The following is a 144179-nucleotide window of genomic DNA, read 5'->3' as shown; positions in this document are numbered from 1 at the left end:
GGGGGTAGCGGTCCCCAATAGAAAAGATATTTATAATTTGAAGTAAAATTCTGAGGCTAACTCTTTACCAGATTTATAGCTACGACTAACGGTTCATATGGAAAAGTTTTAAAACTCCAGCACAGTAATGTTTTCCATTAGCAACATAGTGTGGTGAACTTCTAACCTCTGTGCTCACATAAGTGTTCCATGAACTGTTACTATGGTAACAGGCAGGAAGCCGTTTGGGGGTAGGGTTGAAAGGTACTGGCTGCACAAAAAACGTTATATTAACCCTGGATCCTCTACAAGACAAAAAGGAAAGCAAAGTAAAACAAAACACTGTGTACCAGATGTACCACCCCCTTGCACCACGTTTGCGTCCACGGCCCCCCTACAAAATAAGAAGTGTGTGGGCCTCAACGACGCCCTCAAGCCCTGGGAACCACCAACTCCGAGAATTTCTGTATTGTGTATTGTGGGAGGCAGGCTGCGTGGCCCTCCGCCTGGTGACCTCGAGGGCCCTGGGGACCGCCATGCCCCAGGCTCCTGCAGTGTCCCAGGATGTCTACCCCCGGGACACTGCTGTTTGCTTTGACAGGGTGGGACTCTCACGGCTCCGGCCCACCCATAACAAACTTAGTTTGCATTTTGAAAGACAGAGCAGTGAAATCTGTTCTAACTTTCAAAATCCAAAGCAGATTGCTTTTCTCCGTGCAAGTTAGCATCTTCCCTTGCCGGGAAGCCGGCAGGACCGTGGGGGCATAGTGGCTCCCCTCACGGTCCCCAACATTTTTATAAGACCCGGGGGAAACGATCCCCTGGAATATTAGAAAGTACTGATAGGGGCTATTTCCTAACAGAAAAAGTAAAAGCTGTGCACCCAGTGCAGCGCTCAGTGCGGCCCCCTGGTGTGCACGCCCTGGATGCACAACTCATAATCTGTAGGGTGTGCGACTCCAGCGCCTTTGATGCACAACTTGTACGCGTTTTGGAATCCGGCATTACTTTTCCACATCACGAGCTACTAGCATGCAGTTCCCCATGTAGAAAAGCAATCTGATTTAGATTTTGAAAGAGAGAACAGATTTCCTTGCTATGAGAGGGCGGGATGGGCACCCCTACATGCACCTGACGGTTTAAAATTATTTCTACCCTGCCCCCTTTTTTCATTTTCAACACATATTCCACTGACTTCCTCAGCCTCGCTTCTACTGAGGCGCAAAATGGCTGCCAACAGTTCCTGGTTTCGAATGTTTACAACCGCTTGACAGCCAATTAGCATTGAGCGCGTGATCGGGACGGTCTGCTTATAATACAATGGCAATCCTCGCACAATCCGCTGATCCCCCGCGCCCATAGATATATAAATGACTTTAACCAAAATAAAAGTCTGAACTGAGGACTACCTCTTTGCCAAATTTGGTGTAATTATGTTCAGCCGTTCGGGCTGTAGCCGTGGCTAAAGGTCCTATTGGAAACTGCATGGGGAAAACACGTTTTGGAACCCCCCTTTTTTCTCAGCCACTGCTTGATGAATCACCCCCAAACTTTCAGGGAAGGATCGGAACTGATCTGGCCAAAAGGTTGCAAAATTTTAAGAAGATTCATCTATCAGCGCCAAAGCTATTGGCAATAGAATGTTGCGGATTTCCTAATAGGTAAATATAACTATCTGCATCTACTGCCAACTGCCAGTAGATTATATATATATATATATATATATATATATATATATATATATATATATATATATATATATATCACGCTTCAAGACTGCGCAGGCGAGCGTTTCTCCTTTCGCCACCGCCCGCCCCGCAGTGATGTCATCAGTGATGTCATTTGAGATGTCATCAGTGATGTCATCAGTGATGTCACTGACCATGTCATGAATGATATAATATGTGACATCATCAGCAGTGGATTGCGGGTGCGCGAAATATAGTTAGTACAACTAACTATATAGGAGCAATTTCAATGGTTTTTTAAATGCTAATTCCTAACTATATAAGGCCTGAAACCTATGTTTTTTTAAGTGAATATATATATATATATATATATATATATATATATATATATACACACACACATATTTCCTTGTCCAAAACATAGGATCACTCTACTGTCACTGCAAGTACCTTGTTTGTCAGAGTCTCAACCCAGCTGATTCCTGTTTATCCTCTGTGAGGGGGGATGTCCAACTTGTGACCGAGACGGGGACCTGAACACATTCAACGACAGGTAATCGGGAGCTCGCTCATCCAGTAGGGGATTTTGGCAGATTGCCCACCCTAGGCAACTAAGTTCAGGAGTACACAGTAGGAGTACACTACACACCGTACTTATATTCCAGCATATAAACACACTGCTTTACCACAATGGTGGAATTGTTCATCCTTTTCACTGTTATCAAATTGCTAATCACTATCATCTGCTTCTGTCTATTAATGATTGCAGTGCATATAGTTTACTCAAGAAGCTAAAAGGTTCTTGATCTGTTACCACGATACCTTGGGGAATCAGGGTTGTCATGTTAGGAGGTTATCACATCTATTCATTATCCTCTAAGGTTTAGGGGTACTTATGAAGGCACTGTAAGCTAGCAGGACTTTAGGCCAATGTATCCTGATAGGGTGCATAGAATAAGTCTGGTACCATCCCAACGTTTGTGTTGTCCAACAAATGCAAAGTGCCCACTGAGAAAGTGGAAGCCGTATGACAGCACAGCCAACACTGCATTGCTGAATTGAACCATGCAACAGTTAGGTCATTGGTGGCACTGGTGAAATGCCATGGGCATGGAGGTGATGTTTATTAATGGGTGGGATACATATCTGCCTCGCTTAACAAATACAGTGAGTCAAGGGAGTAGACTGAAATACAAGCCCCCAATTTGAATCAAAGTTTTTATAAAACCATTCCCAGCAAGCAAAGTAGGTGAGCACACGCCTTTCTGGAAGACTCTCCTGTTTCTTCATACAATCAATTATCCATTCATCACCCTTTGATACCCAACATTTAAGCTTTACATTTTCTCATCCAGTCTTTCACCATTGAAAACCATCCATCCATTCATTCACCTCTCCACGGCTCTCAAACATCCTTTCACCAATACATCCATTTACCCACCCTTGCATCCTTTCACCCATGCATCCTTTCACCTTTCCTGCTTTAACTCACTCAATCATTTATTTCACCCATCAATCCTTTAACCCATCCATGCAGGCATCCTTTCACCAATGTACCCTTTCATTGATCATAACTCAGCCATGTATCTTATCACTCACATATGTATCCTTTTACCCATCCAAACATCCTTTCAATCATATAACATTTCACCTATCCTTTCTCATTCCATCCTACTTTCCCTTTTCCATCAACCCGTCATATTTAGTGTTGAGCTTGTGTCTGATGAGTTGCAGATAGAAGAGGCCATTAACTCAACCCCCACTGTAGCTGCTAAAGTGAGGGGTTCACAACGCCGTTGCAGTGAGTATACTAGTAATCTTCAATAAGCCAGGAATGTGACTTACCACAGCCCTTCCTTGCCGTCACTGGTCCTCCCTTTGCGACCGCTGCCGTGTCTGCTTGGCTAGCGCTGTCACTGGTCCTGGCTTTGGTGGTCTGTGCAGCTAGAAAAAACATTACACATTTTAACTGCCAAATACGCTTCCCCTTATTCTTTTTTTCACAAAATACAACCACAATACATCACTACAGTTTGGTTGCAGAGCTTGTATCAAAAGTATCACATTGGGCTTTTTGTTGGTTAGCAATGTTTGAAAAGCCAGGTAGTTAAGCCAACCAAAGCGTTTGCGTAATAAAGGGGCAGAGCTAAGAGAACTCCTAGCCATTGTTGCGCACTTAAAGGGTGGAATAGTTGGTCAATGAAGAACATATGGTGTTGGTTGGCAAATGTAATGGGAAAGTCCTCATACTAGTTTCCTGCCATGCTGCACTGTCCTCAAACCTGCTGGTATAATACTACTGTATAAATTAATGATAATACATACACAACATTGGGGGGGATCCACCCATGCGCACAGCAACTTTCTAGTTTTACTGTTTGAGCATGAGCAAGTAAAAGAAAGTCTTCTCAAAAAATATACATAGAATAAGAACAACTCACTTGAGTATGCAATCTTCACAGTAGAGTACCTGTCCTAAAATCGATTCTCCTAATCGTACATTACCATCCCAGGAGATATATAAGGGGAGAGGGAAATCTTACTGACCAAACAGAAGAAAGCAAGCTACAGACAGACTAGTACAGTAAGAAGGAAGTCAACTACAGAAACTTGAAATATAGAAAATAACTAGGATAATACAATGGTAACAAGAATTTAACAAACATTAGATTGAACGAAGAGGAGTTGGAAAAATTTAGGAGACAGGCACAGTATAAAAAATAAAAAGGAAACATTATTCTAAAAGCAGAGTGGTGAAAGTTAGGAAAATAATAATAATGATTTTAACAGGAAGACTTACTGGGTCCAGCAGATCCTTCAGCGTCGGCTGTGGTGCTGTTGGTAGTGGTGGAACTTCTACCTGCCACAGCACTGACCTGCCTCTCTGCTGCTAGCCCTCTTCATGCTCCTGAAAGTTGATGTACGAAATAAAAAAGATGAAATAAAAAAGAAACACAGTACATTTGTACTTTTCTAAGTCAGATTGCCTATAGTATTGAGTTGACCTATTCCAAATTTCCGAAACCTAAACTACATTTTGTAACTGCTAATGGATTGCAACAAATGATCTTGTCTTCTCATCTCATTTTCAACCTCAACCCTATTTGACAGGCCAAATCAGTCTTCTTTTTTAGCAATGCATAAAAGCATACTACACATCACTAGAAGATTGCTTGGTTATGTATGAGCTACATAAAGAAAGGCACAGCGAACGTTAACTCACTGATACCACTACCTTAGTGACAGGATGGCGGAGTCTGCATGTCTTCTAAAATGATGAGCTCAAGCGAGCGCTAGAGTGTACGGTTAGGTGGCCCTAAGGACCTGGCTGGTTCACATAATATTTGTAACATAAACATAACTTACCTATGAGTGTGAGCAGCATGCTATTTGGAAATAAAACATTAACATAAAATGAGTAGAACAAATATATAATCACTCACCAGTCCTGCAACCTTGACACCCAGAAGGTCGAGTAGGTCCTGCTCCCTCTACCCGATATCAACCCAGTGGTGCAACAACTGCTGCTGTTGGGAGCCCTGGACCCCATCCAGCTCCTACGCCAGCACAACCTCCCCACAGCAACCAACACTTCCGCAGGCGGTAATCGCTACCAGACCTGCCAAACCTGTCGCCTGCTGCCAGCATGGAAGGAAAGTGGAGTCACACATAAAAAACATGGGCAGCCACCTCCGAGAATATGGCATGGGCTGCACCCCTTGGCAATGCTGAGAACCGCATAGTATGCAGTTAGCAGTAACTCGCCCTCTCCCTCACCCTGCTCTGCCATGGCACAGGGAGGCTTAAAAATAATAAGAAGAAACAGGAGAACAAAGAAGGGAAAACTAAAGAATTGCAGGGAAAACCAAAACAAAGTACAAAAAAGTCATTAAAAACAAAAAACAAATGGCAACAACTTAAACACAAAAACACACACTGATACAATAAAGGAAAATGAGGGGTGGATGAGTCAGATAGGGGAGGATAGATAAGACTGAGGGTGGATTGAAAACCAGGCTCCAACACCAGGCAGAGAAGAGAAATCTAAAAGGGCGGTGCCCATGTGAACCACATGGTGCATTAGCACGAAGTTTCCAGCACAAGAAAGCATATCAGGCTACTGAACATCCAAAATGTACTTGCGAATGGGTGTGTCATAACAGCTTTGCCGGTCCGATGAGTTCTGTGGAATCTCGCTGAGTTTTTGGGACGCGCCATGGATTTCCACATAGCAGAACCATGTGAGCCCCCCCCCCCCCCCCAAGCCTAGTTAAAATCCTAATTTGCCTCGGCAGGTTCACAATAGCGTTTTGGTGTGTTGGGAGGTTTCTAAGCTCCTTACATTGGGACATTTCTATGAGGGTGCTACTCTTCTCTCATATTAAACGTTGAGTCAAAGGCTGTTTCTTCCTCATTCTGGATTTTTTTTAAACTTAGATTTTCACATTTTTTCATTAGTCTGAAGTGGAGAATAGTAACTGCTCCCCGAACAGCTTCCTGTACTACTTGATGAGAGGTCCACTTAAGAGAAGCATTAGTTTAGCTTATAAAATGTTCTTGTTGGCTGAGGTGGGGACGGTAGGCTGATCCCTTCTAATGAGTGGCAAATAAGTGGAGTAAGCATCTTGGGGTGAAGGTTACTTTGGTACACATCAGTCGTACAAGCACGCTGACGCAGAGTGTTTTAAACATCTCAAGGTTTGACTTTTATCAATTTATTTTTAAAAATGACTTTTATTTTATGCCCTACTCTCTTTACATAATGAATGTTAGCCAGGATTCTAAATGCTTGAGATGTGCAGCAGATCAAGCAGAACCAGTGCAAATATGTTCCACCCCTCCTTCTAGTTCTTATTATTGGGTGAAAAGTATTGGAAAACGTAACCGGAACTGTCATGCCAAAGTGTACTCCAAATTTTTTGTATTAGGGCACTCTCCATGAGGTTCCTTAAAATGCGCACCGGCAATCTGGCTCAGTTTGGAGAGGTTGGGCTGCTCTCTCTTCTGTGTGCCACTGCCGGAGGTCTCCCAGATATCGGAGCAGCTCTCTGCTATCTAAAACACAGTAAGTTGACTTTGCTCAACAGGGGGGAAGGATTGGAGCCAGCAAGGGTGTGAGGTAATCCAACGAGGTTCCAGTGGTCCTCACAGCGTAGGCCCAACTAGTGGATTGAAGCCTCTGTCATTTACTTCAAGCAGCAGCTTGGATCCTTTGGAAAAGTTGGTACCAGCAGCCGTAGGAATATAGGATTGCAGCAATCCTATATGCCCACGGCCGCGAATATCTCCAAAAGTTGGTAATAGGAGATAGCGATGTTAGCGACTGTTTCCAGTTGCTAACACCTTGGCACGCCCACTTTGCATGTCATTAGTGATAAATATCACTGACATGCAAAGCGGGGCCCAAGATGGTCGCTATCTCCTACTAGCTGTCGCTAACTGGTGTTAGCGACAGCTAGGTAATAGGGAGATAATTTTATCTCCGCTTTCTTGGCTTTTAAAGCCAAAAAAGCGGAGATAAACCCCCTTGATAATATGCCCCTATATTATTTAGAGTAATCTTCATCCATCCTCACCGTATTTCAAGTGAAATAAACTTGCTTAAATAAATATTCGGTGTTCATACATATTTCAAGTCACAAAAAGAAAAGAAAAAGTATCAAATAAAACATCTTTCTAAGCAAAAAACAACAACCCTAGCAGGACATTCATAACTTCGATATACCTGTCTGAAATGAACCACAGTATCATTGTTATAAAATGGGCTGACATAAACATTGTATTCTAGATATTGTTTACAAACCAATCACTCCGTTGACGTTAATAATGCAAAATATAAACTCAATGGGACCATGTTTTTGTAATTAGTATTTAGGACACATTTTTCATTTCAGACGATATTATTGTAGCCGATATTCTGATACATATCGGTCATAACTGAGCCATACCGCTCCGTACCTCAACCCTATACTACATTTTTCAAAATAGCCCTTGATCTGCTCAACCGCATTCAACCGGAGAGTGGAGGAGACTTGGGAGGCCAACATTCCATCGTAGTCCCAGTACAATGTTCTTGTTTGCAGGACACATCAACCTTCAATTTTTTAAGAACTTGGTGGACCATGAAACTTTAGGGACTGAAAAAAAAGCCTGGCACCAGTACTATATATTTGCTAATGGTTTGCTTTTCTCTGGCCCTTCCCAAACCCCTCATTTTGCCTTAATCTCATATTTCAAATTTTGAACACTAACTAGTCAGTAGTATTTCTAACTCAGGTGTTCTGTTGTTACTTTTTGCATTTGTGTTGTGCACTTTCAGGCTTGCAATTCAGTTAGCTGCTGCCTACATTTGGTTCTGTGTCAGAGCTTTAGGGTGGCCCCTGCAGAGAGCTGTCGGTACATGCGCAGGTATCTGTCTGCATATGCATTAATGTGCATAGACGCATGCCAGTGTTCAACACTATGCTCGAGTACATGACATGAATTTGTACTTGTCTGCTGACAGATTTTATTCCCTTCCATTTTCATTAAAGCAGAACAAACTACATGTATTCTGTTGCCCCTTGATGCCCTGCGAAAGCAGTCCTTCCAGCAATAACTCTCAAAAAACATTAATGTACTTGTTACACTATGTGGCAGCAACTAGTAAGTAAGGCACGGTTCAAACTTTTACTTCCTGGCAGTTTGACAACATAGGTCACCTTGAAACATATCTCAAAACAAGTGTTCCCTAGATCCGACAAATTCAAACATCTAGTGGGGACAGCAAATAATAATTATTTACATTTTTAAGGCTTTTCGATATTTTAACTTTTAATAGAAACATGGAGATGTAAAGGAACATGTATAATAATGTTAATAAGGGCAGATTAACATTAAAAAACAAAATAGTGTTGAGGACAAATACACTGGAGCCCTTGGCAACACAGAAGGACGTATATTTGTGATGCAGGGCACCCAGGGGCATGTTTGCAAATCAATGGTGGCGCAGTGCTGCAAGCAAATCAATGGTGGCGCAGTGCTGCAAGCAATTTAGCAGCGCCGCCCAGCACCATTCCAAAAATGCAGGGATGCAGCATATCTTAAAAAATAAGGCGCACCCCTGTGTTTTACCTTGCGCCGGTGCTAAATGAAGCTGCCTAGCACCAACACAGACACACTTGCGCCATGTTGCAAGGGTATTTGTATTGCAGGGATGATTGTTTATTTGCAGGAAGGAACACCTTCCTGCACATAAACAATCATTAAAGGTGATTTGCTCCTTCTCTGTGTGCTGCAGAATGCCAAACACATAAAGAGCAAAAACTAGGAACAATTTAAGGATTTCTCCTTGTTGCACTACTTTAATGCCTGCTTTTCAGTGGTGCTAGTGTTTGGTGTTGCATCAGATTTACACTTCCTTTTAAATCTGGGGCAGCATCAAAAAGCAATGGTTGTTACGGTGGTTCGCCCAAAGCAACATCCATTGCATGCATCTTTCACACAGATACTTGCGTGAAAGTGTACTATATTTACAAAGCAACGTTAACCACATCCGTGCGGGTAAGATTTACCACCGGTGCTGAGCCCTAACGAAAACGGGCGTGGTCATGACGGAACAGTTCCTTCATGAGCACAGCTCAACCGATGCTCATGACGGAACCGTTCCGTCATGAGCATCGAAGGGGTCAAGCCACACAAAGTGGCATAATGCCACTTTGTAAATATGGCGCAGGGAATTGCACCACCAGAGTGTTGTACAAAGTGACGCTCAGGTGGGGCAATCCACTTGTAAATATGCCCCTCTGGGTTTCTCACCTTTAAGAAAAAAAGAGAGGAAATAATGTATGGTCTTGTACCACAAATAAAGATATATAACGATCATTAACAAGGATTTAAGCAGTCATAAAGTGAAAAGAGATTCCAATGTGAACTGCCCTCGATCCGACAATAATTATAGGAAAGGAGAAACAACATTTTGACACTGTAAAATGTCAGGGCATATTGCCCTTGCAATATTTGATCCCTGGTGCGCTATGTCTATTACAGGCCCCCACTGATTCAGACAATAACTTTACTTTCACTAAAATGATCGTTTTTACCGTGTTTACTCTTTATGAAATATGAAACGATTATTTATCATACATAATTATACGTTTGATTGATATGTTCTAAACCCGCAGAAACATTTATATCAGTCGACCATGATGCAAAGCCGAAGAACTCATTTAATCCCGCACCATTAGGTAATTAGAAATGTTTTAAAGACAGAAAAAAATCTAATGATCTACTTTCAAGTTGATGACATAATACCATTTTCACGGGACCTTTATTAAAATGTATTAGCCACACAGAATAGCAATATGAATGAGGTCATGAGACTAGCATAATGAAAAATACATGTTTATGCAGAATTATCTCCTGTCCTATTTTGGAAATCTGTGCTACAATAGATAGGATCTTTCCTTTAAACCCACACTAAATATTATTTGTTTTAAATATGTTTTTATTGGCATTTCAGCACAATATTTTACCGCATTATGAGCAACAATAGCCATTAAACCATATTGACAGCATATGTGCCTCCAAATATCGGCGCATACCAGAAAATACCAATAAACCAAATAACAAGTGCTAAGATTGATACATATACCAGGGGCCAGATGTACAACCAAGGATTTTGCGACTCGCAAATTGGTATGTACAACATTGGGGTAGACACTGATTGCCGTTCCCATTGGGGTCGCAAATTGTATGACTCATGCATATTCATGAGGCACTCGCAATTTGCGACCCTATTGGGAATGGCTAGCCCTCCCAGGTATGGTGGCCTGCTGGGCTCAGCAGACCTCCAAGTCTGGGACTGCTTTTCAATAAAGCAGTTTTTTTGTTTTAAATGCAGCCACTTTTCCTTAAAGGAATTTAAAAATGGCAAAATTAAACATTTTCGTTTCAGTTTTTCAAGGGCAGGTAGTGGTCCCTGGGACCACTGTTTGCCCTTTAAAAATATTTTTAGAGCCAGTCACAAAGGGGAAGGGGTACCCTGGGGACCCCTTCTTTTTGCGAGTGGCTTACCACCCTTCTCTGAAGCGTGGTAAACTGTGACTGTTTTGCGACTGCAATTGCAGTTGCAAAACAGTTATACATGGCATTTGGGGTCGCTATTAGGAAGGTAACGCCCCTTCCTAATACGGAGTCGCAAAACACTATTTTGCGAGTTGCAATTTTTGCGACTCGCAAAATAGGGTTTGTACATGAGCAAAAGGATTTTTGCATGCGCAAATGGCTCCAAGATCCCTTTGAGCATGCAAATATCCATCGTACATCTGGCCCTAGGTTCCAGAGAACATGAGCAATACAGGTTAACAGGTACAGCCCATCTCCCAGTGTAGTTCCATTTCTCAATGCCTGAGTGCGACCGTCCTTTGAAGGGACACGTCAGAATACTAACCAATTTAAGTACTGTGTTCTGCTCTCCTACCCCTGGAGCCTACGCACCCAATATTCTGCAGAACTGGCCCTCTATACAGGGCTACACATGGTGCCCCCTCCCTTTCCACCACAGTCCTGAGCAAGACCCCTATGTAAGTTTTGCAAGAACCTACACCCTTTAAGGGGGTCGAAACGTCGACACATTATACGTTGCCATCAGAACCAACAATGAGTAATTCACTGTGTTATTTGTCTTATCCATGGCTACACAATACTTTATGGGAATTGTTAACAAGCTTTTGGCTAAAGGTTGAGACAATGTACAATGTATATATAGATATGTGATTGTCACTGCCTTTTCCTTCCCCATAATCGTTGACCTCACTTGATTCACCTGACTTTCCCTACTCCTCTTTCCTACTGGGCACTTATTGCATTTATTAATGCTATTGATTTCCAAACACTTTATGTCCAGTGTGATTAAATAACACTGTTCTTTAATTCGTACAACGTGGTCTTTTCTTCTCTGGTGTTTACATTTGTATTATTTGTGCTTTGTTACCTAAAATAGTATTTACTGGGACTACTTTCTTCTATACTGTCTATTTAACCAGGTTCCAGTGACATTAGGGTCTACCCTTGTATGTAACCATTCAGTCATACCAGGCAGCCAATCAGTCAGTAGGGGAGGTTTTGGGCTTAGGCTCGATTAGCTTGGCACTGTTTGGCTAGAGTCAGATCAAGGAGTGCACATTTCCAGCAAAGCTTTCAGTTCTTTTTTGCAGGCACCAAACCCAGTAGCCATTGTTTCAATTCCCTTGGTATCATCTATCCCATAGCATTATGTAGGTTCCCCAGGACTGTGTCCAAGCAACATACAATCGAAGGACAACTCCTTGCACATGCAGGATGTCTGCCAGTAGTACCCCCAGTGTGTACATCCTGGGTATCTAGATGAGTATATGGAGTGTGGCCACTTAGGTGAGAGGTGTGCGAGATGTATGTTGTTGTATTGAGCAAGCCTAAATCGTGCATAGGTAGGAACATCCCTCAACCCTATCAGCCCACAGGGCACTATATATGTGTTTAATACGTCTATGGCTGCCCTCCATTGCCAGCAATGTAACAAGAGTCTGCATAGGCTCAGGGGCTTCAGGGAACACAGGCCATGTCTCCCTCACCTTGGTGGCTATTTTGGCATCCTGAAGAAACTGACACCTTCCCAGGCCAAATGTCCCAGGTGCTCCTGAAGAGCAAAAATTCAGCCCAATGGATGTAGATTGATAAGGTGATACACTACCCCTCACGCAAACTATCGATAGCCATAGTTCAAGCTATGTGAGTAAAAGGCCAGGTTTGCCACACCTCTTGCTCCAGTGCATATGGTGCCTTGCAGAGTACTACCTGTACTGCACGTTCCCACAGCCAGCACAGCAGTCATAGCACTTTGGAATCATCTCAGGTGTTCTTTTTCCGCACAGCAGTAACGACAAGAGGTATGCCCCCACAGTCGTGCTGGCCAAAAGAGACTCAACTCGGCTCACCATAGAACCAGTGTACAGCGTGTTGTATGTACAATGCAAGATAATACAGTTCCCATTCCAACCTCAATGTGAAAATTCCCATCCTTGTTTACCTTGCCACAATAAGTCTACAAGTAGCTTGTCCAACTCCCTGAAAGACATCCTGAGGAATCTTGTACATCGTTTCTTTCAGTACGTAAAGGAACTGAGCCGCACAACCATCCAGATTAGTGCAATTTTTCCCATCAAGGAGAACTGTAGGGTATTCCTGAGTATTCCAGAATTTAATGGACGGTTTAAGATGAGTGTGCACCCACCCCATAGTCAGAGTGTGGTACTGCTGTGCCCAGTGAGCCATATGCATGCCCAGATAATGAACACTATCAGTGTTCCAGGGTATTCCAGACACAGGGAGTTGGGTGGTTTCCATTCCTTTCAGCCGGCCCAATGAAAACTGTGCAGACTTTGATTGATTGACATGCAGGCCAGAGAGCTCACCTAACTCCCTTATCACATTCAGTAGAATCATGTTGAAATGTCTGGCTGGCATAATTGTACCATAGCGTCATACGCGTATTGAGACACTACGTGGGTCTTTTCTGCTACTTGCATTCCACAGCCCTGTAACACCTGTTACAGCCTACATGCCACAGATACCATTGCCAGGGCAAACAACAAAGGAGACAGGGTACATCCCTGTCTAGTTCCTCTCTGCAGCTGGATCACCTCCAACATTAGGCATCCAGTGCGCACTCACATTAGTGGTTGAGCGTGGATCAATTTTACCAATGCAGCATACTTGGGACCCAGCCCCATTCTGCTTAGTACTTGTCACATATATTCCCATGACTTCTCAATGTCAAGGAAGCCAAGGGCAGATTGATCCTGATTCAGACAGGGTGCATAAAAAAGACGTGCTAGCCTCTGCAGGTTACAAAATGTATTCCTGCTGGGTATAAATACAAATTGGTCAGGGTGAACTAGCCTCGGGAGGTGGTGGTGCAATAATTTCATGAGTATTTGCTTTAGTATTTTTTGTCCACATTTAATAGGTACACATGGAGGTAAGAGGCTGCATCAAGTGGGTCCTTCCCTGATTTGTGTATTAGAACTATTAGTACTTCACATATGGAAGAGGGAAACACTCCCCATTACTGTGCCTCCTGATACAAAGGGACCAATCTACCACCCATGGTCTCTGGGAGAGTCTTGTCGAGCTCGCCAGGTAAACCATCCCCATCCTGGGCCTTAGCTCGTTTAAGGGAGTCTCTGACAATCATAAATCCTGTTTGTTCAAACGTCCCTCTAGCTCTGCCCTCCCCCCTCCCAGATATGGGAGCGATAGCAAATCAAGGTATGACGTCACCTCAGAAACCGGGGTAGCCCAAGGTGACCAATACACTTTCACAGAGAGGAACCACCTGAGTCTTGTTAATGGCCTGTTGTGTATAAACCTCCCATCCCAACTGATCACTAATCTGTGGGATAGGGTCAGTGCGGCCCTCTTGTTATATCAACCTCTGTTCTCAGTGACTTGACTTCTTCAGCGAGTCCACATCATCCTCCACCACTGTAGTCCGGTCTGCAACCTTTCACAGATGTAGCCACAGATGTTTATTTTCCAATGCCATGGAATCCGTCTTCCACTCCAGCATAACAAGGGGGCCCTGGATCACGTCATGAGCTCTGTGGCAATGGGTCTTTGAACCGGCATATCAACTGACCAGTCTCAGACCTGGGGTATATTGATAGATTCTGTTGGATGGTGCTGGAATAGCCCCTTTGTCTTTTCTAACGATTAGTGGCTCACAGGGGTTCCTTACAGTAAGCAGTAACGTCCCTCTTCAGCTACAATTGAGCTGAAGTATTCCTCCCACAGTCACCCCACAATGCCTCAGGGGCCCAGTGCTGCCCGCTCACAAGGTGTGTCTATGAGGCAGGGTCGGCACTAGACATGGGCAGCATGGGCAGCTGCCCAGCGCCCCGCGCCTGCTCGCAGCCATGGGGACTTGCACCTTTAAAGACATCAGAAGGTCTAGGCCCAGGGGGTCTCCTGAGAGTTTATGTTTTCTCTTTTATATCAATCTCCCCTGCTGGCCCGTCTCTGTGGGCCTAATGGCTGCATCAGCATGTTGATGACAGCAATCAGACAGGCAATTTGAGTGCCCTTGCCTGTGAAGTGGCTCTGCCCCTATATGAATAAAAGACAGAATATCCTGCAGGGGCACAGCAAAGGATAGTGTGGTGATGGCGGCGCATCACAATGGAAACTGCTCACCGAGGACATGTGGAAAGGGAGCAGAGAGGCAAATAAAAGGGGCAAGACAAATGGAATACAGTGGGGGGAAACAGATAGGTGTGCGTGAGAGGCATTGAGACAGGAGGTGCATGCAGAGGAACAGAATCCGCAAAAGTGGATAGAGCAGGGTTTAAACTCTGCTGGGTCACACAAGTCGTAGACCTGGTAGTAAATTAAAATGGACATTGAAAAGGGGTCATATTTTCATGTCCTTAACTTTGCCTGCAAAAACGTTGATCCAGTGTCAGCACAATGAATAAAAGTTACGAAAAGCATGTGATGAGACGACCCGCTCTCCATTTTTGCCCTCCCCCTAAGAGGGAAAAAACAAATAGGAACTCTGCAGCAGTACCACCTTTCGCTACTTTTGATGCTACTACAGTGAGACTCGTTATAGTTCTTTAACAGTCTCATCATGTCAGAACTGGAGCATTTTAAATGTTATATACAAGGAAGCTGTACATGTTGGTTATTCATTTTATGCAACCAAAAACTACTGACAAAGCAAATAGAACTGGCTTGTTCTAGGTGTGATTTTACTAGTAATATTTATCTGGAGGCAATGACAGATTTTTTCAGCCCACTTAAAGGCCTGCTCTCAGGTTAGTCTGTAGGCCGTTTGTTTGGCTAGTGTAACAACCAGATTTTCTGACCAGATAGAATCAGCTCACCAAGACACCACTAACCCAGCCGAAATGTAACCATCTCCCTCCTCAGGACCTACTTACAAAAAGGCACCTGAGTACCTACTTAAGGATGGGGAATTAGCAATATACAAGCTTGGATCTTCTAAAACACCACACTCATACCTTATAGTCTCGCGGCAACATAGGCCCAGACTAGACTACCCTGAGGCAGTTCCGATTACTTACCATTACACACTGATCACCATCAGTGCTCGCGCAAGCCACAATCCTGTGGGTATACGCACTGTATCCCCCCAGTGCTCTCACTATTTCATACATACACAAGCCACAATCCTGTGGGTATACACATTGACCACAGTCAGTGCTCTCATTACCGCCACTTTCCCTAGCGGCGATCTCATTACACAACGTATCCCCCGGTGCTCTCTCAAGCCACAATCTTGTGGGTATACACATTGACCACGGTCAATGCTCTCATTAACGCCGCTGCACAACGACGATCACTTTCCTATGAATACCTTCAGCTCTCTATATTGGGAAATCTCTCTATCTACTAGGATTACAATATTACAGATCATACGATATTATAGATTATGTGACAGATAGACAGGTCAATCCTCTCTCACACAAGAATGGCCAAATCACACTGTGTAAAGGTTATTCCCCATTTCGAGTGCTCCTCTACTCCCTTGCTCAGTTACTATTTACCTGGACGGGAGACGCATCCGTTCACATAACAGCATCTGACTAGAAGAAAGGTTAACTTTATCATAAGAAAGTAACAATTACACACTAGTTCACTAAGAACTGGGGTACCTTTATTCAAAAATAACAATAACAATATAATACTGCAATATAACATATAGCCTGAAAAGCAAAAGAAAAGATTAGAATGTGTGTGCACACTAATAAGAAAGGGTCGACGTCACCTTATGAGTACGAAGTCTGGACTCAGTGGTCATCTGGGTTCCCTTCTCGTCTGTGCCTTGGCTCGTCTTAGGATCACCCCTGCAGTCACGGATACATGTCTGCACCGCTATGCTCTGTCTCCTCTGCTCCCCTTCAAGTCACTGGAACCTTCCTCTTATTCTCTGTCTCGTCTTCTGCACTCTCGCTGTTCTGCACTACTCCTCTCTCCTCTCAATCACGGACTATCTTCACCTTCCAACTTCGATCTTATAAATCAGTTTCTGCTGCTCTAGTATTCGTTCGCTTCACTAACTGCTTCATTCTGCATGCTCTGATCTTAGTATCAAAGCTCACCAGCTGCTCCAGCTAAAATAACTTCAATCTTTCTAAGAGAGTATTAGCCTTCGGTCTTTCTCGGACTTCAAAATGGCGACTGTCTGCCTTAAGTTGATTAACTGCAATAATGCTAACGACTAGCTGCCGCCTACTAACTGACTGACTGACTGCTGAACTCTTTGTGCTTTCGCTAATATGGAACCTTGTTCATGCATGGAAAGTTACGGCCAGTAACCTGCCGCCCACCAAATTCTTGTACCACCCCGTGCCAAGGACACGTTCTCAGCCGGCCGGCCTGATGTTCTGTCTTCGACACGAAGAAAAATATAGTCTTTCAATAAGGGCCAGCCTGAGCCGGTTCTCTCCAAGCGAACAACACCTTATAACTAAAACATTACATTTGACCTAAAAGCATCTCAAGCTGCAGAGGCAGAAAGAAAGATGGAGTCTCTCCCGTTCGAGGCCTGCAAGGCCCGAAATAAGCATAACTCCATTAGAAGTATATTAGCAACCTTACAAAAGGGCGGATTAGTACTAATACTAAGGAATCTATCCCTTAACATAAGTCCTAGAATAAAGAAAAGGGTAGGGAATTATATCAAACACCTTGTAAATAGGCCAGGTCTGAGGTTCTAGTCCTCCTATTAGAATGATAGCAGGCTAAAGTCACCTTCACTCAAAAAGGGGCAGAAAACCAGGTCAGAACACGTCACCCTTGACTTTAGACAGCTAATCATTCGCTAAATGGAACTAACATCTGTCGAAGAATAATATGATACAAAACTAACTGATCTATTTCTAGTACCACATCTACAGGTTTGAAGTAAATAAGGAATACACTGAATAAAACAGCAAATAGCAACTAAAATGCAAACAGTAATCAGGATAACCCCTAATATCTGACGTAAGGAATATAAATCTGGTAACCAATTAAAGAGCCAGTCAAACCAGCCCTGATCAATGTGTTTTCTAACTTCTTTGATCAAGTCGTGAAGTTTATCAATGTGAGCCTGAATAGATCTAGTATGATCTGATAAATTGAAACAACAAAGGGCCTCAAAGTCAGAACAGTCATGTCCATGTTTAAGCAAAAGATAATCTATTGCGGCCCTGTTCTGCAAAATAGCTCTGCGTTCACCCTGGGCGTCCAGTAGCATGTCAGATAGAATTGTAGAAGTGTGATTAATAGATTTAACCATCCAACAGGCCATTTTTCCAATGGATTTAGCATTATAGACTGCTAAGGCAGGGACACCCAGAATAGAAAAAGCCAAACTAAGATATTCAGATTCAGAAAATAAATGTAGTGTAGAGTCACAGTTGTCTTTCAACATTACTGCATCACGGACAACACGGGAATGCATATTAGGATGTGAAGAAAACATTAGTAAACTCAGTCTGGTAATAGCACAAGGTCCTCCAGTAATATTTGCAGGAATATAAGGCCAAGATGTATTGCCACAAGAGAAAAGCCATCCAGAAGGTAATAGCATTGTACGATAGTGGCTAGGGGTAACTACAAGACTTTTACAGGTCATATTATTTTTAACTGAAATACATGACTTCGATGATCTCTGGGAACATAAAGTCTTTTCATGATCTGTGAATGAAGTAGCACCTTTCAATTTTAAACGCAAACATTCAGTTATGGCACTTGGATCACAGGTAAGGAAGAAACATAAATCACCCTGCATGATATTATATGTAGTTATTCGGGAATGAATCGGTGGTACTGGATCTGAAAGCACAGTACATAAAGGGCAGTACTCATGTGTCGCAAAATTACCAAGAATAATATTAGGACGGGCATTTGATATATTGAAAATATGGGCAAGGGTCTCCAACGAGGCAGGGACGGCAACCAAACAGGTTGCTAATATGTCAGTCACCGAACGCATCAGTGTTAAACAGAAATGTGGGGAATTTGTCACCCTTTGTGCCAGGGTAGTCCAAAAGTTAGATGATGAATCCCACGCAGCAAAGGAACATGGTACTCTGATTATTGAATCAACCAAAGTCTGTGGGTTCCCTCCTTTCCCGACGTAGCAAACCAAAAGGAGTCCAACGCCGGCACATCCTGCAGCAGCAGTCCAGAGAATGATCTGAAAGAAAATCAAATACAGGCATTATTAATTCTCGTAAATAACATTTGTCAGCTGGGACAGCTTCCCAGCTATCTTTCCCTGGTCTCATGACAAGTACTGTATTATCATGACCGGTTGCAATAATTTCAGCTTGTTCAGGGGGATTTTTAGGCGATTGCACCCACACTCTCGCTCCTGGATTATCAGTGGAGCCAAAACCTTTTTGTCCTCGAACAGTTAACAAAGTCGGGTCAGTGCCTTTCTGAATCTCACCACTGAAAACAGGCCTGATTAGCAATTGAGCAATTCGGTCAGTCTTTTGAATCGGTAAATCAACATCACTGCTATTTAGCGGGAGTACCTTATTCTCTCCCTGATAATCACTGTCAATGACTCCTCCAAGCACTTGAATGCCTTTTAAGGCGAGGCCCGATCTAGGGGCAATTAATCCAAAATTCCCAGTTGGTATACAGACACCAATGCCAGTTTCAATGATAACTCGATCTCTGCTTTTTACAGTAATGTCATTCATGGCATGCAGGTCCAAGCCTGCAGAACCTGGGGTTGCTCTGCATGGAGCCAGGGCTCCAGGGGAAATCTCCCAATACATTACAGTATTTTCAACTGTGTTCGGTTTAGCGTCAACAGCTGGAGGAAATAAACGCATTAATGGAGATTCAGCATTTAAAAAGAGACAATTATTCAAAATCAACAGTGCCTGAAACAAATATTCTCTCCAATTTTTATATTTATTGTCACTTAATTTACTCAATTGATCTTTTAGCAAACCATTCATTCTTTCTATAAGGCCTGCTGCCTGTGGATAGTATGGTATATGAAACACCAATTCAATGTTGTTCTCCGCACAAAATTCCTGCACCAATCTTCCCTTGAAATGGGATGCATTATCAGATTGAATTTGAAACACCATAATAGAGCATAATCAATTCCAATGTTTTAATGGTGTTTACTTGGGTAGCTCGTTTACAGGGAAAGGCCACCAAAAGGCCACTGTATGTGTCAATGATGGTGCAAATATATTGGCAATTTTTACTTATAGGGAGTGGACCAATATCATCAATCTGCCAAATTTGAGCGGGTAATTTTCCTCGGTGTAAATGTCCTTTAACAATTTGGGGTACTTTTCGCTGTCTAGAATGTTGACAGATAGGACAATGCAGTATGTTATCTTTAATCAAATTTAAAGGATTTTAAATTCCTCGATCAGCAGCCCACCTGCTAGTGCCTCTCTCTCCAAAATGTCCTGCTTTCTGGTGGGCCCATTTCGCCAATCACGCCAAATCAGAATCCTGCATGTCCACCACTGCCTCAGAAGTTCTAGATTTCTCATCTGCAATGTTGTGAAAAAATTTGTCAAGGGAGTCTATCGATGTATGAGCATCCACATGAAAGATTGTAACAGTACTTTGTGGAAGTAGCTCCCAAATTTCTTGCCATAACTCTTTACCCCAAAGTTCTTTAGAATGCAATTCCCAATTACGAGAATGCCAAGTTGGTAACCAAACCACCAGTCCATTAGTAGTGGACAAGGAATCAGTAAAAATGTGGCATGTACCAGGTAACTCCTGTTTTAAAACTTGGTAAACAGCATATAATTCAGCAAATTGACTACTTTTTCCTTCACCAGTTGTACTCAGCAATTTTTGTGTGATAGGATTATAGGACACTGCCTTCCAATGCCTCTTCTCTCCTATGTACCTCGCTGAACCATCCGTAAACCACACATGGTTTCTGTCCTCCGCGGACAGATCATCAAATGGCTTACCCCACTTAACAGGGGATTCCTGTACTATAGGTACGGAGCATTCACTCCCAGTCTCATTCGATGGCGCCTGCGCCACTTGCTCATGTAACGTCGCAACACCTTTTGGTCCCACACGTGCCCTGTTTAGTATGCACCATTTCCACTTAATCACACTCGCCTCTTGAGCATGCCCAATTCGATGAGTTTTCGGCGAACTCAAAACCCATTGCATAATAGGAATTTCAGGTCTCAATACCACATCATGTCCCAAAGTCAATTGCTCGGTATCCACCAGAGCCCAATAACATGCAAGTAACTGTTTCTCAAAAGGTGTATAACGCTCAGCAGCATCGGGTAACTTTTTAGTCCAGAAACCTAGCGGTACTTTATTTCTGCCTTGTTTTTGCCACAAACTCCAATTTGCATAAGGACCCTGCACAGACACATTCAGATCCACATCACCATCACGCACGGGCCACAAATCCAAAGCATACTGAATTGCTTCTTTTGCCAAATCAAACGCATCTTGCTGTGGTTTACTCCATTCAAACGCATTCTTTTTATGAGTAACTCTGTATAAAGGGGCCAATATCTGACGCAAATGTGGGATGTGTTGACGCCAAAAACCAAATAAACCAATAAATGTCTGGGCTTCTCTTCGGTTCCGAGGAACCGCAAAATCAAGAATTTTCTGCTTCACCTGTGGAATCACTTCTCTGTTACCTTTATGCCAATTGATGCCTAAAAATTCCACACTTTGTGATGGACCTTGCAACTTGTCGGGATTGATTTCCCAACCTTTTTCACGTAAATGATTGACACCTGATCTAACTGAGTCTGAACTTGATCCTGTGTCTCACCTTGAATCAAAATGTCGTCAATATAATGACACATCTGAATTTGTGGGTTTATGGATATTTCAGATAAATGTTCCGCCACCAGCCGGTGACAGATCGTAGGACTGTGTACATAGCCTTGGGGAGGACTTCTAAACGTAATTTGACGTCCATTCCATGTAAAACTGAATTGTTTCTGACACTCAGGGGCAATTGGGATTGAAAAGAAAGCATTAGCAATATCAATAGACGCATACCATATTCCTGGATGCTTCTGAATTCTTTCAATTAAAGTAATCATGTCTGGTACTGCAACAGTCAAAGGGGGTGTATGTTTATTCAATTCGCGGTAATCAACAGTCATACGCCAAGAATTATCACTTTTACGCACAGGCCAAACAGGATTATTCCAAGCAGAAGTAACCGGAGTTATAACTCCTGCATTCACTAGATCCTGAATTGTAGAACTAATCTCTTCGTGACCACCTGGGATACAATACTGTTTTTGGGAAACAACTTTTGTAGCCTGAGGAATTTTTATAGGAGGCATTCTCAAACGACCAACTCGTACAGGTCTGGATGATATATAGCCTCTACTTCCAAATTGATAACAACCATCATCTAGATGCAATGTCATACCTTTTAGGATATCAATTCCAATTATGTATTCTAAAAGTGGCACAACTAAAACAGAATATTCTTTTCGAGGGATTCTACCTATTTTCATTTCAACTTTTGTTTGCACTGCGGGGGTTTCCTTTCCACCTAGACCAGTAATTGTGAAAAATTGTCCTTTAAATTTCTTCGATTTTCCATGAATTAGAGTGGCCTCCGCTCCTGTATCTACCAATGCTCGGGCCCTTTGTATATTACGATGTCTCCAAAAAATTGCAATATCTACATAGGGTCTATTGTCTTTGTGAGCCCACCTGCGTACTGGAGCTTGACCTATTTCCTAGTCATTTTTATTGTGTTCTGACAACCAAGACAAATCAGGGTAAATGCTCTCAAATTTCTTGGACAATATAATGTCCTGTTCATATCCATCCCCATTACGAAATGGATTCTTGTTATCTGCATGGTATTGTGAGTTTCGTTTAGAAAATCTGTGTCGGTCCTCCCTTCTCTTCATCTCGGGGGACTGATCCCTTTCATCTCTGTATCTGCTTTCAACATGGTCATCTCGCCCCCTTTCTCTTTCCCCCTCTCTCCCCCTCTCTCTTTCACGCCGAGGGGACACATCTCGCTCATACCGTCGTCCATCACGCCGATCCGAATCATCACGACGTCTATCATCCCCACTGTCATCAGAATATTCACGATCACATTCATTCTTTCACGCACGTCGAGCACCCTCCTCCCGATCCAAACCACGCTTGCGAAACATATCCCACAAGTGATTATTAGGTTCACCATCAACGTCTTCTTTCTTCACACCATCATCCAACAAAGCAAGAAACATATCACGTCTAGTGAACTAATTCCCAGCAGTACGACCCACAGGTCTGGACTGTCTCTCAGGTTTAAGCCATTCGCCCAGTTCACCAAGCTGACGTACAGATTCAAGCACCATAGACAATGCATTGCCAGTCTGATTGATCAACAAAGTCATCATTACCTGTTTATAAGCAACAGGGGACAAGTCTGGTTCCCCGGATGATTGTTGTCCCCCCTCCAAATTACGAAACATCTGCTTAACCCTTCCCGAATGTATCCTCCCTCTGCTGAATTCTTCTCTCTCCTCGGGTACGGTGCCTGGCTCTTTTAAGGAGGCCGTTCTTGTGCCTCTTCTGAAGAAGCCTGGGGCTGATCCTTCGGTCCCAGCTAACTACCGACCCATTTCCCTCCTCCCCTATCTCTCCAAAATTCTGGAAGCCCACGTCACTGCCAGCCTCTCACAGTTCGTCGAAAGCTCTAACTTCCTGGAGGCCAATCAGGCCGGCTTCAGACCCGGCCACTCCACGGAGGCAGTCATCCTGGCCGTGCTCGACACTCTGAGAGGCAATGCTGACAAGGGCATCCCCCAGGCCCTGGTATTGTTAGATCTGTCGGCTGCGTTCAACACGGTGGATCATGACATCCTTATCCGCCGTGTCGAACAAGCCGGCCTCCAGGGTCCGGCGCTGGCCTGGGTCCATTCCTTCCTGTCCGGCAGGTCTCAGTCGGTCAGTCTGGGCACCTTCCGTGGACCCAAAGTACCTTCCCCCTGTGGTGTCCCCCAGGGTTCCTCTTTGTCCCCCCCTCCTTTTCAATCTCTATCTTCGCCCCCTTCTTCTTTCTCTGAGGCAGTGGGACGTCACCGTCTTCAACTACGCTGACGACCTACAACTCATCTTCCCTCTTTCCACCCCCTCTGCTGTCTCCAACTTTCACGCTGTCATGTCTCACATTCTCCTCTGGATGAGTCAAAACCAGCTCAAATTGAACCCTGGAAAGACGGAGCTCCTTCTTCCAGGCAAGAGCTCCATCCATTGGGGTCCACACTTCTGGCCCACAGGGCTTGGCCCTCCCCCCGCCCCTGTGGCATCCGTAAAGAGTCTGGGAGTCATCATCGACTCCGAACTCTCACTCAAGGCCCAGGTGGGGGCGGTGGTCTCCTCCTGTATGCACCAGCTCCGCAGGATCAGGAAGGTCGCTTATCTCCTGTCCCCCAAAGTTTTGCTCCAAGTCATCCTGGCCTTGGTCCTCTCCCGCTTGGACTTCTCGAACTCCTTATATTATGGTCTGCCCAAAACCTTGCTCTATAGGCTGCAGATCGCTCAGAACCAAGCGGCGCGACTGGTCTTCAGGATTCCAAAATGGCAGTCGGCCAAGCCTCTCCTTGCCAAACTGCACTGGCTCCCAGTCAATCTTAGCCTTTAGGATCGGCTGCTTAGTATTCAAATCCCTGACTGGTCCCTCCCCTAGGTTTCTGAAATCCCTTATCACTCCGTACTGCCCCCCGCGTAATCTCAGATCCTCCCATCTTCATCTCCTGGCCACCCCCTCCTTCAAACTCGCGAGGGTTGGAGGTCGGAGCTTCTCACATCTTGCCCCTACACTCTGGAACTCTTTTCCCCTCCCTCTCAAATCTGTCAACTCACTCATCCTTTTCCGCAAGTCTCTCAAAACTTGGCTTTTTCCCCAATCTGGTTAATCTTTAATCTGCTATCTCACTGAATCCCAATCAGCGCCAGAAACTCACGGTGTCAGTGTGCTTTAAAAGAACCTCCTAACATAACATAACATAACATAACATAACATAACATAGCATAACATAACAGGGGAAGAACGGATAATGCGATTCCGCACAGAAGATGTCAATAAACCATCCAACAATCTGTCAGATGTACTCAGAAAAATCACAGTTTTCATCACCTCCTCCTTCAGCCTTTGTGCCGCATCGCGCAATGTGTACCATGGCTTGTCATTCAGAGGCCAATCAGATTCAGTAGGGTATTCGAGATTACAACCATCAGTCGCTAACTAAAGCAGACTAATTTGACCAGCAGCATTATAGTTACGGAAATGATCCTGAACAGTAGAATCAGAACTCAAAGAAATCATTTCAAGGCATCTCCTGCATCTAACATGATGCCCGCAGCACCCAGTTCATAAAGGCGCACCATCCATTTAAGCAAGGCCTCACCGGGCCATTGCCGAAACCGTTGCAAAATGCCACTAACTTCCTGTTGCGTAAAATCTTCCAAACTATCCAAAGGAATACCATTTGGAGAAGAGTGTTGCCGGTGGCAGAGGCAGCCTCCATTCACTTCGCGCTTTTAAAAAAACTGTATTTCACTGCACTGCTCGCGCTGTCGTTACAGCGAATGTTTTTATGTAGCGATTAGAGGCTATTTTTTAAAACGTTCAGTGTGGGTTAGCGGATAACTTACTTTAATCTCTGGTATCCTCCTCAGCTGCTCAGTTTTTTCTCCCACTCCCGCCCCGGTCCGCCGCGTCCAATCATGGGCGTTTGATGCGGAGGGCGAGGAGGAGCCTTACACTTCCGGGCTCAGGGAGCACAGGTCAGCGCTATAGCGACGCTGAAGGTAAAAGTTTATTTAGGTCAGCTGGGACTGGAACGCGCTGTGGAGAAGAGTGTTGCCGGTGGCAGAGGCAGCCTCCATTCACTTCGCGCTTTTAAAAAAAACGTATTTCACTGCACTGCTCGCGCTGTTGTTACAGCGAATGTTTTTATGTAGCGATTAGAGGCTATTTTTTAAAACGTTCAGTGTGGGTTAGCGGATAACTTACTTTAATCTCTGGTATTCTCCTCAGCTGCTCAGTTTTTTCTCCCACTCCCGCCCCGGTCCGCCGCGTCCAATCATGGGCGTTTGATGCGGAGGGCGAGGAGGAGCCTTACACTTCCGGGCTCAGGGAGCACAGGTCAGCGCTATAGCGACCCCTCCCATCACTATAAATGTGTTCTGGGCAGCGACCGCGCAGCGGACGCGTGCAGCGGGCGCGCCGGAAGCGCGCCGAAGTCGAGCCAAAGTCAAGCCCGTCTGCGCCCGTCCGCGGCCGGACGGGGCGGATGGCCACAAACTCTGGCTCTTCTAATTTAACCACCATAAGGTATGGCAGACAGGAATTGCTTGCTCTCCAACCTGGCACGCTTGCAGCTTGCAAACACTCCATGCATGCCCTGTCGTTAAATAAATGCACTTTGTGTAGTTTTGTACCCATCAGTCATGTCCCAGCCACTAGCACGGGTCACACCATCAAAGCAGCCTTACTTAACTGCAGATCCTTACGTAAGCACGCTATAGAAATCTTCCACTTACTTGAGGACCAGAACCTTAACATCTTATTCCTGACGGAAACTTGGCTGGATGACTATTCAGACCCTGACATTATTCAGGCCCTTCCCCCTGGTTACTCCCTCTCCAGACTGGATAGGAAAGACGGCAGAGGGGGTGGCATCGCCATCGCTACGAAAGCCCCTCTAGTATGTTCCCTATCTCCTATACAGGTTGACCATAGTGAAGCTGGCTCTTTCACGATTAACACCGGTCCCAATCACTCCATATCAGGCATTCTGATGTATCGACCACCTGGTAGGCTATTTGACTTCACTTCCACCCTGATGGAAGCCATAACTCACTTAGCACTAAGGAAATCTCATTTATTAGTGCTAGGAGATCTCAATGCCCATTTTGAAGACCCCTTAGATACTGACGCAACTGATATTCTAGCTGAGCTACTCTCGGTACAGCTCGAATTAAAGAATAAGGAACCGTCACATCAATTAGGACATTTATTAGACCCCATTTTTGGCAACTGGAAGGGAGTTCATACCTCAGATCCCCAACCCATACCCTGGTCGGATCATTACATCATCCCCATAACGATTCAACTAGACAGAACCGAGCATTATCGACATCAATCTCTACGTTATAAACGCAGAAAATGGAAGAACTTTTCAATAGAATCTTTCATTAAAATTGTCCAGGATGAAGGCACTCCTAAAGGGGATGATTGCGAGTCAGTTAACAAGCACATACACAACTTCGTCACTAAGGCCCTTGATATTACTGCCCCTATTCGCACCACGACCAATGCCAGGAGAACAAAAAAAGCTGCTCCCTGGTTCAGTCAAGAACTGCAAACCATGAAGACGGCATGTAAAAAGCTTGAAAGAGCATGGCGCCAGAATTTTTGCCCAGAAATTAAAACTCAGTATAAAACCGCGCAAAGAGTATACAACAAAACTATACGTCTGTCTAAGGCAGCTCATTATCACACCCGTATTATGGAAGCAGAAAACTCCTCTAAGGAACTGTATCAAATATACAAAGAAATCTCCATAGTGGACGTGACTCCTTCCGCCCAAAAAGATTCTGTGGAAACTTGTGACAAAATTGCCCAGTACTTTTCAGGAAAGATTACTAAAATCTATGCCAGCTTTTCCAATAATATAAAGTCGGCTACTGAATTTATTGAAAATGATAATCTCATAAACACACCAGAGTGTCTAGGCTCTTTCGAAGTTCCTCCCTTTGAAGCTTTGGCTAAAATGTGCAACAACATCAAATCAGGATCTCCTCGAGACCCTGCGCCTCCTAAAATTCTAGCTGAAGCTTTCCCTGCACTAGAGCCTCACTTCAGACATCTGCTTCAAGTCTCCTTCTCCACGGCTTGCTTGCCGGTGGAATGGAAACAGGCAGTAGTGTTACCGATTAAAAAAAAGCCGAACATAAGTCAAGACATTTTGGAAAACCTTCGCCCAATATCTTTGCTACCTTACCTTGCAAAGCTAGCTGAGAAAATTGCTAATATTCAACTTATGGAACATTTAGAAGCCCATAATGTTTTTCATAAGTCTCAATCGGGTTTCAGATCTAATTTCTCCACTGAGACAGCTCTCTTGAGGGCTACTGAAACCCTACGAGAAGGAGCGGATGAGGGTAAGACCATGGCTCTCATCATGCTGGATCTCAGTGCCGCGTTTGACACTGTAGCGCATTCCATCCTGCTACAGTGTCTAAACAGAGCGGGAGTCATCAATAAGGCACTGGGATGGCTGAAAGCCTTTCTGATCAACAGGAGCTTTCAAGTCCAAAGAGGGACATTCCTCTCAGACAGCGTGTTGCTTGAACAGGGGGTACCTCAGGGCTCTGCCCTGAGTCCCACCCTGTTCAATTTATACATGGCCCCCCTGGCAGAAGTGGTGCAATCGTTCGGCGTAGAGCTTGTCTCTTACGCCGACGACATGCAACTTCTAATATCACTATCTCAAGCCCCTTCTATGGAAGCTGATAACTTCAATGCTTGCATGAGTAAGCTTGCCACTTGGATGACAGAGCACTGTCTAAAACTAAATGGCACCAAAACGGAGGTTCTTATAATTGGAGGCAATGAGGCTAAATGGACAAAAGAATGGTGGCCCAGCTGCTTGGGTCCTTTGCCCCCTCCTAACCGGGAAGCAAAGAATCTAGGTGTCTGGGTAGACAATAAGTTGTCTTTTGATAGCCACATAAAGAAAACAGTAGGCAAATTTTTTGGAGTAATGAAAACGCTCAATCGCACCCTTGACTTGCTGCCTCTGAACTCCAGACGTACCATGACGCAGGCACTAATCACTTCCCGCATTGATTACGGGAATGTGCTGCTCCTGGGCACATCGGCTAAAAACATCAAGAAACTACAGGTTCTACAAAATTCTGCAGCACGCCTTGTGTTAAGGCTTCCCCGTAGAGCCCCCTGGAGACCCTCTCTGGCATCCCTCCATTGGCTACCCATTAGCAAGAGGATTGTTTTCAAAGCTCTACTATGGTGCCATAGGATAATCCACCCAAGAGCGCCGGCCTATATGTCGGATCTGGCATCCCTGAACGAACCTAACAGATCCCTCAGATCTAAAGGAATGAGTTTGCTCAGAACTGCTCGCCCCAAAAAAGCCAGAATGGGAGGCAGGTCCTTCCGCTCACTAGCGGCCATGCACTGGATTCTCCTGCCCACGGACACTAGGCTAGAGACCAATGAGGCCTCTTTTAGAAAGATGTTGAAAACCTTTTTATTTACTTCATAACGGTACTCCTCTCTCTCCTCATAAAAATGCTCTCTCCACAGCGCGGGGACACGCCGGGAGGCGTCACCAGGCGCTTTACAAACTCCTTTAAACTAAACTAAATTTGGATTACCTGGAGCTTGCTGTAATTTTCGTCGAAAAACCGGATGCGCAGAAACCTCAGTACGAGCATCAGAAGAAGCCCGATCAACAGATTTAGAGAGACATTCAGATTGAGACATGTCATCAGATTTAGAATACCGACCATGGCCGTCGGAACCATCAAGTTTGTCAAAAGTATTAGATTTACAGTCACGTCCGGTGCGAGAATACTCGCGTCTGTCAGACTCCTCAGCCGAGGAGCCATAATCATTCGAGTCCCAGATATTACCATCCCATTCATCAGGATTCCAATCCAGTCCGGCTTTTGCCACGACCAGACGCACTTTCCGTTTACAAACCCGACCACGATGATTCTTATATTTGTATTTAGCAATACGAACAGCAGGTCTTTCAGCAATTGTCTGATAAGTCTCAAGTTTGTCGGCAAGCAATTTATTCTGACATCTCAAAAGAGTGTGAGCATTCTGCACTTCAACAAATGTCTCTTCCATATCCACATATTGTTTCTGTAATTTCAAAAGTTTCGCATGTACAATCCTGTACGCAGACAAAACAATCCAACCTCTACGTCCCAAAACAGGAAGCTCCTCACCCTTCACAACTGGCGCTTTCTGTAGACAAGCAATCACATTAGCCGGCTCCGCCAGTTCCAAGCAAGAACTCCAATTTTCACTCAAACCAGTAGAATCGGCCCACTCACGGGCCAATGCCTCGTAAGGCGTTGATTCCCAGCCGGGAATTTCAACAGGCAATTTAAAAGTAGATTTTGATCTCTTCAAAAACATTGTGCCAAAAGAAAAAGATATATACAACTATGAACAAATAATATACAAAATGAACTCCGCACGCGTCGAGCGCAAACCAACAAGACAGAAACAACACCGCGCTAACAGGCTTTCGTAAACGGTTTGTGACGCCAGATGTAACGACCGGAATTTCGGACCAGATAGAATCAGCTCACCAAGACACCACTAACCCAGCCGAAACGTAACCATCTTCCTCCTCAGGACCTACTTACAAAAAGGCACCTGGGTACCTACCTAAGGATGGGGAATTAGCAATATACAAGCTTGGATCTTCTAAAACACCACACTCATACCTTATAGTCTCGCGGCAACATAGGCCCAGACTAGACTACCCTGAGGCAGTTCCGATTACTTACCATTACACACTGACCACCATCAGTGCTCGCGCAAGCCACAATCCTGTGGGTATACGCACTGTATCCCCCAGTGCTCTCACTATTTCATACATACACAAGCCACAATCCTGTGGGTATACACATTGACCACAGTCAATGCTCTCATTAAAACCACTTTCCCTAGCGGCGATCTCATTACACACCGTATCCCCCCGGTGCTCTCTCAAGCCACAATCTTGTGGGTATACACATTGACCACGGTCAATGCTCTCATTAACGCCGCTACACAACGACGATCACTTTCCTATGAATACCTTCAGCTCTCTATATTGGGAAATCTCTCTATCTACTAGGATTACAATATTACAGATAATACGATATTATAGATTATGTGACAGATAGACAGGTCAATCCTCTCTCACACAAGAATGGCCAAATCACACTGTGTAAAGGTTATTCCCCATTTCGAGTGCTCCTCTACTCCCTTGCTCAGTTACCATTTACCTGGACGGGAGACGCATCCGTTCACATAACAGATTCTGACTAGAAGAAAGGTTAACTTTATCATTGAAAGTAACAATTACACACTAGTTCACTAAGAACTTGGGTACCTTTATTCAATAATAACAATAACAATATAATACTGCAATATAACATATAGCCTGAGAAGCAAAAGAAAAGATTAGAATGTGTGTGTACACTAATAAGAAAGGGTCGAAGTCACCTTATGAGTATGAAGTCTGGATTCAGTGGTCATCTGGGTTCCCTTCTCGTCTGTGCCTTGGCTCGTCTTAGGATCACCCCTGCAGTCACTGATACACGTCTGCACCGCTATGCTCTGTCTCCTCTGCTCCCCTCCAAGTCACTGGAACCTTCCTCTTATTCTCTGTCTCGTCTGCTGCACTCTCGCTGTTCTGCACTACTCCTCTCTCCTCTCAATCACGGACTATCTTCACCTTCCAACTTCGATCTTATTAATCAGTTTCTGCCGCTCTAGTATTCGTTCGCTCCACTAACTGCTTCATTCTGCATGCTCTGATCTTAGTATCAAAGCTCACCAGCTGCTCCAGCTAAAATAACTTCAATCTTTCTAAGAGAGTATTAGCCTTCGGTCTTTCTCGGACTTCAAAATGGCGACTGTCTGCCTTAAGTTGATTAACTGCAATAATGCTAACGACTAGCTGCTGCCTACTAACTGACTGACTGACTGCTGAACTCTTCGTGCTTTCGCTAATATGGAACCTTGTTCATGCATGGAAAGTTACGGCCAGTAACCTGCCGCCCACCAAATTCTTGTACCACCCCGTGCCAAGGACACGTTCTCAGCCGGCCGGCCTGATGTTCTGTCTTCGACACGAAGAAAAATACAGTCTTTCAATAAGGGCCAGCCTGAGCCGGTTCTCTCCAAGCGAACAACACCTTATAACTAAAACAATACATTTGACCTAAAAGCATCTCAAGCTGCAGAGGCAGAAAGAAAGATGGAGTCTCTCCCGTTCGAGGCCTGCAAGGCCCGAAATAAGCATAACTCCATTAGAAGTATATTAGCAACCTTACAAAAGGACGGATTAGTACTAATACTAAGGAATCTATCCCTTAACATAAGTCCTAGAATAAAGAAAAGGGTAGGGAATTATATCAAACACCTTGTAAATAGGCAAGGTCTGAAGTTCTAGTCCTCCTATTAGAATGATAGAAGGCTAAAGTCACCTTCACTCAAAAAGGGGCAGAAAACCAGGTCAGAACAGCTAGTTAGTGACATGCTTTATGGTCAAGTGAGCCGTTTTTTACTGTTGACTTTTAGGATAATAATGCAAACATTGCCTGCATCAAACTCAAATCAGGGCAGTCTTTCCATACCTTACAAAAAACTTATACATCATGTATTTACAAGTTGAAAACTGTGCTAGTTTGCAAACATGGGACACTTTCCTAGCTAACTAACTCCCTAATGGGGGCCCCTTTTATTTTGGTACAGAGGCCTATTTTCTGTCCCAGTCTGATGCTGCATGTTAGGCAGAACCAGTGGGATTATGAGAATGTGCGGTGGTTGTGATTTCTTAATAATTATGCATTTGACACATTTACCCTATAATCCATCAGCTGCTGCATAATCTACAGATCTCAACAACAAAATTGCTTTTTATCTCAAACAGTTCAAAGTTAATAAAAATGCAGCAACACGTCTTGCTGCATGTGGGAAGGCCCTTTGCAAAGCTGGAATAGTCAACTTTCTGTTTCCCACTGCTAAATTTGGGTGTTAAATTGGTATTAATGGGTTGCAACCAGAGCCCAAACAGTGTTAACAAGTTTAAAAATGGCAAAAACAATTAAGTAATACTATTTCAAAATGTACTGGGTTATGCTGCATAATTTGCCTTTTCTTGCCACATAATTTACTCACCCTGCCACATAATTTAACCCTCTCCTGACACATATTTCCAGTGGTCCTGCTGTTAGGGTAGTCCATGGCAGTAATTTTGTTTCTTTCTAAATTTTCCATGCTTTACTGAATATTGCATTCCCCAAGAGTGCTAGCTATTTCCAGAATGTGTGTTTGTGTATTTTATTTCACAGCATATTACTCTTGGATGATGCACCCTTTGTATTGAGTCGCCTCTAGGTGTTTATAACAGGCTACAGTGGAGCACTTTGGAGTTGATGCTGCAGGCAGTACAACTTTCACACTGTGCCTGTTTGTTGGTTAAAAATGTGTTCAGATTACATGACCATTCAAAATATGGCCTCTCTGAAGAGCACAAAGAGCAATGGTCCTGCATAGCAGTTGTGATTCTATGCAAGTGTGTGAGTGAAGGAGTTACTTATTGGTCAAAACAACAAGGTGAAAATAAAATCATTTATTGTAGTTACTCATTTATCTTAAACTGCTAACAACCATTGACAAAACCCAGTCGCGGCCGGCATGAGTTGGCCATGGCTGCATTTGATCAATGGTTGTTAGCGGGGTGGGGGTAATTTTAATTTAAAGGAAAAAAATAACTTTCTTAGCTGGACCAATCCGATCCTGCGTCGTATTTGCTTAGGGGCCTCACATGTTCCTGTTCTGCCCGGGGTCCCACATATCCTAGGACCGACCATGCTATGAGGGGATGTATTTTGAGTACTCTGCGCTGTCTCACTGGTATCCACTCGGGCAATACCGTCCCACCAGTGCATCACACTGTGCCAAAGCCCCCTCCAGGGACTGCCAGACTGATGTGCCACACCTCACCAATCAGCTCTGTCTCCTGTCATTGACCATTCCCTAAGTCTGCTCCAGATGGTCAGGCAGGTGAAAGTTACTGCACTCAGGTGGAGGTAATAATCCTCACAGTTAGAGATTGGCACAAGCCCTCATTCAGCAAATCACAACACCGGTCCTTTAGGTGTCCACTGAAGACTGTAGATCGTCCCTTAGGCTCCCACCACACATTATATTCTGGACCCTCGCCGGCCGTATACACAATATCCCTGGGTCTGGTCACACTATCAGGAGCGCACAGGTATCTGGGGTGATGTCAGAATGTTCAGCCCACAAGGGCAGCCACAAGGTTAAGAATTTCTTCAGCCCCCAGGTCACCAGATTTCCAGGTCCCAAAAGGTGTAGAGATGTCTCAGCCACAGCAGGACATGTTGGTATGCCAGGTTTCACTCTTCACCAGAAGGCGTCACAGGTGAGGACTCTTTACTTTTGGCAACCCCGCAGCTCTTCTGTTTTTGTGGCCTCTGCACCATGACCCCCTCGAGTCACAGGCACAGGACAGACCGCATCTCTTAACTGCGCCCACCACCTCACAGCCGCAGGACCTGGGGGTAAACAGCCCGGACACCACAAAACCCTTGGGCTCAGTCTATGCCGGCAGAATGTGTGGGGGGGCCTCAGTTTGGTCTGTTCCCTGTGAGGACAGCATCGTTGTCTTTGCACTGTGTCTCCTACTAGCCGTGGGCATAGGGCAGGTCTAAGACATGGCTTCACTCACCAGCACCTCCCGGCTCTCATCGCCAGGTCCCAGTACCAATCTACATAAGCTCCAGGAGCAACAACACCACTGGCCACCCTCTGGACAAGGCATTATCACCACCACTAAGTCTTTGGAGCTCAAGTCGCTTCCCTGTTGTTGCGGGCCCCCAACCAAGGCTGCAGGGTCCTCCGAATGCTCGCATGCACCCAAGTCCATCCAGATCTGACACCTTTCTACAGTGCTGCAAGTCCCAGTGGCACTCTTACAGGACCCCCACAGGATTGACAGCAATAGGGGGGTGACTCCACAGCAAATGCATACCCATATAGGCATAAAATAATACTGGATTGTGAAGGAGTCAGAGCTCTGTGGCAGGAACGAATGGAAAGGCATCTAGTCAGCCATCTTGGCAGGCCACTCCCCTTCCCACCCACAGTAAATATCAAACACCTGTAAAAGGTTTGCTGATCTTTAGACACATCACAATAGAACGTTTGTATTACTGCATTTATGAGCATTTCTGCTTGATATTCTGCTCTAGTTTATTCCCTTTTGGAAAGAGGGAATTGTTCACAAACTTATTGCTGATATAAAAGTTGCTCATAAAACGAAATTTACTACGCTATAAAAATCATTGGCAACACCCATAGATCTTACATCAGCTAAGAAAAAAATATTGGCTCCTGATGCACAACAGCATCTGCCAAAAAAGAAGGGCACAGAACAATGACCTTTATGTGTGCATTCTTCACCATGTATGTTCACATGTGACTCATGAGGCGAAGGCCATTCATTTTAATTTTTTAACTTTGAATTTACCATTCCAATATTTTGATCTTGATAAGTAAGCTAAAAAATATGACTCAAAGAAAGAAGTTGCCCAGAAGCAAATAACAGCTGGTAGGCCCGCCATTTTTGTTTAAATCCAAAGAAAAGGGATAAAGGGCCATGGCCCACATGCCTCAAGCATTTTTGGAGTCGCAAACGGTGCGATTCCTTAAAATCGGCCGTTTGCGATTCCAAAAATGCTTTTTGAGAAGCATCAAGCAATTTTAGAAATCGCAACATTTTTGCGAGTTCTAAAATTGCGATTGCTTTTAAGAAATCGCAAATTTGCGATTTCTTAAAAGCAATGCATGATTACTTTTTAAATTGCGAATTCGCAATTAGAGGGATAAATTTACCGAGTGGTTGAACCATTCGGTAAATCTGCAAAAAGTGTAAAAAACGCAGAAAATGCATTTTTTAAACATTCATGTTACGGACACACATGTCCTTAGGACATGTGTGTGTGCAACATGATGCGAAAAATACATTTCAGGGGTGCATGGGGGGGTCCTTTGGACCCCCCCCCCCTGCACCCATGAAATGCATTAACAAATTGCGATTTTCAAAGTGAAAATCGCAATTTGCTAATGCCTTCCCATTGCTTCCTATGGGCCTTTTGGCCCATAGGAACCAATGGGAATAGCGAATTAGCAAATTGTATTTCGGTAATTTATGCGATTCGGTAAAAATAGCGATTTTTACCGAATTGCATAAAAAATGAAAAAATAATCATGCATAGGCTTTTGCGATTTCTAAAGTGCGAAAATTTAGAAATTTAGAATTCGCAAAAGCCGATATTGATGCATGTGGGCCCCTATGTATGAAGCCTTTTGTGATTCGCAAAGGCCGAAATTCGCAGAATTTTGGCCTTTGCGAATCGCAAACGGCCTTTTTGCATGTTTTGGGATGCATGAAACATTCCCAAAATAAGAAATTGCAAACTTGTGCGATTCCTTATTTTGCCATAGCATTTAGGGAATCGCAATTTTGCGATTCCTTAAATGCTATGTATGTAGCATTTTTGGCTAGCGAATTTTGGTTAAGGATTCGCAAATTACCACCAACTTGTAGTTGGTGGTAATTTGCGATTTCTTGTAAATATGCCCAATTGTGCATTTGTGAGGGTGGCATATGACGCACATACATGCCCATTGGGCATGTATGTGCGCCATATGCACACACATGTAATTTACAGGGGTACAGCAGGGTGTCCTTGAGACACCCCTGCACCCTTGCAAAAATTCTCAAATTGCGATTAGCAATTTGCGAATTCGCAATTTGCTAATTATTTGGAAATCATTCCTATGGGCCTCCTGGCCCAAAGGAATGCATTGGAAAACATTCCTTAATTGCGATTTCGCAAAATGCGAATTCGCAATTAAGGAAGCTTAAGGAATCGCAAAATAAATGCTATTTTGTTCATACATACCATTTTGCATTTTTGTCCACCATAAGCGTGGAAGGGTATACTCAGATGTGAGTCCCTAGCTCATTGCACCATCAGGATTCAAGCAAGCCGGGCTGAAGACGGCTGAAAAGCCAGAAATCTATCCCCGGTAGCTTGTTTCCTTCCCACTATAAGAATTGGCTTGGTAGTTTGGTCTGCCCTGTTCCCATGATGCACTGGGCCAGGGTCAGACTAATTTGCATATAGCCAAGTTCTGAGCTGGAATGGTGCAGTGAGCTAAAAAACGGTGATGGATTAAGCCCTGATCTTTGGACTGGGTAAGAGGGTCTGCTTAATTCAGACACTCTGTTCATCACCACCCCCTTTTCTGAATCATTTACAGGGGTACAGCAGGGTGTCCTTGAGACACCCCGGCACCCTTGCAAAAATTCTCAAATTGCGATTAGCAATTTGCGAATTCGCAGTTTGTGAATTATTTGGAAATCATTCCTATGGGCCTCCTGGCCCATAGGAATGCATTGGAAAACATTCCTTAATTGCGATTTCGCAAAATGCGAATTCGCAATTAAGGAAGCTTAAGGAATCGCAAAATAAATGCTATTTTGTTCATACATACCATTTTGCATTTCCTAAATAGCGATTCCTTAAAATTCGCTATTTGGGAAATGCAAAATAGTTTGATGATACATATGGCCCAAAGCTAGCATAATAGAAAGGGCAGGGTTGAATAAGGAAGTGGGTAAGGTGAGAAGGAAACATGGGGTGGCAGTAGGTACTAATGGAGCAATGGAGGAGCTGAAGGTGGGCAATAAATAACTAAAAATAAATAAAATGCAACAAAAAAACAGGACAGGGAGGATCTGTGAAAGCAATGGGGCAGAAGTAACAAATGGGACCAGTTGTTTGAGGGAATCAGCAAAACCTAAGAGAGAGAGGAAAAAGATCCCGGGATTTCATAGAGTGCTGAACGATAATGAAAATGGTAGTTTCCTGAAAGTGAGCAGTGGAAGGATACAAGTCATCCACTGAAAAGGATGACAAATGATTTATAAACTTGGAAGTAGGTGGGGGGAGGAGATACAAGAAGATAAATGAAAGCTACTGAATACGATAAAGGCAAATGAGATTGATAAGGCAACTAATCAAGTGTAACCAATGGGTTTACACAATGTCAGAAAATGTGCAACAGAATTAAATGCTAAACCTAAAATGTGTGTCTTTGGTTTTGTTGGTCAACAAAACTGGTGGTTCTTCATTGAAGTGTCAGATCTGTAACATTGTCTCTCCTTCAACAGTTAAGAACATTATGTGTTCTAATGAAATAGCTGCAGCCGTTTGTGTACAATCAGCATGTATTTGGCTCAGATGATGGCTGGTCAACTCGCCTCTCATTCTTCTGACTCTCTTAAAATTAGTTCCATTCTCTTTGTGTAATGGGCCTTTAGGCACTTTGCATTTCCATTTTCTTATTTGCTGTTGTTTTTCAAGTGATCGTTTAATGTTCAGTGTCATTTTATTTCTTATGAAGAGGTTTGTGTAGACAAAATCTTTCACGTTCCATAGAAATTTGTAGTGAGTTAATTTGTGTTTTGTGGCTAGCCCAAGCTAAGCGTTAGTAATATAACAAATCTATTTCCATTTAGAGCCAAATCCAGGTGGTAATATCACCATACTACAGGAGAGGACTGTTTTTAAGGGCAGAGAGGCTCTGACCCACCACCAGTTTACAGACGCAAAGCGTGTCTGTCAGGCTTAGCAAATGTCAGCCTGACATATACTCTTTTGGCCTCATTTATGAGGCTGTGCGTCACTTTTACGCCGCTGGTGCGTCACTTTTTGTGACGCACCAGTGGCGTAAAAAATGCTCCTTGTTGCGCCATATTTACAAAGTGATGTATCTAGTTAGATGCGTCACTTTGTAAACCCCTGCGCCACATTATACCTGCGCCAGGTATAATGTATGCAAGGGGGGCATATTGAAGCAAGGAAGGGTCGTAAAAGTGACGCAGTGAAATCTATGAGATTTCACTGCGTCACTTTTAGGACACCGTTGAGTCAAAATCTTGCGCCTGCCTCACAGCAGGCGTAAGACTGACGCAGGCCCTTTCACATGGGGCTTGCCCCATGTGAAAGGACGCATTGCTGGAGTTGCGTAACTTTTGTGACACACTCCAGCAATGCGTCACTTTTGCGCTTACAGATACGTCAGAAATACTGACGTATCTGTAACTCCTTGCGACATGATGCGTCATACATTAAATATGACGCATCAGGAATGTCGCAAGGAGTGCGCACTGAGAAGTGACGCATCGCTGCTTTCACGCAGCGATGTGTCATTTTTCATAAATGAGGCCCTTTATGTTTAGGTCAGGCAATCGGGCGCTATACATGTGTTGAATGCGCAGGTGCCTAGCCGCCTGAGCTAAGCCTTGAGGTCCTTCCCCACATTAAGAGAGGAAGCATCTCTGATAGCCTCGGAACTAGGCACTTTAGTTTTGAACGCTGAAGTGCTATGACCGAGTGTCAATCAATGGCACCTAGTCACAGCGTGCAGTTGGGCCACTTACTCTCACTGACCCGATCCCACTTAGTGAAGAGTATTGGACAGTCATCTCCTCTAATTAGCTGACCTAAGGTCAGTGCATAAGAGGAGACACAATCCTGTCTCTTCAAGAACAACAGAGGCTTCACCGCTGCAGTCCACGAATTTTCTTTGTTGTTTAATGTTTAGTGCATGCCTGTGTAGGGTGAATGTGAGTGTGTGTATCTATTAATGTATGTGTATGAGAGTGTGTGTACTATGAACGGGTGTGCGCATGTGTATACGCTTGTGAATGGTGGGTGTAAGCATGCATGTTTGGGAATATATGGGTGTGAGTGAATGTGCATGTAGATGGGTGTGTGTACGTATGTGTGCGCCCGCCCCTACCAGCTCAAATTACCAACTGCCACTGCTATAGTAAGCATGTGTAGCCTGCAGGAAAGCTAGAGCCCCTCCTTGTAGTGGTATAGGCTTGTAGTGGTATAGGCTGCTAGGAGCACCATCTATTGTTTCAGTTGTTTGAATATAGCTCACAGTTGTACATAGAGTAGAATATAATAAATAACAAATTATAAAATCAAAAGATCACCATGAAGAAACGTGGGGAGTGCAAGGTAACAATTAACACTGTTGTTTGTTTGGAATTAGGCTATGTGAGATTATTTACTTCTATTGTCTGAAATAGTATTTTAATTAAATAGAGGTTTTGACTGCCTTTTTTTACCGATTAGACTTTGAGGAAGTCACACCATAAGCGAAAGTCTGAATGTTCCTGTGTCCACCCTCCTACAGCATATACGCTCAATAAGTAAAATCAATTAACAATACACTTTTTCCTCCAAAAATAATGATGAAATAAAAAGTTTAAAGCACTCCGTTTCTGGTTGCCCAGGGTTGGTATTTAGATGTGTGTTCCCCTTGTGCATCCTCTAAGTTTTAGACTGGCTTTGGAGACATTTATGGCCTATGCAGGTGTGCAGGCCGCTACTCTTATTCCTACCCTTAGAATGTGAAACTAGTTTGTCACAAAAATACTGGGGAGACTGCAGTATGTTGGCAAGAAAGTGCCAAACATACTGGCACATGCATCAAGGTAGGCTTTTGCAATTCCTTAATTGCGATTATTAAGGAATCGCAATTAAGGAATCGCAAAAGCCTATGCATGTAAGAATTGCTATAAAAATAGCGATTCCTACACATTCCTTAATTGCGACTCGCAAATTGCGAGCTGCAATTAAGGAATGCCATCCCATTCATTCCTATAGACCTCCAGGCCCATAGGAATAAATTGGTGATTGCATGCGCAATTTGCGAGTACCAGTAGATACTCGCAAAAATGCTCATGCAAATTCAAGGGTGCAATGGTGTCAAAATGACACCCTGTTGCACCCCTGAAATGTATCTGTGCACATATGTTGCACACACACATGCCCTAAGGGCATGTGTGTGCGCAACATGAAACTTTGAAAAATGAACAAAAGTGCATTTTTCAAAGTTTTTGAAAATTACCATGAAGTTCAACTTCATGGTAATTTGCATCCCCTATTAGAGAAATCGCTATTCTTTTTACTTAATTGCATTGCATTTAAGGAATTGCAAATTGCGATTCCATAAATGCAATCCCAATGTAAGAAATCGTGAAAAATGTCTTAAATTGCGAGGGGCAAGTTGTTTCATGCATTGCAAAAGCTAATTTTGCGATCATAAACGGCTGATTTTTGCGAATCAAACTGTTTGCGATCGCAAAATGTTTTGATGCATGTGCCTGATAATACATGCGAATGGCTCGAAGTATTTTCAAAAAACCCTGTAATAACATAGGCCTAAGGTGACGGGCCTCATTACTAGTCTGGCAGTCCACAGATTGCCAGAGAGGCGGGGACGCTGTGGTGGCGGTCTTCCAACCACCCTACAGTGACCAGGGCAGTTGAGCCACCCTGGGACCGCCATGGTGGCGAGTGGAAGTCTTGAGTCTGCAATATGATTGGCAGGGCTGCTATGGCACGATAAGCAGATTTTCAGTTTCCCCACTGCCATACTTTTTATGACGGTTCAACCACCATGAAAAGTGTGGCAGTGAGGAAACAAAGGGGGCCCTACAGGTACCCCTCATGCCTCTGAGTCATGGGGTGCATGCAGTGGGCAAATATGGTCCCCCCTGTCTGCATGCACACCCTGTCCCTGCAGGGTAGGGACTTTACAGTCCATGCCCTGCAAGACCTGCCTTTGATGTTCTCATTGCAGTGCCTCTTTCAAAGGCACTGCCAAGGAACCACAAAAGAACTGCCCCAGATACTTAAAAAGTTGTACTCGGGTGGGTAGTTTTTTTTATGGCTTTGGCAGTCTCGGAGCCGGGGCGGCAGTCTCGCTCTGAGATCACCAATGTCATAATAATGCCCTTAAACCTTTCGTTCTTGTTTTGATGAAAGTAGCAGTCTACATTAGCATTTGATACTGAGGTGTCATTTCCAGCAATACTGCTAATAAATACTTACCCTGATTAGTATTATTGCCATGTCTCTGTTGACGCAGACCACTGTGGGATCATCAACATCTTTTTTCTCATATGCTACATTTTAATAAAAGTATTACACCCGGATAGCATTACAAAGCCAACACCTCCTGCCTTACAACTTGCATAGGGCAACGAACCAAGCATGGCTCTACTGAAGACTGACATCAGGACCAAGGTTGAGCGCTCCAATTAAACAATAGTTCTTGAAACCCACATAATGAACATAAACAATATTTGTATTCACATGCTAAAGCTGCTCGACCCAGTGTTACTAAAGAGCATTTTTACTTTTGTTGATTTCCACTTCCTATTAAAAATGGTAATACTTGTAGCCACAAGTTTGCTTTCTGAAGGTGATATTGCTGTCTCACGGCTGAAGCCCAGCTCGCCGTACTGTACATTAACATTTTAGTTTTATTAAACTCTGCAAAGAAAAAGAAATGATAGAGGGATTAAAGTAAAAAGAGCAGTCAGGGTGAAGGGAATTTCAGTGTGGGAAGAGTGCTCTGCTAACAGCTAATGTGGATGGATCTCCCTGTCTGGAAAAAGTGAGAAATGTGAATCCAATTCCTTATGGTTATGTTTAGTCCCTCAAGTAGAAGCATAGAGAAAATATGATATTGATGAAGGGCAAAAATTATCTCGATTTTGTCTGAGCCTCTTCAGGGAAAAATGTTCAGAAAACAAAAACAGGGTTGCCATTAGTATCAATCATTGAACATCAACTTTGGAGAACATGTAGCATTGGAAGTTTTCATAAATTGTGCACATTTCCTCAGATATGTTTAAGGTGACATTGTTTACAAGGATAAACGTCTGACGTTCCATTTCATCAAAGATGAGGCATACTTTTCTAATGGTAGGAGGCTCATGGCCTCTCCCAAAGCATACTTGAATTATTCAAATGACACGTTCTTCTTGAGCTTTCATTGCTAAGTAGAGTAACAGCAAGAGGTGGTCGTTTGCCCTGTTCAAGTAAACAGACTGAAATAGTGGTTGATATTAACAAGCAGGAATATTTTGGTGGTTAGGAATGCAGTAAACTAAACTTGGTACTGTTGAAGTAGACCAGAACCTTAGAATTGACGCGGATTTTGGTTTATGGTCACAATTGCTCAGAAAGTGCTAAATGTTCCCTGTGTGTGGACATACTGGCTTGCACTTCTAAGTGCAGGACCTGACTGGATGTTATTAGGCAGTAAGTCTACAGCTTACCTTAAATGAGCAGGGCATGCCTGCCAGCCTACGTGGCCAACAAGTTTGTATTCCCCAAACAGGACATGATGGAGGATCTTCATAGTCTGAATAAAATGAAAGGCAACGCTTTGCTCCTGCATCCATTTTAACTCTACAATGGAGTGCTAGGGTGTTCCTTGAGTGAATGAGATGGCAGGTAAACTTCTAAGCAGTGTCATGAACTGCCCTCTTTCAGATTGTTTTTATTGGCTTGAAAAGGAATCTCATGGGTAAAGGTGAATATTCATATATTCAGAAGGGGAGTTTTGGGGAGTATAAGGCTTACAGGCAAATCAGAGCACAATAATTCTACATGGAGAGCGAGTGACATTGACATTTCAGGGGAACCAGCAAAGCAATGGGGTTTAAGGGAAATCAGGCTTAAATAAAATAGCTTAAATGAGTGAAAAATATCTGAGGCTGTCAGTCTTATATTTTGGTGAGTGAAATTATGTATTGGTTTTGTAAGGGCACCTTCGGCTACAGCATGTTAGATACACAACATGTTAGGGACATTTGAGGAGCTTTTAGCCATGGAAAGACCATTTTATGTAAATTTTGCAGTAAATTTAAAAATGACAATTTAGGCTAATAAGGTTCGTTCTCACATGGAGTTGTATTCTGAGTGTTTCAAACCAATCAACAAGAGAGGACTGTGGGTCAGAAACTACAGAAGAGGCAAGGAGCAGGTACCATACATAGGGTTTCGCATTGAAGTTTGAGGGTTCATCAGTCAATCAATGAGTGCCTAGCTAAGAACTAGGGCGGCATGGGGAGCATCAGGCCACCCTTGGTATGGGGTAATCGTGATCAGCAACATATAAGTGGACGTGGAGAGATATCTCATACATATGAGAAAGGTGAACACGTTTTAATTTCAACCAGATATTGAAAATCATTAACACTGCTCCATACACACTGCATCCATTCACTTCAGTTCTCTTATTTTTTTTATTAACAAATTTTATTAGTTTTTTATGCACAAATTACCCAAATCTTAAGCATTCACCATCTGCCTACATCAAATTTCCTGCATTCCCACCCATCATAACACCTAGAGGCCATCTAATATCATGTTAACTCAACGCATTAATGCTCAAATTATCCCTATATAATCTTATTAAACATCCTGGTACTGTGATCTATGAATCTCTTGCTAAAACTTTCCCGCGCCCTAATCCACCCCTTCCCACCCTCCCCCACCAGTGTGTGTTACTGTAAACAATTTACCAGACTCCTCGACGTGGCCACCATTCAAGGTATTTCATATTATACCTGTAAGGGGTCTGCACCCTGCTCATTACCCTCTACCTGGTCTTCCTCTGCGTGGTAATCAAGTAAAGATTGTACTAATGTTTCCCATGCTTGCGCAGTTTCTAGTGCTTTGTCATTTGTCATTATTCAGGCGTCGCGCTTGTTGATATCTAATGGCACTCTCGCTACCCGCCCATTTCAGGAACTCAGCTTTCCATCTCATGCTATTGGGGCGGTCTTTTGATTTCCAATGCCTCGTTATTTCCCTCTTAGCTAGTAGTAACCGCATATCTATGAATTTGCTCGTCACCTTGGTCTTGGATATGGGAAAGAACCAGTGCAGTATGCATGTTGTTATATCAAAAGTTACCTGTCGCTCCGTGATCACATTCAATGCGTCTCTCACTTCTTCCCAGTAGTCCCCCAGCCTAGGGCACCCCCATAGCATGCGTTCCAGCTCTACCCCTTCGCTCGCGCACAGAGGGCATGCCGTATCCTCCACCTTAAAATACTTCCTAATCCTACCTGGAGTTAAGTATGCCCTATGCAGTATAAAGAAATGCACCAACTGAAACCTTGTATTCCTCGTGCCCTTCCAAGCCCTACGCATTATCTGTTCCCATACTGTCTCTGGGATGAGCTTCCCGATGCCCGCTTCCCATTTTAACTTTAATGTGTTCAGTGGCGCCAGCTCTTCATTCAGCATTCTGGAATACAGACGTGTGACCGCCTTAAAGGTCCTGGCCGCCATCACTACGTATTGGCATGCCGTTGTTGTTGTAGGTTTTGTGAGCCCCTTCCTCCGGTGTGCCCGTAGTGCAGAAACCAGCGCGGCATGTATTAAGAACCCTCCCCTAGGCAGATCATACCTCTCCTGTAATGCCTGGTAAGGTAGCAACTCCCCGTCTTCATATAAATCCCTAAGTACTTGGACTTCTGCCTGCTCTGAGTCTAGTAAAGATGACCAGTCGCCCCCGCGGTGCAATGCTGTAATCATCCCCAGCGGGATTTCGGGCGCATAGGGGTGTAGCACTCCTGCCCTGCGCTGAGAGCGGTTCCAGCACAGTCTTAGCGTCTTTTCTTCCATAGAAAGGTCTCTAAGATCCAGCCTTTGCTGCATAACTATAAAGGATAACACATGCCGTGGAATTCCCTTGCCTCTCAGGTTCTCAGGACCCCTAAACTCCTTCGCTACTGCCTGCTTCAGTATCTGCAACCAGGGCCGGACTGGGAACCAGAACTGGCCCTGGCAAAGTGCTCAGCCGGCCCCCTCTCCCCCTCCTGGAGGAGAGGGGGGGTTCAACCGCGCTCTGTGCCAGGGCCGGTTTTCGGCCGTTTTTGTTACAGGGCCGTTTTCGCAGCATTGCCGCAAAAACGGCCCTGTAACAAAAACGGCCCCTAGGGGCCCAAAAACGGCCCCTAACCATGCGGCCCACCGGGGGATTGCCCGGTGCCCACAATGGCCAGTCCGGGACTGTCTGCAACTGGGCTGCCAAATAGTACAGCTCGAAATCGGGGACCGCCAGCCCGCCCTTCGCTTTCGGTCGTATGAATGTTGCTTGGTCCACTCTCCGTCTACCAGAGCCCCATAGGAACCCTACAATCAAGGATTTTAAGGACGTGAAGATCAAACACGGTATCCAGATAGGCAATGTTCTGAAAAAATACAACAATCTAGGTAGTGCCACCATTTTCAATAACGCTATTCGACCCATCACGGACAACGGGAGATTGGCCCAAAAGCCCATGCTGCCCTTCAGTGCTCTCACACATCTTCCCACATTCCCTTCCAACATGTCACTGGCTCCATGGTACACATGTACTCCAAGGTAAGCCAAGCAGGTCGGCTCCCAGCGCACATCCCTAGACGTGGTAGGTGGCAGCTCCCCTGACCTCACCGGAAACAAACACGTCTTAGTCCAATTCACCTTTAGGCCTGAGATATCTCCAAACTCTGAAAACAAGTTCGCTGCTCCCTCCAGGGCACCTCCTCGTCCTCTAGGAACATCAACGGATCATCTGCATATAGGCAAATATATTGTTGGTTCCCTCAGTATTCCAGGCCTCCATAGCTCACACCTAACCTAGCTTTTGCCTCTAAAGGTTCTATTGCTAGGGCAAACAATAATGGGGAGAGCGAACATCCCTGTCTCGTTCCACGGGCCACTTGGTATTGGGGTGATATCAATGCTCCCACCTTCACCCTGGCCACCGCGGAAGTGTACAGCACCCTGGTCCAGTCTACAAACTCCTCTCCTAACCCAAAGCGTCCTAGAGCCTTATATAAATACAGCCATTCCAAACCATCAAAAGCCTTCTCTATGTCCACTGAGAGCACCATAGGTTTCAGCGCACCAGTCTTCGCACATTAGTGGCCGTATTCCTTGTTGGGATAAACCCGGCCTGATCCTCATGAATCAAAGCTGTCATGTGCTGCTAAAGGCGAGTCGCCAAGATACTTCTCAAAATCTTGTTATCAGTGGTCAGCATCGATAACGGTCGTTAGGAGGCTGTATCTGTTCCCTCCCACCCAGGTTTTAGTAATGGGATTACAAGTGCCTCCCTCATTGATCAGGGGAGTCTACCTAGTTCTTTTGCCTCATTATATACCTCTAACAACCTCGGGGCCAATAAGTCCACATACTGCCAGTAGAACTCTACGGGTAGTTCATCAACTCCCGGGGTCTTGTTACGGGCCATATGCTTGATAGCACTCCTAATTTCCTCCACTGCTATATCTCGAACAAAGCATTTCGCTTGTTCCTCTTCCAGCTGCGGGAGGAGCAACCCATCTAAGAAGGAGTCAATGTCAGAGTCATCTGCTTCTAATGAGTTACTATACAATGCCTCATAATACATCGAATCTGGTTTAGAATCTCTCGTTGAGTAAACACCACACCACCGTCTCTGTCTTCTAGTGCTAGAATTGGCGAACCCCGCAGCAGAGGGCTGGCCGGCCAGGCTAGTAATGTCCCCGTCTTGTCTCCCTCAGCATGCGCTTTTGTGATATAGGTTTTATATTCAAAACAATGCAATCTCTCTATTTCCACTGCCACTGCTTCTTTGGCTTCAACTACCTCTGCCTGCACTTCAGGATGTCCCGGCCTGGCGAGTTCAGCCTTCCTCAATCTGCTTTCAGCCCGGTCCACGGCCTGTAATAGGTCCTTCCGCACTCCTACGTATTTGCTAATGCAGATCCCTTCAAACTACCACCTTAAAGGCATCCCATTCCATTGCTGCGGTAGATGCCGTGCCAGCATTTTCGTTAAAATAATGGATTATCCCTTCTCCTACCTCTCTCTGAAAAACCGGGTCATCCAATGCCAAGTGGGAATGGCAGACTTTACCGCCATCCAGTGCATAGCAATCATCAGCGGGTTGTGACCAGACAGTGTCCTGGTGAGATATTCAGTGTGCACTATGACAGGTGCTATCAGTGCGGAGCATAAGACTGCATATAGTCGGACATGTAGGTCATGCATCGCAGAGAAGTAGGAATAATCCTGGTCATGTTAGTGGTGCATGCGCCACACGTCCACCAAATTCCATCTGTTTTGCCACTCCTACCTATATTTGGCTAATCTACGGACAGGGGAGTCCGCCAGAGGAGGGTGCGACCTTTCCAGTGACACATCCACTATGGAATTAAAGTCCCTGCCCACCACCACCGAGCCTGTGAAGTAATGTGCCAATGTGCCAGATAAGCATTCGAGGAAGGGTGCTTGCTCAACATTTGGTGCATAAATACTGCAGAGCGCTAAGTCCCTACTGCGCAGTTTCCCCACCACTGCTACAAATCTACCCTCAGGGTCAATAGTCTGTTTTGTCACCTGAAAAGGAACCCTGGCCCTTATCCAGATCAATGCCCCCGTGCAAACGCAGAGTATTCAGTGCTAAACACCTGTCCTCTCCACCTCCGCTGCAAGGCCAGACCCTCTGCCTTTGTGAGGTGAGTCTCCTGAAGCAATGCTATATGCATTCCTCTCCTTACTAGGTAGGCATGAATCTTGTGACGCCTTGTCATAGTGTGGAGACCCCTCACATTCCAGGTGATACAGGGTAAGTCAGGTAACGCCTGATCACTATAGTGTAATGGCCTCGCTTCAGTTCTTACTTTAGTAAACAGACCGGTGACCCCCCTAACCCAACCATTCCCCCAACTTCCCTGCTCCCCACCCCCCCAAGAACAGGACCTAGAATCAAACTGCTAGTCCCCATCCAAACCATTACAACAATTGTCACACACCTAAGCCCGCCAGCAGTTACTGAGGGCATGCCTTATGGGCAATGAGGGGTGCTCAGGGCCAACGGGTTACTGCGTACTCTCTGGACTTACTCCTGCCCTGAAACCCGAAGAACAGAGGAAACCCCTCCGCCCAGCATCAAAAACCACTTCTCCATCTTTGCAATAGTGTCCCCTGTTCCCTTCACCGTCTTTAGCTGCCTCGTAGTACCCTCCCAAAGTGCATGCCACTATTCATCCAGTATCCCATCTGCTGTCGCCGATGTGATCGGTAGCAACCGTATGCTGTCTACATCCGAGATCTCGGTGTCTGAGCGTTCCTTATCTTTCTACGAGTCTGTGCCATCCTGGGAGTGTATATTAAACTATTGTTGAACCGCTGGTCAATGTTTTTGTAAATCATATTACTACAGAGTATATTAAGGTCGGTTGACCATTGTTATGTCACTTTTCTAACTTTCCTACACTCCTCCCTACACTACCACTTCCCCCAACCCTTCTTTCCTGGGGCACACAATACGTTTACATTGTATACACTATTTTGTGACGAAACGTACCCACACATTGTGATTAAACAACAATTTTGTTACTATTTCAAGATTTATGTTTCTAATTACTACATGTATATATTCACTCTATTCTTTGCGTTCTGGGAACCCCTTTTCTCAGTACCATAATCACCCAGGTCCCAGTGACTGTATTTGGGTATAAGCCCTATTTCTATAACATATCCTGGGAGTGCAGCATCCTTTCTCATGACAAGGCAGTCACTGCTCCAGAACTCCCCACCGCTCTACTTCAGTTTGTGATGTGGAGGGCCGCCGCAGGCCTCGTCGCCGGTGCCAAAGTCGTTGCGATTTGCATATTGGAAGTTCTTCCGAGACTTCATAAGCTCGTCGGTCCTTACCATCTTTTCCAGCCCTGAAGGATTCTAGCCACGTCCATGCCTCCTCTGGGGTTTCATGGAAACAGGTCTTACCTTCCAGGATGATTCGTAGTTTGACTGGGAATAACAAGGAGTACTGAATACCCTCCACCCTCAGTTCTTTTTTAACTGGCAGGAAGGACGAACTGCGCCGTTGGATCTCAAAGGTGTAGTCCGGAAGCAGATTGACCTTACTATTCCCTGCGTGAAAGGGGCCATCAGTACCGCCTTTTGGAGGAGCAGATCCCTGTCTCGGAAGTGCAGCAGGCATGCCACGACCGGTCAAGGGGGTCGCCCCTGTTGTGGGGCCTTCGCTGGCACTCTGTGTGCCCATTTCAGGGTATAGAAGGATGATAATCCCTCTGGGGCTACCACCGACTTCAACCAGTTCTCTAAATATTGCACCATGTCCGATCCTTCTGCTTTTTTGGGCAGACCCACTACGCGGATGTTATTCCGCCAGTTCCTACTTTCAGCATCCTCAGGGCGCCTTTCCAATGCTACGAGACGGTCCAGGGCATTTAACACTGTTGCATGTAGTGCAGTCTGTCCTGGTTCTACTTCCCGGAGTACACCCTCCATTTGTTTCACTCTATCTGCTAACTTAGAGTGGTCTGCTCTGAGGAGGCCAAGACCCGTTGCGACTTGTGTAATATCCTGCTGCAGAGCAGCGCGGGAGTCCGCAATTGCAGGCGGGATTTTATCAAATTGCTGCTGCATTCCATCAGCTGACCATCTCTTAGTAAAAGCTCTTACTGGAAGTGTGCCTACTCTAAATTAAAAATACAAATTCTAATTGGAAGGGACAGTGACCTGATCCCAGTAAAGCTCATATCTAAATGTGAGCTTAAAATCAAGAAATGTTTGCGGTAATGTAAAAAAATCTGATCTTGCAGCAGCTTTAGCATCCACCGCTGACCAGTCTAGCTCTTTGAGGGCTTGATGCATTAAACAGTTCAGGGGCCTCAATAAACTCTAACATCTCTTTAATTAACATGAGCCAAGGAATTCTCACCAAATCGGCTGCTCAGATGACATACTTGAAACCTGTTGTGTAGTGCTCAGGTTCTGGGATGGACCACAACCACCTCCGTTATAACAATGGGTGTAATCTTTTTAATTCACGAGATTTCTTAGACCCAGGTCCATACGAACTGGGACCAGAGGTGTACTAACAGGAAGAGATACCAATTTATGAAGAAATGTATTCTCAGTCACTTCTAGATTATTGATGTTAATGTAAGCCCAGAGCTCTGTCCCATATAGTATTGATCCTAAGGCCCACCTTCATATAGATATACAGCAGGCCAAATATGTGTGGTGAAAGATGTACTTTCCTCTTTTAGAATTGCTCCCATTTTAACATGGCGGACATTTGGCATCTTATACTGGCAGTACAGACAACCTCAGTCTGTCTTCACCGTTTAACACACATTTCGATTTCCTATAACCTGATTCTCTGCACAAGACACTCCTCAAAATGTCGAAGACTCTTGTCGGGAGGTGATCAGCAGTTCATGTACCTGTAAGCAAGGTGACTGATGCTATCATTAAAACTCATTTTCATTTATGGTTATGGAAGTACGTTTTACCAAAGTAAGCTCTGGAAATATAGGGGCATATTATCAAGCCTGTGCGCTAATATTATCGCCGCTTTATCGGCCGAAAACGGCCGATAAAGCGGCGATAATGAGCTTGATAATATGCTCTATGGAATTCCAATCGAAGCACATGTTAGATGTGAAGACATCTAACATGGGCTTCGATTGGAATTCCACAGAGCATATTATCAAGCCCATTATCGCCGCTTTATCGGCCGTTTTCGGCCGATAAAGCGGCGATAATTTTAGCGCACAGGCTTGATAATATGCCCCATAGATTTAGAAACCTTGGGCTATGTTTTTCAGATCGGAGTTTAGAACGTTTTGGGACCATGTTACGGGTGAATGCTGAATATTTAAGACAATTCTTTCATTTCCCAGTGTCAATCTACATACAGATAGTATAGAGGGGCTGAAGTATGGGTTCACACGATTTTTGAGTGACATCTTAGTGCCAGGCATGTTTCTTGGATATCATAATTACTTATACCTGACCGTACTATTCATGATAAGTTTGTTTCTACAGGGACTTACACCAAAAATGTTCTACCCTGTCTACTACTGAATCCTTTGTGCAGAGGTAAGCATGAGCACATGCATTTGGACCACACTGGTAGGGCAGTGTGTCCATGAGATATTTACCAATACTTTGGAAATTTTGGCATGTCACAGGACGGCCTTCATATGAGATTCGCATTGAGTGGGAACTACAGAGGTAGGATATACAATTAGAGATATATCAAAGTCTTGAAAAGCCCTGGGTGCATTTAAACAGTGGAAGTAGCATATAAATTATTAATGCATGATAAGGACAAGCATGTATACACTGAATGTCACAAAAACATTACAGATTAACATTTACAAAAAGCATGTATCATGGATTGGTATGATAAATCAGGGGTCCTAGCAGATCATTAATACAAGTTTGGGTGATTGAGCATTTTAATGTTTCATTGTAGTTTAATTGTGCCAATTTCTTTTGGGTTTTCACGTTTTTCCCATGAGGAAGGGACACTGATGTCCTGAAATGCATCGGGCATGAAATTGAATATGATTATTACATGGTGTACTATGTAATGTTTTGATGCTTCTTTTATGTTAAAGTATGTATTCAACAAACTGATTATATTAAGTTATTGTGTGTTAAATTGATATGTGACAGTTATTTCAAATTATGACCAGAAAGTTTCAAAAAACTAATTGAATACAAAGAATTATTCATATGTAGCAACAGAGTAGAGATGTTTATAACACAAGTATAAGAGTTTGTTTCAATTTTGATTGTGAACAATGCGTATCGCAACCAAGTCTGTGCACTTGTTATAACAAGTTATTTCTTACAAATGTGTATTGACAGCACACCCAGCGGCGCAGCACCACTTGTCTATCCAATAAGTCAAGTCAAGTCAGAAACACTTTATTCGATTGCTTTAAAATCATAAAAGTATGCTACAGAACCATTTTCAATCATACAGACAAGATTTTTAAAACAAGTTAAAAAGTTAAAAAGTTGCTATATACATGAAAAATTCATATAAAAAGCATCTTTACAATAATCACAATCTTATGGTCCCTTGACGGTATTCAGATTATAAATGCAGTACAAAACTAGAATGTCTTTACGATTTCGGTACAAAAATGCTACAAAAATGCTAGCCGCTTGAGGGTAAAGTGCAGAACGTGCAGTTCATGAGTTCATATTTGGCACAATACATGGTTACTTAAACAATGGCCAGTTATTCAATACAAGCGGTTAGTTACATTAATTATTTGACTTTAATCTTGCTTGCTTTGACCGGATTGACATAGTCAAAAAATTGGCTACCCCGTACATTACTACTGAAGTTTCCATGAGTTGTAGGTACTATAGGGCTGGTTTAACCTGCACAAATCCTCTCAGAATTTGTTTAATGTATCTTTCCCTCCCAATCTTATAAAAGGGACAGAAGAACAAAAAATGTAATATATCCTGATCTGAGAAGTAGTCACATTTGCAGGGAGCATTTTCGTGAGGCTTACACCATTCTTCATATTCACCTAATAAAAAATGTGCTGATTAAAACGAAATTTAGTGAGGACCCACCTATGAAAAGGTTTATTTACTATCGTTAAATAGGATTGAATAGATAACGAAGCAATCATCATATAGTGGGCCCTGACAGTTGGTTTTAAAATTTCGATAGCCTCTCTTTCTGCTTCTTTTTTCTCAATAAAGTTTTTCTTTACCCAGTCAATGTCCTCTCTCATAATGCTCTCGGGGTTTGTATATAACTCCGGACGGCCTAAGTATTCTGCTATAGTTTTAATGTATTGTAGCCACCCAATCTTATCCAATAATAAACCTAAGAATTAACATGCAAGTCAAAAACTAAGGAGAGCACCCCTACTACTTAAAACAATATATCTTGAACGTCAACATTTTTATAATAAATATTATTTAATACCAGGTATAATGTTATTTTTTTACTTTATGAACATCCACTAACTCTTGCCAAATGTTTCTGGCAATAAACAAAAGTTGAAATGACAATTCATAACAGTAACATCAACTCCCCAGTCATTGTTGCCTTAGGACACCAAGATATACCTTGAATCTGGTTTCCTTTTAGATTCATTGGAGTTGATGTTACTGTTATGAATTGTCATTTCAACTTTTGTTTATTGCCATTCATAATAGCCTTTGTATAGTTTTGTTCAATTTATATCCCAATTATAACTGATTTTTGTGATTCTTCATGATTTATATAAACAATTCCTTTTAATACAAGACCCTCCCTGCTGTGTGCCTTTTTTACTATTTACTTTTCAAATCTCTCAACAATGAATGTATTAATTGTTAAGAATGTTTAAAAATTATTAGAGTAATCCTGTGGATACAATTGGTTTCATTAAAAGAACCAGAAATTCATAAATCATCAGAGTAAGATCGATAAACAAAATCCCTTGTAGCCACCTTTACGTTGTTTACTGATTCCAGTCCAGGGAAGACATGGCTTGGAAGTTTGGGCTGGACTGTTCCCATGAGGCACAGGGTCAGGGCTGATTTGCATATGGCCGTGTCTGAACTGGGGTGGTGTGGAGTGCAAAGAAACAATGGATTTAGTCCCAATCTCTGTACTGGGGTGAATGTATGACATTGCTCTGCATTCTGTTCATCAACTGTTGTTTTTGCATTTGTCACCCCGAGTGGGACGGGTATACTCAAACGTGAGTCCCGTGCTCTCCACACCACTGGAGTCAAGCTATCCTGGCTGATGATGGCTGATAGCCAGAAACCGGTCCTAGGATGCTTGATTCCAGTCCAGGGAAGACATGGCTTGGCAGTTTGGGCTGGACTGTTCCCATGAGGCACAGGGTCAAGGCTGATTTGCATATGACCATGTCTGAACTGGGGTGGTGTGGAGTGCAAAAAAACAATGGATTTAGGCCCAGATCTCTGTACTGGGGTGAAGGTATGACATTGTTCTGTATTCTGTCCATCAACAGTTGTTTTTGCATTTGTCACCCCGAGTGGCACAGGTATGCTCAGACGTGAGTCCCGTGCTCTCCACACCACTGGAGTCAAGCTATCCTGGTTGATGACTGCTGATAGTCAGAAACCAGTCCTTGGATGCTTGATTACTGTCCAGGGAAGGCATGGCTTGGAAGTTCAGGCTGGAATGTTCCCATGAGGCATAGGGTCAAGGCTGATTTGCATTTGGCCGTGTCTGAACTGGGGTGGTGTGGAGTGCAAAAAAATGATGGATTTAGGCTCAGATTTCTGTACTGGGGTGAATGTATGACATTGTTCTGCATTCTGTCCGTCAACTGTTGTTTTAGCATATGTATTGCTGTCTGCCTTGGTGTGTCAGTGCATGGATCAGTGTGTGCCTGAGTGTGTCAATGTATGCTTTAATGTATGTGTAGCTTTGCATCTATATACATCAACGTGTACCTTGGTGTCTTAGTGTATGAATAAGTGTGTGCCTGGGTATGTCAGTGTATGTGTCAATGTGGGTGGCTTTGCCAATGTGTCCATAAGTGTGTGCCTGGATGTGTTGGTGTATACATGAGTGTCTGTTTGTGTGTGTCAGTGTATGTATCAGTGTGTGCCTGGGTGTCTTACTATATGGGGCAGAGTGTGTCTAGGTATATCAGTATATGTATTAGTGTGCATGTGTGATCATGTCTCTATATGTATCGGAGTATGCCTAAGTGAATCAGTGAATGCATACGTTTGTACCAGGGTGTGACAGTATATGCTTATGTTTATACCTGTATGTGTTAGTATGTGCATGAGTGTTACCCTATGTGTCTCAGTGTATGCATCAGTGTGCGCCTGCTGTGTCAGAGTATGCATAAGTGTCTTCCTGGATGTTTTAGTGTATACATACACCTCTACGTACTGAATGTGTTAGTGTTCATAAGAGTGTGTGCTTCATTGTGTTAGAATATGCATCAGTCTGTGCCTGGGACTGATACTGTATGCATTAGAGTATATCTGGGTGTGTCAGTGTATGTATCAGTGTATGTCTACCTATGCCCTATCTTAGGGCTGGCTTATATGTAAAAAAGGGACTTTATTGCTTAGCAAGGGATTTTAAAGGACTATTCATCATAGCAGTAAAATTGCAAGCATACACTGTGCAGTAGCAGGCCCAAAACATCTTGAAAGAGCTATTTGTCTGTTTTGGTGAAAAGGAGTATCATTACTTAAATACATATCTAATAACTATATCAGTCTGTCTTTTTCTGAGTGTGTCAGTGGATGTGTAAAGGACTATATTGCTTTATGACTAGCTGTGTTAGTATCTTTGTGGGTCTCTATACGTGTATGTAACCGACAGTATGGACTTACTGGTTGTATTAGTGAGTATTGGAGTTTGTAATTCTGTGTATAACTGGCTTTTTCACTGCTGGATAATACCTTTCTGTATGGGGATATGACTGAATGTGTAAATGCCTCTGTCTCTGTCTGACTGGCTGGGTGAGTGTCTCTATACTTTTGTAAATATATATGTGAATTTCAGTATGGGTGGGACACTGGATGTTTAGCTGTGCATGTGAGTCACTCAAACTTTAAATTACATGTATTACCTTCTAAAGACATAAGACCCTGACCTATTCACTATGTACACACTACCTTTATATGTAATGGAAGGAAAGTTTAAGACTTGGTAAGCACTTATCAAAGTAAACCAAACCTGACATTAATACGGCACACATAGTCCCTGCAGCAGCAGGCCCAACGCATGTTTAAATGGCTACTTGTCTAGATTGCTGACTAGGAGTGCCAGTACATCTGTAGAAATCTAAATAAGGTTATCAGCCCCTTCCTGGGTGTGTGCCTCTTGTGTAGGTAACTACAAAGCTATATGAGTAGCTCACTTAGCTGCTCTATGGGTATTTATATGTGTATGCAACTTACTATATATATTTCTTACTAGGTCTATTACTGAGTGTTGAGGTTTAAGAGTGTGTGTGCAACTGGCTTTTACTGCTGGATACATAATTGATGTAATGGTGTCTCTCCGAATTTGTAAGTGCCTCTGTCTGTGTGATTGACCCGGTGAGTGACTCTGCTTTTGTAAATCCATATGAGAGTTGCAATTTGGGTGGTAGAATGCATGTTTAACTGGGAATATGGATCTGGAAGTTCACATGTGACTCAATGAAATTTCAAACTACATGTCTTCCTTTCTAAGAACATCACATCGTACCCTATAGCCTACCTCCACCCTACATTGGGGTGACTTATATCTAGTGAAAGAAAAGTCTAAGACCTGGTAAGGAGCTATAAATGAAAGGTCTACCTGGCAGTAAACCTTCACATATAGGCTCTGCAGTAGAAGGCCTAATGCATTTTTAAAGAGCTACTTCTCTGGATAGGTGACTTAGAAATCCACTCCTTGAGTACAAACCTAAATAAGTGCATCAGTACCTCTCTTGGGATGTCACTGGATGTGTAAGTAACTATGTCGCTATACGACTAATTGTCTTAGTATCACCAAGACCATCTATATGAGTATGTAACTATCTGTATATATTATTTATTATTGGCTCTATTACTGAGTGTTGAGATGTATAACTGTGTGTGTAAGTTGCTCTCTTACTGCTGGACACATACTTGTCATATAATGCATGTGCCTGAATGTGCAAGTGCTTCTGTTTCTGTCTGACTTGATGGCTGAGTGTCTCTATGCTTTTGTTATTAGGTATGCAAATCAAAGTATAGGTGGTAAGCAGTTTAAAATGCCAACTGAACCTTCCAGTAAGACTGCCTACACAGCACCTCCAGATACAGGCAAACCACATATTTAAAGGACTACTAGTCCGGTTCAGTGACTAAGGGTATCACTACTTCAGTACACATCTAAACATGTTTATCTGTCTCTCTCTGGCTCTGTCCTTAGATGTGAAAGTAACTAAGGGTGTGATAATAACTACAGCGGTCCATCAGACCGCAGAACCCATGGATGAGGTGCATCGGCATTGGTCCAACCACCATATTAGAACAACAGCAGTGGGGCCTCCATGGCACTGCTCCAACTGCCAGAGAATGCGTTTCCTGGCAATAGCACAGTGGTGTGAGGCTGCAACATGCTTGGCAGGGCTGCTTCAGCTCTGCCAAGCATATTGCAAGTTTCATCACTGCCAGCGATCTCATGCCAGTGTTCATGTCATAAAATTACTTGCAGTGAAGATGTGAAGGAGCCCTACAGTGCTCCCTGGTGCCTCATGCCTTGAGGATGCATGCAGGAAGGCACATTGAGTGCCCCCCTGTGTGCATGCATTCCCAGTTCATGTAAGAACTTGATTTTGTGTTCCCATTGTGGTGTCTTTTTCAAAGGTACCACCATGGGAATGCCAAAGGACTGCCCACCAGGCAAGGACATAACTTCTAATCTGGCAGGCGGCCGGCGACTGACTTTAGTGGCCTGGGAGCGGGGCAGTGGCATGCTGCCCCACTTTACACACTGCCAAAGTCGCAATCATCCCCTAAGCTTCAATCTCCTTATGTCTATGTAAGTGGCTGTATATATTACTTACTGCCTCTATTACTGACTGTTGGGTTTTATAAATGTGTATGCAACTGCTTCTGTTACTGCTGCATACACAAGTGCTGTAAGGGTATGTCAATGAATATTTACATGTCTCTGTCTCTCTCGTACACAAAAGGTGAGTAACTCTGCTTTTGTAAATATGTATATAACTTGCAGTATGGGTGAACGATTCATATTTAACTATGTCTAGGGGTCTCAAACTACACATGAGTCAGTGAGACTTTAAAGTGTATGTTGAAACCTTTAAGCACATACCACCCTGCCCTATGACTTTCCTATACCATACCTAAGGGGTACCTAGTACATAGTAAGGGATAAGATTAAAGCTCAGTAAAGAGTATTTAATGCCCACTTGACCATGCAGTGAAACAAAACACATACACTCTACAGTTCCAGGACAACACATGATTAGAGGACTTCCTCCACACCTACTCTCAGACCTAAAGAGACAACTACTTACTCACTCACACACGCATAGAGACACTCACAAACATTTATACACTGACAATAAACCTCAAACACCCATGCAGAGCTTCTCTCATACACTCACAAAACATTTGGTTTTATCTTACACACTTGAATTAACTTCATCTATAAACATACCTCTAAAATCATATATCTATTTAAACCACACTGTGCGTCACATGTCTAACATTTGAGTTAGTTGATCAGGTTATTTTTGTGACGCTGTCATTTAGACTGTAATATAAGAATGGCACCCCCCTCTCATTTAAAGCAACTACTAATGGCAACCTTTTACACTTTGCTCTCAGTGATACTGTCGAAGGCGGCAAATAATTTTCTGCCACTGCACCCTTCGAACACGCCTCCACAACTCAGGAATCCAAGCCAAGGCTCTGGAATGGACCACCTCCTTCCTTTCCGGCAGAACCCAGAGCGTCCCCCTCCCCCTTTTTGCTTCGAAGCCTCAAAGACCATCTGCGGCGTACCCAAGGATCATCCCTCAGCCCGATGTTGTTCAACATCTACATGGCCCGCTCGTCCATGTCCCCAGATTGCACAACCTCAATATCATCTCCTATGCCGATGACACACTGCTGATCCTCTCCCTCACCAAGGACCCCCTCTATGCCAAAACCAACCTCCATGAAAGAATGAAAGCCATCACCCAATGGATGAAGAACAGCCATCTGAAGTTAAACTCAGATAAGACAGAGGTCCTCATCTTCGGCTCTACTCCCTCAGCCTGGGATGACTCCGGGGGGCTGACTGCCCTGGGAGCAGCACCGACACCCACTGACCACGCACACAACCTGGGGTTCATCCTCGACTCAACACTCTCCATTACCAAGCAAGTAAACACCGTCTCATCCTTCTGCTTCAACACCGCCCGCATGCTCCGCAAGATCTACAGGTGGATCCCCACCGACACAAGAAGAACAGTCACCCAGGCCATCATCAGCAGCAGACTGGACTACAGAAATGCCCTCTATGCGGGAGCCCCGGCCAGATTGCTGAAATGATTGCAACGCATACAGACGCCTCTGCCCGCCTGATCCTCGATATCCCTTGATGCAGCCACATCAGACCCCACCGGAGAAACCTACACTGGCTGCCTGTCAACAAGAGGATCACCTTCGATCTCCTCACCCACGTACACAAGGCACTCCACGACACCGGACCAGCATACCTCAACAGACAACTTACCTTCTACACCTCGAACCGCCAGCTCCGCCAACCGCACACTCGCTACCGTCCACCGCATCTGAAGAGCGACCTCCGGCAGCAGGTCATTCTGCTAACTCGCCGCCAAGACCTGGACCACCCTCCCCATCTCCTACGGCAGACCCAAGACCTACTAACCTTCAGGAAGCTCCTCAAGACCTGGCTATTCGAGCAGTAGCAGCACCCCCCCCAGCACCTTGAGACCCTCACGGGTAGGTAGTGCACTCTACAAATGTCTTGATTGATTGATTGATCAAAGCATCCTTTTCATATTGTACTTTTCTTAACCCACGTCTAAATGGTTTGTCTTTCTTAAACCTTTCTTGCACTCCAGTAAAGAAGCTCACTAATGCAGAGTTTTAGGGCATATTCGCAAATTCTTTGTGACTTTCAGCATGGCCCCATGTGTAACTTTGCAATGAATTTGAAAGTAATTACAGCAGTCCAAAGATATACTTAACTTTGTACTCTTCATACTTAGCAACTACCCTAATCTTTGTTGCATACATGTCACTATGGAGATAAACCCTCCTTTATAATTAATGAGTTTAAGCCATTACAATTTTAACAAACAGACTATAGTCTGTTTAAGGCCCTTCCACCGACACTCTCTTAGCACAGTTACAGTAGCAACCCCCTTTAGTACAGCCTCAGGAACCCTTAGGTCACAAGATCACAACACATTCTAGAAGCAACACATTACTTTCCAACTCAACTGCAGCATGTGTGGCGGACTGTTTGCAATTAAAAGCATATCCAAGATTGCATTACATGTTTTTATTGTTGCCAGAGCCAATCACAGATCTACTTACTTTTTCTTGAAAATCAGTACCTAGTTTTAAATACCTGCATATTTATACCATCCAATCAAATATGTCCTTTTTATAAAACAGGTCCTGTCCTCCATGTTACCTACCTTTCATTTTGAAAACTCACTTTCTGATCCAGAGGTCTCCTGTGTGCTACTCTTCATTGCCTTCAAAATGGTTAGAGTGTAGATTGTGGGTCACAGCTTTATGTTTTATACTAGAGAATGTGCTAGAAAGAGTGGTATTGACAGGGACCTGTGTTTGCCTAATGTGGACATTACTTGGATTGGCCAAAGAGGGTTAAAGTGGCATCAGTTACTGCCCTTTGGAGAAAGCATTGTGGATAGCTAACGCCCTGTACTCATGATTGTGCACTGTGGTGGCAATGACATAGGAACACTTCGTGGGGTAGAACTGGAACCCCTAATGAATGATACCCTTGTAAAACTAATGGTACTTTCCCTCAGACTTCCTTGGTATTCTCCAACGTATGCCAAAGGCAGAAATGGAAGTTGTCAAACGAGTTCTGTCCACAGGGAGACAAAGCCAGGAAACATGTTTCTGCATTCCTCAGAGACTATAACATGGGCTCTATCTACAACAACAACTTGTTCTTTAACATGAATGGTATCTATAGAAGTGATGGAGGTTACTTCACAGAGAAAGGCAACAGGGTGTTCCTCAACAACTTAAAACACTGCAGCCTGTTTTATGTGTAGTCATCACCTATACAAAAAAAATACAAAGGATCTTCTCAGAGCGATCCTATTTCCCAAACACTGGTTCTTTTTCTTTTTAAATTCTTAAATATGAAATACAAAAGCAGACATTCAATAGACATCAGCAAATGTAAAATTCACAACTATATACGTGACTATGAGTTAATGTCTGAATGGGTCTGTGAGTGGGTGTAAGAGGGTCTGGGAGTGTGTGTGCGAGTCTCTGAGTGGGTCTGTGAGTGGGTACATGAGTGACTGAGTAGGTCTGTGAGTGGGTGTGTTAATCTCTGAGTAGGTCTGGCAGTGGCTGTGAGTGTCTGTGTAAGTCTGTGAGTGAGTGCATGACTCTCTGATTGGATCCTTTAGTGGATGCATAAGTCTCTAATTGGGTTTGTGAATGGGTTTTTGAGTCTCTCTGTGGATCTGTCAGTGGATATATAAGTGTCTATGTGGGTCTGTGAGTCATGTATGGGTCTCTGAGTAGGTCTGTGAGTGGGTTTTTGTGTCTGAGTAGGTCTGTGAGTCGGTGCTTGAGTTTCTGAGTGAGTCTGTGAGTGGTTGTGTGAGTGCCTGAGTGAGTGTGTGAGTGGGTGCATGTGACTCTGAGTGGGTCTGTGAGTGGATGTGTGAGTGCCTGAGTGGCTTTGTGAGTGTGTTTATGAGTTTCTGAATGGGTTTGTGAGTGGGTGCACAAGTTTCTGAGTTGGTCTGTGAGCTGGTGTACAAGTGTCTGAGTGGGACTGTGAGCGGGTACATGAGTGTCTGAGTCGGTCTGTGTAGGGTGCATGAGTCTTTTAATGGGTCCCCCAGTGGTTGTGTATGTCCGAGTGGGTCTGTGAGTGGATTCATAAGTATGAGTGGCGCTGTGAGTGGTTACATGAGTCTCAGAGTGAATCTGTGAGTGGATGTGTAAGTGTCTGTGTGGGTCTGATAATAGGTGCATGAGACTTTCAGAAGGTCTGTGAGTGGGTTTGTGAGTCTCTGAGTGACTCTGTGATTGGGTGTGTGAGTGGGTCTGTAAATGGGTGCACAAGTCTGTGGGTGGGTCTATAAATGGGTACATGAGTGTCTGAGTTGGTCCCTATTCCCGCATAATTGTATGCAGATGATGCAGTTTTAATGGCCCACACTCAATTAGGGTTGCAAAGAGTTGTGACCACTTTTGCTACATATATGCAATCTAGGGGCTTGGAGGTAAACATTACCAAGACTTACATAATAAAGTGTGGCAAGAACATTGCTAAAAGTCGAGATATCTTTATTAACAATACCAAGGTGGAATATGCCAATACATTTCCGTATTTGGGCATCCACTTTGATTATAGAGGGACTTGGTCTCCAGCGGTGTTGACTAGGGAATTGTTGTTCTCGTGAGCAACTAGTGCTCTGGTCAACTTCGCTGAAGACTAGGCAGAAGACCAGTCCCGGAATTAATACAAATATTATAAAGCTAAGTGTCTCAGTACAGCCATGTACAGAGTGGGCATTTGGGGACATATGAATGTACAGTAGTTACAATTAATTGAGAATGCATTTGCAAGATATTTAGTGGCAGTTCCCAGTAGCACTGCTACGTTTATTTGCAATTCTGAACTGGGCATTTCATACCTCTCTGATCTGATTAAAATTGAATCAATTCTGTTATGGCATAAGATATGGGCAACAATTCACACTGGTTTTAATCAGGACATCATCAACGACTGTCTAAGGCTGCAAAGGGTATCTTCTATCCCCTGGTTATACTATATTTAAAATGTTAGGAGTTATATTGGACACCCCCAATATTTGGCAAGGCTGGATAGCATTGTTTTAATCTTGAGGAAAACATTGAAAGCAGATTGTTTAACGCACTTATAGTCTGTTGATGGTTTGTCATGGTATCCAGCACTATCTTTTGCATGTATCCAGGAGCTATGATATGATGCTGTTGACTTGTTTGACCATAGGGTCTTTTCATAGACTCATAAGTTTCCCGTTACAAATGATTGGTCCAAAAATCTGGTTCCCTGCCCATGCGATGGCTTATCACAACAATCCACGGTGCACATATTTTTATTCTGTAAGTTTTATTCTCTCTCAAGAAAAAGATTGATAGTGGCAATTTAAAAAATGTTGGGGTTAGGACAATGCCGCTTAGCGTTCCTGGTCTTACAATCCTTAGAAAATTAGATGCTTACATCTTTAGTGGTCACTTACTTGAAACGTGTTATTAACACAAGGAAAACAATGGGGAACATGAGTCCTGGTTTTTAAACATGTTTGTAAGAATTTTTTAACTGTGTTTCTTGCTGATGGTATTTGTGTGTAACTCTGTGTAATTGTATTTGATAAACTGTGCTTTTATTAATTATATTTTAAATCGAATAAAGGTATTTTTGATTGTATGATTGATTGAGTTGGTCTGTGAGCGGGTGTACAAGTGTCTGAGTGGGTCTGTGTAGGGTGTGTGAGTCTCTGAATGGGTCTCCCAGTGGTTGTGTATGCCCAAGTAGTTCTGTGAGTGAGTGCATGACCCTCTGGGTGGGTCTGTGAGTGGATACATTAGTATCTGAGTGGCTCTATGAGTAGATGTATAAGTGTCAGTGAGGGTCTGTCAATGGGTACATGAGTATTTCAGTGGGTCTGTGAGTGGGTGTGTGAGTCTCTGAATGGGTTTGTGAGTGGATGGGTCTGTAAATGGGTACACAAGTCTCTGGTTGGACAATGAGTGGTACATAAGTATTTGAGGTGGTCTGTGAGTGGTTACAGGAGTCTCTTAGTGGATCAGTGTGTTGCTGCATGAGTATCTCAGCGGGTCTGTGAGTGGGTGCAAGGGCCTCTGAGTGGGTCTCTGAGTGGGTCAGTGAGTGGGTGAATGAGTGTCTTAGTGGGTCTGTGACTGGGTGCGTGAGGTTCTGAGTGTGTCTGTGTATTTGGATATGCGAGTTTCTGAGTGGGTCTGTGAGTGGATGTATGAGTCTCTCAGTGAGTCTGTGAGTGAGTGCATGAGTGTCTGAGGGGGTCTGTGAGCGGGTACATGAGTCTCTGAAAGGATCTGTACTTTTTTTATTTTAATTTGTACATTTTTCCCCCTGATCCCTGCTTTGTGCAAATGAGAGGTTATAGTTTTCAACTATGCCGACGATCTTCAGTTGGTGTTTAATATTGATTCATCTGCATCAGCTGTTGTGAGTTTCCAATCAACAATGATTTTCATTAGTGATTGGATGAATATAGATCAGCTAAAATTAAACCCTGACAAAACCAAGCTGATCCTCACTGGCGGGTCGGCTAACCCCTGGAATTCCAACTTCTGGCCTCCGCTACTGGGGAGTTCCCCACTATCAGCTATTTGTGTTAAAAGTCTCGGAATTGTGATCAGTAATGATCTAACAATGAAGGCTCAGATCTGCTCAGTGGTCTCCAGATGTTTTTTTTCATCTGCAAATACGAAATATCAGTAGATTCTTGTCCACTGAGGCCCTGACTCAAGTCATCCTTGCCTTGGTAATCTCATGTATTGACTATGCAAATTCATTGTATGCTGGTACACCAGCATACCAATTGTATCGGCTGCAACTGTTCCAGAATCAAGTAGCTAGGCTAATCTTTGGTCAACCAAAACACCAACATGTGAGACCTCTGCTGAAAAGCCTCCATTGGCTTCTTGTGTCCCAACGCTGTCTATTTAAGCTAGGCTGCACCATCCATAATGCTCTTTCAGGACATGGTCCTGCTTTAATCGCCTCAAAACTACAGCAGTATATTCCCTTGTGTGCCCTACGCGCTTCTAATAAAAACCTGTTATACCCCAATCTCTTCAAACAGAAGAAAAATGGTGGCCTTAGATTTTACAACCCTGGCTCTTCAATTTTAGAACCTTCTTTCCGCCGAACTACGTACGGCAAGCTCTTACACCCAATTCAGGAAATCACTTAAAACCTGGCTATTCTCCCAGGCATATAACTGAACTCATTATTTTGCACCTGCAACCGTCCTCTCTTTCAGCTCCAAGAAACCGCCTGGTGTACGTGCGCTCAATAAATCACTTTTAACATAACATTTAACATAACATCTGTGAGTGTGTGCAGGAGTGTCTCAATGGGTCTGCAAGTAGGTGCATGGGTCTCTAAATGGGTCCATGATTTGATGAGTGAGTGTCTGAGTAGATGTGTGAGTGGGTGTGTGAGTATCTGAGTGCATCTGTGCAGGGTGTGAATATTTGTTTTACATTTTTTGTAGTGATATTCACAATTTGTCACACTTACATGAGGGGCTACACTGAGCATCACAATAAATTCACAAATATTGCATGTGGGGGAAAACAACCCATTTTTTATCATGTTTTACATGTAAGGGGTCTCTAAAGCACCCCTTTAATTGAAGACATGGGGTCAGGGTACCTCTACTCTGACGCCTTATACCACTTTTCAGTTTTAGGTTCAGTCCCGGGGACCTCGTGCCTTGGCTGATGAGGATTATGAATCTGAAACTGGTCCCAGGATGCTTGTTTCCGGTCAAGGGAAGACATGGCTTTGCAGTTCGGGCTGGACTGTTCCCATGAGGCACAGGGTCAGACTGATTTGCATATGGCCATGTCTGTACTGGGGTGGTGGCTGAGTGAGCTAAAGAATGGTGATGGATTAAACCCAGATCAGTTGACTGGGGGAGAGTGTTTGATTTGCTCAAATGCTCCGTCCTTCATCCCATTTTGTAACGCTTTGTTCGCCCTAAGTTGGCAGGGTATGCTCAGACGTGAGTCCCTTGCTCACTTGGCCACTGGATTCAAGATAGCCTGGCTGATGAGGAATATGAATCCGAAACCGGTCCCAGGATGCTTGTTTCCGGTCCAGAGAAGACATGGCTTGGCATTTCGGGCTGGACTGTTCCCATGAGGCACAGGGTCAGACTGATTTGCATATGGCCATGTCTGAACTGGGGTGGCTGAGTGAGCTAAAGAATGGTGATGGATTAAACCCAGATCAGTTGATTGGGGGTGAGTGTTTGATTTGCTCAAACGCTCCGTCCATCATCCCCTTTTGTATCGCTTTGTTCGCCCTAAGTTGGCAGGGTATGCTCAGACGTGAGTCCCTTGCTCACCTGGCCACTGGATTCAAGATAGCCTGGTTGATGAGGATTATGAATCTGAAACCGGTCCCAGGATGCTTGTTTCCGGTCCAGGGAAGACATGGCTTGGCAGTTCAGGCTGGACTGTTCCCATGAGGCACAGGGTCAGACTGATTTTCATATGGCCATGTCTGAACTGCGGTGGCTGAGTGAGCTAAAGAATGGTGATGGATTAAACCCAGATCAGTTGGCTCAGGTGAGTGTTTAATTTGCTCAAACGCTCCGTCCATCATCCCCTTTTGCATCGCTTTCTTTGTCCTAAGTTGGCAGGGTATGCTCAGACGTGAGTTCCTTGCTCACTTGGCCACTGGATTCAAGATAGCCTGGCTGATGAGGATTATGAATCCGAAACCGGTCCCAGGATGCGTGTTTCCTGTCCAGGGAACACATGGCTTGGCATTACTGGCTGGACTGTTCCCATGAGGCACAGGGTCAGACTGATTTGCATATGGCCATGTCTGTGCTGGGGTGGCTGAGTGAGCTAAAGAATGGTGATGGATTAAACCCAGATCAGTTGACTGGGGGTGAGTGTTTGATTTGCTCGAACACTACATCCATCATCCCCTTTTGTATCGCTTTGTTTTGAATTGGCAGCTGCAACTTTCTACACAGGTTGCGGCCAACCAATCACAGCATTCCAGTTTGTGTGTGCATTCACAATTCATCGCAATATAATCATGACTTATTTGCACACCTAGATATATAAATTTGGATTATTATCTCAAAACCTACTGAATGGACTTTCACCAAATAGCAGAAAGGGCGCTTTCTGGACCATGAGCTACTGTTCTGCTAAGTTTGGTATTATTCCGCTCAGCGATTCATGCTGTAGTTGTGTCTGAAATCTCTATCAGAATTAACATTGGAAACACATAGTTTTTTTAGTCTGTTTTTTTCTCGGCCCCTTCTTCCCAGATCACCAAAATTATAGACAAGTCAAAAATGCTTTTCCTATTGAAACTAGGTCCTAATTATTACTACTACCTACTCGCAACCGACAGTGGAATATATATTTATATATATATTTATCTCTACCCAAGCCTGGCACTGCAACAGAAGGGAGCACACTCTCCAGGAAAGGTTTACTTGGTTATTTCTTTATTTGGCACATTTGGGAAAACCCAATGCGTTTTGTTCTCCTCTCAGAGCTTCATTACAGTTTGGCTTCAACAATATCCTGTGTAACATTTATTTCTACTACAAAATTGTCACTTCCTCCTTTGCACTGCATGATGGTACTTGTGGTTTAAGACATTTGTATAGATTTTCAATGTTAAAAGGTAACTAAGTGCAATTAGTGCAATGCTTAATTTAAAGTGCCTAAAGTGACAAAAGTGCAAACATGCATATGTACTTGATGCATTAAATTTGCAGTATTACAATGTTTAAAAGCTAGACCATTTTAAATGGAGGCTATTTTAACATTTAAAATTACTCAATCTTTTCTTGACTATTTGTAAAGGTCACGTGCCCAATATTATTTATTTGTCCATTGCTATTAATTAATTGTGTATATTTACACCTTCTGGTGGGTAATGTCTGCATGTCTTTAATATCAGTCCTTTCCAATTATTATTTCTCCTTCCAACTTCAATCTTCTTTTCTTTTTCTATTACTTCTCCGTTGCTGTCATTCAATTGTTAGCCTCCAGTCATTTTACTTATTACTTCATTCCTTCATTTTGACTGAATTTCTTAGAGTCACTGGGCTTACAGTTGGTATTTTTTGGATGTCTTTATATATTTTGGATTTTTTTACGCATTACTTTATTTGAATATGTTTAGGATTTTTATCTTACTTCTTTTCAATTCATCTTTTCAATTCCTAAAACGTGTAGCTCCTCATCTTCAAATATGTTAAAAAGGTTGTACAATAATTCCAGCATATTTTTCACACAGCCTGGGCCCTCTTTCCTGCACCTATTTCATCAGATTTTACTTGGATATTTCAGGTGCAATTGGCATGGGGAAAACAATTTTGGATTGTGGTTCCCTTAACATTTGAAAATCTGATTTAACTGTAATTGAATTACCAAATTTCTTGAAAGGAGTTCCAAAGCCTATAATTTAGTGCCTGTGGTAAAATGGCCTTCATTATACATTGATAAAAGTAATTCCAATTGGAAAAAATCCCAAAGCTCCGTCTAGGAAATTTGTGAAATGGAGGATGAGTTAAAATTAATTGGATGGTTTATACAGATATTTAATATGATTTCACATTATTGTCCTACATAACTTTGGGGAACCTATTACACTGTTGGTTTCTCCGCCTCAAGTAAATTATCTTAGAGTTATTTATCCAAATATAATGTTTGCAATACCGAATTTTCCTCATATCAAATTATGCATTTTCCAACTTTCTTCAAGGTAACTTTATTTATTGATTGTGCTGGGGATGGCAATGCAATTTCAAACTCAGAATCCTTAAGCATGTACCAGTGCCATCCAGCAAAAGCTATTGTGGGAATCAATAAGTGCAATACTTCAAAGAATTACAAAGTTCAATCAAGCCGGAAAAAACAAAACTCCTAAATTAGAAAGCTCAGCATGTCTATATAAGTAGACCTCTGCTCAGTTCATTTAACATTCGCAAGCAGGCTCATTTCACAAACAGAAGGGATTGATTTGCTTGGATATACTTCAATTCACTTTCAGTACAACACATCCTTTGCCAATATTTAAGGAAAAATAAACTGTTCCCTGCCAGTTGAAGTAAAAAAAACATGGCTTGCATTGAACTATTTCAAGTTTTATTGTAAGCAATTGATTTCATATTACAAACAATGGACCACTGAAATTCAATTTCTGGCTAACAGGCATCATTTACATACATTCACGCAGGCAGTGGATTTTAATGTTTATCACCATTTGAACAACCCACATGGTCCAAAAATCAATTAACCATTCACAAAGGCATTTTAGAGTACACTAAGTAGTGCTGTTGTTGTATTCTTTTATGTAATCCTACATGCCTGCGTGAATTGGCCAAAATGAGAATAAAATGGGAATATTTATATACTGTTATTAAAAGGGGAAAGGGCTGCACCCTCTTTGTACATTTACTAATAGGTAGTTGGGCATACTGGGAAGAGTATGTGAAAGAGTACTCATATAGGACTACTTACTGTACTCATAAATGTTTTTGCAAATCAGCACCACAGATAGAGACTAGAATAATGTGACCTTATTGTGAAAATAGAAAAAACATAAGTCAGTGAGACATATGCATTGTAAAACCTTAAAGCAGCTAATAAATCCAATCAAATGTTGACAATTGTAATCAGATTGCAAGAGTTAACATTCAGATATACTTATAAAGCAATATATTTCACAGCTTCATTGCAGTGCAAGTATATATTAACAGACAGCATGAGAAACATAGATTTTGTGGTGACTTATAATTGCAGTATTCATGACTTACTTCTGAGAACCAGTAATTATCCTAGACTAATCAATGAGAACTACAAGAATTCCATTTACTTATAGGAACATGTTTGTGACTCAAGCCTAAAAGGCCCAACCACATTTCCAGGGGTCACTATCACTAGGTCCTTAGAAACATTCACATCAAGACTCAATATCTCCCAGGGTCACTTGTTCACCTTCCTTGGAGAGTTACGGTGATACTTTTTTCTTGATAGGTGAGGGCACTGAAGGGGAATTAAAACTGCTGGTGTATACTCCTAAGGAACCTTTTGGCCATTTGTGTTGACCCTGTTAACCTGGGAACACCACAACACCAATGGGTAATTTCCTTATATCAGGGGCTTTTTCTTTGATGTGGGTACTATGACCCTAACCTTTTCTACTTTGTAGCTTTTGGTGACCGGTGACATTGTGTGGGTACCACTACCATTTTGGGTCACCACACAAATATGAGCTAGCTCCTCCATTTACCTGACAGACTTCCTAGATCGATGTGTGGTTGATATAGATTCTCAGTTCTATGTACATGCTACTGGTGACTTAGGGACAATTTATAAGAATCTATCTCTCCTGATATAGACACATGGAGCAGGGGAAACACATGAGGGTACCCCTCAGGTTGGGGGTCCCAACCTTGCATCATGGGCCACAGACAACAGGCATGGGGACTCCATGGGCAAAGTGGAGTCAATTTAACAGAATTGTGGTGGCACTCTTGGTTCTTTGGGGGAACCACATGCTCATCTCAGCCTTTATAATGCTGTAAAAAAGTAGCTACCTATGCCATGGCCGGTCCCTAGTCCAGCTGCAAAAGGAGCAGGGTTATGCATGGGGCTAGCTACTCCATCATGTAAAAAATCCAAGGAAAGAAATGTCAATCAAAAGACATTCTGTCCTTGGGAAGAGAGGAATCTCCTTCACGGAGAGCTATTTTGCCTTTTTGTGAAAGCCAGAGATCCCTGGAAGCCACAAAGCCAATACACTTTCTTTCGAACAAGACATGGAGCATGGAACATGAGGGCCTTGTATGAGGGAGGAAAGACAAACCAAATGGCAGCAGAGGTGTAAAAACCAGATAGACACAGTTTGGACAGAAAAATCTGACTACAGGAAGAATGCTGCTGTATTCTGGACACGAGGAAGTGAACATCTCACATACTCAGGAAGTACCACTGATGCAAACACCAGCAGCCAACAGAGTTCTGATCGGATGGGAAGCACACAGTCAGAGAATCATCACAACGACCTTCACCACAAAGAAAATGAAAATCAACATGAATGTTATCTAGTGCTATACACCTACAAACAGCAAAGAAGAGGAAAAAAACAGTTTTACAACAGACTCTAATCCAATCTAGAGAAATGCCTTGAGAGAGACATCACCACTCTAATGGAGAACCTTTATACCAAGATTGGAAGTGATAACATTGGGTGTCAGTGGAATTGCTCTCCCTCCCTTGCAGCTCCACCATTAAGTGAGGTCTTCCCCCAACCCCTGCACTCTCGAGTGTTGGTGTTCGAGGCCCTCCTCGACCAGCAGGTTTCACCTGCGCCTCAACCCTGGTGGTCCAGTGGACCTCTGACTCCACTCTCTCACTCTGCTTTTTCTCTCCTTTTTCACTCTTTTTTTTCCTCACTTCTATCTCCCCATTCACTCTCCTTCTGGGTCTTTCCTCCATTTTCTGCTGTTTTCCCCTCATTTCAAGTTCCCCCTTCACTCTCCTTCTGTGTCTTTCCTTCGTTTTTCACTCATTTTTACCTTGATCTCAATCTCCCCCTTTTCTCTCCTGTGTCCTCTGTCTTTCCTCCACTCTTTCTGGCACTTTTGCTGCCTTATTTGCACTTTTCTCTCTCTTTTTGCCTTTTTCCCTTTTCCTTTTTCAGCCTGTTTTTCCCTGCCACTGCTGCCCCCATGGGTAAAGGTGAGCAAGAACACTGACTCATTGTCAGTGAAATTGCTCTCCTACCCTTGCAGCTTCACAAAAGGAAGCCGGTCCGCGACCCGACTGCGAGCAGTGCCAGGAACCCTGTATCTTTGCACCGCCAATGCCACAACCCAGCGGCACTCCACGGTCTCAACTCAGGCCGCAACCACAACTGCAAGCTAGCATCACCAGCCGACACCCACGGACCCTTCAGCTGTCACTGCTGCCGGCACACCTGCAGCACCGCCAAGACCACTGACCCAGCGCAATCCGCCTGCAAGAACACAACTGAAACGAAAACCCTGCAATGCATCCTTCCCTACATCCGATCCCTCCACAAACATGTCACCAAAATCTGGGACCTCCTCAACAGCACTACCCCGGACGTAGCAACCTGGACCAACACCACCTCGGGACCGGGCATCGCCATTGCCATTCCCCAGGGATACAAGATCTCCAGGAAGGACCGCCCTACCCGCCCAGGAGGAGGATTCACCATCGTCCACAAATCCACCCTCTGCCTGAGCACACTCCCAGATGAGCCCAAAGACCTGATGGAACACCTTCCCTTCAAGATACTGGCCAGCCCTACCTCAACCCTCCGAGGAACCCAAGGACCCCTTGGAACGCCCGGACCTTTCGCCAACTCCATCATGGACATCATCTCCCAGCATGCCATTCCGTCCACCAACAACACCCTACTGGTAGACCTCAACTGCCACCTCGACAATCAACTGGACCCCAGCACCACATCCCTCCTGGACATCCTCCACAACATTGGACACCACCAGATCGTGACCGAACCCGAGCACTCAGCAGAACACACCCTCGACCCCCTCTTCACAACAGGAAACTCCATCACCTTCAGCCATACCACCGAACTCCCATTAACTGACCATCGATGCGTCCACTTCACCTTCAGAACACCCACCACCCACAGACACCAGTACCTGCTCCCATGAAGAAACTGGACCATAATCACGGATGACCAGCTAACGTCATCACCGCAGCCCAAACCCTGCACAGATGGATCGCCAACAGAGCCAACTCCATAACCCCCCTCAAGAAAAACAACAACACCCACGCCAAGAAAGCTAGATGGTTCACCACCAAACTTCGAGAGTCCAGATGCACTTGCCACTGCCTCGAAATGGCCTGGAGGAACACCAAATCCACAGAAACGCACAACAACTGCAGAGCCTCCACCAACGCCCACTACCAACTCATCAGAAAAACAAGGAAAAAGCAATTGAAGACAGAATCTCCACTCATGCACACAACAGCAAAGAACTCTTCAACATCATCAAGGAGTTCGCCCAACCCACCAGCCAGTCCACCGACATCCCTCCCTCACAAGACCTCTGCGACACACTCAGCACCTTTTTCCACCACAAAATAAAGAGCATCTACAACAACTTTGACAAAGACAACCAATACACTGAACACTCACCAACCACCCTCAACACCCTGAAGCCAGTGATCGACAACTGGACAGCCCTCACCACCGAAGACACAATGAAGACAATGAAGTCAATCCACTCCAGGGCCCCCATGGACCCCTTCCCCAGCACATTTTCAACAGAGCAACCGATACCATCGCAACTATGCTCTGCCACACTGTCAACCACTCCCTGGCAACCGCCTTGTTCCCTGACGACTGGAAACACGCTGAGATCAACCCCTTCCTGAAGAAACCCTTGGCGGACCACACTGACCTCAAAAACTACAGACCTATCTCCCTGCTCCCGTTCCCAGCGGAAGTCATCAAGAAAGCCATCAACAGCCAACTTGCCACATTCATCAAAGAGCACCACATCCTCGACTTTTCCCAATCCGGATTAAAAAAAACACAGTACGGAAACTGCCCTCCATGCCGCAACAGATGACATCCGTACCTTACTGGACAAAGGAGAAACATCAGCTCTCATCCTCCTCGACTCCACGACGCAGGGATCCAAGACAAGGCCCTCGACTAGATCCGCTACCTCCTCTCCAGCAGATTGCAGCGGGTCAGACTCCCCCTTTCCTCTCGGACCCTACACCTTCCACCTGCGGAGTCCGCCAGGAGTCCTTCCTCATCCCTACGCTCTTTAACATCTACATGGCTCTGCTCGCCCCCATTGTCAGAACCTACTGACTTAACATTGTGTCATACGCAGATGACACCCAACTCATCCTCTGCCTATCCAACGAAACCAACACCGCCAGACACAACTTTTGAGAAGGCACGGAAGCCGTCGCCAAATGGATGAAAAACAGCTACCTACAACTAAACACCATAAAAAACGGAAGTACTCATCATAGGCCTAACGCCAGATGCCTAGAATGACACCTGGTGGCCCCCGCCCTCTGAAACCCACCCAACCCCACGGACCACGCACGCAACCTGGGAATCATCCTGGACTCAGAAGCTTCAAATGGACCGCCAGATCAACTCCGTCTCATCCTCTTGCATCCACACCCTTCGCTTCCTACCGAAGACCTTCAAATGGATCCCCCTCGAACACAGAAAGACCATCACTCATGCCCTGGTCACCAGCAGGCTCGACTACGGCAACGCACTCTATGCCAGAATAAACAAAAACCTCAACCCCAAGCTATGGAACATCCAAAATGCAGCAGCAAGACTGGTCCTCAACCTACCAAGTCACTGCCACATCTCCCAGCACCTGCGCACACTCCACTGGTTCCCCATTGAATCTAGAGTCACCTTCAAGATGCTAACCCATGCTCACACGGCCCTCCACGACACTGGACCAGCATATCTGAACAGCTGATTCAAATCCCACGCACCCCAAAGGACCCTACGATCAGCTCAGCTCTCCCCCACACCAGAAAGACCAGATTGGGAGGCTGCTACATCTCCTTCTGTGCAGCCAGATCCTGGAACGACCTTCTGCTCCACCTCAGACAGATAACGTCGCTCCTCATCTTCGCAAGAAACCTCAAAACATGGCTCTTCGACAGACCCCCTCCTTGATGGACTGGAACCTGCTAACCCCACCCCCACCCCCCAGCACCTTGAGACCCTTACTGGGGAGTAGTTGGGCTTAACAAACACCTGATTTGATTTGATTTGATTTGACAACATCAACACCAGCGATATAACACCACCCTCCTCAAAGATGCACAGAAAAGGAGCAAATACTCAGTCACACTCAGTAACAAATTTCAAGTCCTGCAAGAATAGAGGATGACAAAGACCCAGTGAAGAGTCAGTGGGAGAAGATCAAAGAAACAGTGACATCAACCTGCCAGGAGGAGTTAGGTCCCGCGAAACACCAGCATGAAGAATTGATATTTGCCAAGACTTTCTGCAAAATCCAAGCAAGAAAGAAAAAGAGAGCTGCAGTCAACACTTGCTGAACATGAGCAGAAAAGGCAAAAGTTCAAGGCAAATACACCAAAACCAACAAGGAAGCAAAGAGAAGCCTAAGAGCAGACAAGCAAAAATTAATCAATGTTCTTTCCATTAAAGCCCAGGAAGCAGCAAGGCATGGGCACTTGAAAGAACTATATCACATAACAAGGTAACTCTCCGACAGATATAGCAAGCCAGAAAGACCTGTTAGAGAGAAAGCTGGAAAGACAATCATGGGCAATGAAGGCCAACTATGAAGATGGGTGGAGTACTTTGAAGAACTGTTGAACCAGCCCCTGGAGCTGTTTTCAACAGACATACAGCCACAGACAAGGACATGCCAATCAACTGCAGCAGACCAACCAAGAAAGAAAGAAATTAAGCCATCAAAAATTTGAAAAATGAGAAGGAAGCATGACCTGACAATATTTCTTCAAAGGCACTGAAGGAAAGCATTGACACATCAACAGACATGCTCCACCTCATGTCTGGAAGGATCTGAGAAGAGGAAAATGTGCCATCTGACTGGAAGGAGGGATATCTTATCAAGATCCCCAAGAAAGGTGACCTGAGAAACTGTGAAAACCACAAAGCTGGGTTCCTCAAAGATATATTGTGCAAACACCAGATTGCAACACTGCACATCAGCATCATAGAGAAGTCAATGGAATGGAACTCCCTCCGCTATTCCACCTTCATTGTCTATGAGAAGGCATTCAACAGTGTGGACAGGGATACCATTTGGAAAACTGTCCACCACTATTTTGTGCCAGATAAACTTGTAAGAATCATCAGGAGCTCTTACGAGGGAATGACCTGTAAGAAGTCCATGGAGGATAGGCTCATGGAAGCATTCGAAGTGAGCATCGGAGTTCTCTTCTTTTTTCTTCCTCCTGGCCATAGACTGGATCATGAAGACATCCACAGCAAGGAAAAGAAATGGGATCCAGTAGACTCCTTGGATGCAGCTCAACCACTTGGATTTTACAGATGATCTGGCCCTACTCTACCATACTCATCTGAAGATGCAAGAGAAGACAAAGTGGCAGCCACTTCAGCACAACATGGCCTCAACCTCCAAAGGAGAAAAAGCAAGATCCTGATGCTTAACAGGACCAGCATAACTGCAATCACACTTGCAGGCAATGTACTCAAAGAAGGTGAGATCCTCACCTACCTGGACAGTGTTGTAGTCAAGTAGGGCAGCACAGATACTGATGTCAAGGTAAGAAGTGGCAAAGCACGGACTGATTTCATTCATCTAAAGAAGATCTAGAGATCCAAGGACCTAATGCTGCAAACCAACACCAAAGTAACATTGGTCCTTCTGTATAGTGCAAAAATGTGGAGAACAGTGACAACCACCAACAAAGTCCAGACCTTCATCACCACCCGTCTGAGAAAATTCTTCCAAACTCACTGGCCAAACACCATCAGCAACAATGACATATGGCAGCAGACTTTACAATTCCCTGCTCATGAATAAATAATAAAAAGACGCTGTGGCTGTATAGGTCGAACCCTTCACAAGCCTGAATCAAACACCACCAGACAAGCTCTTACCTGGAACTCTTGAGGGAAAAGAGGAAGGCCAATAAAAACATTGGCATCAAGGCCTCCAGGCTGCCTGCAAGATTATAGGTAACACCTGGAGCCAGTGGAAAGAAAAGCCAAGACAGAGATGAGATGGAGTGTCCTGGCTAATGACCTATATCCATCAAGAGCGGCAGTAGGCTCAAGAAAGTAAGGAAGTAAAAAAGGGTCTCTTTAATTAAGAAATATCTTGTGACCCGTTGGACTAAAATATACTCAGCTCCTTATGTTTGGCTCCTAGTGGCATGCTCCAACCTCTGGAAGTGCTCTAATGTGGCTTCCTGATGCCTAGACCTTACAATGGTGATTATTAGGGGGTGTGCTATACAGCCCCTAGCACTGTTACTTTCCGCTACTTTGTGGGATTGAGCATGGTTGTAGCGCCATGTTCCAATGTGGCGCTCAAAAAACGTAATGTTGACTCTGTGTTTTATTTCTGCCCTATGTCTGTGTTATTGAATCTTTGATGACACAGGAAGTCGCAGTCAATCATATCTTTAAAATACAAGAAAATGCTGGACGAAAGCTGAATGTTGATGAAGGTGCTAGCCGAAACGAGTCCGTTGTACCTGTAACTGGTCACAATAAATTGAGTTTTTTCCTCTCTCACGAGAGCTGTCTCTTCAGTGACAGTACCCATCTCATGCACCTGTGTTGTATACTGAGAATCAGGGAGGGATCTCTAGATAGGAAATAATTGGGTTCTGCAATAACTTACTGAAAACACATTTCACCTGATGATTCAGCTGTATTGTCAATATCTTTGGTTACCCTGTTTCGGTGTCATGCTACAGTTCAATCTCACTTTTTATCATTTTATGTTAAGAGATTTTTTATAAAGAAGTGGACACTCACAGGGTTTCATATCCTTAAAAAGTCCTACTGTTAACTGTTCTATGTCAATGGCACAGATTCTTTGATCCAACTGACATTTAGTTACATCTTTGACTCCTTAATACACACATGTAGTTTAGAAGTTGAGAGTAAAATAAAAAAAATAGAGTATGCTTTGATACATGTATGTTCAATGTTTACAGGTATCTGTAGTAGAAGAGGAATACTAAGTTGAGATTTATACATACATAGCCATTCACTTCTTGCAGACAAGACATTGAAAATCTCTAAATGAAAAGTCAAAAAAACGTTAGGTTTTCTTTACATCTGTTTGAGTATGTAGCACAGGACATTATGCAATGCACAATAGTTTACTTTGTGTGTGAAATGTGGTTACTGCTTGAGGGGGGTGAAACCACAATTCTTCTCAGGGTGAGGTCACAACCAACCCCTTAGTTAACCTCTTCTCAACCCTTGGGTTGCTTGGAAAGAGCAGGCAGGCTTAACTCAGAGAATGTATAAAGCATTTGCACAACATTTCACAGAGTTACAAAGTGAAAAAACACGACAAAAGGATCCCACAATGACTTAGGACAATAGAATAAATAATAATAAAATTAACAAAACCAGAACAACAAACATCCAATCAGTAGAACTGGAGATATTAAAGTTTTCAGATTCCAGTAAAAACAGCACCAAAAAGCACCTAGCGCCAACTGTGGATATTTCTTTGCACTGGACTGGGAGAAGCTCACAAGTTCAGGCTGACCATAATAGAGTGCATGACAGCAAAAGTACTCAGTTGGGCATGGTGAACAAAGTACCTTAGCCCCTGGTTGTGAAGCCTTGCAAGGCTCCGTGCCGAGTGTGAGTTGCACAGCTGAGGTGATGCCTCTGTTCCGAGGTGCTGCAGAGCTGCAATATGAGGTTCTGTGTCATCACTGAGCATCCTGTCGACGAGGACTTGAGATGCCAAGTTCAGCATCAAGTATTTGTTGCTTAGTCTTGTCTGGTTGGTATGGGGTGGGAAAAATCCGAGACTCGCGTGGGATACCCTAACTAGGCCCTACACACAAGGGGGATTTGGCATCCCAGATTTCGAACTATATTATTATAGTGCACAGGCGCACTATGCTTATTTTTGGGTGCACCAACTTCGATACATGCCTCAGGTAGCAGCGGAGCACTGGCTGGCTCTGCCGATTCCTATTAAGGGCGCACTTTATATTCCACCCCAAGGCAAAGATAAGACACCTACAACAGTGATGGCTACGACAAAAGCTTGGCGCCAACTGGGTAAGATGTTGGAGGCACCCATACTATACTCACCACTATTACCCCTAGTATATCATCCGGATATGCCTATACTACAGGAGCCAACTTTCCATCAGCTTCCTAAGCGTATACATGTTCGAGCATGGGGAGACCTATATGTGGGCGGTACATTCCGCTCTTTGGAGCATATGTTTCGAGATGCTCACTGCTCCCCTCTTGACACCTTTCTTTATATCCAGCTCCGTCAGGGCATTAGAGCGCTCACAGGTGAGTTTCCTGCTGAACCACCAATTTTTATGCCGCTGCAGCGGATTCTTCAGGGAGAAACTGCCACGAAGTTAGTGTCCACAATCTATAAGACAGTACACACACTGCAAGACCTACCAGTCCCCATAGCCAAGATGACATGGGACCAGGAACTGGGGGTAGAGTTGACAGAAAGACAGTGGAACTTCTGCTCACAACAGAGTGAACGAATTTCAGCCAGCAGCAGGCTCAGGATAATACATCATAAGTATTTACATAGATTATACTACACACCAGCCCGCATGCACAGATACGGATTGCGCAACTCGGATACTTGTGATAGATGTCATGCCCCTGGAGCTGATTTTTTGCATTTAGCGTGAGCATGCGAGGCAGTGCAGAAATACTGGCAAGAGGTCTTCACAGCCCTGGCTATGATGATAAACACAGCAGTGGAACCTTCCCCAGGTATGGCACTTCTGGGATATGTGGAACCCCTTCAGGCTGCACACCGCAAGTTTGTTGCGCTAGCGCTGCTGCTGGTTAAGAGGAAAGTGGCGTGTCTATGGGGTAGAGAGAGAGCACCCAAATTTAAAGATTGGATAAATGACCTTATACATTGCCAGGAACAGCTAGAGACATATGCTGAACTACTGCTGTTGTGTAACAAAGAGGGTTTTGGCAAAAGCACAGTAAGGCTGTGCCAGATACAAAATGAACAAAGAAATTGCCAGTACTGTGCAATAATTTGTGCTTTTAACAAGGTGTTGAGCAGAAGTTTACTCAACCCAAAGACCACTATTTCAGTCTGAGAACTTATGAAAGATGATTTATTTCATTGGATTTGTTATTTTCTTTTTCTTTTTACTTGCTTTTTGAAACAAAGTAAACCAGTCAATTTGAACAAGAAGTTAATTTGGATGAGTGTAGACAATAAACTCATCTAATGTTCAACATGTAAAACACACTTGTTTTAAATGGTTATTTCAATATACAACTACAAAAAAACCAAAGACAATGGGGTATCAATACCACAATACTGATTCACCAACATAAAAAATGACGCTTATAGACAACAATCAGACAATAGACAACATATAGAAGTGCGATATGGGTATTTCATTGTTTATAGACCATGGTTGTTATCGTGTAATCACCAACGTCTACATGGGAGTTGTAGTTCTAACACTCGAGAGCCTAACACGAAGGACTGTGTGTGTCCTTTGGTTACAGCAGGGATTCTTTAAAAAAATCGGGAAGTGCCTTTAAAAATGGGTTCTGTGGTACCACTATAGGATGGTATTTTAAATGGTCAAAAAATGGGGGCTACATCATATATGCTCAGTTAGTCAGAAACTGAGGGCTGATTGGCCTTAAATCGGTTGTACAGTTTGACTCACAGATGATACAGTTCGGACATCTCATTCAAGCCTGTAATGGTGGTATTAAACTTAAGAATTAGCATAGCTTCTCTCTGTCTTAACTTGGCCTCTAAATCGCCACCTCGGGGATCTGGTTCTATTTTTGATATAATTGTCCATTTGAAATCCTCATCCCCATGAGATTCATCAATCCAGTGTTGGACAAGTGGAGCTGTTAGTACTTTCTTTTTTATACGAGATTTATGTTGTGACATTCTATGTCTGGCTTCTTGATTGGTTTTTCCAATGTATAGCTTGTTGCAAGTACAGGTGATGGCATACACTATATTCCGCGTTTTGCAATTAGTGAACTGGTCATGTTTCCATGACACGCCCTCATGTTGGAAAAGGTCACCTTCGATAGTTGAATTGCAACATAGACAAGTGCCACATTTGTGATGGCCTGTGATGGGGGGTAGGCTTGCATAGTCTCGTAGAGTCATTGTCTTGGGTTTGGGTACGGCCGCTCTGATGATCTGATTGGCTATACTTGTGTCTTTTTTGAAAGCGAAAAGTGGCACTTCTTTTAACTGTTCGTTGATTTCTTTTACTAAATGCCAATTTCGGTGGATTATTTTTTTCCAAAAATTGGATGCAGGACAAAAGGTTGATACACAAACCGTCCGGTTTAGTTGTTTCTTCTCTTTCTTTTGAAGAAGTTCTTCACGCGGTGTCCACCACGCTCGTTTTATTGCGTTTTTTAGCAATTTGGCTGGGTATCCACGATCTAATAGTCTCTCTTTTAGAATGTTTGCATGTAACAAATATTCATCCTTGAAGGTACAATTTCTCCGTATACGGAGAAACTGCCCTATTGGTAAATTTTGTTTTAGGTTTCTCGGATGATTGCTGGAATAGTCCAAGGCCTTGTTGCGGTCAGATTTCTTCCTAAATAAAGTTGTTACTAGTTGGCCATTTGAGCAATAAATTTCAACATCTAAAAAAGAGAGGCGTGTTGTAGATGATTCAAGGCTAAATTTGATGTTTCTTGTTCTTTCATTGAGCCATGTATGAAACAGCTCAAGCTGTTCATTATTCCCAGTCCATGTGAAGAACACATCGTCAATGAATCGGACCCAACCACCAATCCACTCACGAAAGGGGTTGTTGTTGTATATAAATGTGTCCTCATACTGACTCATGTATAGTATAGCCAGCTCGGTGGCAAAAGGGCACCCCATAGCTACTCCCTGGATTTGGAAGTAGAAATCGTCTTTGAACTTAAAATAGTTCTTGGTAAGGGCCATTTTTGCTAACTCCAAAAGAAATTCTGTAGGAATTTTGGATGGCATGTCTCGTTTATTCAGGAATATCTCAAGGACTTCTAAAGCTTGATCCTGGGGGATTTGGGTATATAATGAAACAATGTCCATACTAACTAGAAGGTCATGTTCTGGATTGAATGGAAGTTCGTGTAATCTATTAAAAAAATGCGTTGTGTCTTGAAGGAAAGACTTGACCTGGGTGCAGAAAGGTTTAAGAAAAAAGTCAATAAACTTAGAAACAGGTTCAAAAAGTGAACCACAACCCGAAATGATCGGTCTCCCCGGTGGTTTTTGTTCGTTTTTATGTACCTTGGGGAGTACATAAAACAGAGGGATCCGTGGGTGTTTATTGGAAAGATAGTTGTATTCTTGTTTACCCAAAAAGCCTTGTTCCAGTCCTCTAGTCAAGATATCCGATAATGCATTTTGGAGTTCCTTTGTTGGGTCATAATTGATTTTACGATAGCACTGCTCATCAGTCAACTGTCTTGTGGCCTCTGCCACGTATTCCGTTGTTCCCCAGATGATGATAGCTCCGCCTTTATCGGCTTGTTTTACTACAATGCTTGCGTCATTTTTGATTGAAAGCAATGCTTGTTTTTTTTGACGAGATAAATTAGATAAATTCGGTGAAACAAAGTGTGTGGTCGTATATGTAAAAAAATATATCTACATTGGCATGTTTTCATTTGTATGTACAGGCCTATCTATGATTAGAACAGAGATTCTGCAATAGGCCTTAGTTGAAATAATTTGAATTAAAATAGAGGTTTCCCACTAGCCTCATCACTTCTATATGTTGTCTATTGTCTGATTGTTGTCTATAAGCGTCATTTTTTATGTTGGTGAATCAGTATTGTGGTATTGATACCCCATTGTCTTTGGTTTTTTTGTAGTTGTATATTGAAATAACCATTTAAAACAAGTGTGTTTTACATGTTGAACATTAGATGAGTTTATTGTCTACACTCATCCAAATTAACCTCTTGTTCAAATTGACTGGTTTACTTTGTTTCAAAAAGCAAGTAAAAAGAAAAAGAAAATAACAAATCCAATGAAATAAATCATCTTTCATAAGTTCTCAGACTGAAATAGTGGTCTTTGGGTTGAGTAAACTTCTGCTCAACACCTTGTTAAAAGCACAAATTATTGCACAGTACTGGCAATTTCTTTGTTCATTTTGAACTACTGCTGTTGGCGTCCAGACCTAATGATATATGGGCCCCCTTAAAATGTTATTTAATAACCCGGGAAAACTCAGACAGCCGAGAGGACTCAGATATATGAGGCGGGTATTGCTAACAGATTGCTCTGAGCCTCATAACTCATGTATGGCAAGATAGATGTGAAGGGAACAACAAGGATGATACTGGAACACGGGGTATGGGCTAGGGAGCATGCAAGTATCGGGGAATGTCAATCAGCAAGTTAATATGACATCTGAAGTTCAGACTCAGTGTGCTGATGCTAGCCTGATTTATGCCTCCTACTCTATACAATATAAGAGAGATGTGCCAATGCCTCTGTGTTTCGATGATGTTCCACACTGACACGAAGTTTACTATACTATTTCTTGCTAAGAAGAAAAAAGCATGAAAGGCCATCATAACATATGTACAAGTGCAGTTTGGGGTAGATTAAAGATTGTACTGATGGTGATTCTGTTTGTAAAATGCTAATAGTCGTGGCTGGAATATGTGAGATATATTGTTGTTCTCTATAAGCTGTACGCAACTTGCCAATTGCCCGCCACTGTGTATTGCAGTACGTTACTGACCAACAAATGGAATGAAATATGTACGTACCGTGTACATTACCCAAACAAAAAAACTCAATAAATAAAGTTAAAAAAAAAGTATTTGTTGCTTAGTTTTAGGTGATGTGTCAGTTTTGAGAAACTGTGAGGCTGTGATGCAAAAACCTGTGTTGTCTTGGAGACTGCCATTGATGAGAGATGCGGGGCTAACTGATAAGAACGCTTTTATACGAAAAGCAGTTATGGTGCAGCTGTGGAGTCCACATGGAGTTCATTAGGAGAACCCTTGCAGCAGAGGTGATGCATTGGTTCTGCTCGGGTTTGTGCCGCACAGCAGAGGAGACACGTTGGTTGTACTGTGTCAACAGATGGGCTGGCAGAGCACCTTCAGACCCACTTTCCAGGGTCCAGGACTGGGGTGACACCATTTGGCAGGTTAGAACACACAGAAGACAGATTCTAGGTGCTGGGTTCAAGGTTGTTGGATCCTTCTGTCCCTGACGCTCTTGTCAGGAGGCCATCCAACTAGCCCTTGAAGTCCGTTTGGGCTCCTGGATTCAACAGATGCGAAAAAAAAAGAAAAAAAAGAATATGACTTTTCAAAGGTTCAAGAAACTGGGTACATAGTAAACTATGGCTGCGTGATTTCTCACGAAGTACCTGGAGATGCGTCAAAATTCACAAGGCCAAACAGAAGCAGAGATGGGAAGCATCGAGAAACAAAGAGATGCGTCAGTTCCTGGGACCATGGGGAGGTGATGCAACCATTCTGCTGCAAGCAGGAGAAGTGATGCCTCATATCCGATCAGTAGAGGGAAGTGGTGCATCAACTTCAAGACGATTCTTGTACGCAGGTGATGTGTCGAGAACACTTGCCACACAGTTGCAATGTGTGAAAATCCGGGATGTGTCAGTGATCAATGCGACGGTGTTGAACTGCGCTCTGTCAGTTTCTTCAGCTGTGATCCCTCAATGTGTTGCTTCTTGCAGCGGCGACATGCGCTGTGTAATTTTGGCAGTTAATGGCCAGAAATAGTCTCCGTAGGTGTCCTTTCGCCATTAGAAATCTCCTGTCCCTAAAAGGCAAGGCGCCAACATGTAACCATATCTAGTTGCAAAAGCTAGTAAAATTGAAATGCTCCACCTTATGTCTGCATGAACAATATCGTACCGTTAAATGATAATTTCGTCTGTCTCTCTATTTTCAAAATGTGTCCTCCAGTACGATACCCATTTGGCAATACTCCTGCATTTATATAACTCCTTTGATATTGGCGCTCGGAGAAATAAAGGTAGGACAGCAGTTCTGTACAAACTTCCGTAGTCGCCATATTGGAAATACATGTTCCGAACGATCCCTATCAGCGGGCGCCATTTATAAGTTCGTTACAACCTGTATAAAGAGCCAAGGAGTAGGGCGCCCACTCACTCATTTGGTGATTAGCTTACTGATTCCGAAAATTATTGCTTAAAATAGTAAACTTCTGTGACAACCAAAAATTTCTCATACATTATCCCAATTAATACATAACAAAGCTAATTTTGCAATTATGGGAAAGCATCACAAGATGCGATATATAAGTGTGTCTATGATCTCAACCTGTCCTTATACATCCAGTGGGGTGCCATCCAGCCCACTTCAAGTGCATGCAGTTGATAGAAACCCACATATCAGCCAAGGGGTGTAATCCAATGGACTTGGCACAGCACCTCAAACTAATATGTCACTAATCACAAAATAAACATGAAAAACATAGCGTTTTAAATGGTGCAAAGACTATTTATTACCAATGAAACCTATATATATGTTCTATCAAAAGCCAGATAATTGCTATTGAATACTCATAATACAAATGAAGTCACATAAATGTAAACATTAACTCACCTCTGGGTCATATGACTGGGTGTAGCTGACAGTTGAACTTTATTTATCTCTTCTAGACAGCCACAAACAATAGAGAGCTTAGATATGCCTGGATGGGCCATCGCTTCCAGGATGGGAGGGTGGAACTGTGCACAGCCCTACCTGTACTTGAATAGGCTGTTGACTGCCTCCATATAAAGGACTACATACTCCCTGTAGTTAGTCTGGAGTCAGGACAGGGAACACAGGATGCCTGGGAACCTTAAAGGGGAGCCTCTAGAAGCTTCTCTCACCTTCGAGAGGACAAGTATCTGGTATAAATATTGAACCTCCGACACCAACTCTTCAGTAGACTTCTGGACTTGTGGATACTCTGCGAGAATGAAGGACTGCTGTCCTACTGAAAGGACTGACACTGTGCTGGATTGAATACCTGAACTGCTGGCCTGATGTGCTGACCTGTGGCCTGCTGCCCTCTTGCCTGGGTGGGAAGGACTGGACTCGCATCTGTATGTTGGATTTTTCCGTTTTGATCTTGTTGAGTTTAGATACGGATACTTTATTTTTCCTAAGCTGGTGTGGTATCAATTTGTGATGTTATCAATGTATTACTGTGTGTTTTGAGTACAAATGCTTTAATTATTGCCTTCGGGATGAGTCTGTTTGCTCGTGCCAAGCTACCCAGGGGGTGAGCAGGGGTTATCTAAACTGTGTATACTCCTTACCCTGACTATAAGCAAGGGTCCCTATTTAGACAAAGGTACCTACCTCTGCTAACTAGAGACCCTCTGAGGAAAAGTTGAAAATGACTTACTCTCCCCACCAGGGATCTATCCAGCAGTTTGCATAATAAAGCAGCAAAGGAATTGACAGCCAATCTGTAAAATTAAAAGACATCTTTATTATAATTAATTATGAGGCTTCGTCGTCCAACCGTAGTTTTACAATTGAAAGAGGGAGCCTGCCTGAGCTTTCTCAGGCAGGCCTTTTATACAAAAAGTTTGGCCCTAGGCTCACATTCTTGCTGTGAAACACATCATTGTAGGTCGCTCCCATGGTACCATAACAAAGCAGCCTATAATTATGAATTCCATTCTACTTGCCCAAACTGACCAACCCATCTTCCATCATGAACATATGTCAAACTTCACATATTTTCCTGTGCAGGCCGGAGAACTCACAATAGAACTGGTTTCCTCCCCATCATATAAACGGTCACCTCCCCATTGTAAAAGCCCAGAAGCAGAGAAACAGAGCCAGGTGTGGAAGATAGAAATGTAGGATAAGGGATGCTTGTGGGCCATAAACAGGCATGGCTACTGTATTCGGCCTTCTAATCTTGCTCAGGCCAATGTACACAACAAGTTGCTCAGATCTTTAATATAGATTGACTAGAGGGCATGGACTGGTTTGGTGAGGCCAACATCACGTAGGCAGATTCAGCCTGTTCAAGTCAAATGGGAGTCAGGAAGAACTCAAGCTAAGGGGTACGTGTCCTTTAATACTTGCTCTACCAGAATCATTGGCTCATGTATATGCCTATGTAAAGGGCAACAACTAAAATGGACGCTGTTCACAACCTGGGGCCTGTGGGCTCAGAATGAATTTGCCAATAACTCCTGCATGCATCATTGTATCGTGATGAAAATACACACACATATAAAACTTGCCATTTTCGTTTCTCTGATATCAAAATCATAGCAGAATAATGATATTTTAAACACAGGTTCAGATTTCAAAGAATCTCAGACGCCCCTTTTGCCCTTACATAGGCAATAACCTATACTCATGCTAAATCTGAGTCCATGTCTATATTCATCACTAGCTGGTGTTGATGTAGAAATTGTACAAAAGGAATTATCAGTAAACTCTGACCTAACCAGTTCATGTTTAGGTAAAATATGAAACTTATATGAAGAAACAGTAGAAAAAGAAAGAGTATGTTGGGAAGTTGGTGCAGACGTCAATTGTGTAGAAGAAACAAACCAAAATATAGTAGCTAATAAAATACATAAAAGTATTAAAATAGATAGAGCTATACCGCACTTAGAGAACAACATTCTATAATTTCGGTTTTTCATCTCTTGCTTTTTATCGTCATTCCTCAATACAATCTCCATTTTCTAATGTCGCTCACGCAATCTTAGATTATAATAGAGTACTTCAGCTGTGATTATTAGCAGGTCATAGGGACACTGCAAGTCCTGCAGGCCTACTGCCACTACTCAGGTCACAAACTGAACCGTTGGTACTCCTACGTGACCCTGCAACTGGCAAATGGTAACCAATCAAGAGATTTAACAGAAAACCATAATACAATTTCAGAAAAAGCAAGAGAGAAAAGGAAAAGCAAAAGTCAAATGCAAAGAAGTAATAGTAGGAAGAGACATAGGTTGGGAGGTGGGTACAGATGTCAATTGGGTAGCAACAAAAACAATCCCACCCATAAAAGACAATGTCATTTTAGAATAACACTAGAAAACACGTTGTTGAGAACATATAGACCACGGGAGGACGTAGTGGCCATTATTACGAATGAAATCATAATTTTCCACAATCCTAAACAGAAGGCAAATCCTAGAATTATCTAATAACATTCTATATAGCTTCCTATGCGTTTCAGTAATCTATTATATGTTCAAGTGAAACAGTGGCGTTCCTGATCAATGCTCTCAGATGAAAAAGGGATACACTTCCACAGAGAGACTTCATTCTGCTTTTACTAAACAGAATAGTACTTTCAAACAATGCCAGAAAAGCAGCAAAAATTAGTTTCCAAACTTCAAGTCTATACAAGCTCACAGAAAATACCCAAAGTCCGTCAAAGCCTCTCCTTGCAGGCTTCTATTGTCCATCAAATCAGCTTCCAGTGTCTTCTTCGCGTTGGGCCTCTTCAATTCAGGCTTTTTCATGAGAAGACAATACTGTTTAGTAGGAGTGCCCTCCGGGCAAACACTCACAGCTCACTCGAAAGTCTCAATGTCTCAAAACAATGCACCAGTGTCTCTTCTTTGTGGCAGACAATACAAATGATGCGCTCTTCATTAATCAAGGGCACAAAGTATCTCGTGCAGATCCAAGCACCACTTGGCAACAAACCTAGCAAGGTCAGCAGCACTTTCAGACTCCAACACTCATCATTTAGTGTCAGAGGACACTCAAGCTGCTCTCTCATGGGCACCAGAATGTAGTGCCTTTTTCCAAACGTGGATCCTTGGGTGCACTGCCGTTCCACTGGTGCAAAGCAAAAAGAGGTGTGGGTGAGGCCAAAACTCGGGCCAAGGGCTCAAGGGGATGTACACTGACAGAGGTTTCCAGCACATAACAGGTACAGAGCCCAAATGAATAACTCTAATTCTGTGGAAAACAAGGAACCGGCTCCTCCTTTTTTCTGCAACGCCTTTCAAGCAGATGCCGTGCTTTTGGAGGTACCACTGATGTCGCGCTGATGATCGCTGTCCAGCTTCGCGACTTCCTTGTTGCAGGATTTGTAAAGCAATCTGTAGCGGTCACTGATGGGGAGTGGGCTTAGTGTTGGTCATAGGTCTGCAGGGAATCACTCTTCCTTTGACTCTGGAAGATCCAGCAGGACCCTAGTGATGTAGGATAAGTAACACAATTGTTAGTTTCCTCCAAATCAAGATGTTCTTTTCATTATTCTCTGTCACCTATCCAAATGGATTTCCTCACACAGTGGCATTGTCTAATGGGGCAAATACATGTGTTCCCTCAATGACTAAGCCTAGATGTTCCTAAATCCCTTATCTAGAACATCTCAAATAGAGAAATAACATGATTCAGATTATCAAGGACATGAAGAAGTCCCTTCTTTAAACAATGTGCATCAAATGCGCTATGTAATACAAAGGCTAATGATCAACTGTGCAGAAAAGAGGACAAGAACTAGAGAGTCCTGGTATCTGCATGATTAGAACACATCTTATAAAAAATGTAAACAGCAGAAACAGAAGAGAACTGAAAAATTAAAAATAGACATTAAAAATATATCGTACTAAAAAGAATGTAAACGTGAGATATCTCCTATTGAGATGGAAAATCTCCTATTGAGATGGAAAAACTTGTATTGGGTCAATTAACCAGGCTATCACTATCCTGACAGTCAGTCTGAAAAGACATTTGAAGTGGGCCTAAAGAAAATTCTTGAAAACTAGTCTCATCAATCAAAAGGGAATGTATGTGGCATAAGGGGGTTCCTACTACATCACTGCAGTCTAGAAGTGTGAACATGAACAATACACCCATAATAATAAATGGGCTGACTGGTGAAAGGAAGATGGAGAAGGGAAAATGGAAGTAGAACACAACAAAAGTCTTCAATAACTAAACATGATGCAACATTGGTCAGGTAAGGAGCAAAAAGAAAAATCTATAGGAAGGACAAGAGTTTGCTTGGGTGGCCTAAGGCATGTGACACAGCACCAAGAGCACGGGGATACATGAAAGACCAATGTTACAGAAATTTAACTCTACCGCTGACAATCTATACCCTACACAGTAATTCTAACTAATGTTCAGTTGTCAAATGCAGAGCTGCCTGTCCTTAAGGAAAAAGGGCAGTTAAGTGACTAACAACGGATAGCACATTTTGATCCAGTATATCATTTTAGTTTTCTTAAAAAAATCATTACAGCCAAATTTAGGCATGCACTGGAAAAACTGCTGCCTTACTCGCTCACAGTATGAGGTCCATATCTGTGAAATTTATCTTAATACAATATTCATCCAATTTATTGTGAAATAACACATATCGTCATATGTGTTTCTTCACAACACAGGGGAACTTGTAATTCAAAGTAGCACCATAGAACAGAACATACACACAAAAAATTAAAAAAATACACATATCAGGCTATCTCAAGCCATAAGATATACTTGCTGTATATCAAGCACAAGGAGAAAAAAAAAACAGCCCAGACAAACAAACAGCATATATGAATAAGCGGTCATGCACAATATTATGGCATATGTACTTTACACTATAAACCTGCAGCCCAATCTCAATTGTCAAGTCTAAAATCCTATACCGTCCTTTTGACAGCAGGGCATCAGGTAATTGATACTCTGCTGTAAAATATAGTGTCGCTGTGTCAAATAACGCGTTTCAGTGGACCAAATGTATAAATGAAACATAAACACACACATTTTTTCCTTAAAGAAATTACGCAAAAAAAAAAAAAACATTTCTCTTCAACCAGCCAACTCACGTGTCTTGTGAATTAATCCATTAATTATCTGTAGGAAGAAGCAGAAAAGATACACAACACACACATTTCTCATAATACAACATCAATTATAACCCTTTTTATCAGACTACAAAACATGACACAATGTGACATACAAAAAACTTTTCATTATTTACCTGTAACTTTTTGTCCATGTACCTTGCAAAAACACCCATTCTCACTCAGGCCTAAGGCCTTTAAGTTGCAGAATTTTGGGGAAGGGCTTCTACTTATTGCCTATCTAAAACTTAATGTAACACTTCGTTTTTCTTTTTGTCAAATAAACTTAACTAAAAAAAAATTCCTAGCATGGAGACACACATATACCAGTTCTACAGATCATTTAGCAGAATGTTTCATATTTTTTTTCAATGAAATCACTTTTGCATTTGCCCTTTTTAAATCATGTTTCCTCATTTTACACAGTGCTTAATTTGTAAGACATGAAGTGCAGGTGCTACAATTTTGCATGAGGAATACCTTTCCTATTTGTTTATTATCTCAGATGTGCGCTTTTAACGCAGATGTAATGTGAATGCGGCAAATGAGAACAAGCCAGCCTGCAATGAATGAAGGTTACAGATTTAAATCATATACAATCAACTACATCTCATATAAAGCGCTTGTGTGCAGCATTTTGAAAGCAACTGGGAGCTATGCAAACCACGTGTGGGCTCTACAATCCTTCAGGGTATTGAAAAATGAGGCTGCAGTTTTACAAATTAAATAGTGTTCCTTTTATTATTATCAGCGGGATGCAATGCTGTGTCAGCCCTGCCGTATTTCTAATTTGAGACAAATGTGTTGATGACATAATTTACCGAACAACAAGCGTTTTGTAGGAACATGCTGGAGCTATTATTTATTCTTTGGCTAAAATGCAATCATCATTTGCTGTACATGTGCCCTGCATCCTCTGCTCATTTTAGTTCAAAAACAAAAACCCCATCCCAGCTAATGTCAGATTTGTAACGCTTTAAGAAGACACTTTTAAATTATGAACATGAGCAGGAATTAAATTTATCGGAGCAAGTCAGGCTATTCAAGTGACCTCAGGTCAGGACCGTGGCAGGGGCAGGGATTTAAATACAAAGAGGCAGCTGAAGTTAGCATCAGATGCATGGTCACAAATGTCAACAAGACAGCCTTACAAGATAACATCTCGGCCGCTACTGCTGGAACACGTTATACAGGTTCTGCCAGTCCCCTGCTCGTGGTAACTGAAGCTGACAAGGCCAGAAGGTTTAACCACTTCCACATAACCTGCAATATTTCACTATATTTAAAACAATTTCTATGACACATTGACTCGCTGAATCATAAGAAGGCACAACCTGCAAACATATATATTAAGATCTAAATATATGTATTTACTAAAGAGACATTTTAAAAAGGGGCCCTGAATCCATATAAAACAGTGTATTTATCTGAAAATCGACTTTTGCATTCTGGATACTAAGAAATAAATATCCTACAATTTTTTGCATAATGGGTATTACTAGAATGTCTACTACCCAATTTACGAGTCATACATGTGAAAATACTAAGTTATACCTTATAGAAATGAGCTTGTTTGCGCCTAGGGTAAGGGAAATTGCGCACAGAGGTGTTTGGTCATTTTCGTGGTACAACATAACTTAAATCAAACATTTTAATGCTAGGGGGTCATAGTATGAGTGTTAAACTTCACAAATATTAAAAAATGATTTTTGTAGCACTTGTTTTTAATAATTATTTTTCATAATTAATAATAATTTTCTCCTAATGAAACCTAATTATTGCTATTTGTGACTGTTCTACATATAAAATGCTCACTACACCCCTTGCCTCTTATTTAGATGCATTAACTCACAAACCTGAGCGCATATACCTAACTTAAAAAGCGTCCCTATTCTGCGTCACTTTTTTGGGCCTCTTTTATGTAAAAGGGCCTTCATGCAAAATTCCACCCGTGTTTAACTGCAAAAAGTGCTGGCTGAAGAAACATTCCTATCAAATATACTGCAGCTAAAAACGTTTGCCTGTGAACATCTAACACAGTGCATCTAAAGAACAGGCAATTTCGTTTTTTCATTTTTTTTTTCTTTGGAGCCTTATTTACATCTATTGAACGTGACCCATACACATACATACATTGAGCTCATTTCAGACACAAAACAGAAGGGGGTCAAACACTCAGGACACACACAACAGCGCGCTCTAATGATTTCTTGTACATAGCGCCGTTCTTGTACATAGCGCCGTCGCAATTTACAACACAACCCACAAACAACATAGACATTTAAACATTCATTTTAACCCATAGGTCAACACTTAGACAGGAACAAGGAACAGCCTACAGACTGTCTTCAAAAATAACCTGCCAATACTAGTTGTAAACCATATTTACAACAAAAACGTTTTAGTTCCTATTTTTCTTGTTTTTTGTTTTAAATTTTTCAACAGATTTCCAGAAGGCTGCAAAAGGGACAGCCTCACAGACCTTTAAAGAGAGCTCATAAATTGGAGTTCCAACCGGAGGTATCAAACGCAAATCCTCCAACCGGAAATCCTTTGTTGCAACCTAGTCAGTACTAATACAAAACAAAATACCGCGACCAGGCATCTGCGCTCACTAGTCGGGTTTCAAACTTCATGAGGCTATCTCCAACGATATACACGCAAATGTACGTGACCCACGGTTTTTGAATACTGCAGTGTTCAAATAATACTAAAGAACCAATACTGAGGAAGATTATCCAACTAAAGCAACCGGCGATAATCTGAACCACAGCAACCAAAGGCCTACCAAATGAACCAAATGTACCGGTACCCAAACCAAAGATTATATTAACAAAAGCAACCAGTGATAATCTACAAAAGCAACCAAGAGTATCAATAAATACTAAGGACCGCGTCACATTTCTGCGACCAATAAATAACTAAGGACTCAGAACCACAACGAACTGGGAGCGACCCACTTTTACTCTTCAACTAAAGCAGACGGAGAAAATATCTCTTCATTAACTGCCTATACAAATTGCAATTTGCATATACACAAATATTTGTCCAAATTATAACTGTCAATTCCCCACTGCACTAACAGTCTGTTAAAAAATACTTACAGCAAAAAAACAAAGAATGGGTTCCTTAGTCAGGAGTGACATCTTTAGGAGAGTTTTAAGTCAGAAAAATCAAAAAAACACACTGGGCCACAGAGACAGATAATCCCCCAGAAAACCCTGTGCCCAGAGTACCTTTTTTTGGTAGAATTCTGTCATGTCTTCCCCAGTAGTTTTTCCATCCTTTGACAAAACACTCCTGTAGATAACCACTCCATGATAAGGCCCACAGTTGGATGCGCCATTTGAGGAAAAGTTGAAAATGACTCACTCTCCCCACCAGGGATCTATCCAGCAGTTTGCATAATAAAGCAGCAAAGGAATTGACAGCCAATCTGTAAAATTAAAAGACATCTTTATTATAATTAATTATGAGGCTTCGTCGTCCAACCGTAGTTTTACAATTGAAAGAGGGAGCCTGCCTGAGCTTTCTCAGGCAGGCCTTTTATACAAAAAGTTTGGCCCTAGGCTCACATTCTTGCTGTGAAACACATCATTGTAGGTCGCTCCCATGGTACCATAACAAAGCAGCCTATAATTATGAATTCCATTCTACTTGCCCAAACTGACCAACCCATCTTCCATCATGAACATATGTCAAACTTCACATATTTTCCTGTGCAGGCCGGAGAACTCACAATAGAACTGGTTTCCTCCCCATCATATAAACGGTCACCTCCCCATTGTAAAAGCCCAGAAGCAGAGAAACAGAGCCAGGTGTGGAAGATAGAAATGTAGGATAAGGGATGCTTGTGGGTCATAAACAGGCATGGCTACTGTATTCGGCCTTCTAATCTTGCTCAGGCCAATGTACACAACAAGTTGCTCAGATCTTTAATATAGATTGACTAGAGGGCATGGACTGGTTTGGTGAGGCCAACATCACGTAGGCAGATTCAGCCTGTTCAAGTCAAATGGGAGTCAGGAAGAACTCAAGCTAAGGGGTACGTGTCCTTTAATACTTGCTCTACCAGAATCATTGGCTCATGTATATGCCTATGTAAAGGGCAACAACTAAAATGGACGCTGTTCACAACCTGGGGCCTGTGGGCTCAGAATGAATTTGCCAATAACTCCTGCATATATCATTGTATTGTGATGAAAATACACACACATATAAAACTTGCCATTTTCGTTTCTCTGATATCAAAATCATAGCAGAATAATGAAATTTTAAACACAGGTTCAGATTTCAAAGAACCTCACCTCCCTCATTTCTAATAGGGCCACTCTTTTTTTGCTTGTAAACCAAACTCTTTCATGGGGTTCAAATAAAAAAAGGGTATGCAGAGTGAGGTAAAAAGAACATGGCACTCACAAGACACTCTTCTGCCTTCAGTACAACCACCCCGCTGCCATTTTGTGCACAGCCAGACAGATATCTCCAGGTGGGTGGGGATCTCACAATATGGCAGGTGGTCCTCTGCCAGAGATGAGGATTCAGGGGCCACCACTGACTGGTCAGACTAGTGACCTGCCCTCCAGAGTGGGAATATTCCTACAAGTATTTAAGAATATTGACATAAAAGGTCACTTGTAAAATATTACAATAAGACTATATTAGGCAAACAAATAAATGTCAGGTAAAGCCATGTAACCAAGTAAGATACCTATTTGGGTATGCTAGGAAACAAATGATGTTGCTTAATGCCCACAGTAAATTTGTCTTAATGTGTGACCGAGGCACTGTTGATCCCAAAAATAAAATCACACGACGATGCAGCTACAATTAGGTTCTCTCTGGAAATCAGCTAACGACATACCAAGTAAGATAGGAAAATGACAAGTACAATGGCCACACTATAGCTTTATTTTGAGCAAAAATTTTCACTTTTGAGTAGATCTTTTTAAAGCTAAATAAATCACTACTTCCTAGGTGCTTGGTCACCATTGCATAATTATTATTTTAATTTTGTTAAACCATAGTTGTAAATGGGAAACATATGATTCCAATAGCAAATACTGTGATTGCACAATTAAGTAAATGGAAGATATGTATTAATTTCTCTTACACTGTATTGGATTTTAGGAGGACACTTTTGAAACTCTTTCTGAGCAGACTACTATTAGAAATAGCAAAAGTGCTTTTCATTTACTGTTAGTTGTTGACTGTCACAGATAGCGTTCCTTGTGGAATAGTATATAACATGGGCCCTACCAAGATCTATGATCAATACTGGTAATCATTAGAATTAATTGGCAGGAGGATATTGTAATATTTTACAGTGATCTATTGTATTTTTTTATTTGCTACATACGAGCGGTTATTAGCCTTGGGCCCCCAGACACAATGTAAAATGCAAACATTTTAAATGCACAATAAATGTAAAGAAGTTTGAAATTAGATAGCCTTGACTTAATTTGTAAGATCAGCACAATTACACCAAATAGAGTCAAATATTGAAGAATTAGTGGCCTCTTTTAAAGCAATAGTACGCCCCGACAAAAAGAGAACATGCTTTAGGAGCAATAAAAATAAAATGCAGAGTCTAGCATACCCCTTCGTCTTGTAGAAATCAAACCACATTTTGCAAAACTTCAACCTTCTAATTAAACATTAATTTTGTATATGTTAGATTTATACTTGTTTCTGTATTGTGTGTATTGTTTTGAGATTAGAATCATAGAAATTGCTTAATTGCTTAGAGTGGTGGTTCCAGGCTTCCAGTAGTGATTCAGTGGGGATTCCCAAAAGTCAAAAGGTTAAGAACCCCTGAGATGGACTACTTGCTCCATTTTTAGCTACTGTTTGCCTTTGATTTTTTGAGATTATGAAACTATTTTTACAAGAAGCTCTGTGGCAAGTACTAATAATTGTATAAACAGACTAAATTATCACTGCAATATTATACTTGGAATATATGTAGATGTGCATTATGTCCTTTCAAGTTACAGGCTCAAGTTTTTAGCATTTGTTACGACTTTCATAAGATTTTTTAAAAATTCCAAGGAAAAGTGTTCTGATATATATACGTAGTAAACTTCCAGTGCCTAATTCAAGCCAGTGGTTTATGGTGGTCAGCACCAGCACTTAATTGGTGTCCGGCGCTCAGCCCCCACACTAAATTGTCAGCACCATACTTATGACAGTCTGCCTCATGGTGGCGCTGCTCATCAATTTAGAGAGGAGCAGAACAATGGGTATTTATGAAAATAATATACATAAAAAATGACCAATACCTGCCTCCCAAACCATTTCTTTAGCTTTGGGGTCTTGGAGTAATCCTAACTTCGCACTTGCAGGTGAGAGAGATGATTATTGGGTTTTTTTGGTACCACCATTGGCACCGATGTCAGGGGCAATGGGTGGTGCAAGCTGCAGTGGCCTACTGGTCAGGGCTCTGGCACCTATTATTTTACAAATGAAGGGTAGAGGAGTTGGCCTAATGGCTAGGGCAGTAAACTTCGAATCTGGGGAACCGGGTTCGAGTCTAAGCCATGACATTGAACATCCTGTGATTCTGGGCAAATCACTTAATCTCCCTGTGCTAAATAAAAATGAATCTGTCCTCATGTAATGCAACAGGTGCTATTTAAAGTGCTCTGATACCCGATACCGGGTCAAGTTTGCACCATATAAAAGCCTGTTCAAATAAATAAAGAAAAAAAGCACTGTAAACTTCTCAGCATACGCGTAGCTACAGACCAGTGGACTTTTCTCCAGAGATAAATCTGTTGAATTATTAAACATAGGGCTATTTATTATTATATTTTTATTATTTGTTTTATTATTCTACGTGTTCTTTCAACTCTTCCTTAAATATGGGACTGTAAGGTTTTTTATCACACCAAATGTTACATGTACTCGTGCCTTTGTCACCATTAAGGGGCTGATTCCAATCTTGGTCGGAAGGGCACCGAATCGGGTTCGGCATTAGCGGATCCGATTCGGAGGCTGAATTTCCGTCCGATTCGTACTCAAGTACCGGCGTCGAAGTACGATGCGAACAAGCGCAAAACGTCCGTCCGATTGGTTTCCGGGTCCGAACCGCTCCGTACAACTCGCCCGTAAGCTAACCGTGGCGTGCAATGGAGATGTTTCACGACCGAGCTTGTACGATGCTCGATTCGGACAGCCTGATTGAGTCGGATCTTCTGGCTCGCAATAGCTCCCGGAGATGGACTTTGGGGGTCCGCATCGGACCCCCTGTTACCCGCAGCCTTATGACTGGGACACAGAGGGAGACCCATGGGTCTCCCCAACACAGGCATGTACGGTGCGGATGGCACCGGTGCATACCCACTGTAGGGGGCACACTTGTCTGCAACATACCCATTTGGTCAATTGGAGCCCATGTACACGCCGTTCGACCGGCTCCCATTGACTTCTATGGGAGTCTGACCGTACAGAGTCTGACGGCAAACGGCTGCATCGTACTCGCTCGGTCGGACTGCAGGAGTCTGGTTCGGTCGGAAAATACCCCGGATCCGGCTCAGTCGGAGGGATTTCCAACCGAAATCGGAATCAGCCCCTAAGTGTCTACAAATTGGAAGTGAAACATCTTTGGTCTGGTTTGTGACTGTCCATGAATTTAACACTTAAAGTTGCCACCTTAGAAACACCACAATAAGGACACTTCTCTTCTGGCATGCCCAGATTTCCACAATGAGTTCTAAATTTAGGGCAGAGGACCTGCTGTCTTTTCTGGGGTTTTAAACTTCAAATGCATGCCTACATGTCTTCCAGGAATCAGGAGTCGCCCTTGAAGCCCAGAGATGTTAATTTCTGATCAAATAAGATAAACCTTGATGCAAAAAAGATTTTCTGACTCTTGTCCAGATTTTTTAATTGTGCTACATGCTCACATTATGGTTTGTTTATTTGCTAAACTAAAGGTGATGATTGTTTACCTGCCGGAAACCTGGCACAGGTACTTCCGTTTCGGATGAGAAGCACATCATATTTTTACTTGGGCCTAATGTACTGATGCCAGGTTGAGTACAGAGCTAGAAAATCTATGTATAAATATTGATGTACAGAAATATTGAGGTGAAAATATCATGGGATAGAAATATTGATGGAAAAAATATTGTGGTCAAGAATATCGATTGTTAGGTAAGTAATATTGATTGCAAAAATATTGAAGTGTTAAATATTGTTTACAAAAATATAGTTGTTAAAAATATCAAATTATTATTAATGTTATGTATTTTAGTATTTTGTATGAGAATTGTTTGTAATTTTAGGACATGTGTTAAAATTGTAGTAGTTAATATTTTCTTTTTAAATACAATTTTGAGTTTTTAGTTCCGTAGCGGGTTGTGGGTTTATAGGGGAATAGGGTGGGAAGTAATTTAATTTTATAGATTTTATTTATTATTTATGGTAGTTAATAAAAAAATTACATTGAATTTTGTGGTTTTAATTCTGTAGCGGGTTGTGGGTTTATAAGGGGAATAGGATGGGAAGTAATTTAATTATATTAAATTTGTTTTGTAATTTATATTTATTCATAAATGTATAGTTGTGATGTTATTGAGTTAAATGTGTACACTAATTTATTAATTATATTTTGATAATTAGTTGTTTATTAATTTAAATTGATTATTTATTAAGGAATTATTGTAATTATTTACTTAATTTTAAATGTGTGTTGTGGGGTTTATAGATGTAAATAGTGGGAAGGGTGGGAAGTAATTTATTTTGCATTGATGAATTATTGTTGATTAATTTGTAATTATTATTTGTAATTGTGTAATAAATTTTAGGTGTGTGTTGTGGAAATTAAAGTGTTAAACAATGTGTAATTAATGAATGTGTATTATATGTTTTAATAATAATATATGTTAATTTTAATATTATTTATGTTAATTGTGGAAATTTAATTTAATAAACATGGTGATGTGTGTTTTTTTTTATTGGTGTGGTATCCAGCATTTTCCCTACTGTTGCACTCACTGGAGTGGGAATAGTAATTTTTACCACTCCACTATCTAACACTTTCCCTACTGTTGCACTCACTGGAGTGGGAAGAGTAATTTTTACCCCTTCTGGAGTGAGAATAGTAATTTTTAGCCCTCCGCTATCCAACATTTTTCCTGCAATTGTAATTATTGTGTTGTGAAATGTATGTTTTTTTTTAATTAGTTCAATGTCTTAATGAATTATAGGATGTGTTATTTTATTTTAAATTATTGATATATATTTTTTTTATATAATTTTAAAATGTATAAATTAGATAAAGATAATAGTTAGTAAAATGTATTTAAATAAATATATGTATATGTACATATGTGTGTGTGTTTATATTTTTTTAAATCAAGTTTATTTGTCATATTTAGTTAAAATATTTATTAAATGTAATTTATTTTGTTAACTTCAACTCAAATAATCTTTATTTCGATCGTAAAAGATCATACAAGATATACAAATAATTTTCATCATTAAAAACATTATAAAAATATGCTGTAAATTTTAAAAAGTTCCCCAAAGACATGATTACAATCTGATTGCTGGAAAATACAATTTGGTTTTAAAAAAGAGCAGCAGATATTCATGGAGCTTTAGTCTCCCTGATAATTATTGCACGTAATCGCCACATTGCCGTCAGGAATGTTGCCATTACGAACACTGTTGGAGCTGATAAGTCTGTTTTGAGGACTCTGTAGGCCGGAGCATAAGTTCGGAAGCCCAGATTCCTCAAATGAGGGACCAACCAGTATCTCCTGATTCTGCTGTATGCTCTGCAGAACAGGACCACATGAAGATTACTTTCCAGTTTATAGTTGCATGCAGGACACACCCCTAAGTCCAAATTACCTTCCCAGGATTTAGTAAGGGACCTCAGGGGGAGAAAACCGTATCTCCATTGCATGAAGATCTTCCGTGCAAACACGGGCGACATAGCGTCTAATACATATTCGGGACTATAGGAGTCTTTTGTCTTAATAAATGTGTCCGGTAGGGATCCATCCCGTATGGAATTGATAGTTTTCTGAAGCATAGCGCTATAAAATAAATTTGAGAGTTCCTTTCTGGGAAGCCTTACGGCTACTGCTTCCGGGTTAGACCATAACTCTGGGACTCTGAGGGACGTGCACATGTCTCTAATGTACTTTATCCACGGGATTTTGGTGGCGTAAGTTGATCTAAGGAATTCCTGCAGTTCATTTCTGTAGTGTACCAACTCCTGACTGCTCCATAAGCGCCTCTAATAAGTCAGGGGTTTAAGGCCCAATTCCTCAGTGATTGGTCGTAATGCCAGGTCCATTCTTAGGGGGAGTAAAGGAATGCTCGGGGGGAGTGCGGCTAGTTGCCTTATGAAATTATTTTCTGCAACCTGTACAGTGTGTAGCGGTATGTGTCCCCATAACTCACCCCCATAGATGATGCCCCCCCGGGCTTGGGCTTTGTAGATGTGGATGGCAGGTGCCAGTGGACGGAGTGGTGATTTTTTAGCAATTCTTGTAATGGCACCTGCCCTCTGGACTAGTTTTGTGGTTGCTTTTATTTTGTGTGGCAACCAAGTCAGTTTCTGGTTGAGGGTTATGCTGAGATATTCTATTACATATACTCTCTCTAGGATTGTAGATCCTAGGCGGGGATATGGGCAGCTTTTGGGCCTGGGATTGAGGATCCTAAATTTAGTCTTGGAGGGGTTATTTAGTCTTGGAGGGGTTATTTTGCTAACAATAAATAATATTATTTAATATATTTTGTTTAAGTTATATATTTTTTTTAAGTCGATATTTTTTACTTCTATATTGTTTACTTCAGTATTTTTGATATAATATTATTGTACTTACCTGTTTAAGTATGGGGAGTCGATATTTTTGTAATCAATATTTTTACATCGATATTTTAGTAAACTATGGGGCATATTATCAAGAACGGTGTACATTTTCCAATAGAAGCCCACGTTCTGGTGTCAAGGACATCAAACTTGGGCTTCTATTGAAATTATCTAGGGCATATTACCAAGCCCCTTATCATCGCTTTAGCAGGAGTTTCCTGCTGCTAAAGCGGCGATAATGTTTGTGCCGTTCTTGATAATGTGGCCCGAGGGGCGGCTCTAGGCTCATGGTGGCCCTGGGCAGGGAGCATACGTAGGGCGCCCCGGAAAAGGGCATCCGGCGGGGCGGAGCGCGGAGGCCAGTGAAGTGGGGGGTCAGGGTGTTTGAAAGTGGAGCAGAGCCGGAGGCCGCCAAATCCCTGCCAGGGGCCGCCACGCAAGTATGTATCCATCCTCAGAGGATTATTATATTAAGGATATATATTGGCGTGGTGACCCCTGGGGTTTGGTGGCCCTGTGCAGGTGCACAGCTTGCACGTGCCTAAGGCCGCCCCTGATGGCCCTTACATTTGTACATCGATTTTTGAACATGGGACCGCCAGGTTGCATACATTTTTCAGAAAGTCAGTGGCATCGTCCTTATCCGTCAACCAGGAATTCATTCTGTCTGTACACTACAATTCACAAGTAAATGTTACATTGCTTCTTCAGCCCTCACACACAGCAACCTGACAAAAAGACTGAATGAATCGTTCAGATAATGAAACACTTACTCCAACACCTACATCCAAGTAATCTGAAACTAAGTAAAGAAACACCAGTAAAGCAAAATCACACAGGGAGGTGATTTGCCATTCCTAAGATGGCTGTTTTCACTACTCCTATGTTCCTGTGCCCTTGTGTGCCATCTTCCATGTCCATCACTTGCAGCAGCATTCCGAGGAGGCTGGTCGGCAGCTGTTGTCATAGCAAAGTTACTTCATTGTATCCTCTACTATTCACTGACAAATGTGCTGTGGCGCTCTACCTGAAGCAAGAGTTGTGCCTGGCACCGCTGCCTATTCATTAACCTTAAATGGCCCCTTTAATGACTGTCCACGTGCTACTTAAGTATTGTTTGCCAGAACAACTTACAACAATATGTCAACCGATCTGTACAAACGAATTAGTAGTGCAGCCCTTCTTAATCCTCATTCAAAATGACTCGCCCACTGATTGTCTGGATGACAGTGTCTTGAGGAAAAGATAACAGTAATTAGCTGCAGGCACACCATTCGTTTACTTGTCAGAACAAGACAGGTAATTTAATGACTATTCTTGCTCCAGATTATTGTCACCCGGCGCAGCTGCAGCAACCTGACAGCGGGCATGAACAAATGACTTATGTCATGTAGGCAGGTAGAGGATGGGCTCTTTTAAAGTCTCCTTATGCCTGTATAGCTGAACACACCTGTGTGCAAACCTGAACCATCAAGCCAACGTAGATATGAACAATGGTCTTTAAATTACTCGAATAAAAATGCATCACGGTGCTGAAAATATATTTTCAAGATGGTCTCACTTATGTACGCCTATGCTAGAGGATCAGGAATGGATTTGTTTCCTGCAATTTGTGGAACTCATTTAAACGTTATAGATAGCGCAATGCATTCACACAGAAAGCAGTAAAAGTGTGTCATGCTTTTTTGTCACCAGGAAAGTTTTTGTGAAGTGTCCGATTTTTGACTTTCATCAAGTTCGTTCGCAAAGTAATCTTGCCTTAATGTGCTCGAGGAAAGTTCTTTTCTGCACTGCAAGCTCATTTTCTCACTTTCCTGAGATAATGTTCATTCTAATTGAACACGGCTGAAAAATATAAGCAGATTTATTTCGTCCGCAAGATCGATATTATAAAGAATTTCCATGCACAATGACAAATATTTTCATTGTTTTTTTCTGCATTTTGAGCTTTTTTGTGAACATTGGTATAACTATAACTACTTATGCATAGTATGTCATTACAGTTAAACCAATAAGCGTGGGTGTTAGATATAATATTGCAAATGGAACCTTCTTAAATTTGCAAAAACAAGGCAAGCTTGACCTGCCAAAAAGTATCATGGAAAAATCCAAATATATTTTAATGGCAAATCTATAACTCCGCCGAGGGTGTCATTCGTAATGGAGTCCCAAGACTTTTAATGGAAGAATTCACAGCTGCTAGAGTGGTGTATATATTTATTACCTTATATTCCCAGCAGAAATTCAGCTTCACATTTTTAGTTCACTACCATGAATGGAAAGGGTTCTCCACCGGCTCTATTTTAAGCTACAGTGAATGGGGTGGGGCTACTGCAGATGATGAAATTCGTGACACTAAAGTGCACATTTGGAGTATATATTTTAAGTTACTTTACACTGCCAGTGCTCACATATTGTATCTCACTAACTGGGCGGTTAGTGTGTCCCCGAATCTGAGTAGTCAATAGTCACCTTTTCATGAATTTCTGCTATACTTGGCCAGGGGCGGCTGGTGACATTTGAAAGTGGTGAGGCGTAAATACTGCACTGTGACGAGCGCGCGCAGCGAGCGAGGCCCAACCACCTATGGGGGATTCTCCCACGAGAACATTTTGAAAAAAGAGTGGGCAAATGGTGCATTCTTAAGCACATTTGAGTAAGAGGTATCTTGGCCAAAACATCTCTGGGAGTAGCCAGACAAGTCTCTTTGCACTAGCACAGATACATCTCTCTCCCGCATAGGCACAGTCACCCTGCACTCATAGACCCATTACTCACCCTTCACTGACACATCACTAAGCCAGCATTCACCCATCCACATCACTCACTCTGGACTCACACAGGGACACTGCTCAACCTGCACTCACACAGACATCACTCACCCTGGACTCACACAGGCACACTGCTCACCCTGCGCTTACACAGACATCACCAACCCTGCATTGTCACAGACATCACTCACCCTGGACTCACACAGGCACACTGCTCACCCTGCGCTCACACAGACATCACCGACCCTGCACTGTCACAGACATCACTCACACAGGCACACTGCTGACCCTGCGCTCACACAGACATCACTCACCCAGGACTCACACAGGCACACTGCTCACCCTATACTCACACAGACATCACTCACCCTGGACTCACACAGGCACACTGCTCACCCTGCACTCACACAGACATCACTCACCCTTCAATGCACTAGGTTTCATGTCTTTCAGCCTGTCTAGGCCCGACATTGCCTGGTGACAGACTCCAGTACATAACACCACGTCAGCTGGGGCCTCTGAGCAGCTCGGGGTGCTCAGCACAGAACCCCCACAGACACTGGTGTTATTGTAGGCTGTTCGTCACTGCAACACCCTACACAGCAAAGGAAAGTGGGACCGTGCTGGCATTCAGCCACTTTTTCCTGTTCCTTGGTATCTGGCCTATTTCTTGAGCTCATCACTTTAGTCCCTTTGACCACCCTTGCGTTGTATCCAAAAGCCTCAATGACATGTGGGAGTGACAATGAGTGTTGAGGCCTGTAGTCTCTCACAAAGACTCAACTAAGCACTGATCTTCCCTCGGTGCCTGGAAGCGGTCTCCTGAACAGTGGTAACACGCCTTATCTTCATCTTCTTTAACAAAGTGACAAATCAATGCAGTACTCGTGAGGGGAGGTGGGGGGGAGGTTGCGGGGGAGGGTTCGCGGTGGGGGGTGCGCCAAGGGAGAATAACATTAAGAAAACTTACCTGACCGCCTCTGCTCCTGGTCCGCGTTGGCGCCTCATCTTCAAACAGGAACCGGATCAGGAACAGCAGCACCGAGTGGCAACCCCTAAGCCAATCTGCAGTGCCAGGGCACAGTTAATCCTCGCCTGCAGCATGCCCATTAGGAGACCGAGGGGCTCCTATTGGGCATGCGCTAACAAGTTAAAACACAAGTGTGCATGAGAGGGCATGGTGCGAAAATTCGCCCTCCGTCCCCACTCATGCGCACTTCTGTTGTGCTGCTGCCTGCTGCCCCCATGTCTGACAATGCATGTCAGTCAACATAATGCCAGACCGCCCAGGGGGTGGGCTGTCTGACGTCATGCTGGCTGCCATGCATCGTCAGTTCTCCCTCGGCGTCGGTCTTTGAACTTAAGTAAACTATTCAGTTCACTTAAGTTCAGAAACGTCAGAGCTGCGGACGGCTGCGGGCGGGGGGGCTACGCCCCCATGCCCTAATGGACGCACCACGCCTGCCCTTGCCATGTAAACCTTTCAAGATACAAACTTCGGCAAACATGGTAAAAGATAATCTACAATCTCCTTTGATTCTTGGTATGCCACTTAATTGCCTCGGTTGAATTTCAAAAAAAAAAATACGCCACCTCTTGGTGCTCTTGGGAGAGTGGCATTGATTCTGATACCACCTTGTAACTTATTTTGGTAAATATTTTTGCTGAGCGCCTGACATAATTGTGTACAGAGATCAAACGATGTATTGTATTAGTTGTTTCCTACGCACAGCATTCATCACCCGGTTGTTTCGTGGTGCTTAACTATTCAAACACACTAAGAACTGGAGTGCCAAAGGGAAGGCACTCCCAGGGGGCAGCGCATTCATGTGAAAACACAGAGCGGCTCCTGCAGCGGCTCCATGTTATCACAGTGAAGGCAGCACTTGCCTGCACTTTTACAGGATATTACAGATCCCCTTCCAGGCAGCTGCAGTCAGTGATTGCACCTGCCTGCAAGAGGATGTCTGGAGGATCCATAAGGCTCCTTTTCCCCCTTCAGAGGACTGCTCTCAGGGAGCACACTCACAGTGCACCGCCTTTAATGTGGCACTTTGTAAGTGCACACCTGAGAGCTTCCTTGCCTCTGTGCCTGTATCGGTAATACAATAAGGGCACAGAGTCAAAGGAATTCCCTCATTTGCATAGGGCACGCCACCATGCAAACGAGGGAACATCCCCTGAATGTAGCACTGGAGCTTTAAGTGCGCAGATGCTATCGGTATTACTGAAGGGGACGTACAAGCATCTGCGCCCCTTTCTGTAATGCCAAAGTGCCCTGGGGGCATGCAAAGCGGATGCAAACGCCTGGTGCGCCCTCAAGGCACTTACTGTAATAGGACCCCAGGTTAATTTAGTAACTTTATGAGTTCACCTGATTAAGAGTTGTGAATATTCATTGAGGTGAGAAGTCAAACGCATCAAACAATACTCCAATTCCTTACATAGACCCCCAGCTTCAGTAAAGGAGCTCATTTTTATTCAATGTGAGGGACATTAGTCTTCAGGTCTGTAGAGCACACATTCAAAGGCTTCTCCAATGAGTAGCTATCCAATGAATAGCTCTCCGAGCTTGTGCTTGGTTGAATTAATATATGTATACCAAAATTAAAAACTATGCATTCAAAATGAAAATATATTTTCAGAAGTCATAAGCTGATGTTTGAAGAAAAATTGATGAATTCCCAAAATATTTTAAACACTTACTGATAGCTCACCTTGGTGCCAGTAGTATTCAAGCTATAGCTAATATGTATTCCTTATGAAAAGGCATTCCAAACCACCAAAGCCTTTTCTACATTACTGCTGGCCAGCGTGCCTGATGAACTGGGGTGATCACTGCTAGTAATCTTGAATGGGGTGGCTATTAATTCAATCTTGTCTGATGTATTCACTTTTACAACACTAATAATTGTAGTAGTTTGGGACGATTTTCATTGATCATAAGTAGCTCATATTACAGAAAAGGTTAGAGACCCTGTATTGTACTAACAGACAATGTAAACGCATAGAAAGGATGAAGCAATGATTCAGTGCCTTCCAGTATGTGGTTGGGTTTAGTCTGGAGCTTTGTTTTACCACTATCCATGAATCTAATGGTTTTGGGTTCTCCTAGTTGCATGGTTCATAGCAGCAGGAATACAGACCAATCTCACTTGTTGTGGCTTCTTTTCAATTAAATATAAAAGAAGTCTCAAGCTATCTAAAAAATATATCCCAATTGCTTGTTTATTTCTATTTGTTTTTATGTGTTTATTTGTCGTTGACTCTGGAAAAATTAGAACGTTTTTGATCTTATGCCACCCATGCTCCACTTAGTGGCAGGTTTCATCAGCAGTTCTCACAGGCCGGGGCACTAAATAGACCATGAACTTGCCCATACATTCATTGAACAAGTGTCATTTTTAGCGTTCAATATAGACAAACGCCCTTTTTTCTGTTTAATAGAAACATAAAAAAGTCTCTCAATATGTGAGGCTCCAGCATGCACATGAGTATTGTCCACTATTCTTGGATTAGTGTTCTCACTCTTTCTCATGGTCAAAAGGAAACAAGGTCAGTAGCAGGGAACCATTCTAAATCAATGGCAATTTATCACAATAGAGGCATTAATTCACATGGGAAACGTGACTCACATATCATTACTAAACATGAATAATTAATACTGCAGACGAGATACATTTATATTTTTATAAATATAAATTGTGAAATCTCTGAAGACTAACATGTATATACAAATAATTACTATTAAATCACTAAAATCACAAGACAAAGAGACATATATTATAAAAAAATCATTACTTGCAAAGTAACAAAGAAGTTCTTCCATTTCTTGTCCCGCAATGATTTACTATGCATCTCGGATGGTGCTATAATCGTTTTAGCCCACGATCCACCTGGAGGTAGTCAATGGCACGGTCTATCCTGGAAAACAGTTGGCTTGTTGGTTTGTGCCTTGCCCAAAGTCCACAATTGATACACAAATTAATTTATATCCAAAGACTCCTCCAATATAGGTGGTCAACACATTTTGGTCATATTAGATTGTGGCCTCTTCAGGACAAAAGAAAGACAAGCAATCATATACCAGAGACCCTCACATTTAAAACCAGGCTCAGATTAACCAACATTGTGTGCTGTTTTACATCACAAAAGTGATGCAAACCTGCACAAAATGCTTTTTAAAAACATATTTTGCAATAGAAAGTTGCCTGAAAGTAACAAAAGCAGCGCAAAGCACTGGTTGTGCTACTCCACATCAAAGCTGCGTTAAATGAGTGGTACATGGGCATTCTCATGCAAAGACCCAGGGGAATTGACTGAAAGACCTACCTAATAACAAAGGAGGACAGGATTTTGTGCCCAATAATAATGCTACTTGAAAGCCGGCATTAAAAAGGAGAAATGCTTTTACTTGTCATAACGTTTTTCACTTTGCATATGTGGTGCACTTTACAACACATATCTGGAGTGGGAAATGTTTTAAAGTTGATGCGAGTGGCCTGTGCACACATAATTATATATTTGCAGAGCGAGTGCTGCGAGTCTTGAGTACAGATATACAGATACACAACAATCACAGTAATCCAATGTTGTGTTTGTTTTTTGTTTAATGCAGATCAGATGCCCAGCCAACATGTGTTTCATCAGGGTATTGGACCCACGACTTCTTCAGGGCTAAGGGATGTACAATGGGATAGTGTCAAACACTGTTACATACTGCATGGAGCTGTATATTAAAAGCAAACACTGTGACTCAAGTACAACCATACACCCGAGGTGACATATACATTAGACATACTGGAAAAAAGCAAACGTGACATCTGTGGATCATTGAAGGACCCATGGAGTGTGTGCATAAGGTTACAAAAAATTATTAACCAGTCAACAGCCAATGCAACGCAAATGCATACTAAAAACATAGACCGCCTTGTATAGATCAATAGTTACAGATTCTTAACACATGAGCAATCATGATGGTGGTCTACAAAGGACCCTGGGTATACGAGCGGATTAGGTGGGTCAACATTAAATAAAGTGACAAGTGAAAGCGAGACAGGAGATAGTCATTGAAATGGTGGAAAGAGGAGGGAAAATGGGGAAGGGGTATGTAAGATCCATTCCCACGCCAAGGATTAAGCAGGACTCAGGTTGAAGTTGGAATTCATAAAGTTTAATCCAGGAAAGAGAGACACATCCAGCTCAAAGCCTAGTCAGATAACGGTCATCACATTTCAAAGAATACATTCTAGCATTTGGAACAATGGATGATGTTACAACTAACACATCACTGGCATGTGTAGGAAGTAAGAGGAGTAACAAGAATGCTACACACCTTCCCTCCTTGACACAAAAACAATAACAAGCAAAAGATAAAAACTAACCAAAACACATAAGTAAGCAAAACAATCTAAACAAAAACAAAGTCCTTCAACTAAGAAGGCAACCAGATAATCTTAAAATAAGATACACATAAAAATCAAGTAACATAGTCCTTCAGATGAGAAGGCTTCCTGATAACTCTGGAAGAGCAACGTGGAGATAAAGACTGATCCTTATGCATTGTGTTAGACAAAGTTTCCTGAGATGGATTTGACCCAGAGAAAACACAAATCCTATTAAAATTCCAGATTCTGTGATCTAGGGTTCTCACAGTATTTTTGAAAACCTTGACCACCTTAATAGGATTGGAGTATTTTTCTTTCATCCAAGGTAGCTTTATGACAACCAGATCCCAAACATTTACAGGAGTTGATTTAGCAGAGTGTTTGAGTCAAAATATGACTTTCTATTCAAGCAATTATTTTTCTCTTTCACACGCCACTCCATATCTTTACCATGTGAGTAATTCACAGCACCACCAAGAGTAAGAGTATTATTACCCTCTTCAAAATCTCTCACCCAAGACGTTTCTAAAAGAGTACAAGGTGATCTTCCTTTAAAGAGAATAAACGGAGACTTACCGGTAGAAAAATGTGGAGTAAGTCTATAGTTCTCCACCTTTTTAAGAACTTGTTCTTTCCAATTAAGACCCGCCCCTTTAGCCCATGAAATGGTTTCTTTAAGTACCTTGTTGAACCTTTCCACCATTCCATTGGTTTCAGGGTGATAAAGTGAGCATTTTTTATGCTTGATACCACGTTCCTTCAAGAAAGTCTCCATATCCCTAGAAACTAGCTGAACCCCATTATCAGTAAGAATGGATTGAGGGTATCCTTCTCTTGCAAACAAAGACTCAAGAAACTTCACAACACTCCCAGTCTCAATGCTAGACGTGAAGTGTACTTTAGACCACCTTGGAAATAAATCTAGTAAAACAAAAATGAAAATCTGTTGACCATTAGAATGAATGGGACCCAAGATATCAAAAGAGCCTTCCTTCCAGGGTCCACTCGGAAGATTTCTAATAACCATGGGTTGGAGCCTCGCAATTTTGGATTTATCACTCATACTGCAGGTCACAAAATCCCTGATCACTCTCTCAGTATGCAAATCCATACCTGGCCACCAGTATGAAGAGCGAATTCTCTCTTTAGTTTTGGACATCCTTGAATAAGAATCATGAGCCTAATCAATTATAGTCTTGCGCAATTCAGAAGGAGGTTTGAGTCTAGTGCCATGGACCAAAAGATCATTACAGATTGCCAACTCATCTTTTACACCCCAGAATTTAGCACACTCAACAGAAGCCTGCCTCTTTGAATTCCAGCCTTTACGCAGTAATGACATAACTTCCAACAGAACCGGATCAGATGAAAGCTTAAGACCCCATTGAGATTCATCAATGACCTCCACAGAAACTGGGCAAACTTGAAAGTTATCTTCATCATCATCGTCATCCTGAATATCCTCAATTGACACATCCACCAATCTCGAAAGAGTGTCAGCCACACAATTATCAACACCAGGAATATATTTTATTTCAAAATCGTATTCTTGTAGAGCAATCACCCATTTGGTTATTCTACTAGAAATCAAGTCAATGCCTTTTTCAGAGAATATCTCACACAATGGTTTGTGATCCGTTTCGATTATAAATTTGGTACCCTACAAGAACTTTTTAAATTTCCTAACAGCCCAAAAAACAGCCAGCGCCTCAATGACTGAATAGCGAGTTTCAGGATCCTTAAGACCACGTGAAGCAAACATTACTGTCTCCAAAACACCATCAGAATCTTGTTGAAGGACAGCACCAAGTCCTTTAGGGCTGGCATCAGTGGTAACCACAGAAATCCTCCCAGGATCAAAACTTCTCAGATTAGGAGCATTTTCAAGTTTCCCTTTAAGAGAATTAAATTCTGAGAGAAAATCAGCATTCCAATTGAAGTCCGACCCTTTCCTCAGAAGACCTCTTAAATTGACACAATGATCAGCAAAACCTTGGACAAATTTATTGTAATGCTCAATTATTCCGAAGAATTTCATGAGTTCCTCCATAGAAGAAGGAGGAGGCATTCGAGAAATGGTATCAACCAAGTTTGCCTTAGGTGCAATGCCATCTTTTGAAATAGTATGACCCAAATAATGAATCGAAGAACCGCCAAAATGACATTTATCAGGTTTAACAGTAAGATTTGCCTTTTCAAGTTTTTCCAACACCCCATTAAGAAAACACTCATGCTGCTCATCATCTTTAGCAAAAAACAGATATCGTCCTGTAGACACACACATCCTTGCATACATCTAGCACCCTCTCCATGACATGCTGAAAGACAGATGCAGCCGATAAAAGCCCAAACGGCATTCTGACAAACCTATACGTTCCAAAAGGTGTAATGAAAGACGTATAATTCCTGGACATTTCTTCAAGTTCGATCTAATGGTAGGCAGATGCCAAATCCTAAGTGCAAAAGACTTTAGCTCCCCCTAACATTGTTAACAATTCAGAAATATTGGGTAGGGGATACCGGTCAACAATCACACACTTATTAAGTTGCCTCAAATCAATGCACAAGCGTAAAGACCCATTGGGTTTGCGAGCAGCAACCACTGGAGCAAACCAATCCGTACTAGTGACCTCCTCAATAATTCCTCCTTTCTTTAATTTCTCTAATTCTTTGATCATTTCTTCTCTCAAGGCTAGCGGAACACCTCGAGATTTACAAGTATAAGGTGAGAATTTTCTCGTACAGAAATTTCTAATTTGAAGTCTCCAAGGCAATCCAGCTCCTCTCTAAACACTTTTGGAAACTTAATTTTAATGTGATACACTAAATTAGGATTTGAATCTAGCTGAACCGAATTAACTTGAACTTTAAGTTTTATAGGGTTTGGTGAGCTAGGATCTAGCATAACATTGAGATCACCCTGATGGAACCAGCTAATAATACTATCTCCTTTTTGTGACACATACATTTTCCCTTGGGCAAAGCGTCCTTTATATTTAATAATCCCTGTGAACAAACCAAGTAAAGGAATTGGTTCCCCACCATATGCTAAGGGACGAATATCAGGCTTTAAAAGATTAACTTTGTTAACTAATTTGTTCACATAAAAACATTTAGAAATAATGGTTATCTTGGCTCCTGAGTCAAACAGAACATTAGTGGATTCCCCTTCAATTAGAATAGCATCAACCGGACAAGATCTATTGTCAGCAGTTGAAGTAACTTGGACTACTACCTGTCCACATACAAAGTCTTCCTCTACTGACTCTTCATCTACAGATTTCACTAAAGAATTAGAAATTTTACTTTTACAAAGAACGGAGAAATGTCCCTTTTTCTTACATTTTGAGCATGTTACATTAAAAGCCGGGCACTTTTTGTCGTTGGCATAATGTCCCACTTTATCACACCTAAAACATTTAGGTACAAAGGGTTTATTTTTAATTTTACTCGGGTTAGAGATTTTTAAATAATCTTTCATCTCTTCCTTAACCACCTGAACAGGAGCTTGCTTATCCTTCTTTAGAGTATCAACACATTTTAATGAATGTTCAACCCTCTTAGCCACTTAAACTACTTTATCCAACGTGGGCTCATCTTTCATCCATAGTTCTTCTCGAACCTTTTCAATGTTACAACCAGCCATGAACTGGTCTCTGATTCTTTCATCAAGAGAATTGTCGAATTTACAAGAAGAGGCTAACTTCCTTAATTGTGTGATGTACCATTCTATAGTTTCCTCTTCATTTTGTAGCCACTTTGCGAATTGATATCTCTCAAGGATGGTACTCACTTCGGGTAAGTATTGCTTATCCAACTTTTTCAAGGAAATTTCTTATTCATTAAGACCTCTTTCTTCCTCCGCATTAAGTACCGGAAGATGATCAAAAACATCTTGGCCCTCAGACTCAAGGCAGTGGAGAAGAAGAGATATCTTACATTCTGCACTTAAACTAACACCACACACCTTAGCGTAACGCTCGAAAACCTTTTTCCATTTCTTCCATTTAATAGGTGGTTCACCCGGAGAAGAAAGAAAAAATTGAGCTGCTGATACATTTTGCATAATTTCTAAGTGAGTTGACGTACCTGTAAGTGAAGGTAAGTTAAAGTATGTAAAACAACATAAAACCCAAAGCACAATGAACAAGAATGGTAATAATAGAAATAAAGTGTGCGCTTTGTAGACTGAAGAACACATCACTTCTAATTAATTGAAGATATAAACAATAAGCAGAAATAATGCTTTAAACAAATAAATGTGAACACACAAATCCGTTGAATCCCAAAAAACACAGAAAAAGTAAGTGTGCATGCCACTATCACTCTAGGAATGACACGCATAAGTTAACTATGACAATGAAGTTAAAATAGTGTGACCCGAGGAAAGACCACACAAAACTGTTGCGTAAGAATGCTTATATTAAAAAAATAATTGTGAAGTTATAAGGGTGCGTGTCACTGAGGAAGCAACACGCAAATCCTTCTTAAATCCAAAAGCAGCCGAAGTAAGTGTGCGTGTCACTGGCACTTTAGAGATGACACACGTAAATTTAACAAAATGAAAATGTCAAAGTGTGCATGTCACTGAAAGAGCAACACACAAAAACGCAGTGCGAAACGGAGAGTACAACAGTCCAAGGAATCAAAAAACTATGGCGCCTATGTCGCGTAAGTAGCTTAAAGCGACGTAATCTCGTGAGATCCGGTGAAACAATCTCGTTGTGAGAGTACCATGAAGCGCTGCTCGTGTCTCAGGGCTCGCGGCTGTGAAGCATGAAAGCTCGCGGCCGAAAAGAACGTTGCAAGGTAAGAAACGTTTACTTTTAAAGCCGAACAACGTGGGAATAAGTTTTGTGAAAAGCATCAAAAATTAAAAACAAAACAGCTAAATCACTGCCCCCAAAAACAAATCTAGATGTAAAGTTCCATTTAAAAGTCTATTTCCATATGTCAAATGAACTTTGAAGATCCAACAGCGTCAAACACACGACAGGCAAGAGGCTAACTGTCAATCCATAAGATAGAAGCACACTTATGTCGGGAGCCAATTGAATTAGAGGGAATAAGCTAAAGAGGACAAATTAGGCAGGAAATAACTGAAGATGACAGAACAGCCGCTGGTGCAATCAAAGCTCAGAAAGCATGACACCCAAACAAGTTGTCACTATACAGCCGCTGGTGCAATCACATCACAGGGACTTACAGGGTGTCAAAGAAAGAAGTATCCATTTATTTTTCTTAAATCGAAAAAATAAACTGGCAATGACGAAGCCAAACTTGTAAAAAAAACATTTAAAATGACAGCCGCTGTTGCAATCAGAGCACAGGCGAAAAGCACAATATGTCCAGTTTAACTGACGCTGGTGCAATCTAAACACAATAAATTTAAAGGTATATCACAGTACCTTGATGTAGGTGGAAAGTGAAGAAATCAAAGTAGTTGAGATTGTTGAGCCTCTCCTTTCCTCAGCTGCCGACTACGCCAATTTAAGATCCATTCCCACGCCAAGGATTAAGCGGGACTCAGGTTGAAGTTGAAATTTATAAAGTTTAATTCTGGAAAGAGAGACACATCCAGCTCACAGCCTAGTCAGATAACTGTCATCACATTTCAAAGAATACATTCCAGCATTTGGAACACTGGGTGATGTCACAACTAACACATCACTGGCATGTCTAGGAAGTAAGAGAAGTAACAAGAATGCTACAGGGTAACCAAGTGTGTCTACATGTGCTGAAGAGAAGACACAAGAAACAATCATGCTCTTACCTTTCGGACAGATGGGTTGAGTGGAAATCTGTCTGTTATGAAGAAGCGTGTAAAACCCCAGTAAGTGACCAATCCATCTAAAATCAATCAAAAAGTCCTGATATGGGGGTGAGGGTATGGGGCTCACCTCTCCGCCGGTTGTACTTCCATCCCAGCTGCAGTGGGTGAGTCTCTCCAAAGGAATGGACATCAATATGAGGGGTGGTGAGTGCCACCAATGGATACACTGATGACAAAGGTGGGAACGACACAGATCAGAACAGAACAGAAGTGCTGGTGCCATGTAATGCATCAGGTTTAAGATCACGTGATAAAACAGTGGGGGGAGAGGGTGTCTTAAAATGCAGGCTGGGGAACAAAGGTCAGTACAGCCAAGGAGAGAAAACCAAGGATAGTATATGGCATGGTTACAGTAGATAGATAACGAAACAATAGGACAGGTAAGTCTGGGTCAAGGGAAATGCACAGGGAAGTAAAATCCCACAAAAACTAGCGGGCAGGCTCCAAGTGCCGTGCTGTAAGGCAGAGTGAACCGGCATAGCCCGGTGTGCAGGGCGCCAGGCGGGCATATAGGAGCAGCCTCAGAAATCAAATCAGCCTTGGAACCTCACTGGTATGAGGTTAGTCAGTAAAGAGGCACGGGGAAGTCCGTGATACCAAGAGCCTGTGCCGAAAAGAGTTTGTCTGCACAGTGATAGTAAACATCGCCGCAGTATGAATTAGCCAGTATAGAGGGACGGGGACGTCCGTGATTATAGCACGGCACTTGCAGCCAGCCCACTAGATTCTGTGGGATTTTACTTCCCTGCGCATTTCACTTGACCCGGACTTTATGTGTTTTCTTTGCACTGTTGTGCTGTTTGCTGTGTATCTGTGTTATGGGCAGTATTGGTTTTGTGCAGGGAGGGACACTTTAATGCACAAAAACCATTTCTTAGAGGCATATTTCATTTTACACATGGAAAGAGGAATTAACAAGGGGAAATAACAATGTTTCTCCTTGTTAAGCCTCTCCATTTTGGCACAAGCCCAGGTTTAGAAGTATTTGTAAATCTGGATTTGTATCAAAATACATTGATGGATGCATGGGAGATCCTATGCTCCTCCAATGTGACATCTGCCCGATGCAAAGAAATGCAAGACAGTGCCATGCACTGCTTTGCCGTGATTTGTATTTACTAAACCATGCAAAGCCATGAAAAGTGACTCGCAATTAAGGTGTTGGGCTTCCTTGCAACAACTTGCATCATGCAAGGACAAAGCACGTCTTCGGTAAATCTGCCACAAAGTATGATTAAGATAAGGAAAGAGCGACAATAATGAGTCATTAGGTCTATTCTGGTAGCCTGTTAAAGTGTGCTATCACTGTTACATCATACTAATAACCTGTATTGCTGATGAGTGTTGTTCTGTAATAAATAGAGAATCACAAATGTGAGGTGCCTGGTTATGTATTAAAGTAATTGATTTCCCTGGTCTCTGATCTGATACTTTACTGAAAGGGGAACAAAAGCACAAATGTCTGCAGTATTTAGGCATGTGTGTAAAGTGATCTCAACAAAACACTTCACTGAGGTCCAAGGGCCTCATTTATGAGGCCATGCGTCAGTTTAACGCTGCTGTTGCGTTACGTTTTGTGACGCAACAGCAGCGTAAAACATGCCCATGTTGTATTCTACTTACAAAGTGACAAATATAAGCAGATGCGTCACTTTGTAAACCCCTGCACTACATTATACCTGCATCAGGTATAATGTATGCAGGGGTGGTGTTCCCATGGAAGTAAGCCTCGTAGAAGTGACGAAGTGAAATCTAATATTGTACGCCTGCCTCACAGCAGGCGTAAGACTGAACCAGGCCCTTTCACATGGGGCATGCCCCATGTGAAAGGACACATTGCTGGGGTTGCGTCACTTTTGTGACACACTCCAGCAATGTGTCACTTTTGCGCAATACAGATACATCGGAAATACTGACATATCTAGAACTCCTTGCGACATGATGCGTCATACAGTAAATATGACGCATCAATCATGTCGCAAGGACGGCACACAGAGAAGTGACGCATCGCTATTTTCACGCAGCGATGCGTCACTTCTCTTAAATGAGGCCCAAGTGTGTAGCTTTATAAAAACAGAAAGCCGCCGAGGTCCGAGTGCTACCTCGACTGACACGGCTCTTGAAGAAATACATCCCAAAAGACAACTTATAGCTTCAACAGAATATAAAGAGTATAATTTAAGGAGCATGCCTACATTTAAAACTTTCAAAATATTATTATGAATCAGCCCCACATTGAGAAGGGTTAACCCAATCATATTATTTTAGGGCAGAAGGATGGCAAGTGTAATTTAAATTTAGATTTATGCAAGTCAAGTGTACAAAAAGGGAATGGAAAAGGGAAACGCTCTAGTATGTTTTCAGTTTGTTTCAAGTGAACTCCGAAGAGTAAAAACTAGAAATGCGTCTAAGTGAACCAATAGGATCCAAAGGGATCTGAAAAATAAAATCTGAGAATTGTTTTCTTTAATTAATTAGCAACTATAACTGCAACAAATGTAATGAATATAAGCTTCGATCACTTGTTACCCTATTTGATCACCAGTATTGCACTTTTAACATGCAGGACAAGGCTGTTTACATATAGTTTGCCAACATTAACAAATGGAATCTTTAGCAAGTTGACCATTCTAATAATATATACTGTATAGTTTGTTATTATGTCTTAGGGGGATTACAGATCCACAATTTAATTGCCTGTCTGGAAGGATGAGGACTTCATGTAGAAATATAAATTATTATCATTATTATTGCATGTAGCAATCTAATGCAATTCTATGATATAAGCCTCTGGCAGTGGGTTACCATATTCTCGTTTTCTTTTTTAGTATGTTTTACTATATAAGAGTAGCAATTTACTTTTAAATGATTATCTCTGATATTATGATTTTTTGTATTTTTGTAGCATTATAATTTTGTGAATGCACTCTTGAATATTTGGGATATTGGCAAGGCATCAAGAAGAAAGTGTATTTGCATTCATTAAAGCCAGCAGACTATTAGAAAAGAAAAGTATGTTTTTCTTCAAAGGAAGTGATGAAGCAGACTGTGTTTGAATGGTAGCCAAACCTCACCATCTCACTGGGAGCACCAAAGCCCGTTCCTAAACAGCATGGACTGTTAGGTCCATGCTGTGCAGGAAAGGGGGTGAATGCAGATGGGGGACACACCATGTGCCCCCTGTATGTATCCCATGGCTCTGTAGGGCCCCTAAGAATACTCACTACCACCTTTTTCATGGTGGGCTCACCATCATGAAAAGAAAAGGGTAGATGTAAGGAAACTTGTAATATGTTTGGCAGTGCTGCAGAGGCACCATCAGCATAATGGGGCCCTTAGACCACTGCACCACCCCGAGGGATTGCAGATCTTTGGCAGTTATGGCAGTCCTATTGCAGTCCGACCACCGTACTCGTGATACTGCGGTCTGACCACTGGTGCGGTGGTCGACGACCACCGCAGCACCTCCACTGCAAGGTGGGCAGTCCTATGGACCATTAAATCAGACATGAGGCTAGAAATACAAGCTCTCTGTAATCGCATGCTTACACATTGCAGTCAATAAATTGGCTGTAGCTCTTTGTTTATCAGATGTCAGAAAATAAAAGCAAACTGCTCAAAAAGGGACATAACTCCTAATTGTGGGAGATTACTGCACCAAAATCCACGTGTCCTCTTATTTCACCTGTAGTTTTGTACCAGTTAGTTTCACCAGGTTTGAACCTCTGACATTTATCCGGTGAGAAATTCAAGTGCCTGATTTTAATATCATACTCATATTTCCAATATCCTTGAAAACTTTGGTTTACATGGATGTAACAATTTTTTCCAGTTCTTATAATAAATGTTGCATTGTTATTGACTGATTGCTGTATAGAAACAGGTCTCATGACAATCATCCGATCATTAAGCAGCCCACTTGAGGGAGCTGCAGCATAGGCATCAGTCATGCAACTACTGCGACAAACACAAATTTATGAGTATGGCCTGAACTGATACCACCAAAATGTGCATCGATACAGCCTGTTTCAGTACATAATGGAAAAGGTATCCCAGTCTGAACTTTTCACAACTCCCGTCCCACATGAGGAATTAAATCTAAGGGGTAACAGACGTCTCCCCTCAGCAGATCTGAGGCATGGCATAAGGGGATACCCCGCAGATCCCTCCCTTTTAAGTGCCCGATAAAAGGACATCATAGCAGGTCTAATTATCATGGTTCATGGAACTGAAACACTCATACTAATGTACACACCAATAATGACTCACAAAAGGAGATAAATATACAATGTCCTGCTACAGCTGGTAAAACAAATTAGGAATTGACCAATGCTCTTACCTTCTTTGTGTAGTCAACTTTAGGGTGCGGTTCAAACCTCTATTTGGTGCCTTCACCATCTTTGTTTTACTTAGGCTGATTTGTGTTAAAGCCATCAGTGTTTTAATTAACAGAGTAAATTAAGGGTACTTTAACATAGCTGGTACCTGGTAAGCACGGTGTGACTAGTGGACATATACTGAAACAACTATGTATTTTCATTATTGATTACTTCTATTGTTTGAAAAATTGATTTGAAAAAAGTTAAAAGGATAGTGTATATGCACCGTACCATCATTTTACTGAATGTACTAGTCAAACAATGTTGCACAAGCGAAGTGGCATTCATTTTGTGACACGAGTAGAGGGATCTATTATGCAGAAACACAACTTCTGAGAAAAGAAGACAAATTGGTAGCAAGTATTAATCATAGTCCTTGACATGGTGAATCACTACAGTCACTAAATTAACCTGAACTGCCATCTGGAGGGGTCTCTGACTGGGGAAGAGGACTTCAGCAAATTGGATCTCTTTTTTTTTTAAATTGGAGAAATGACATAATAACAAAAAGCAAGTGTAAGCAAAGGAATAATACAGTACAAAATATCTATTTCATTGCTCAGATTTACTGTTTTCAACCCCCCCAACTCCTTCCCTCCCCCAGAGGACCGCTACAGGAGGATCGGAAAACACAATAACCAAAGAAGAAGAGGAAAAAGAAAAAAGAGAAAGGAGACAAACAAAAAAGAGTCAGAGGAACAGCTTTAAGATCAAACAGAGCCTAGGTCAAACACAGAAGAAAACATCAAGCAACATCTATTTTCACTGGAGGTTTCATCGGGCTACACATATCTTTAATTTGCCCAATTCAGCCAATTAGTTAGAGGCGCCCAAATCAATTCCCCCTCTCTTCTGGCTCTTGGTTCTCTCCTCTTAAAGACTAATAGCTCCCACTTCCCCACATTTATCCATTTGCTAAACCATTCATGTACATTCGGGGGAGCAGGATCTAGCCAGACCGTTGCTATACATAATCTCAACGTAGCCATTGCTATAAAAAATAACTTCCGCTCTGATTCAGTCATGTTCGAATCGACTACCCCCAACATTACAGGCTGCGATAATATTTGCATCGTATATCCAAAAACTTGTTCTAACCGTTTTTGTTAGGCAATGGAATCAAACAAGGGCAGGATGAAAACATATGAATGCTGTCTACAGCCAGCTCCCCACATCTAGGGCAAATACCCCAACCACCCCGCCCCATTGTTGTATACGATGTGGGGTTATATACAGATTGAACAATGTCTTAAAACATTGGACCTGGCGGTTTGCAGATATAGTTGCAGTACGACTAAAACCTAATGAATCATTGCAGACCTCCTGTCCAGCATGTAATCCAATATGCCAACGGTTAAAGTGCTTAGCTAAATCATCACTCCTTCTTTCATTTATCATTTTGTAAATCGTGGAGATAGTCGATTGTCCCCCCTTAACTGCTTCAACTAGTGGTATAGAAGTCCAGCTGACAGTTTTTCTAAAAAAGAAATCTCGGATCTGTAAAAATTTGAAAAAATGGCAATTACTAATGCCCTGTTTCCAAGACAATATCTCCAGTTACAGTAACCCCTTGTAGAATCCATTCTCTAATCCGAAAAGATTTCCGGTAGGAGAGTATTTCCTGTAACAGGCATATATAAGTGTATTCTCCCTATATTAATAATTTCTGCACGGGCATCCAGACATTAAAGGCCGCCAACAGCCCCTTAAACCTCACCCCTTTGAAGTAGGCAAAGTCAATGTGTCTAAATAAAAGCGCCCTAACCTCTTCCCCATAAATTAAATGATACATAGATATATCAAACCCATCCAAATCCTCCCCATCTAATAATTCGGAAATATGCCTCAGCGGTATTGCCCAGTAATAGACCTGAAAGTTCGGTAGGGACCAGCCCCCCCTCTCTCTAGGTAGTGTCATATATTTCATAGCTCACCTAGGTTGTTTACCGACCCATACGAACCAGGAGATAATTTGTTTCACTTTTTTAAACCAATTTTGATCAAACACCAAAGGAATAGCTCTAAAAAAATATAAAATCTTTGGCAAAAAAATCATTTTAACAACATTGCATCTGCCCATCAATGTTAGCTGTAAATTGTTAATCCCTTCAGGTTTAGAACTTATCTCTGTCCCTAGATATTTTCCCTTACCAATAACCCGAGGATCCGCCAGCGAAATTTTATCATTACATATAATTTGAGTTTCAGCATCATTCAAATGATACCCTGACAACCGACCAAACTGTGATGTCATGAGCTGAATTTCTAGCAACGCGGACTGTAGTGAATCTGTCAAAATGGCAAGGTCATCTGCATAGCCAAGGATTTTGGTATCTCCACCTTTGGATCTAACCGGACGAATCAAGACATTAGAAAAAAAAAGTTTAATTAAGGGATCGATATAAATAGCAAATAATAGAGGGGAGCAGGGACATCCCTGCTGTGTACCTCTTAAAATATTAATTGTACCTGTCTGAATCCCCATAACCGAAATTTGAGCCAGTGGTTGTCTATACATGCTCTGAATAGCACGAATGATTCTACCCCCAAGACCATAATGCCTCAATACAGCCCATAAAGAAGGGCGGGAGACCCTATAGAAGGCTTTTTCCGCATCTAGCAGAATAAAAGCCATAGGGTCTCCTGAAACCTTAGTAAAATCAAATAAGGCAATTGTGCGGCGACTATGATCGATTGTTTCTCGCCCAGGCACAAATCCATGTTGTTGGGGGGACGCAAGCTTCTTAATCACTCCTGATAACCTATTTGCCAAAATCTTGGCATATATTTTAATGTCACTATTGATTAGCGTAATTGGACGATACGACCCTATATCAGATGGACTCTTATCTTTCTTTAAGAATGTAACAATTCTAGCTCTTCGCCATGATTCAGGAGGGATGTCCCCATTTTGAACTCTTCGAAACATTTCCAACATGACGGGAGTAAGCTGAGATCGGAAAGCCTTATAAAATTCGGCCGGTAAATAGTCTGGGCCAACAGCTTTCCCTGTAGGGAGAGAGTCTATGACTTGCCAAATTTTATCAATTCTAATTTCTGCATCTAATATATCAAGTTCTTCCGAGCATAATGCATCTACCTTAATTTCCTTGAGATAATCCTGTATTTTAGCCTGCAGTGTCTCATTATCATTAATATCCTTGTTATATAATTTTTTTATAGCATTTTTGAAAAGCTAGAGCTATGGCCTCCTCCTCAGTTACTAGACCGAAATCCGGATCAAAAATGTTTTTAATATGTGTAGCAGACTCTCTTTCCTTAATTCTTCCAGCTATCATATGTCCTGCTCTCTCACTGTTCTCAAACATTTTAGATCACCAAGCTACAAATGTGCTTGCCGCTTTAGCCTGTGATAGTACTGTTATAGCTGACTTTGCGATCATGGTCTGTGTTTGGGCTGACTCACTATCCCCGCCCCGCCGTATCTCTTGGGACAGCTTCATCTCAGCCTCCTCTAGAACTTTATTCAATCTCTGTACTTTGGTCTTTTCTTTCTTCTGACTTTCCCATCCATACCGAGTTGTTCCCCCCTTATCCCGGCCTTAAGTGTATCCCACACATTTTGAATACCTGTACTGTCTATATTCTCACCTAAAAATCTTATAATCCATGGGGTCATAGATTCGATGTACTTACTGTCCCTAAGTAAGCCACGATTAAATGTCCAAACATCTGATTTATTTCTACAAGATTGTATATTTACCTCGAGCAGAAGCGGATTGTGATCCGAGATTACTCTTGGTAATCTAGTAATACTAGACCCTTGCGCTAGGGCAGATGAGATAAAAAAATAGTCAGGTCTAGAACATATTTTATGGGGTGCAGAAAAAAAAGTTAATCCCAGGTCATTCCGATTGAAAAGAGCCCATGCATCAATCAGGCCATGAAGCATACCATATGTCATAAGGCCCTAAAAACTTTTGGCTTTCTCCCTACATATGTTGTCCCTGGTTGATTCATAATTTCACAATCCAAATTAATATTTAAATCACCACAAATTATAAATGGTGCCAGTCAGCCTACCAGCTCCAAATTTAGCCACTTATATAATTCTTGGTCATCAAGTACAGGGCCATATATAGAACATAATGTAATATTTTTATCCTGAAATTTGCCATGCACGATGACCCAACCGCCAAAACTGTCAGCAGAAAAACAAACTATATTGACCTTTCCCCGTCGTGATAAAATGGCAAATCCTTTAGTCTTAGCCTCCAATTTAGTCCATGACATCAGTTGATAGCCCTCGAGAGCTAAAGGTTTATGCCGGCTAGTTCTATGTGCGTTTCTTGAAGTCAGATAATATCTGCCGGCAAAAATCGTAAATCTTCTCAGATCAAACGACGTTTACTCGAATCATTCAGCCCACAGATATTTATGGAGGCTGTTCGGATATTAGCTATATCTAAAAAAAAAAATATTCCAATAGAATAACCCACAGCCGGCAATTTGTGCCAATCTTAAATCTTTTAGCTTATTTCCAATGATAACAGATCCTAATCAAAGCCAAGCCTCCCCCCATAGCGAATCCCCCCCTAACCCAGCCCCGCAAATAGGATCTCATTGCCATTTCAAGACTGTGGGATGTGAGGCAGGACTCTCACATGAGGTAATTTCAAGAGCTTCAGGTGGAATTTGAATTTCATCACACTCACTTCTATAGTTTCCTTCAACTCCATCATGCTCTGATCTCCTATGGTGACCCACATGATGATGTTCCTAAATATAACCCATTGGAGGGCAAAATCCACAGGGGGGGGCATTGGGAAGGGGGGTATATCCGTTATCTATAAATTACCAGTCATTAATTCTCCGGATCTCTTTGCCCCACTGTAAGCAAAAGGGGAGTTGTTGATGGGTCTCCTACATGACAGTGACTGGATAGACTCTAGGACGGCACCATAGATGCTGGCAATCTCCTCAAAACTCCAGGTCATCCATAACACCTTTACATTACCTACCTGATGCTGCTGCATCTCTTGTGGGTACAAACACATTCCTCATCTGCATGTAACAGTTACTACAAGGGGTGCATCAATGCTTTCCATGTAGTTTGGAAATGTCCTGTGATTATGAAGAATTGAGCCACTATTTATGCCTCCCTCTCTCGAAGTTTGGAAAGACTCATTAACCCCTGCCCTCACTATTGCTCATGTTTCAAACACATGGGACTATACAAGGGGGATCAGTCCCTGGTTGGGCAGGAAACCATGATAGCAAATAGGGACATTGCCTGGGCCAGGAACACTGCTGACCCTCCCACCTTGACCATTTGATGGGCGGCCATAGATTGTTAGCAACACTGGAGGAACCTGTCTATGGGACACCCGTCTGCCCCAAAAGTACTAGAACATTTGGGGGAAATGGTGAGATTATTAAGAGCTTGAGTGATTATTATGATTATCTGTATTGTTTTCCTCTCATTTGAATGCACATTTTTGCCGGGATTTCACTGTTTATTTCTGCACATTGTAAAATAAATAACGTATGGTATATTAAATACCATGCATGCTGCATTTTAGGCGGTAAGGCTTTGTTAGGGGTGACTTGAGGAAGGTTTATGTCTGTCAAAAAGGATTTTGTATTGACAGGTTGAACTTGCAGTTTAAAACTGTAATGCCAAGGCAAAACAAGGTAGGCAACAGTCCTGTTTTCACTGTCCCTGTAGTGGATGGCACAATGGGGAGCTGCAGCCCAAAAGAGACATTTTAACTTACATATACTGGACACACTTTGTACCATATAATAGGGACTTACAGTTAAATTAAATAAACCACATATGGGTTTACCAATTTCATCAAATTGAAAGGGGTGCACAGGTACTTTGCCAATAGGTAGTTCTACGGTAGTTCTACAGTCAGCCAAAACTGTCAAGGCATAAATCTTCCACTGCAATACTCCCAAGATAGTCATTTGCTACATACACATAAACCACGCAGTACAATGTAAAGCATGTAAAATGTAACACTAAATGCATCACTGACTGAAATTACCTTAAGGGATCTTCCACTGAAATAAATTGCTGTGCTTACTTGGAAAGTTAAAAGTTTTAAATACAAAGCCTTTTAGGGACCCATTTCAAAATCTATTTTTAAACACTGTTGGCACTCAGCGCCCATCCCACATATAACATAGACTCACACAATCAAACAAATTCCCTCTGATATATGCTCTTTCTATCTCTTATTGTCTCTCTGTCTCTCTCACTCTCTTTCTCTCTCTCAAACACACACAAACACAGACACAGACACACACATGCTCTCTCTCCCACACTTTCTCTTTCTCTCTGTCTATTTCTTTCTCTCTCGCACAATGACAGACAGCCAATTAGAGTTATGCAAACAGGTCAGCTCGAGTGGTGCATAGTTCAATAAAATATTAGGGCAGCTGTAATGATCAAGTTCAGTAAATGAAACTGATGTTCTTGTATGTATGAGACAGGCATACATAAAAACATTAAAAAGCACAATGTACATCACACCATAATCTGGCATTTAAAAAAAAAATGACATTTGAAAACTTTATGTTCTTTGTATTGTCAATTTTTTAGCTGCTGAGGTTGTTCCATCTCAATGCTGAGCCCTTTTTGGGGCTCCTTGTGTTAAGACCTTATAACTTTTTTACACAAAAGGAATCTCAGATTATTGGCTAAAGTAGTTCCACATTTTGTTTTCTCTAGGGAAAATGGGAAAACATTACTGTAGCCTGTGCGTTTTCCCTAGAAATTGCATCAACAAAAGCCTTGCTGTGCTAAGATCACCATATTCACAGCTTTCAGGAATAAGCAGAACAGTAAAAGAAAACTAAGAGTAATTTACGCTTTTTCATGGTCATCCACATTTTTGGAGGCTGATGCTGCTGATTTTTTAACTCTGTACACTAAGGCACTGCTGTATATTCCCCAGTGTATGTACTCTGATTCTAAAAAAGCTGTAAAATTGACTATATTCTAATTGGCATCTTTAAACTCCCGAAAGCTACATTATATGCTGCAAGAAATATACTGATGGCATTAAAAAAAGTTAAAAGTCACCTGTAGACTGCAGCACTTGTTGTACCATCTAACCATCTACTAGGCAGAAAAGAATTTGCGTGGTTCTAGGCTAACCTGTTTAGCATGAATCGTGTAGTGTTTACTATGCAACTGAACTTGTTAAAATAACACTTTTTGACAGGAAATTATTCTGCTTTTAAATATTAAATGTGTCCCACTAAGTAAGCTTGGTGACTCATTAGGTGCCTACTTTGTAATTAAAAGTGTAATATGGAAGAATTTAATGTTGCCATGTACTTACAGTGACTATCCCCCAAAAGCTATTACACTGTAGCTGTAACTAGAATAACTAGAGTTCAGATTAAAATCCTAACCCTGCTATCTCCGGTTTTGGAAACATTATTGAAATAGTCCAAACACTATTTTTATTGTTTTTCAAATATTTGATTTAATGGTGAAGTGAGATTTAAAACGTTTCACTTTATGTGTCCGAAACTCTAATAGGTTAACTACCATTAGCCTGCTGGCAGATGGCCCGGTCAGTGCTTTTCCTTATTGAGCTGTGTAAACCACTCTCAGAGTAGGAACAATAAAATAGGCCTTTCCAAAGGAAGACATGTATGGTGAAGTATGTGATGGTTTGTGGCATATATCAGCTTATGAATGGAAGCTGCAGAGGGACCATGAACCACAGTAATGTTAAAGGGAGCAGGATGAAGCCTGTAAGTGAGTGTAAAGGTAGACCTGAGAAGACAGACCTTTTTTTGTACAGGCCCATAGCTAGTTTAGAACCAGCCCAGTTGGGGTGAGTAAGGGAGATAGACCTAGAACCAGTTTGGAATTGCTAGAGAAAAGGGATTGTTTACTTCACTACATACCCTGGCTGGCACACAAGCTTCCTGCAGGGGTAAAATGCTTCTGTCTTATTTGGTTTAGTTCAGAGCTGTGCATTATGGGCAAGTTTGTTGTTGGGCAACCAGAATGTGATAAAAAAAAAAGTAGAAAGGGCTCCCTTGAGCTATTTTTGTCATTGGTTAAGAAGTGTCCTGCAGTCACCCCACTTACTAACAATCTATCTACAAAGCTGACATCTCAGCCACAGCTCGTCAGGACAGATCTGGACCTGCAGAAGAACATAGGAGGACTGGAGCTGCTTTTTGAGACCTGTGGAAACCTCAAGGGCTAGAACGTCTTCCACTTGTACCAAGCACTATGAAGTGGCATTTCAAGTGTTTGCTGGCTGACCTCCTATGTAGCTACAGGGGCACAAGATGCCTTTTTCCTGAAGTGCCCAGTTGACCAGTAACAACTGGAAATGGACTAGCCTTTCTCTGAGTGGGTTGTGGCCCATAAGTGCTATCTTTGACGTCCTAAGAGTTTTAGAATTGCTCAAGACGAGCTGATCCAGAAACCACTGGAAAGTTGGGGCTTAGAACATTTTTGGACTTCTAAGACCTTGAAAGAGGAGGCTGTTGTGATGATTCTGAAATCTGCATGAGCCTGGCAGCTCCATCTCCATGGCAGCGTCTCATGTGAGACAGTTGACCAGGACAACGGACAGACCAGCAGCTGGAGTTGGTGCTCCTGACTTGAAGATAATAAAGACACTGGAACTTACCAGAGTGTGTCTCTTCTTAACACTGGCGTCAAGCTGAGCTTGCTGGGGACAAGCTTGCCACCACTTATGCCCACTTTACTGAACCCTTGCAGCTGTATCCTTCTTCACCTCGACTGAAGCCGTTGACAAGTGATGTGTATGCCACCTGATATCCCGCTTTCATTGCTGAAGTGTTGCCTGCTGTTCTCGACTCTCTGCGATTATTTGGCTGGATTTGGATGATTTTTCTTTAGTTTCTCTACTTCCCAACGGTTCCTGCTTATGTGCACCGCTGACGTGCACTGCCTCCCGTCTGGTCCTATCGTCATCGTCTTCACGTCATCACGCACGCACATTACGCAACGTGCGTGCCACCATCTTTGTTTCCCATCTCCTTGACAACAGGGCATCGAGAGAATGGTTATTGCTACGGAGTCAGTTTCTCTTCAGCATCGGCCAGTGGATTTTCAACTAGTTAACGCTGGCACAGGTATTTAATTGTTGTGGATTTTTACAAAAACTGCCTGCAGGTTCTCTTTGTCACACGCTGATTGACTCCTTGCTTGGGATCTCTGCCTACTTCATTGTTTTATATATTGACTGTCAACGGTATGACTTGAATTGAATTCCCAATAATTTTTCTTTGACTGTGACTTCTTAAATCTATTTTGGATTGGGAAATTATTGTTATTATTTGTTGTGCCTTATGTAATTCAATCCTGACTGATTAATTTTATATTCACTATCTTTTACCTCAAAATTACCATTATGGCTGCCACTTCTATAAATCAGCCTCCTCCTCTCTTCTCTTAGCATGGAAGAGGTGAAAATTGCTGTTTGATTGCTACTTAGTAGCCATTGGAGGTGAAATGTTTTTGCTCATAGAAGTCAAGCCATTCTACTTCACAACCTCGGAATAGAGGGGCGCAACATTTATGAGAGCATTGATGTGATAATACAAAGCTCCCCCCATTTGGAAGGAGACACCCTGTTGCACAGCTGGAAACATAGACAGGATTGTCTATAAATAGTTCATCAAAATTGATTCTCATTTTAGGGTTCCAAGAGTGTTTAATACTTCATCAAAAGTTCAACGTAAATCAAAGTTCATGAATTTTGTCCAACGTCAACATAATCCAGTCATATATCTTCCCCAATGCATTTCGGGCCGACAAAAAGCCCTTCCTCAGGGGACAACTGGACTGCTTTTAAAGGTTTGTGATGCGTCACGGTATTAAGTAATACAGCTGTCAAGACGCGTAACCATCTCCGTGTAGGGGGTTCACAACACGGAGATGGTAACGCGTCTTGATAGCTGTATTACTTAATACTGTGACGCATGACAAACCTTTAAAAGCAGTCCAGTTGTCCCCTGAGGAAGGGCTTTTTGTCGGCTCGAAATGCATTGGGGAAGATATATGACTGGATTATGTTGACGTTGGATAAAATTCATGAACTTTGATTTACGTTGAACTTTTGATGAAGTATTAAACACTCTTGGAACCCTAAAATGAGGTGGAATCAATTTTGATGAACTATTTATAGACAATCCTGTCTATGTTTCCAGCTGTGCAACAGGGTGTCTCCTTCCAAATGGGGGGAGCTTTGTATTAGTTCATAGATTTCCGCTGTGAGGTACAGACAGCGTTCGACCCCGTTAGCACGCTACAAAATTATCATTTGGATTAAACTTTTGAACTATTCCGCTGTGCAGGTCCCTCTCTTACAGCATTGATGTGATCCCTGTGGGTGAAGGTGATGGCGAACCCTCTGATGTTTTTAAGAGATCCATAAAAATGTTGGAAATGTATTTTGGACTGCGCATCAATGTGGTTTTGGAAGGCACACATTTTTTATGAGAGTCCAAGAACCCAATGAGAAAATTGGGAACTACATAGCTTCTCTAAAGACACTCGCACACACCTGTGAATTTGGTGATCTCACTGATTCACTGATACCCGACCAGCTGGTCAGGTGCCTCAATAGTCCTACAGTGCAAGAGAAGCTCTTATCCAGAAATCCTTCTCTCATAGAAGCTCTACAAACTGTAGAAGGAATGGAAAACACTTCTGGTTGGGTCAAAGAGATGAAATCCCATAAAGCTAGGCCTCAAGATTTTGTTGATAATATCTCCCAAGTGGTACATGGAACCAAGGCCAAACCTTCCACTGATTTTTCTAAGATGAAATGTTACAGATGTGGGAGTAACTATCATTCATCTAACTATCCTCACTGTTATGCAAGGAAAACTACCTGCCACAAGTGTGGAATCAAAGGTCACTATGCTAGAGTATGCAAGTCTGGTGGAAGTGTTAAAGATTTCAGGCATCTGTTAGCAGGAGCTAAAAGCCATGTTGTACTTGGCAGCCATTTTAGTTAGCCATGTGCTCGCTATGTGCTTTTTCCATCTTCCAGAACCTTGCACATGCTTAGAGGGGCCTAGCCAGTAGAATGCACCTGCTCTTATCTTATAACTGTAAGGCTATTCTTGCTAATGTAAGGAGAAATAACTCTCCTCCCACTTTGTTGAGCAAGCAAATCTCATATACCCATATTAGTCATTTTGCATGCTGGTACATGCCAGGACCTCCCCTTGGTTTTATGCTGACTAATGTAACCTAAGCCTGTATAAGGGCCCTGTTTTCTGTACTAATTAGAATGCCTCCTACAGTTCCTGAAGGTACTGTGTGACGTAGTCTCACTCATCTGAGGTTTATAAAGATGTCTTTTATATTACAGTTTCTGAGCCAATCTCTTCTTTGTTGGTTTAAAAGAACCAGGTGTATCAGTGAGACCCCATAGAAGGTTTCTATTTTCTACAGCAGGATACGCACAGTGGATAATGTATGTGAGAGTGTTTACTCCAATGTCACCCCTATAACCAACATGTTAAGTATTAGAAATGATGGCCTGGTGGATGCAGACCTTATCAGTATGCCAGAATGTGAGGTGGTGATTGGAGATAAATTAGTTGTGGTCTTAGCGAACTCCGGCTCTCCTTTTACTATGTTGGGCAATGAACTCTGGAACAAAACTTTTCCTCAGACACAACTTCTTGCCTCAGACATTAGCCCAGTCAGTTATGGTGGATCGCTTATTGATGTCATAGGATTCGCCATTATGAAGATTCATTTCAAGGGAAGGGAGACTATTGGTACAATGTATCTTGCCAAGCATGGTGACAACCTTCTTGGGTGAAGGCATCAGAGAGACTTGGGTATAATTCTCAATCCAAAAGCTCATTATCCATCAGAGCAAGTCATGCTGGTGGACCATTCTTCAACCTCTAAAGTAGTTTTTGAAGAATTTCCTCAAGTGCTTTCGGACAATCTGGGTTCGCTTAAGAACTTTGAACATCTAATTGTTCAGAAGCAGAATGTATTACCTGCGGTACACAAAGTCAGAAAGGTCCCTAACATGATGCTAGAGCCACTAAGGAGTGAACTTAAGAGACTGGTGACACTTGGTATAATCGAGGAAATCGAATCCTCAGAATGGTTGGCCCCAGTGGTTTTAGCTCCCAAGGATGGAGGGAGGAGTATTTGGATTTGTGTTGAATTGAGAAGCCTCAACAAGTGGATATGGGTAGATCATCAGCCACTTCCTGATATATCTGAGTCGATCAGCATGCTTGGTGGTGCCAAGGTTTTCAGTGTATTAGACTTGTCTTCTGCCCACCAAGTACCCCTCCATCCAGAGTTGAAACATCTTACATCCTTTGTGACACCACTGGGGGCTTACCGGTTTATCAGAATACCTTTTAACCTAGCCTCAGCAGCTGCTTGTTTTTCAGCATATCATGAAGATGGTCTTGGGAGATGTCTCCAACATCATGTTCTTCCAAGACTACATGTTAATTTATGGGAAGGTTGACGCTGAACACAACTTGGTTTTAAAGACTGTTCTGTGCAAGCTGCCTGACAAAGGATTAATTGTGAATCGATAAAAGTGCAAGATTAGTGTGTCTTCTGTCACTTACTTGACATTTCTGGTGAAGGCTTCCGACTGAAATCTGACCTCGCAAAAAATATTATTGATGCTCCTGCCCCTACTGACAATGAACAGGTGAGGTCTTTCCTTGGCCTTGCCGAGTTTTACTCTAAGTTTATTCAAGGTTTTGCTTCCACTGTTGAACCCATTAGAGCTCTTTTGAGGAAGGGAACGCATTTGGTCTGGTCACTGGAGTGTATTGCAGCGTTCAATGCTATCAAGCAATCAATAGGCAAGTTGCCCACCCTTGGTCACTTTGATTCTAAAAAAACACTTTTCTGACAACTGATGCCAGCCTCTATGGCCTTGGAGCATTACTTTCTCAAGTCGATGGCGTGATGAGAAAGTTATTGCGTTTGCCTCTAGAGCGTTAAAGAAGCCTGTTCAGCAGTATTTGTGTATTGCTTGTTGAAGAATTGTCCCAAAATAGTTTTGTACATTTGGTAACTCTCGCATTGACCATACTCATGTTGGATGGGAAGGGCGCACTAAGATCTAGTGACCCATGAGGATCATTATCCTTGATAAAGTGAGGAAAAGGGAAACCTGCTGTTTGTTGATTTTGGGTCAGAGATCCTGCTATCCAAGAACTGGAGTGAGAGAAAGCCTTGCTGGAAAATCCATTGCTTCCTGTGGTAACACGCTTTGTCCTCGAAGGTTGGCCTGACAACAAAAATATGGACTCTGGTGTGAGGCCTTTTTGGTCCATTAGAAATTAACTTATTCTTTGTCAGGGTCAGCTTATGCATGGTGAGAAAGTTGTTCCACCTAATGCCCTTAAGGCTAAGCTCATAAACCTTGCTCACAAAGGGCATCTAGATAGAAACCTCACTAAGTCATGTCTCCGAGAAAGATATTGGTGTCCCAGGATGGACAGTCAGGTTGAAAAGGTGGTTAGTGAGAGCTGTCAGTGTGCTTCTAGTGACAAAGTGCATACCACCAGCACAGCTCCATTTTCATCTAGAGAGGTTCCGCAAGAGCCCTGGGTCAAGCTTGGGTTCTGTCTCATGGGGCCTTTCGAGTTGCTCAATCACTCAGAGAGGTTAGTGATTCTGTTAATGGATTACTCATCCAAGTGGGTTTCCACTATGTGTGTTAGTTCAGTCATTACCAGGGTGGTTATTGACTTTCTTAACGATGAGTTTGCTAGTGACGGCATCCCCAGGTTCAATATCACAGATAATGGTGTGCAATTCGTCTCTCAAGAGATGCAACGTTTTTTGAGAGATTATGCCATCGTCCATCAGAGAACTTCGCTCTATGCACCTCAAGCCAATGGACTTGCTAAGCCCATTAACAGAGTAGATAAGGCATGTGTACAGAGGGCAGTTGAGATGAGGATCTCACTCAAATGTGTTCTAAGAGACATGTGGTGGGCACATCGCACTGCTATCAATGTTGTTCTGCAAAAGTCTCCTTTCATAATACTCCAGGGGGGGGTTGCTTTGTCCAAACTCAATCCAGGGTGGCTACCACTCATTGAAGGTCGTAATTTGGATAAGGAGGAGTTGGGTGTCAAGATTAAATCCTACCAAAGTAGGTACAAGGAGAGGTTTGATTTCAAGAAATCAACCAAAACCACAACATGGAAGGTTTGTGAGTGGGTGCTTATCAAGAGACCGCGTTGGCATAGAAAGGGTGACACTGAATTCATGGGCCCTTTTGTGATTACTCATATATTTATATACAGTTGTCACAGTCCAAAATAGGGGTAAGAGGAGTATGTCTCGCCTGGTGAAGTTGTAAGGCGACAAATCCAAGTTTCCCTCATGCCAGGACGCTAAGCCAGGTCCAGACTTGCCCAAGGGAGGTCCCTCTTTAAGATTTGATTCACGAGAACCTTCGACTAGGTTGAATTGTTCTTCTAAGTGCTATGATGACTATGCAATGTATTGATTTCTTTTAGGATGTTCTTAAACTGTTTTGAAACCTTTTTAATGGATTTTGATACAAATATTCTTCTCCTGCTTTTCCCTCTTTGTCTCTTCTCTTCTTACTCCTTATTTTATCCTTTCTTTCTTTTTTCCCTGTTAGGGGGATGTGTTGTGATGATTCTAAAAGCTGCATGAGCCTGGCTGTTCAATCTCCATGGCAGCGTCTCGTGTGAGAGGTTGACTAGGAGAACGGACAGACAAGCAGCTGGAGTTGGTGCTGTTGACTTGAAGATAATAAATACACTGGAACTTACCTGAGTGTGACTCTTCTTAACAGATGCTCTACCTATCAAGGTGTCAAGTTATGATAGAACTTCCTTGGATATAGTTTCAGGAGGATTATGAGTTTCATAAAAATTACTTAGTTTGTTGTTAAACATTTTGACACAACAAAGGCCTGAAAAGTAACCACCTCACACAAGGATTTTGGCAGCCACAAAAATGTTCCCACTAAATGTTTTTCCTTGCAAAACCAATGCAATCAACATGACCTGATCCAGCAGCTAATGAAAGGAATTCAGCAGATTTAGGCAGAGACTTTGCTCCCCTGGAGAGTTTTGACTTTCCTTTCAGAGACTAAGGGTCCGATTATAAGTTTGGTGGTGTGGGAGCGGTGCAACATGCCACTGTCCTGCTCCCCCACTGTCAAACTCCACCACTGGGTGGATGGTCTTGAGGTGGGTGGTCCAGAGGTGGATGGCCCAAGGCACTGCCTTTCAAAGGCTCATAGGAGAGCCTTAGAAAGGCAGCCCAGTGGGACCGTCACAGTGCATTCCAGCACAGCATGGACTATAAAGAAAATGCTGTGCAGGAACTTGGGGTGCAGAAAGACAGGGGGCACACCATGTGCCCCACTACATGCACCACTGTGTACCAAGGGAGCCCAGAGGCCCTGTAGAGCCCCTTAGTTTCCTCACTGCCATCCTTTTCATGGCAAGCTTACCGTCATGGAAAGGAGGGCAGTGAGGAAATACATAATTTGCCTGTTGGTGCAGTAGCTGCACAGCAAGCATATTGTGGCCTCCGACCGCTGCAAGACCGCCAATGATCGTGGATCCCTGGTGGTAGCAGTGGTCCTATGGTGGTTGTTGGACTTGGCCCTTTTGGCAGATTCACCCCGAAACTTTTTGCATTTGCCTAGCCTGTTTCTGTAACCTGGTGTTGGTGATTATAGGCCTCTGTGCACTTTTTCACTGTGGTCCAGTGTAAAGTGCGTGCGCTCTCTGTGTATGTGTGGTGAGAGTGGCCTGCCCTCCCATAGGAATGCATTGGGAATATGTGTGTCCATGGTAGTTCCTGATGTGTGGGGAGTGCAGGGGCGAGTTTGGTATGTGCAAACTCGTGAGATTAAATGTTGCGCGATGATGTGTGCGGATTTATTGTGTCTAGTGTAGAAGTGCCACTTTTAGAAGTTGGCATTTCTGTGTGCAGTGAATGTAAATGGACTGTCTGGCTTGTGATTGACAGGAGCTGGCTGGTGTGCTTGGCTCCAGGAGTCAGGATGGGTCTGCCCGGTGGTGAATGGGAAGATCTGCATGTTGATGGAAGGGAGGAGTTGCACCTGGGACCTGAATAGGGCTGTGCCTTCCCTAAACAATGCTGGCTCCACCCCCTGTGGTGCGTCTGATATCCCTAGCCTGGCAAGTGAAAGGGAGAGAGGGGCTGAGGAAAACAAAGTGCTCAGGAGTTCCCCTGAATCCGCTGTAGCTGGTTCCCCCATTGCCTGCACCTTGTTAAACAAAGGATTTCTGTGTATACAAAGGGGCTGTGACCCCATGAAATTTTTTCTTGTTCTTGACTTGAAACAACCAGGGGCGTGCTGCTGCTGGGCCCCAGGGAAAACCTTGCCTCACTGGGCCCTGCCCAGCCCCTGGATGCCCTGGATGCCTTGGGGACTTTTGCCCTGCTGGGAGCTGTTTTCCTTTTATGCCCAGGACTTCTTGGACCTTGTTGCCTTTGTGCTTGCTCTTGCCAAGGTTTGATGTTGCCTTGGGAGTCTGGGGGCTGAGCAGCACGGCGCTGCGGGCCTTGCCGAGGGAATCCCCCTCGTAGGGATTCCTCCCTCCTTGTGGGCTTTTGCGGGTGCCCACCTCACTTATTCTGCCTACTTTGGGCTTGATTTAGCAGGATCCCACCCTGCTTTATGTATTTGCATTACGGGTGCCCACCCCATTGTTGTGCTCTTATTTACCTTGCGCTGGTGCTCACCCCACGACTTTGCCCGCAAGTTTATTTAAATTCAAGCGGGTGCCCACCCTGCGTTTCACCGCCAAGGCCTGAGCCGCGCTCCAAGCTTTTGACGTGCACAAGGGCTGCACCGGCCTGACCCGGAAGTCAGGTGGCCGTGCCTGACTCGGGGCGGGCCCACTGCGCGTCATTTCCATTCCCCCCCTGCGGCCAAGAGAAGCCACACAGAGCCAGCGGGTTCTTTTTCAAAACTCCCGGTCCCGAGACGGTGGACCGGGTGAAGATGCGCCCCATCCTGGTGCCTGTTGTCGTCTGGCGGGGCTCCCAGGGATGAGAGGAGCCCCGGGGGCAGAGTACTGGGCTGTCCCCAGAGAGGGGACAGTACCGCCGACAGAGAGAGAACAGCCTGGTAAGGAGGGGGGTATCCCTGTTTCTTTCTTTCCCGAGCGGCCCCACTTTGCAGAGGGCCGCTCCAACGGTCTGCACCATCTCTTTGAAGAGCCTATGAGTGGCTCTACCCTGGTCAGAAGTGTTGACTCGGGCCCAGAGGGGCCCATGCTTACTTTTTGAGGGGGGTGGTATCGGGGCACATTGTCGGTGCCTGCCACTCGGGCCCACACCGTTGCTGTTGGCCCCATGATCCCCAGAGCCTAGAGGGCTCTAACATTTGGCCAGACTTACTTAAAAGGACCCAGTGGGGTCCTCAGGGGTCCATGCTATCCCAGTTTGGCAATATTATTTTAGGAGCCAGAGTGCTCCCAGGCACATGTAATGTAAGTTTCAAAAATCAAAAGTTTTTCAGCAAAAAGCAAGCAATGATATCCTATGGAAGGAAATTCAAGGTACTGGTAAGTACGGTTAGAATTACTTTTCAGGATCAGTACTGGGCTCAAAGATGCAGCACTGAGGTCTCTCCTGATGACAGGTGAGTAAATGTTGTGATCGTGAGTAGCACAAGAATATGCAAAAACGCCACTAACCTTTTCTGGTGACCAGCAGAGATGAGTATAGATGAATATCCTCCCAGGTCCCTTTAACGCAACCTCCAGCAGAGGAAAATATCCTGCTGCGTGAAATTGAGCCCAGGGGAAAAGGGAAGTGGATAAAATAAAAAACTAGCTGCATGTTCTGTAGTCCCTTCAAGTTCTGGTCTGATCTGGGAGACTTCACGGCAACGGTGGGGATGTATACACTGCAGGACAGGACGACAAGACAATGATAACGAGGTACTCACTAACATGGCTAAAATACAGTACTGCTAGTAACTACCCCTTCCACCTACTCACCAGATATATGTAGCTAATAAACAAAGAAATAATGTGTCTTTACTGTCCAGGGTCAAGAGATTCCCCCACTGACCAGGCATCAATTATAGCATGGAAAATAGTTCGTATAAATGACTGGAGTTAGTAAAGTACCGTACAAAATGTATATAAACAAGGGCTCAATATCTTTGCCGGATACAAAGTACCTGCTCTGTTAGTGTTGTTAATGTGCACAACACTAAGCACTTGAACATCTGGAGAATTTCAATACTGAATCAAAACTAATGGTTTAGCCCAAAAAAATAGAGAATCATGAAAAGTACAGGGCTCTCATGGAAAAATATCTGTGCCTAGCGTTTAAACTGAGAAAAGAACATTCGGTATCCGAACAGGTTTTTGTGGGCTTAGAAATCTCTCTTCGCTGGTAGTTGCATGCTAGGAGGACAAGGTTGGAGTAGTGATACATGGAATACCGGATGGATATGCCATGTAACCGGTGGATGAGATGCTTTTTTCCCATTCACCACAACTTAAAAGGCTGCCAAACAAGAAACTCCACTGGAAAACGCTTTTCAGGGTACAAAGGAACAAAGCGCTAATTACACACAAATGAGTCATGTAACACTCAAAAGCGTTCCAGCGCGCCAACTGTTACCGTGGCTCTTCTCTCATTAAAGTGATTAATGACTGCAAAACGGAGAAGGTGAGCCCGCGCTCCTTCCGTCGATACCTGGAAACAAACGGGCAGTCTGCAGGGAGACGGTTCCAAATGCGAGCAGGAAAACAGCCGTCTTCACACTGAATCCGGCAGGGACACACCATCTGCCATTCCCATATCAGCTAGAAGATTGTCAAGCGCCTTCCCATGGCAGAGGAGGTGCTTATATCAGGAACGTCCTTTGCCTCGCTTTGGCTCGCCCCATGGCCTGCTGGTATTTGTAGTTGAAGGGGCCCCTTCACACTTTTGAACTGTGAATTACCCTAGAAATGTTACAGGAACAGGCCAAAATATTAGGTTGTTGACAGGAAATTGCGACATTACCCCCTCTCAAGGTCGCCCAGGTTTTCCGGGGTATTCCGCATGGGAACGCTCCACCATATCAGGGCAATGGAGATTGTTTTCTGGCTCCCAGGTTCTATCTTCCACTCCATACCCTTTCCAATCCACCAGGTATTGGATCCTACCCCTCACTATCCAGGAATCAAGGATTGTCTGTACCTCATACTCATCCTGACCATGTACATCTATGGGAAGAGGTTTCTCTGGTAGTTGCATGCTAGGAGGACAAGGTTGGAGTAGTCATACATGGAATACCGGATGGATATGCCATGTAACTGGTAGTGATAACCTCATGGCGACAGGATTGATGACCTCCTCAATGCTGTAGGGCCCTACACATTTGGGTTTCAGTTTGTTTACCCCTCTTAAATGCAGATTCTTTGTAGACAGCCATACCTTATCCCCTACTCGGTACTCAGGTTCTTTCGTTCTCTTTTTATCTGCAAAGTGTTTCTGAGCCGACCGGGCAGTGGCAAGACTAAGTTTAGCCTCTATCAATACAGCCCTGTGATGAGCATGATGTTCGTGTATGCTGGGTAATGGGGAGCGGACAGGCCATTCGAACTGTAGCATGTTGAGATGATGACCAATAATGCAGAAAAATGGGGAACATCCTAAGGTTGCATGCGTAGCATTATTGCAGGCGAATTCTGCCATCCATAACAACGTAGTCAAGTCCAGAGCATTCTGCAGTGTGAAAAAGCGGAGATACTGTTCCAATGTTTGGTTTAGACGTTCAGTCTTACCATCCGTTTATGGATGGTAACTGGATGAGAGTCTTGCCTCTATGTTAAGGTTTTACCGAGGGCCTTCCAAAAATGAGACGTGAACTGAATACCCTTATCGGTGATCAAGACACAAGGAATCCCATGGGCTCAGACTATGTGTTGGAGGAATACCACTGCTAACTCAAAAGATGTCGGCAGGCCTACTAAGGGGATAAAATGTCCTGTTTTCTTGAGATGATCGACTACTACCAAAATGACAGTCTTTCCTTCGCAGGGTGGCATTGCCACTATGACGTCTATGGATAAGGTATGCCAGGGACGTGGAGGTGTAGGTAATGGTCGGAGTAGTCCTGTAGGTTTGCATGGTTAGCTTTTCCCTGTGCACAGACAGCACAGTTCTTGACATATTCTTGGACGTCTTTACGTAGGCCGGGCCACCAGAAGGAGCGTTTCACTCTAGCAATAGTCTTGTATATCCCCATGTGTCCGCCCAACACTGAATCATGGGCCTAGTTCAACACTTGCTGTTGCAGTGTCTCATGTGGTATGTATAACGCATGATAATGGTATGCGAGGTCCTCCTTTTCGGCACGATGTTCTGGATCTTCTTGTAACCAGGCTTCAATGTCCATCTCAGCCAGAACTATTTTTAGATCCTCCAGAAAATCTTGTGAGGTTATAAGAGCAAGAGACTGCTTAGGAGGTTCTGCTTCGGTTAGAATAAGAGGAGGTTTGGGTGGAACAATCCCTCTCTCTTCTTCTGTTTCATCCAGACGGGAAAGGGCATCTTCTTTCCCATTTTGTGATCCGGGTCTATACTTTATCACAAAGTCGAAATCTGAAAAGAATAGAGTCCAGCGTACTTGTCGAGGAGTCAAGGCTTTTGCGTTTTTCAAAAACAATAAGTTTCTATGGTCTGTATAGATCTCCAAAGTGTGCCCTGCTCCTAAAAGATGGTGCTGCCATTCTTCACATGCCCTCTTGATTGCCAGCAACTCCTTATCGGAAATGGTGTAATTAACTTCACAGGGAGTGAGTTTTTTGGAGTGGTAAGCTACTGGGTGTAGTTGTCTGGTTACGGGATGACGTTGGGATAATACACCACCCAGGGCATATTGTGAGGCATTGGTATCAAGAACAAAGGGTATTTGTGGGTCTGGATGGCGAAGGATGGGAGCCTGAGTGAACTTTTCTTTCAAAAGCTGAAAATATCCTTCCGCCTCTTCTCCCCACAAAAAAGGGGTATTTTTTCGTAGGAGACTGGATATGGGCTGGATTATTTTCGAAAAATCCTTTATGAATCGCCTCTAATAATTGGCAAATCCAAGGAAGCTTTGCACAGATTTAATGTTCTGGGGTGTTTTCCATGTGATTATCGCTCCAACCTTACTCATGTCCATCTGGAAACCTTGAGCGTTGATGATATAACCTAGTAAAGCGACTTCCTGGACATGAAAAAGGCATTTTTCCAGCTTGGCCTATAAAGAATGTTGTTGTAACTTCTCAAGAACGGTCTTCACATGAGTTACGTGTTCTAGATGGGTTGAAGAATAAGTAAAAATATCATCGATATAGACGAAGCAGAATGTCTCCAGACAACCACGCAATACTTCATCCATAAAGAACGGAAAGGCTGCTGGAGCACTGCACAGCCCAAAAGGCATCACTCTGTCCTCGAAGAGACCGAACTTTGTTCGGACGGGCCCATCTTCCACTCATCGCCCTTCTGTACTCGGACCAAATGATAGGCTCCACGGAGGTCGAGTTTTGTGAAGTAACGCGCACCCTTCAATTGGTCCAAAAGCACGGGTATCAATGGTAGAGGGTAACGGTTTTTGATTGTGACCCGATTTATGACCCTATAATCAATACAGGTCCTCAATTCTTCATAGTCCTCCTTTGGAATGAAGAAAAGGGGAGAGGATGAGGGCAAAGTGGAGTGTCTGATGAATCCGGATGCAAGGTTTTCTTTTAGGTACTTTTTCAAGTATTGTGTTTCCTTCTCTGTCAAGGCATACACCCGGCTGCAAGGGATGTCGGCTCCCGGCATTAATTCGATAGGACAGTCATAGACCCAATGGGGTGGTAACTGAGTCGCCTTCTGTTTGCCAAACAGAGGTTGGTATTCTTGGTATACCTCAGGCAAGACCGTAAAACAGCAATAATGTTCCTGGAGACAGGTTGTAGCGAAATAAGCAGAGGGTGCTTTTTCTTGGCACTCAAGTAGGTGTCTTCCCTTGTTGCAATGCTCATTGCAATAATCTGAGGACATGGATATTGTGCGGGCTGTCCAACTAACCACAGGATTATGCAGTGTTAACCAAGGCATTCCGAGAATGAGACGGAATTGAGGTGCATCAATGAGATCAAATTGAATGTATTCATTGTGGTCGTTTCCAAACTTCATCAGGAGGGAATGAGTATGGTAGGTCACGGGACCTGAGGATAGGGCGGTCCCATATACTGCTTTTACTAGTTCAGGGATCTCTTTCTTTTCACAGGCAATTCCTATTTTCAGGGCAAACTCCTGGTCTATGTAATTCCCAGTGGCTCCGGAATCAAGCAAGGCATCCACCTCCAAGACGTCCTGGGAAGTGACCCATAGTGATACATCAACATTTAAGTGGGCTACCGCAGATTGCAGGGTATTACCAAGTACTGGGGAGACCGTAATATTTTGCTCACCCAAACCAGAGATCTCCTCCTGATTCAGGATTTTCAGTTTCCCGCCGTTTCTCCTGGTGTAGTTGTCGCTTGTATTCGTGGAACAAAGGGTTTTCCTGGAAGGAAGCTCCTAGCACAGGATTCCTTAATAAAATGTCCTCCTTTTCCACAATACAGACACAATTTCATCTTGCGTCTTTGGTCTTTTTCCATTGGAGTGAGAGGACCCCGTATTCCTCCAATTTGCATCGGTTCTGGCCCTTCTGTGGTTTTGTTTTAGGAGGTTCTTCTCCTGAACTCCTAGGTCTGGGACATAGAAAGCGGTTTTCTCGTCTATTCTTATCGCCTCTGCTCTCTTGGAGTCTGTGGTCAAGCTGCACAGTTAGATTTATTAATTCTTCACACGTCTGTGGCAGTTGTACTGCCTGGGCCGGAACATCCTTGAGCTCTCCCTGTAGCCCTTAATAAAACAAGGTGATTCTTTTTCTGAAGGCCAGTCTGTTTCAACCATGGGACGATTGAAGGTTGTAATATACGTCAACAGATCTTGTGACCCTTGGCGTAACCTCAGTTGTTCTCTGTCCAATGACATCATATGTGGTTTTCTATCGAATAGTTTCCTAATCTCAAGACAAAACTCGGAAAAATGGTGCAATACAGGATCGTTCATTTCCATCAAGGGGATGGTCCAGCTTGCTGCATTACCTTCCATGTATGACATCATGAAAGCCGTTTTTGCATCTTCTTCGTGAAACACTGCTGGTTTGCATAGAAAATTAAGCCGGCATTGATTCAGAAAGGTCTCAAATTTTTGGGACTTCAGGTAAAATCGCTCAGCGGGAGCCAAAGGAATCCCTGTGTTTTGTATGACATGGACAGTGGGAACGGTGTCAGGGGTAGTAGGAGATGGGGGAGCCATAGCAAAAAACCCACCCCTTTGTGAACCAGGGGAATGTGAATGCGTGGCTGATGCAGGAGGAGGTAAAGTAGCTGGTTTGATGTAAGAAGCCTCCCCTTGACCCCTGCGGGAGAGACCTGCTACCTCCCTTCGTAAGGTGCCCATCACTCTATGTAAATTCTGGTTCTCTAAGCGCGAAGTTTGAACCTCCTGTTGCAAGGCAGTCAGGCTTTCCAACAGCAAGGCCAAAACAACGTTGGTATCCATCGTCTGGGCTGGGCGTTATACTTGGGGTTGACAATCTTTCCTGATCGTCAGTAGCACAAGAATATGTAAAAACACCACTAACCTTTTCTGGTTACCAGCCGAGAAGAGGATAGATGAATATCCTCCCAGTTCCCTTTAACGCAACCTCCAGCAGGGGAAAATATCCTGCTGCGTGAAATTGTGCCCAGGGGATAAGGGAAGTGGATAAAATAAAAAACTAGCTGCAAGTTCTGTAGTCCCTTCAAGGTCTGGTCTGATCTGGGAGACTTCACAGCAACCGTGGGGATGTATACACTGCAAGACAGGACGACAAGACAATGATAAGGAGGTACTCACTAACTAGCTAAAATACAGTACTGCTAGTAGCTACCCCCTTCCACCTACTCACCAGATATATGCAGCTATTAAACAAAGAAATATTGTGTCTTTACTGTCCAGGTCGAGAGATTCCTCCACTGACCAGGCATCAATTATAGCAGGCTAAATAGTTTTTATAAATGACTGGAGTTAGTAAAGTACCTGACAAAATGTATATAAACAAGGGCTCAATATCTTCACTGGATACAAAGTACCTGCTCCATTAGTGTCGTTAATGTGCACAACACTAAGCACTTGAACATCTGGAAAATTTCAATACTGAATCAAAACTAAAGGTTTTGCACAAAAAAAATAGAGAATCATGAAAAGTACAAGGCTCTCAGGGAAAAATATCTGTGCCTAGCGTTTAAACTGAGAAAAGAACATTCGGCCTCCAAACAGGTTTTTGTGGGCTTAGAAATCTCTCTTCTCTGATGTGAGCCAAAGCAACAAAAAAAAAGGGGTGGTGGAGATGCTTTTTTCCCGTTCACCACAACTTAAAAGGCTGCCAAACAAGAAACTCTATAGGAAAACGCTTTTCCGGGTACCAAGGAACAAAGCGCTAATTACACACAAATGAGTCACATAACACTCAAAAGCGCTCCAGTGTGTCCAGTGTTACCGCAGCTCTTCTCTCATTAAAGTGATTAATGAATGTGAAATGAAGTAGGCAAGCCAGCCCTCCTTCCGTGGAT

At 42.8% G+C, this 144179-nt stretch overlaps 1 protein-coding gene across 1 annotated transcript; it reads left to right on the top strand.

The window, feature by feature from the left end:
- The first annotated feature begins 26095 nt into the window (after positions 1-26095).
- LOC147698152 (uncharacterized) lies at positions 26096-76022 on the top strand. Its single transcript, XM_086936187.1, has 2 exons — positions 26096-27866; positions 75847-76022. Exons 1-2 carry the CDS (start codon positions 26096-26098, stop codon positions 76020-76022), a joined length of 1947 nt encoding a protein of 648 aa, XP_086792313.1.
- The last annotated feature ends 68157 nt before the right edge of the window (positions 76023-144179 follow it).

Source organism: Lissotriton vulgaris, chromosome 8, assembly GCF_964263255.1.
Source record: "Lissotriton vulgaris chromosome 8, aLisVul1.2, whole genome shotgun sequence".
Lineage (NCBI taxonomy): Eukaryota > Metazoa > Chordata > Amphibia > Caudata > Salamandridae > Lissotriton > Lissotriton vulgaris.
This window is presented reverse-complemented; position numbering and strand designations above follow the sequence as displayed.

Excerpts from the sequence above, each read along its gene's own strand:
- LOC147698152 (XM_086936187.1), top strand. The coding sequence starts at position 26,096 with ATGCATGCCCTGTCGTTAAATAAATGCACTTTGTGTAGTTTTGTACCC. Across the intron at positions 27,867-75,846 it reads ACGAGAAGGAGCGGATGAGG|ATGCAAGAGAAGACAAAGTG; the intron begins GTAAGACCATGG and ends ACTCATCTGAAG.